Source organism: Myxine glutinosa, chromosome 2, assembly GCF_964187855.1.
Source record: "Myxine glutinosa chromosome 2, kmMyxGlut1.1, whole genome shotgun sequence".
Taxonomy (NCBI): Eukaryota; Metazoa; Chordata; class Myxini; order Myxiniformes; family Myxinidae; genus Myxine; species Myxine glutinosa.
Window position 1 is genome coordinate 64,414,777 of NC_136262.1, and position 131,290 is coordinate 64,546,066.

General features: G+C 45.4%; 1 protein-coding gene across 1 annotated transcript; it reads left to right on the forward strand.

Annotated features, from left to right (window-relative positions):
• Window positions 1-25,855: 25,855 nt before the first annotated feature.
• On the forward strand, window positions 25,856-116,029 carry DDX27 (DEAD-box helicase 27). The gene is made up of 20 exons (XM_078773383.1): window positions 25,856-26,017; window positions 33,100-33,261; window positions 33,687-33,746; window positions 36,958-37,096; window positions 40,423-40,475; window positions 40,965-41,051; window positions 60,446-60,551; window positions 60,708-60,881; window positions 61,944-62,094; window positions 62,256-62,355; window positions 67,396-67,537; window positions 77,967-78,120; window positions 90,464-90,545; window positions 95,231-95,408; window positions 95,534-95,640; window positions 104,280-104,373; window positions 107,576-107,670; window positions 107,901-108,021; window positions 108,858-108,945; window positions 115,703-116,029. Exons 1-20 carry the CDS (start codon window positions 25,856-25,858, stop codon window positions 115,776-115,778), a joined length of 2,331 nt encoding a protein of 776 aa, XP_078629509.1. The 3' UTR covers window positions 115,779-116,029.
• Window positions 116,030-131,290: the final 15,261 nt, after the last annotated feature.

Below are 131,290 nucleotides of genomic sequence, written 5' to 3' on the forward strand. Positions count from 1 at the left end.
TTGCAGGCAGATCTTGTGCGACCTGTAGGAATATTTGGGGGACAGAGCCCAGAGAGAGCTCTGGGAGCAAGGCCGGAGAGGAGTCTGTAGAAGACAGAAAGACCACCAACCTGCCTGTGGTGAGTAGGTGAGAGGCCCTCGGAGTTAGCTTCATCGCGGGAGATTCCAAGGATTCTGCCAAATTGTGTCAATGTCTACACAATGCACGAGTTCCCTTATATTATAAGGAACTACTTCAAGTCTTCAACGCAGGAGAAGCACATTAGGTACATCAAATCCTGCGCTGTGGATGCCAACCTATTGTTGGTCCATACTCTCTCCTTTTAAAAAGGTGAGCATCAAGCAAGGAAGCAGCATATACCATTTAAAAAAATATATGGTGATATGCATCACTCAAAGGCTTGTCTGATAAAGGTAAGGTGTTTTTAATCACAAATGAACACGCAAACTTCATGCAGGTGGCCATAGTTGCTCCAGCTGATGTCAACCCGCACCCGATCAGAGGTTTTACCCCAATAATGATAGGGGGCATCTTCAAGTTTCCGCTACTGTAAAGAACCATATGCTGCATTTGGTATGACTGGGCTGGGGTTCGAACACCGAATTGGAAAAGACACAGAAGGATCAAAGCCATTTCACAAAATACAGACCATGGGGTCGCCATTTAGCTGCCATGTTGGTTATCACAGGAAGCCAGGTGAAGGCAATTTTAATCATGCGCTTGCGCAATTAAACACCTTAAATTATTTATGGCGAAATTAATTCTGGGCTAACCTATTTCTGGCATAAATGATGTATGGGATAAATTATTTCTAGGCTAAATGATTTCTGGGCTAACGTATTTCTGTCGTAAATTATATCTGGCCTAAATTATTTCTGGGCTAACTTATTTAAGTGATAAATTATTTCTGCACTTAATTATTTCTGGGTTAACTTATTTCTGGCCTAAATTATGTATGGGATTAATTATGGATGTGATAAATTATATATGGGGTAAATTATTTCTGGGCGAACTTATTTCTGGCCTAAATTATGTATGTGATAAATTATTTATGGGCTAAATTAATTCTGGGCTAACCTATTTCTGGCCTCAATTATGTGTGGGCTAAATTATTTCTGGGTGAACTTATTTCTGGCCCAAATTATGTATGTGATAAATTATTTATGGGCTAAATTCATTCTGGGCTAACCTATTTCTGGCCTCACTTATGTGTGCAATAAATTATTTATGGGCTAAATGATTTCTGGGATAACTTATTCATGTGATAAATCATTTATGGGATAACTTATTTATGGGCTAATCTATATCTGGCCTAAATTATGTAAGGGGAAAATTATTTATGGGATAAATTATTTGTGGGCTAACCTATTTCTGTCCTAAATGATGTATGGGATAAATTATTTATGGACTAAATTATTTCTGTGCTAACTTATTTCTGGCATAAATGATGTATGGGGTAAATTATTTCTGGGCTAACTTATTTCTGTCGTAAATTATTTCTGCCCTAAATTATGTATGGCATAAATTAATTTATGGGCTAACCTATTTCTGGCCTAAATTATGTACGGGAAAAATTATTTATGGGATAAATTATTTGTGGGCTAACCTTTTCTGTCTTAAATGATGTATGGGATAAATTATTTATGGACTAAATTATTTCTGTGCTAACTTATTTCTGGCATAAATGATGTATGGGATAAATTATTTCTAGGCTAACTTATTTCTGTCATAAATTATTTCTGCCCTAAATTATGTTTGGGATAAATTATTTATGGGCAAAATTATTTCTGGGCGAACTTATTTCTGGCCTAAATTATGTATGTGATAAATTATTTATGGGCTAAAACATTTCTGGACTAACCTATTTCTGGCCTAAATTATGTATGGGATAATTATTTCTGAGATAACTTATTTCTGGCCTAAATTATATATGTGATAATTTATTTATGGGCTAAATTATTTCTGGGCAAAATTATTTCTGGGCTAACTTATTTATGTGATAAATTATTTCTGCACTTAATTATTTCTGGGCTAACTTATTTCTGACCTAAATTATGTGTGGGATTAATTATGTATGTGATAAATTATTTATGGGCTAAATTATTTCTGGGCAAAATTATTTCTGGGCTAACTTATTTATGTGATAAATTATTTCTGCACTTAATTATTTCTGGGATAACTTATTTCTGACCTAAATTATGTGTGGGATTAATTATGTATGTGATAAATTATTTATGGGCTAAATTAATTCTGGGCTTACCTATTTCTGGCCTCAATTATGTGTGGGATAAATTATTTCTGAGCTAACTTATTTCTGGCATAAATGATGTATGGGATAAATTATTTCTGGGCTAAATTATTTCTGGGCTAACGTATTTCTGTCGTAAATTATATCTGGCCTAAATTATTTCTGGGCTAAATGATTTCTGGGCTAACTTATTTATGTGATAAATCATTTATGGGATAAATTATTTATGGGCTAACCTATTTCTGGCCTAAATGATGTATGGGATAAATAATTTATGACCTAAATTATTTCTGTGCTAACTTATTTCTGGCATAAATGATGTATGGGATAAATTATTTCTGGGCTAACTTATTTCTGGTGTAAATTATATCTGGCCTAAATTATTTCTGGGCTAACTTATTTATGTGATAAATTATTTATGGGATAAATTATTTATGGGGATAAATTATTTCAGGCCTAAATTATGGCCACCAAAATGCGAACTGGACCCCGAAAAAATAATTTGGACACCTAAAATGCAGAATTGTCACAATCTTGTTTAAGAATTTGCAGTTATCCAGAAAATGCTTGAGATTGCTTGTGATGATGTAACATTTTGATTCGATTTACTGTATACTGTACAGGTTGGTCTTGCATTACCCCTCCACAGTAAAGCATTTGTTCTTAAACTATTTTAATATACATACACTGGTTTTAGTGTGCAGTACTTACAGTTACTATTTCTGGCCTCAATTATGTGTGGGATAAATTATTTCTGAGCTAACTTATTTCTGGCATCAATGATGTATGGGATAAATTATTTCTGGGCTAAATTATTTCTGGGCTAACGTATTTCTGTCGTAAATTATATCTGGCCTAAATTATTTCTTGGCTAAATGATTTCTGGGCTAACTTATTTATGTGATAAATCATTTATGGGATAAATTATTTATGGGCTAACCTATTTCTGGCCTAAATGATGTATGGGATAAATAATTTATGACCTAAATTATTTCTGTGCTAACTTATTTCTGGCATAAATGATGTATGGGATAAATTATTTCTGGGCTAACTTATTTCTGGTGTAAATTATATCTGGCCTAAATTATTTCTGGGCTAACTTATTTATGTGATAAATTATTTATGGGATAAATTATTTATGGGGATAAATTATTTCAGGCCTAAATTATGGCCACCAAAATGCGAACTGGACCCCGAAAAATTAATTTAGACACCTAAAATGCAGAATTGTCACAATGTTGTTTAAGAATTTGCAGTTATCCAGAAAATGCTTGAGATTGCTTGTGATGATGTAACATTTTGATTCGATTTACTGTATACTGTACAGGTTGGTCTTGCATTACCCCTCCACAGTAAAGCATTTGTTCTTAAACTATTTTAATATACATACACTGGTTTTAGTGTGCAGTACTTACAGTTACAATAATGAGTCAGTCATTACCCTGCGCTCACGAAGCGAAAAGCATGGTTGAGCATTCAGTTGCGTATGTGTGCCGTGTGCTGTACGTGTCTGCATTTTAAAAATTCATTTTCTCGGCAACCGTTGGTCCGATTGACACGAAATGTTACCATAGAAGCGCCTCCGCCTCTAAAAAATTTATATACATAATTATGACCATAGGTCACGTGGTACGGACTCCATCTTGGAAAAATTGTTGCACCTCTATTTCCAAAACCGCTGCATGGAAAAAATTGAAACATGGCTCATTGTAAAGAACTCCATGTGGGGAATAGGTGTTGTTAACGATGGCGTCCTTGGTGCCATAATTATGACGTCATAATTCGATAGGGACAACGCTTAGTCTGATCAGTTTGAAATGTATTGAGCGTGATCTATGCAACAATTCTATTAGAGAATAGACATTTATGTCATCGCTAAAGTGGTCTGGCAGCCATGTTGGATCAAAGAAAAAAAATGTTCAAAAACTGAAGAGTTGGCTCGCAACAAGTTGACTGCACAGGCTAAGTATTATATGAATACCATGTAGTTGTATTTGTATCAGTATGCGCTCGAGAAGAAGTTGCGATAAATCCAGGGCAATATCAACAAACTCAATGGTTTGTTGGAGGGAGGTTGGATTGTGCTAAAAGTATATACTTTTTCTACATCGTGGGGATGGTGGTGAGAGGACTTCGCGTCCAAGAAGGTGTTCTTTCGTTGGGCACGATAGGGTGCGACTTTGCGTCGATTTGTTGGATATATTGGGGAAGGTACCATAAAATGGGTGTGTGTGTTGCGGTGAGAAAAAAAAGAAAAACCTGGTGCAATTAAAAAATGCCTGTGGTCCTTTGGAGGGACGGCTGTGGTCAAATAAATCACCGTTGTGGTTGCAATTAAATCAAAAAGTCTCTTTTCCTACATGCTGTTTTTTTATTTATTATTATTTATTCTGTGTATGTGTGTATTCCGATAATGCCTCTGGTCGTCACTATGCAATAAAAGAACATAATATGGGTGCTGTGCTTGAAAGAGGTGTGATGCAATAGAAAATGGATGTACGGATGTGCTTCAATTCGACAAAAGGATGTATGTATGTATGTATTGTTACGTGCTCCTCCGCGACCCCCTGGTCACGGTGTACCTCCGAGCCCCGAGAGGAGTCACGGCAGAAAAATGTGTTATTCTGTGTCAAAAATCAATGGCGAAACAACACCAATTGTTACCAACAAACAAATATTGTATTAAAAACCACACAAGAATAACAGTACAACAATAATAGTAATCAAGAGTACAATCAATATATCTCCTATGATGGTACCATCAGTTTCGCAATATATAACTCACTGTGCTCCAAGTGAGTGAAACAAGAACATTCCCAATGTCTTTTTCCCAAAGTCGATCCCAGCTCCAAGCCAAAGTCGATCCGCTCCAGCGATCGCCAGAACAAGGTCGAATCGAGACCAGAATCTCGTTCAGATGAAAGTCACAGTCACGCGGCCAAAGCTGCCCAAAGGTGCACGCGGCCAAAGCGGCGCAAAGGGTCCCGTGGCCAAGCTGCACCAAGGCGCACTCAAGGCGACTGGGAAATCTCACCCTCGGGTATGGACTCTCACGGCTCAGTCGGCGAACCGCAAAGTAATCTTCAAAAGCCACGGTGCACACACACACACATCAGATACATCTGAAAGTGGTGAAAATGTTCGAAAAGAAACGAAACCGCGAGCGAAGCACAAGTCCTGCGCGAGTCAAAATGGCCGACGGCCCGGTCTCGTGGCGCAACAGCACGGCGATGATTCTCTCCTGAATCGATAGCAAAACCTGACACGCAGGTTAATCTGTCACAGAGCTAACCAGTCTGTCGAAGGAATCCCTTCCCAGGGAAACCGGAAAGTTCGCTGGTGACTGTTGTTCGCCAACGTTCACTCCAGACCGCAAATAGCTCGGCTCCTTCTAGCTTCTTGTCCGACTTCACTCGCTCCGCCCTTTTTCCTCCTCCTCTTCCTCTTCATCGACGTCTGGTTCCTGTTTCATTTTAAAACATTCCTTTTACCTTTTGACAATAATAATTGCTATTTCCCTCAAACAACAATAATAATAATACATGGAACCAGAAATGTCTCAAGTGGATGAAAGCCACCACAACGGAAGTGACGAATCCGTAACAGTATGTGTGATAAAATAAAGAACAAAATGGCTCTGGCTGTGTGTGAGTCCTTCATTATGGCAGTGCTGTGCTGGATCACAAAAATCTGTCTGCTTCGATCATGTTTGTGTTACTGAAAAACATTTCTTTTTTTTAACTTGCAATCTCAAGAAGATTCTACAATGAATGATAGTAGTCACATGAGTACATACATAAGTACACACATGCTACCTTTCATCATTAATTCCATGCATGCATGCATGATGTGTGTGTAAACTATACTGATGTCAAGAAATTATGAGGCCTTGTTTTTTATCCCCTTCAATGAAGGATATGTCAACGACACGACACGCATGATCCTCTTTTTCATGTCATTTGCTTTGTTGACATAACTTTGATGATATTGTTGTGATTATATACAGTATGTACATATAGATATATATTTCAAACTCCATTGACAAGCAAACTCCAAATGAACAAAACTTGTTGTTTATTAGCCACCAACAAAACAACACCATATGTATACAATAAATCTTTTAGTGTGGTATGAAGTGTAATCCCGTGCGATTTGCGTGCTAAAATAGATTTTTTCGCATTGTTGGATTAATTCGAGGTCAAAATATTGAAAAATAATGGGGTTCAAATTTTCCGACCCCCGGACCCCCTTTTATGGGGTGTTTTGTTTCCAGTGACCCCCGGGACTGACCATGCGACTTTCTCCCCTAACAACTGAGAGATTTTATCGATCTCGGGGTCGTTAGAGAGGTTTTCGATGACGCTAAATCCATTTATGATACTTTCGAAGCGACCGGAAGTGGCGATCCCAGATTTCCATTCACCAAAGATGCTAAAGTCAAGGTCATTTCAATTGTAGCAATAAACTTAGGCATGTAATACCTCTTTTTATGGTTTTCAGGCACAGGAAGACGTTTGGTGCAGTTATTTTTGCGATCTAGATGCCCTGTCGCGAGATAAGGACAAAAAAATATTGGTAAAATGCTCAAGGCTTTTTTTTGTTTGTTTTTCAGAAAGAAGGCTGACAGAGACTAGTACAAAACCATCTAGAGGTCATGTCTGAGAAGAACAGCGTGTGCATCATCTGCAATGAGGGAGCTACATCAAAGAAGAGACTGATAAACAATCCTGATATGATTGGCGAACTTATTTATTGTGCTAACGAGCGACTGTCTTTGGGTCAGGGTGATATTAAGCGACTTACAGATCGGTTAGCTAGCTTAGGTGAATCTGAACGGAAATCAGTATGGTATCATAGCGAATGTCGAAAACCCATCGTCAACACAAGCATGATTGAACGGCTAAGGGTTAAACGAGTCCGGTTTGATTCTCCTGCATGCCCTGCGCGTGGGCCTGGACGACCTTCCAGTGTGGCAGACTCTACCCGACCTAAAAGAACAAAAACCATCCCGAAGGAAAAGGTGTGTCTGTTCTCGTCATGTAGCTTTTGTTCTAATAACATATCAGAACCTCTCCATCGCGTTTACTCTGACAAGATGGGTGAAAACTTCCTCGAGATAAAGCTCAAGACTCAGGATGACCGCATCAGAACTTGCGTGTCCGAGTTAGAAGACGCTGGGGATGCCTCTGCTCTTGAAAAATACTATCATAGGAAATGTTTACGATACGCGCAGCGCACTTTAACGTGAAAAGATCGTAGTAATACCCAGCCTATTGGCTCTCTATGTGATGAACAGTTGCTTCTCTCCGTCCAAAATACTCTTACTGCGGACGATCTTACTCTGAACATGGCTGAAGTGAATGGTGCATATTTGTCCATTTTGAAGAGGTATAATGTAGAGATCAATCAGACAACCAACTACCGCAAGCATTTGAAAAAGCTCATTACTGAACGGCTTCCGAATATCCAGTTCGTCCAATCACTACGCAAAAATGAGCCCGACAACCTCGTTCTTTCACTGGCGGTTAGGAAGGCCATGCAACTGAGGTCTGCACAGCTGGATAACGACGACACAGTTGGCAACTTGAAGAACATGGCAAACATTCTAAGGGAAGAGATAATGCAGCATCGAAGCTGGTCGTTCAGGGGAATGTTTGAAGACTGAGAATCCTCCACTTCTCCAGTTCATCCTCACTCATCTCCTATTTGGCCGTCATGTTCTCAAAGTTTCTGAAATGCGCAATGCACAAGTGGACAAAACTGTTGATGTTGCTTGCCAGTTTCTCGTCCAGAATACTCGAACCGATCGCCAGGTAAAGCATCAGCCAAAACAAAACGAATATCTTTCAGCAAACTGCCCAGACGCCCCTCTCAATAGGCTTGCCGCTCACCATTCATTCCAGAGTTCGTGACAAAAACCTCGTCAATAACCTATCAGAAGTTTACATTGGGAGCGACTACCAGAGGCTCCTTTATCTCGAAAAGCGCATAGAGCAAGGCATTCTTCAGCGAATGAAGGAGGCTGGTGGATTTTGTCTGCCTGATTTCATCAAGAAGGGATTGAACATCTGGTTCGCTGTTGATAACATCGACCTCTTAGAAGACACACCGACTGGACAGAACACATTCCATTGCACAGTGATCGTGATCAACCAGCGAGCAGAAGATGGCGAGCCCATCAACCAACCACTTGTCATCCCAGAGAAACTTCTCGCACCGGCACCACTCGCGTTCGAAGTCAAGTACCTGCAAGAGCCAATCATTAAACCTAAACCAATTCGATTTGAGGTCTACCATTTAGAAAAGCGGAGGAGTAAGATTTCCAAAGACTTCACTCACACCTGGGCGCTTGCCAACTACTACGGTACTGATGACAGAGGTGGTGAAAAGCTAAATGACCAACGTGTGGAGAATATAGAGCAGCAAGAGACTGAAGAACTGCAAGGTCAGACCACAGGTCAAAACCCCAGATATTCCGACGATCCTATTCTTTCAGTGACAAAACGAATCCTTAAAGGTAAGGAGTTAGCAAAGGAAGAAGTTATGCCAACATGGGGTGCTACTAAATCTCTTCTGTTATCACGCTCCTGTCAGAGTCTGAGCCCGACTAACACAAAAGTGATCGCTCCACTATTCAAGACTTCTCCAACGGATTACTCGACCCTCTATACTGTTCTGATGTTGACTCAGGGCATATCTGCTTTTGTGGTTGGTCCTGAGAGAAGAACTCTCATAACGCTCGATCTTGATCTTTACAGCCGCGCCCTCAAGATTCAGCAGTCAGTGAATAACACCAACTGGATTCTCCGAGCGGGCGTTCTGCATATTGCGTTTGCTGCCCTGCACGCTCTTGGCAAAACAATCGACGGAAGTGGCATTGACACGTGTGCGATTGAAAGCAGCACATACACTTCTGCAGGTCTTCGTGGGGTCTATGGTGGCAAGGCATACAAGTGAGGAGTTGAGTACCACATCACGACTAGCCTGGCGATCATGATGATGAAGTTTGACGCCATCTTCTCTGATCATCCACCTGAACCACTTCGTGACCAATGCGTTGCTCTCAAGAAAGCTCTCCACGACCGTAGCCAAGACATGGTTGATATCTACAACGACATCCGGTCCTCGTACTCAGAAAATCCCCATGAGAAAGAAGATGACAACATCGGCGAGCTCGCTCAATTTCTCAACCAGTACCTCGAGCAAGTGGAAAGTCTTTTGCATCTCATAGGTGCCTGCCGTTCAGCTGACTGGGAGGTTACTTGGCTGCCTTAGAGAACCTCATCAAGTATTTCTTCATGCGCGATCTCCTGAATTATGCTCGCCTAATGCCAGTCCATCTTGCACAATTGAATGCTCTGGAAGAGGATGATACAGTTACGTGGGAGGCCCTGAAATCAGGAGACCTCGTTGTGGCAAAATCAGAAGTTCCCTTCACTCATCTTTTCACCGACCAGGCCCTGGAGCAAGAGATCAAAGGGTTGAATCGTCACGGCGGGATGGTTGGATTGAGCCAAGACGAAGCTGCCCTAGACCGACTTCTTACTACCACACCTCACCTCGCTCGTATAGTGAAGCAGTATCTCAACAGTTTCCCTCAAGCCTCTAAATCTACTGAGCGAAGTGAACATTACCAGCTTTCGGGACAAGTTGCAGCGAGATCGAGAGAAAACGCTCTGAAGATCCGTCACTCCATCGAGTTGCATTGCGCGGGCAATCCGTTTACAGTAAAGCCTGCTTTGAAGAGCCTGGTGTCTTCAGCCCTTGTTCCAGAAGATGCGAAAGACGATATCTTGCGATTTGCAGGGAAGAGACAGAAATGTTTTAACGATTTCGTTCAAGACAGATTACTGCCCACATCAACACTTTCGGTTTGGGACCCAATGAAGAAACTGAAGCTAAAAACCTTTTCGAACTTGATGGAGAAAACTAAAGTTCACGTTGGTGATAAGGTCATCAAGTTGCGTGAAGATCGTGAACTGCTCGGCAGATTTCTTATCATCCAAAGAAGCCGGCCTCAGCTGGTGCCAAAACTAGAAGAGACAATCGGAGTGTATGAGATGTCAGTGCTACCCCGCTCCCTTTGCGCTGTTGATGGGTCTCTGTACATTCCGACGGACAAGGCCAGTCTGATGCATGCCGTTGAAGGGGCGAAGGGGCAACTACTTCAATCGCCTCCTCTTCTCGATATATCTCCGGCAGATGGTCCATCGCGAGTTCTTGTCATTGACGCCATGGCTGTGGTTCAGAGTATGAAGAAAACAACGATAATGCGAAAGCTATCGGACCTCCAAGACGCATTTATCAAGCGGATTGAGTACATGATGACAGGCTACAATGAGGCTCGAGTGGTATTTGATCGTTATCTGGATCAAACTCTGAAGAACAAGACGTGCCAGAAGAGAAGTAATACCTCCACAGAATATGCCATCCACCCAGATATGAAGCTCACAATGTCTCTAAAGGAGATTCTGTCTGCATCAACTTCTAAGAGTAAACTGACTTCTATGTTCACTCAGGGTTTGTTGGAACACTTCTCCAGTAACAATACCTTCAAACTAGTCGTCGTGTACAACACCAAGATCAAGGGTCACAATTGTGAAGAAGATCATTCACACGAAGAAGCTGATACACTGATACCTCATCAAGTCTTGGCTTCTATCGCTGAAAGTGCTGAGAGATACATATGTGTTTAGTCACCCGACACAGACGTCCTCACGCTTCTCCTGGACCTGGTCTCTTGTGGTCGTCTTGGAGCTCAAGCTCGTCTGAAGTTTTTAACTGGTAAGGGAACGAAGTACCGCGAAATTGATGTGGTGGACCGAGTTGGAGTAATAGGTCTTCGGAAATGTCAAGGACTGATTGGACTCCACAATTTCTCTGGCGCTGACTGGGGTGGGAAATTCATGGGAATCACCAAGAAGACCTGGGTTGGTGCCTACATGAAGCTTGATGAAGATGATCCTGCCATCAGCTGCTTCCGGGAGCTTGGTGAGGGTCCTATCCCGACCACGCCGACGAATGGTGAACTGCCCTCTCAGTTCAAGGATTTGGAGAAGTTTGTCTGTCGCGTATACTGCTCGACCGGTCCTACAACCCTACCGGCGCTTAGATGGGAACTATTTCGGTCAAAAAACTTAGAGGGAGAGATGTTACCTCCTACTCGCGCTGCGTTATTGCCCCACATCCATCGCGCAAATTACATCGCCATGCGGGATAAATCATATACTACAAACTGCCCGACTCTGCCTTCTATTGAACAAAATGGATGGACTGTAAAGAAAGGTCGATATGTTCCGGTGGGACGTCTCAACCTCCCTGCCCCAAAAGCTGTGATTGAGCTTACGAAATGTAAATGTAAATCAAGCTGCAAAGGCAGATGCAGTTGTTGGAAGAACGGTCTTCCATGCACTCCTCTATGTAAATGTTATGTCGATAAGTCCAAAGGTGGGCGGTCCGCTTCGAAGGTCTGCTTATCCGCTTATCCTCTGCAGCGGACTAACGTTTTCGAAGCGGATAAGCGAATCGGAACAACCCCCGGAAACCGAAGCGGATAAGCGTAAGCGCACTACCGAAAAATTAAAGCGCATCGCGATTCGCCAAATCAGCTGTTAGCCTGAGCCGTTACTCTAGAATTGTGAATATTTATTTAAGTGAATAATAAGTGAAAACTGAATATTTTATTGGACGCTAGAGCGGCAATAACGTCAAGATGGAGAGATTTCTGACTCTCCAGCCCAGCGGCAGTGCCAGGGACAGGCACACGAGCGACGCAAACCAGCAGTCCCAGCACAGCGACATCCACAACCCGGCGGTCAACATGATGGGGGACGTGGAGGACAGTCAGGAGATCTGCGCCCTGACCCCTCAGCTCGCGCGCAGTGCCCAGCAGGGACCCCAGCCCGGCTCGAGCAGTACGGACTACCTGTTCGCCATGGAGGAGGGGCAGCAGGAGGAGAACCTCGAGGAGAAGATCAGGGAAGAGGTCAACAACTGGTCGAGGAAGCCGCTGAGGGGGAACCCGGGGCTCTCGCCCAATCTCTTCCCGCTCGAGTTCCGTGATGCTTGGGTAACTCTATTTCTCAGGCATAACACGCCGCTCCCGAGCTCTGCCTCGGTCGAGCGCGTGTTCAGCTACGGGTCGGACATCCTCAGGCCTAAGAGGTCGGCCCTGGCTGCACCGAACTTCGAGGCCCTCGTCTTCATGAAGGGCAACCTCCAAATCCTCAAGAAGGCCCACGAGGTGGAGGAGGAAGACGAGGACTAGTCAGCAGACTGCTAGTCTGTTGACTAGTAGACTCTCTTGTCAAAGAAAGGACGGACAAATTGATTTTTCTTTAATGTAACTTGCATATATTAAAATTATATTTAAATTAACTGTAGAGTAGAGTAGAGTCGAGTGGAAAACTTTATTTCAATAAATTTTGAATAAATTTTATTTAAATAAAAATGAATATTTTTGATCTTAAAAGCTTTGTTTGTCTTTGTAGTAGTTAGAAATGGCTATTTAGGCTTAAAAAGCATTAAATTCCCTTTAGAAACGTCAAAAATCGCTTTAAAAACGTCCAAGCGCTTTTTAAAAATCGAATCGAAGCGGATAAGCGGATAACCGGTAAGCGGACTAAGATTTTCGGCCGCTGAAGCGGATATGCGAATCGGACTACACGGGCTGGCGGAGCGGATAAGCGGTAAGCGGACTTAAAATTTTCCGAATCGCGCCCACCTTTATCGATAACTGTGTAAATTTGGTCAGAAATGATATACATAGCGAAGACGTTGACGAATAATCCGTCCAGTAGTTTAGTTTGCATGATTCTCGGATGTGTTATCTTGAGAATTTAGAGGAATTGTGTTACATTTCTTAACTACTTGTGTCGATAATTGTGTACATTTGGTAAGAAATGATATAGTTAGCGAAGATTTTGACGAATAATCCGTCCAGTAATTTTAGTTTAAAAGCTATTTAATTATCAAAATTATCTTGCATGATTCTCGGATGTGTTATCTTGAGAATTTAGAGGAATTGTGTTACATTATTACATACTTGTGCAAACAAAAACATTTTGTGACATTAAACAAGCTAAACACACATAGTTCTGTATTTATAGCATTTGTAAGACTTTTTCTATTTCGGTAAATATTTTCTAAATTTGACTAAGAATGGCTTTAAAACGTAGATTTATTTGTGACTGGCCAGTCTGATCGCAAAAATAACTGCTTCAGCCGTCTTCTCGTGCATGAAAACCCTCAGAGAGTGGTACTATATGACCAGGTTTTATCGCTACCTTCGAAATGACCTTGACCTTGGCATGGAACCTAACCGGAAGTCGGGGATCGCCACTTCCGGTCGCTTCGAAAGTATCAGAAATGGATTTAGCGTCATCGAAAACCTCTCTAACGACCCCGAGATCGATAAAATCTCTCAGTTGTTCGGGGAGAAAGTCGCATGGTCAGTCCCGGGGGTCAATGGAAACAAAACACCCCTTAAAAAGGGGTCCAGGGGTCGGAAAATTTGAACCCCATTATTTTCGAATAAATTGACCTAAAATCAATCCAACAAAGCAAAAAAATCAATTTTAGCACGCAAATCGCATGGGAGCTGTTTTTCATGACACCTCATACCACACTATTTGTATTGTTTATTTTTTTTTTTTAAATTGTGTGAATGTGTTTCCATTGCCATTCATTTGAATAAAAAAGAAAAATTAACTTTTTTTTATTTTCACATTCATGTCTTGTCCATTTGCCCATCCACAAGGCAGCATGCTTGCTCCACTCCGACGTCAACTTCATCTTGCCTTTTTATCCATTTGCAAAGTCTGCAAACAGGGACACAGACATTGTAACTTCGACCTGTTTATATAAGGATAACTACATGACAGTTGCATAATAGGTTTGTAGCAGTGAAAGAGAAATACACGTTATGGGTAATGTATGACGTTGTTCTGTTTGACAAAACATGCAATGATGTGATGTGATAAGTTGTGATAATAATAAGTTGTGATAATCATGGAATAAATTATGTAATGACGGCACATTTCCGGCCTGTGTTTTTATCTATCCGGTAAACTGGGGCAGGGATAAATAAGATACAAGTCGAAGGACGTGCAAAATGCACAAAGTGCTTCAACTTTTGTCTAATGGTTGCTTCAATGAGGCAATGGGAGTATGTATGTATGTATGTATGTATGTATGTATGTATGTATGTATGTATGTATGTATGTGTGTATGTATGTATGTATGTATGTATGTATGTATGTATGTATGTATGTATGTATGTATGTATGTATGTATGTGCTATTCAACAATGTTAAAGTTTGATGTGGGAAACAAAGAAGGCACACTACACTTACTTGTAGTGACCCTGTAATTCAAGTTAAACAAGCATTCTGAGTATTGTGCTGCAATACATGTCCCCTACCGGCAGTCTGTCGTCCGGAGATTTGCACCAAATAAAGTTTATGAATGTTTGCACAGACCCCTACCTCTCACTAAAAGTGGAAGCAGAATGTAAATTGGAGTTAAAACAAGGAATATTAACAGCTTTGACTTACCGCACTCCAAATTATAGTCCGGAAAACTGTTGGGGAAATTACCAGCAAAGTTAAAAGTGCCATAACTTTGTCAAAAATGATCGAAAGGTCGTGAAGTTCGAACTTGATCTGTAACTTATCATGACGAAACCATGTACCAAGTTTGAAATCATTAGCATTAAGAGTTTAGAAAAAAAGTCCGGAAAACTGTTCTTTGCGTGACGGATGGACAGACGTGGGAACGGAGTGCAAACCTATAGTCCCCTCCGGTGTACACCGGTAGGGGACTAATAAACAAAAACAAATCATTGTGATTGTGATTGCTCGTCGTCTCCGTCACCGACAGCAACTTCAACTGCAGCAGCAGGTGCGGGAATATGTATTGCTTCACCGACGTCTTCTTGACTTTGGCGAGCGTCACCTGTATCATCGACTGCCCTAACTTGTGGATGTGGCAAGGGATTTCGTGGTGGTTGCATGATGGGCGCATCAGGCAATCTGCGCTCTGGCTTCACCAGGGCCAATGGCTTTGGTTCAGCTGGCAATTATCCATTTTATGCCAGCGCTTTCATAGTGGAGCACCAAATTTACATGATGGCGAAGGTCGTTCTCGTCCCAAACAGCCACATCTCCCGTCTGTAAAAAGGGAACACGATTTATTTGAGATGCGTGTTGCATGTTGCAACGGTCACTTATCATTGTAGTTGTTTATCAAGGGCCATAATATAATAGTGAATTTACACAAGTATTACTGCCTGCATATGTTGAGTTTGTGGTGGCCCCTCATTATAATGACAATGACAATGACAATGACACTGACTGCAAATGTTTTGCTTCAGCTGCTGATATTTGCATTATCAAGTTACAAGAACATTTCCACCAACCATGGCAAATAAAAGAAGAACAAATTAATTCTAAAAGTTCAAGTCAATAATATTAACGTTGTTGCAAACAAAATCTGAGTGTCTTACCGTGAGATATGCCTGGTGCATAAAGTATGTACCCAGGTCTCTGGACAAATACTTGACACCTGATATGTTCATCTGAGCAGACGATATGCGGCTGCTGAACACACACATATCAGTCGTCATTGCAGTGTCCAGTGCAAAGCAGGTTTTTGTGTTCGACTGGACACCATCACGTGCTGGATTGCCACATCCGACATCGATGCTTTGGTGACTGAGGGTCATATCACTAACAACGGCGTACAAGGCTGTCATTTGCCCTTCCACTACACGAGCCTGGGAATACTTTACGATTTTAATCCCTAGCCAATCTGGCATAACTGGGAAGAACGGACAGTCTTTTTCAACCATTGGCACCCCGTACATATGATTGTTGGTGTCCACCGGTTCATTGACAAGTACAAATGTACCAATCCAACGTCGTGATTGTTTCCGGAATATAACATCGCTCTCCTTCGTTGTTTTACATTTGATGTAAAACAATGACCCATCACGAATTTCTCTACAACAACAATGCAAATGCATAGACAGGTTTATGACAGGCTGAGCGACAGAAAATTGCTACGAATACTGCATTATTAATTTCATATGCACGCACAGCACAGCACAGCACAGCACGTACTTTTTACATGAAACGACGTCAAATCAATCAATCAATCAACATTTGCTAAAGATGACAAGGTGCAAGCAATACGTTACAACATGATTTAAACATTGTGTCAAATACAGAACGCACTCACTACATTTGTTAGACACCGTACACAAACAAATGATACGCACCTGAGCAGTATAATACGATGAAATAACATCTCAACTTTTCTAATTTTTCCAACTGATGATGTCGGCATCCTTGTGGGTGTCCCTTGCTTGATGTGAAGAATCTGCAAGTCATCAACATTGGACAATCAGTTAGTTAGTTAGTTAGTTAGTTGATCCTCATTATTTGGATGGACAGGTTGTTAAATTGTCAACATTACATTCATTACTGATGGAAGTAAGTAGCTTTAAAAAAATGCATAATAATTATTAATGATTTCCTTAAATGTTGAAAAAACACCGTTCGCAATGCTGTGATAAATGGCGTGAAGACGATGTGGCGGACACGAAAGCTCACTGCCGTGATGGCATCATTCCGCGCACCAAGTGGGCGGCGGCCACGCCCGAGGGGTAGGCGTGGCCGCGGGATATACACCGGGCGCGCAGCCCGGAGCGCTCCAGTGCTACAGTGGAGCTCTTGAAATAAAGACTCTTTAAACCTACCGCGTTGTCCGCTTCCTCCTTGCTAAGCAAGTAGCGTGCATAGCACCGCGCTTCATTGGTGACCCTCCGACGTTCTGGTCAGCCGTCGCTGACCACCCGAACCCGCCACAGCAATGGCAACCAACGCGGTCCAAATCAAACTCCCCGAGTTCTGGGAGGCTCAAGCCGAAGTTTGGTTCCTGCAGGCAGAAGCCCAGTTCCGACTTCGAGGCATCACGGTGGACGAGACCATGTACTGCCACGTGGTCGCCTCCCTCGGGCCCGGCACGGCCGCTCGCGTCGTGTCGGTCCTGAGGAACCCACCGGCCGACGGCAGGTACGAGGCGATCAAGCGTCTCCTCCTCGCCACGTTCGGCCTCACGGTGGACGCATGGGCCGACCGCCTCCTGGACCTCCCCGAGCTCGGTGACACGCGACCGTCGGTCCGCATGGACCATATGCTGTCGCTGATGGGCGACGAAACCCCGAACGCTCTATTCTGGGCGTTATTTCGACGCCAGCTGCCAGCACGAGTCCGCCTCGCATTGGCCGGTTCTGTGACGACGGAACCCCGAGCTCTCGCTGCCGAGGCCGACAGGTTCTTCGCGGCTTTGGACACGCAGGCGAGTTTTGGCGCGGCCGTCGCGCATTCCGAGGCTGACCCTGATGCTGATGCACCACACCTCATGGATCCCGAGGCTGATGCACGCTGCGTGGCCGCCGCCACGCCATGCCCACCACCACCGCGAAAACCGCGGCCTCCGCCTTCGCCGCAAACCTGGTGCCATTTCCATGCCAGGTTTGGCCACAAGGCGAGGAATTGTTGCCCGCTGTGCTCCTTCGGCAAGTCGGGAAACTACAAAGCCGGTGCTCGGTAGCGACCCTGAGCGTCGGCCATTCCGGCAGCCTTCTTTTTATAATGGACACCTTGTCCGGGCGCCGTTTCCTATGCGACACGGGGGCACAGGTGAGCGTTATCCCTGCCTCTACGTCCGACAAGCACACCGCGGGCCGGGGCCCCGCGTTGCTTGCCGCGAACGGAACACCCATACGCACATTCGGGAAGCGCTGCCTCTCCCTGCGGTTCGGAAGGCAATGCTTCACATGGACGTTCGTAACCGCTAGTGTCCCCATGGCACTGCTCGGTGCGGACTTCCTCTGTGCGCACGGGTTGTTGGTAGATGTGAAGAACAGACGCCTTGTCCAGGCTGAAACGTTCAGCTCGCTTGCTTGCGTGCTGAGCAGCTCGTTGCGCGGCTCACCGAGCGGCTCGCCAAGCGGCTTGCTGAGCGGTTTGGTCCTGGAGAGGTTAGTTTGTACGCTTCCGGCAGTGGACGAATTCACCCGCCTCCTCACCAGCTTCCCGGCCCTTACGCGGCCCACCTTCTCGGCGGGGGCCGTCAAGCACGGGGTGGAACACCACATCCCCACCGCCGGGCCACCGGTCTACGCCCGGGCACGCCGCCTCGAGCCGACGAAGCTCGCGGTACCTAAAGCGGAGTTCGCTACGCTGGAGCGGCTCGGCATCGTGCGGCGCTCCGAGAGTGCTTGGGCGTCGCTGCTCCACATCATGCCCAAGCCCGGTGGGGGATGGCGACCGTGCGGGGACTACCGGCGCCTCAACGACGGCACCACCCCCGACCGCTACCCCGTCCCCCACATCCAGGACTTCTCCGCCCGGTTGGCGGGCATGTCCTTCTTTTCGAAGGTGGACCTCATATGCGGCTACCATCAGGTCCCCGTCAGGCCGGAGGACATCCCGAAGATGGCGGTCATCACGCCATTCAGACTTTTCGAATTTTTTCGGATGCCCTTCGGTTTGAAAAATGCGGCTCAGGCGTTCCAGCGACTAATGGACAGCGTCTTGCGTGACTTGGATTTCGTCTACGTCTACCTGGACGACATCCTCGTCACCAGCGCGTCCTGCGAAGAGCACCTCCACCATCTCCGCGCGCTCTTCGAACGCCTGGGCCAGCATGGCCTCATTATGAACCCCGCCAAGTGCCGGTTCGGCATCGCCGACATTGACTTTTTGGGGCACCGCGTCACCAGGCATGGGGCCGTCCCCCTACCGGCCAAGGTGGAGGCGGTGAAGGGGTTTCCGCACCCCCGCCCGATCAAGGGGCTCCAGGAGTTCCTGGGCATGGTGAACTTTTACCATCGGTTCCTGCCCCGCATCGCCCAGCTCCTGCGCCCCTTGCACGAGGCCCTCTGAGGGAAGCCGGGCAAAGGTGACATTACCTGGACCGAGCAGATGGATGCGGCGTTCGCGGGCACGAAGCTCGCCTTGGCTAATGGCAAAATGCTCGCGCACCCGGCGCCCGATGCACCGATCGCCCTCACCACCGACGCCTCGGACTACGCAGTGGGCGCGGTGCACGAGCAATGGGTGCGTGGTGCTTGGCAACCGTTGGCGTTCTTCAGCCGGCAGCTTCGCCCGCCTGAACGCCGTTATAGTACCTTCGACCGCGAGTTGCTCGGGCTTCACCTGCCGGTCAGGCACTTCCGCCATCTGCTCGAGGGCCGTGCGTTCACAGCCTTCGTCGACCACAAGCCAATGGTCTTCGCGATGGGCAAGGTCGCCGAGCCGTGGTCGGCCCGGCAGCAGCGTCACCTCTCGGCCGTGTCCGAATATACAACGGACATCCGGCACGTCGCGGGGAAGGACAACCCGGTGGCGGATTGCCTTTCCTGGTCCGTCGCCCACGCAGTCCACCTTGGCATCGACTATGCCCAGATGGCGGCAGACCAGGCCGCCGACCCCGGCGTCCAGGCCTTGCGGACCGCCATCATGGGCCTCCGCGTCACCGAGGTGCCGTTCGACGGCGTGGGCACGGCCCTCTTGTGCGACGTCTCCCTCGGGCGGCCTCGCCCCATCGTGCCCGCGGGCTGGCAGCGCCAGGTTTTTGACGCCATCCACGGCCTGTCCCACCCGGGCACGAAGGCCTCCCAGAGGTTGGTCGCCGACAAGTTTGTCTGGCATGGCCTCTGGAAGGCCGTCCGCGGCTGGACCAGGATGTGCCCCGCATGCCAGCGCGCGAAGGTGCACCGGCACACCCAGGCCCCATTGGCCCCGTTTACGGTGCCGGAACGTAGGTTCGACCACGTGCACGTGGACCTGGTGGGACCTCTGCCCCCCTTGCTGGGTTTCACCCTTGTCCTGACAATGGTGGACCGCACCACCCGGTGGCCGGAGGCCGTGCCTTTGGCGGCGACGACGGCGGCGGACGTCGCGCAGGCGTTCATCGCCACCTGCGTCGCCCGGTACGGCGCCCCCTCGGACATCTCGTCCGACTGCGGCCCCCAGTTCACCTCGGAGCTCTGGGGGGCGGTCGCGCGGGGGCTCGGGGTCCAGCTGCACCGAACCACGGCCTACCACCCCCAGGCCAATGGCCTGTGTGAGCGGTTCCACCGCTCATTGAAGGCCGCGCTCCGGGCCACCCTCCGCAACGGCGGCTGGGTCGACAGGCTCCCCTGGGTCCTGCTGGGCCTCCGGACGGCGCCCAAGGACGACCTGCGCACATCCGCGGTGGAGTTGGTCTTCGGACAACCGCTGCGGGTGCCGGGCGAGTTCCTCCCCGACCCCACGGCACCATGGTCCGCGGCGCAGGAGCGCTCCGCACTGCAGGAGACAGCCCGGAGGTTCGCCCCGGTGCCGACGGCGCACCACAGGCACCCGCCTACGCACGTTGCCCCGGAGCTTCGCACCGCGGAGTATGTCTTCATCCGGCACGACGCCCACCGGACACCACTGCGGCCCCTGTACGATGGGCCTTTCCGCGTGCTGGAGACCGGGGTGAAACATTTCACCTTGGACATCGGCGGTACTCCCGACCGCATCTCGGTGGATCGCCTCAAGCCAGCCCACCTCGACGTGGACCACCCACCGCCGGTGGCTCGGCCCCCGCGTCGGGGCCGCCCCCTTGCGGGCAGACCCCCGGCACCGCCCAGGCCTGCCGGCACGCCGCCCCCCGGTCCTGCACCCATCCCGGGTGCAGCCGGAGGCACCCCAGCTGGCATCCCTGCACCCCGGACGCCGCCAGTCGCCAGAGGGCGCTTCGGCCGGGTCATCCGTTTGCCACGCAAACTGGCCCTCCAGGTGCACGGGAATTCTGGGGGGGCGCGTGTGGCGGACACGAAAGCTCACTGCCGTGATGGCATCATTCCGCGCACCAAGTGGGCGGCGGCCACGCCCGAGGGGTAGGCGTGGCCGCGGGATATACACTGGGCGCGCAGCCCGGAGCGCTCCAGTGCTACAGTGGAGCTCTTGAAATAAAGACTCTTTAAACCTACCGCGTTGTCCGCTTCCTCCTTGCTAAGCAAGTAGCGCGTTTAGCACCGCGCTTCGACGACATCATTCATGCTTTATTACTTACGATGTATAAATATATAAGGTTTACATGTCATTGTGAGTAAGTAGTAATATGGTACTGTTCATGATAATTCCATTGAAAATACACACGTGTACAGTAAGTGTAATTAGGACACTTCACCTACCTAGGCCATCATGTAGGTAGAATTCTGGCACTTGACGCTACACAGACGAGTCAAGGAAATCATGCTGGTGCCGCGACGCATGACTCGCTGCACGGCCGCCTCCAAGTTATTCTCCTTCAAACACTTCATAATGATGTGTGACATCTGTAAAATCATTAAGTGAATTTGCACAGTCATTACAAATGACATAAGGAACAAAGGATAGCGTACACGCAGTTAGTTAGTTAGTTACATCATGTAGTTATGTAGTTAGTTAGACCATGTTAAGGGGCTGTCACACCTTGACGATTTAGCCAGCGTATGCCGACGTATCAAAATTTATCTAAAACCCTGGCACACGTCGAACTATCGATGTTTTTTTCAGTTTTGGGCGTATAATAGCGTATTCATAACGAGTTGGACGTATGCATAACGTATTAGTAACGTACACAGAACGTTTCGATAACTTATAGATAACTTATACCAACGAATGCTTAGCGTGTTGTCGGCGTTCACAACTTATGCCCAACGATAGTCTAACTTATGCATAGCGCGTGGCAGCGTATCGCCGACGATCACGTGGCGTAGCCTATTAAAAGGCTGCCGCTCGATGATTCAAATCATAACCGCACTAGACATCGAAGTGTCAACATCACCGTCATGCCGAAGAAAACTTCGAATCTTCGAATTCGAATCACTGACTCCCTTTGGGTCCATATAAATATGTATATATGTTTATTCATACACGTTGAAAAAGGTATAATAATAGAATGTACAGTCAATACAAACGTATTACAAAGTAACAAGAACATTTTTTATTTGTTGAATTGTACATGTATATTGCAAAGTGCATAATTGAAAAAAAGTTTTTTATACGATGTTCATTTCAAGAGGAATCTTACTGTCTTTATTGCCTGAACAATGCAGTAATACACATATCTAAATCATCCTATCTTGCCACGGATCTGCGCCAGCTGGGGAGTTAACCCAGTGCTTGAGGAGATTCCTCTGTTTCTTTCCGTCCTTGGAGGCAGTGTTGGGGCCAGTAGCTGTCTGTGTATCCTCCAAGTGTTGTCCCTCTCGCCATGCTCCTGGAACAAGGTCGCGGTTCTCATTCTCTGCCCGGTCAAGCTGCTGGTTCTGTAGTCCTGGGTACCTGGAATTGGAATTTGATTTTATTTACTGATAAAGCGCACCTATAATAAAAACATATATTCTAATGCGCTGTAAAATAAAAAGTAATATAATGATACATATAACATTGAAGGTAAATCATATAATGTTTATAAGCATAGGCTAAAAGTTAAATTGCATTGTATACTGTATAATATATGCTATGTAAACATGAATTACCTGGTCCTCATGAGGTTGTGCAGGATCAAGCTTGCTTTGACAATGAGCTTGACAGTGGAGGGGTGATGCTGCATGGCCTTGCCGGATCCTCCATCTCTCGGATGACATGGACATCTGCTCACCATGGAGTCTGGAACACTGACGGGTTCCTCCTGTGAACCCCATTTATACCAATTCCCCTAAACGCTGCCAATACGCCATTATACGGTAGCTGTAACGTTCAGTAAGTTCTGTGGTCGTCCGGAAGACGTCAAATACGTCTACATACGTCAATATGCGTTGGAGATACGTTACACATAGGTTCAAAGCACGTTACTCATAGGTTAGAAATAAGTTTCGGGTACGCTAGACATTATCTCGACGTATTTCGACTTACAAGTAACGTGTGTCGACGTGTGTCAACGATCGCCTAACGTGCCTACAACTTATGGCCAGCGTATGCAGAACGTGTGAGTCATACGCTGGATACGTCGAGAAATTTTGTGCATGCACAAAATTTGTCGACGAGCTCGGCGTACTACGACGTATGCCAGCGTGCTTCAGCGTGCTCTTAATGTATAGAAAACTTACCCATAACGTATTCGACGTGTGCCAGCGTTTTAGATAAATTTTGATACGTCGGCATACGCTGGCTAAATCGTCAAGGTGTGACAGCCCCTTTACTCCGCTTCTTGAATCTTTACACTGGCTGCCTGTCTCTGCTCGTGTGCAATACAAAATTTGCACACTATGTTATAAATCATTGTGTGGAACGGGACCTCACTATCTCTCCGATTTGCTCACTCTCTATGAACCTCAGCGACGGCTTCGTTCAAGCGACGACTCTATGACCTTAGAGCCACCGCGCACCAGCACCAAGTCGTTTGGCGAGAAATCCTTTTCCTTTGCTGCACCTCTGCTCTGGAATGACTTGCCTTCCTCTGTTCGACATGTTGACTCTCTTCCTGCCTTTAAAACCTCCCTCAAAACCTATCTGTTTCACAAGTCTTTCAAAGTCTAAGTCCTGTTTTCCCTTTGGTTTGAGGTGGGACCGAGATCGAGAGTATGTCTGTGTACATGTGCGGGGGAGGGAGGGGAGGAGGAGGGGGAGTACACATCTGTGGGTTTTGAATGGGGAGGGAGAGGAATAGGGCAAGAGTGAAGGTGTGTCTGTGTGTGTGTATGTTTGTGTGTGTGTGTGCGGTGTGTGTGCGTTCGCATGATAATGTAAAGCGCCATGAGGGTAGTTTACTCTGCTTGATGGGGCTATATAAGACTCCTTTATTATTGTTATTATTATTATTATTATTATTACATGGAAGGAAAAACAATATTTACATGATGACGTTGAAAGGACATCATGTGACCATCTTACTATAATTCACCAAATGTCCGTCCGTCTGTCTGTCTGTCTGTCTGTTCGAAGGTACCGTAAAAACTGCTGAACCGATCACAAAGATATTTTGGGTGGATAATCCTGGGATCTCCAGGAGTAAAGTAGGCTATTTAGTTTTCCCAATTTCAGCTTTAGTCTCCAGCATTCTCAGGTTTGGACTCCCGCATAACATTCGCGTTCGCATGACGTTCATTGTGACGATGTTGTGACGATGTTGCTTTCCCAGGTGCCGCGCGATCGGTGCAGCCGTTTGTGCGGCACCCGGGAAAGCAACATGTCTCCATCGATCGCTAACAGATCGCTGTCTCCATCGATCTTGCCAAGGCCGTAACAGCTATCGGCTCAAAATCCTTTTAACTGTTGATTTGGTACAGTTACAGGTTTCGGGAATTTGGTACACGTATCGGGAGTACATACGACATAGCGATTGTGAACACGATTATCGATCACGATTCACGATCACGATCATCACGATCATAGTGTATCGATCACGATTTGAAACACGATGGAATAATATTTACCGATATGAACAGTGATGTGGCTTTTATTGAAATTCTAAAGATACTGTTTAGATTTTGATGATTTGCGTGTGATATGATTCAACGGATGTTTATATGAATCGTTCAAAATAAAAAAAACCCTTCAATTTCTGATATTTTGTCTTTTCATCTGGGCCTCCAAATTGAAGCCCCGCCCATAGGGCGGGTACCGTTGCTCGTGTGTACAATACACCTTTGTCATGGATTATTTATTTATTATAGGGATACCAAGTAGTGTACATTTGTAATTCACCAAATTGTAGTGTCTATTTATTGAGCACACAAAATTATATAATTTAATACAGCATTGTTGATTATATTGCAATTGCAGTGCGTTTTATTCAATAATATTGCATCCATATACCATATATTGTGTTATTGTATACACTAACAGTAACATAATTTGCTGTGACGTATTTTTAAATAATGTGCATATTACAACAGTCATGTTCACTTTGAATAAGCTGGAAGGTTTCATAGAATATAATAGAAATATTTATTTATCAAATATGCACAACACATGCAACATATAGCATGTAGTAAGTAGGCAGTATGTATCGTCATGATCATGATCTTGTAATTAATTCTGTGAAGGTTCTAGAAGAAGGTGCGATAAATCTAGAAGAGGTAAAGACTTTTGGCCACCCTGCACACAGAGAACGTTGGTGCTGCCAAAGCAGTTTCTTGTCAAGGGTTAAACTGGGTGGTTTGCCATTGCCTTCCCAGCATTGTTTTTCCGTGCTCTAATCCCTTAAATGCTGAGCCTCGCTCATCGCTGATGCTCAAAACATTACGCCAACGAGTCCGGTTGGGTATAAAATTTTTGCCCTTAAAATAAAACTCTACTTTTTAAATCCTCTATTTGTTTAATTTATCTTTTACTGGAATGCTTTAAACTCTCTATTTTGCAAATATTAAGCAGAGAAACATCCACGGTGTGATTTGGGGTATATTATGTCATGAGCGCCAGCTCGGCGTATACACTTCCTTTTTCTTACCCACGAATAACCACGGTGATATTAAAAGGTAAAATAAAATGTATCATTGGCCGAATGGTTTATAGTCACATATATATATATATAATATATATGTATAATTTTAACTTTAAATCAAAATAAATAAATAAATGAGAGTTACACCGGAAGTTGTTCTTAAATCGGTTCCGCTTGTACAGGAAGGAATCGTTGGAGTTATGGATGGCGCTAACCTGGATTTTATTGGTACCATAGAAGATGATGATGATGTTTCAGTGGCAGCTGAGGATTCGGATTCGAACTCGGAAAGAGAGGTAGGCAAGGTTTGTCTTGACGCAGGTGAGCCGTGCACATGCTGGGATGCCACGTGCATGTGCGTCACGTTTGTACCACGTGCCAAATACATAAGCATAGCGTAAGTTCACCTTATAATGGGTTCATTGTATAATTACAATCTTGATGGCCGCCACGTAGGTGCTAGCAGGTGCGACAACCAGCTTTATGTCCTTTTCAAAAAGTGTCGTACTTAGGGTTGCCACCTTCAATGTGGAAAAATAAGGGACACCCCACCGCCCCGGCCTCCCACTGGAACATTTTGAAATTGTTGCCACTTTTAAGCCATTTTTCATGCTTTTATGGACATACATATCTCTCCACGTAAAGTGTGAGCAGATGAGTATGACTAGTTCTGTGGATATGAAAGAAACTTCATAGGACATAGGTTCAGATCCACTGCTTAGGCTGCAGATCAGAAAGATTGCATTTTACTGACGTATAACTATGTAGCCTGTGCTGTCCCACATTGTTGGCAGATCAATGAAAATACATCTTGTCTGAGCAGCAGTATAGATAATGAGATTCAGTCAATATCTCAGTTAAATCTCACATCTATGCATTCCTAAATAGCAGATTTGTGTAAGTTTTCCTTTTACTCAACACCACATCAATTAATTGACTGACAAAACAACTTACTATTGTAATTGACAGGTTTTTATTTCAATCAGTTGAACTAAACAAACGTAGACACAGCACAAGTGTTGCCATTTGGTGTACAATTTAGACCAACTGCCCATTTGGTGTACAATTTAAAGAACTTTAATGAAGCCGATTGAACAGGCCTAAAATATTTCCATATAAATATTTAAATATTTACAGTATAGCACCTCAGTGCCCTGAACATCCCTTCCCCTCTGTCCCCTTCCATATCTCTATCTCTATCTCTATCTCTATCTCTCTCTCTATCTATCTCTCTATCTCCCTATCTCTCTATCTATCTCTCTATCTCTCTATCTATCTCTCTCTCTCTCTCTCTCTCTCTCTCTCTCTCTCTCTCTCATTACTTTCTCTTCCATGTGTACTTTTTGTCGCTCCTTGCAGCCTGAAGCAATGGCTTGTTCTTCAAAATTACAGTGTGGAACTCAGCACAGGGCAGGTCGAAGTTGGGTGAAACCAGCAGCTCAATCTTCATGAGCTCCACAGAGCATCTGTTCCGGACGTCACTCCATTTGTTCGCCATTCTGGAGAATATTCTCTCCACAAACCCTGTTGAGGCTGGTCTGCTCAGTAGATAGGAAATGACTGACAGCATATTTGGGAGATCAACTGCCTGAAATACAGCCATCCACTTGGCAGCCATGCCTGTGGTCTTCCATTGATCGCCCTCCTGGAGCTTCTCCACAAGGCTGCTTGCTGTAGTGCACTCATCGTACAGTTCATCCATGTTCAGGCTGGTAATGAGGTTGAGCTTTTCACAGACCTTTTCAAGGGCACTGAAGGTAAGCTTGCCATCATGGAGAGATAGAGGCGTAAGACAGTGAAGGCAGTTGCTGTCGGAAACGTCAAACCATTTTTCAATGTACCTTCGGGCAGTGTCAATGAATGCAGTGAATTCCTCCCTTGCCTTGCCTGCATCAACTGGAGAGAGACGCTGCAGCTTCACTTTTGTGAAGTATCCACAGAACTGGTCATCTCACCTCTGTGTGAGTTTGGCTGTAAAGGAATGCATGATGGGATAGAGCTCTAGACAGGGGGTCGCATTGGCCTCAAGCTTCTTAACAACATCTTCGAAGAGGGATAGAATGTTATTACAGAAGAGAAGGTAAACCTCCACAACATCACCATCATCCTCCGGTACTCCAGAATCAGGGCTGAGCTTGAACACAGTGCGGATTTGCCTGGGGCACTCATCCCCAATGCTGATGAAGTAGGTCTTCAGTGCGGACCAGTTTTGCATGAGTCGAGAGATGGCTGGATTGAGGCAAAGCCATCTTGACATGCCGCAAGACTTCTCGGAACTCTATCTCACAGAACTCGCAAAACTCCTTCAGTGCCTCTCTTCTTTTGGCTGATATAGAGAAGTGGCTGTAGACTTTCAGAACCACATTCTCAACATCAATGCTGAAGTTGTCTCGTGCATGCTTGACTGTGTTATGCACAATATGGGCATGGCAGTTACCCTGAAGCAGGTTGTTTTGGCTTTTCTTTAATATGGTGTAGACTGAGTTGTGGATCCCGTAGTTCACACTCGCGTTGTCAGCGCTGAAAGCTGAAATTTGACGTAATGACAGCCCAAGTGTTTCGAGAGAGTGCAGTATGCACTGCACGATTCCTTCTGCTGATTCATTGGAATTCTCCATGAAGTCAACCATTTTATTCACCACACCAGTTTCAGGTGTGAAGAATTGCACTGCCAATGAGGATGGGGCAGGGGAGTGAGGATGGGTGGTGGGGGGGGGGGGTGAGAGGGGAATGAGATGTAGAAATTTCGCCAGCCTATTCATTTTTCACTATTAGAATATTCAGGAAATCATTCAATCAAATATATAATCACAACAGTACATAAATTAGCCGAAACAACAACATACCATATCTGCCTCAGGGGATGTCTGAGGTAAAAGGAATTGAGCGATTCCACACCGTGTCTTCTGCTCTTTCGCTGCTCGGACATGGTTATCACCTGCTGCATGCTGCTTCACGTCAGACAGTCCACCATTTTTTTTTTTTTTTTTTTTTGTATACTGAATCGAGGCTCGTGAAAGAGCTGACATTTACTTCACAAACAAATCAACCAGACAAACAAAATATATAAAAAGAGGGAGCGGAAGACAAGAGAATGGGAAGCACACAAACACTTGAGAGCACACAACATTTGAGAGCAGGGAGAGGGCTCGAGGGAGACAAACAAAATATATAAAAAGAGGGAGCGGAAGACAAGAGAATGGGAAGCACACAAACACTTGAGAGCACACAACATTTGAGAGCAGGGAGAGGGAGGGAGAGGGCTCGGGGGGAGGAGGCGTGGGAAGGGGTGGGGGGTGGGAGAAGTATAAAACACAAGGACACCAAGGACTTCCAGGTCAGAAGTTGGTATTTCAAAAAGTGGAATTGGGGTGAAATTATCGGGGATAGAAAAGATCAAAGTTTTGGATGGGGGAAGATAAGAGATGGTGGTGAACAGCTGTTTTAAAGACCTGGAGGGTGGAGTGGGATTGAAGAGAGTGAGGGAGTTTGTTCCAGAGGCGGGAGAAAAGAGGAATGAAGGAGCGAAGGTGAGCAGAGAGTCTTGATTTTGGCAGTTTAACCATAAGAGGGTTGCAGGCAGATCTTGTGCGACCTGTAGGAATATTTGCGGGACAGAGCCCAGAGAGAGCTGGGGGGGCAAGGCCAGAGAGGAGTCGGTAGAAGACGGAAAGACCACCAACCTGCCTGCGGTGAGTGAGTGAAAGGCCCTTGGAGTTAGCTTCATCGCTGGAGATTCCAATGATTCTGAATGCTTTGCTTTCAACAGCGTGAAGACGAGCTAGGTGTGAGGCAGGAGCACCAGCCCAGAGGGGAGAGCAGTATTCCATTGAGCTGCGGATGAAAGCCTTGTATGTGGTGAGGAGCTCAGGTGTGCCAAGGAAGGACTTCACACGACGGAGGATGCCCAGTCGGCGACTGGCTTTGGAGGCCAGATTTGAAATGTGGTTTTCCCAGGAAAGATCATGGCAGATAGTGAGACCCAAAAGTTTGAGTGACAGAACTTCTTGGAGAGGATTATTCAGAAAGTAGATGGGAGGGTTGTCCAGTCGGTCTTTTCGGAGAGACATTGTAAGAGTGTGAGATTTGTCAGGATTGAAAGACATGTTCCACTTGTTTGCCCAGTCTGTGATTTTGTCCAGATCACCATGGGCGATCGAAAAAGCTCGACGGCAAACCGTACAATTTTCCTTGTACTCATTGCCACTGATAGGACTGACCCACTCGTATTCCGTCTGCCATTCAGATCTGTACTTTGACAGCCTCTTGCGTTTCACTGGTGGACTTGTTGCACTGGCACTGGCCGACATTAAAAGAAAAAAACGCGCGTCTGAGCCTCCGTAACTAGGGCAACGGTGACGTCGACACTGAACTTGCCTGCCATTCTCTTCCGCAAATTTTGATTGGGAACATCTACGCTATGTCTTGCGAAACGGTTTTGGTTTTATTAGCTATCATGTCATTCTAACCATTGTGAAGATCTAGTGTATCATGAAAGTATGATGTGCATGAAAATACGGGACAAATCGCGTCCCTTATTGACTCGATACGGGACACTGCATTTTATTCTCCAATATGGGACGATCCCGTATTATACAGGATGGGTGGCAACCCTAGTCGTACTTATTTCATTTTGTACTCATTTCACATGTATGCATATAAATAGGCTAATGCCGACTGTCTGTCCCACCCTGAAATGCGGAAATGCTCCTCGAAGAGAAAACTTATTAAGCAGAAACTGTTTTAAATTCATCCAAACCTACAAGAAAATTATATTTGTTCAATCGGACAATAAAAGTTGAACCCGGGCGGTGTATAGGCACCAGTGTGGGTGCTGCAACACCAGTCTGCCTCGATCCTCCTGATTTTTATTTTTGCTGCCAAGACGTGTTAGGAGCCACTCAAGGTACACATGTTGAACCTTGAGGTGTACTGAAAAACACAATAAACTTCATGAATCGTGTGACAAAATGCAAAAAACCGCATCATTGTAGCTCTTTTGGTGTGGTTGTAGTAATGTTTTTAAACCGGATCAAGACTTTGTAGACAGCCTGTATGTACTTTGATCATATAATCCATAGTAAGTTTACCCAATCAAATGTTTCAATAAATCAATGTTGTTAAACTCATTTTTCTCTTCCTTGAGTGGCAGGTGCGTACAACACCTCGAGACTTTCCTTATTAGTCCCATACCGGTTTCACCGGAGGGGACTCTAGGTTTGCCCTCCTGTCTGTCTATTCGTCCCACCTGTGGTTTTTCACTTTCTTTCCCTTCCCTTTAACATATTAAATTGAAACTCTGTGTATCACTTTATTATGATAAATAACAGAACAAGTTTGAGTTTCAGGGCATTTTGTCCATTTTGCAGAGTTATGCCCTTTTTGCACTTAGAAAATCTCACCTGTCGTACAGAATAACTTGGGCTCATCTGTAAAGCAAAGATAACCAAAAAGTTTAACATCTGTTACTAATACCATGACCTATGACGTACTACTTTCACAACACGTATGATCGTTTTTATTCCCACCTGGAAGTTTTTAACCCAGTCTCTCGAACCAGCCAGGCAGGCCTGACGTTTGAATAGAGGTGACAGGAATTGGTCATTTGTTCACAGACTGCCGGCAATAATGCACAAAGCCTTCACTGAAGAGACAGTGGGATGGTTAACGTCCAACAGCTGGTGCTTGCTGATGATGGGAAACCCAGATTAATGTCCATCTTATAGAAGGCACACGTTGTGATGTAACACCCTACCTGCGAAGCATCAATCCAACACATTGATGTAGGGGCGAGACTCAAACCTTTGAGTGCATGCGTGTACGCTTGATGTATGTACATGCATGACTTTTACCTCATTGGAAAGGTCCGGGATAATGGAACCTCATTGGAAATGTCTGGGTTTTAAATAAACGGGTTTCAGCTGATAATTAATTAATTTGAGAATCTGTCCATCTCATCAAACCCTCCCATCTACTTCTTCAACAAGCCACTTGAAGAGGTTAAGTCACTCAAACTTTTCAGCTTCATCAACAGCCACGATCTTTCTTGGGCAGACTATATTTCCAAGATGGCTTTCAAAGCCAGCCAGACGGCCTCCAAACCTGGGCATCCTTCATTGTGCAAGGTCTCTCCTTGGCCAATCTGAACTTTTGACAATTTACAAGGCCTTAATTTGCAGCATGGTGGCGTACTGCTCTTTCCTTTCGGCTGGCACCCCTGCCTCACGCCTCACACCATGCCCTTCTTTATGCCATGGAAAGCAAGGCTCTCAAAATCAATAGGATCCCCTGTGCCAAAGCTAAGTGCGTTATTAGACCTGTTTATTTCGCATTGCATGCAGGTATGTGGCCTATCTGTATTCCACCACCTCCTTTTTGGTCTCGCACCCTCTGCCCTCTCTTGGTGCAGTCTCTACCAGATTTCTGCAGGGCACACATTGTCTGCCAGTAACCCTCTTCTTGTTAAATTCCCAAAATCCATGCTCACTGCTTACTTCCACTAATTTGTTCCTTTTTTCTCTCACCTGCGAAACCAACTACCCCAGTCTGTTCAGTCCTATTCTTCCCTCCAAGGCACCAAGACAACTGCTCCCCACCACCTCAGGTCACCCCCCCCCCCATCCATACTCATGATCTCCACTACCCCATATGGCCACATTCCAAAGTACTCCCCTTTTCCAGGTGATTGTGATTTTCCCCCAGCTCCCCCTCTCCTCACCTTTTTTGCTTGTTAGTTGTGGTTGGTTTGTTCCATCTCTTTATCCCCATTTCCCCCTTCCTCTTCTTGCTGTATCACCCCTCGTGTCCTCCTCCTCCTCCCCTTGATCTTATTGTCACTTATACTCTGCGGTTGGTGTTTTCCCCTTTCCATTTTCTTCCCATCCATTCTGTTCTGGATCCTTCCACAAGTCTCAATTATGTATACATAAATAATCCTCCATTGTCAGCCTTGCATTTCAAACAAATGGCATAAATGCAGTAACTTTATTACGATTTATAAAGTTTGGCCAGGAAGTATGATCATTTCATACCAGAAGTATAATGATTGCACTCTCATAGTGGATAGGTGGTCTGTTATGGGTGAGGCATGTGTTATGATTTTGGCATAATGAGTACTTATTTATTTTTGTGAATACAGTAATTACTCATTGATAATGGTGGCTGCTGCTAAAAATTGGTAAAATGTTTAGGGTTCCAATTGAAACACTGAAAGGGGTAGGGATCTTTGATCGAATGTGCTCTAACCCTAAAAAGCTTAACCCTAACCCGAACCGGTCCCAATGTTTTTTAATCACCGTTTAATAATATATTTCTGTGGCTGAATTGGTTTGAAAATTCCTGTTTGCAGATTAATCGTATTACTATGGTCTTGTTGTAGAATAATGCACCTTTTGTTAAGAAGAAGAAGAAGAAGAGGAAAAAGGTTGGGACTGCTTTGGGCAAAGCCGACTTCAGCGAGGATTTCGTCTTCTCTGAAAAGGATGGAGGTGCCAATGAGGGTTGGGCTGTGGAAGATATATTGCAGTTTACCAAGAAAAAGGTAAAATGTGAGCTTTCATATCTTCAACCATGATGGTTACTCGTCATTTGGGCCTTAGGTTATTGTATTCTCACAACACTGTAATTAGGGGGGATGCAGTCAAATGTTTGTTTGTTTTTCACCCTTTTCGAAGCAACTCAAAGGCAAATGTGTGGCATTCGGAGACCCACCCATTGCTTGGAAAAAATGTGTGACACTGGCTGTAACCTTCAGAGGAGAGGACTAATATCTGTGCCTTGTTTGACTGCCGTAGGTCTTCATGGTTGGAGGAGGGAAAGTTTTAACCCTTTATGTGTAAAAGAAAAGAGTAAAGCTTTTCGTGCACCAAAATGTATACACAATTGATGGTGAAGATGCTTGTTTGGTTGATAATTATGTTTTACATCTGATTTTGAGCAAATGTATGAGTTCTTCCTTCTCATCAGATTCCTGCAACCACTCTTGATCAGAAGATTGCCGAGGTTCGTCGGAAACGGAAAAATCACGTAAGAGGTCTTCCACACCGCTTGCAGTTTTTCGTCAGCACGTGCAGTCGTGCATGCAAACATGATCATATGTCTTCTATTTTAGTTTGGAAACACTGGCTCTACTGTTCCGTCATATTGTTTTTACAAGAACATAATGTTCACGTCGAAAATTATTTGTATTGTTCAGCTGCTGGATTAACGAGAATGACTTGATCACATGGTATTCACCTACTTTTCTCACTCGTTTCAGTCAACAAGTTACTGTCTGCTCAACATTATAACCAGGGTGACATTAGTTGTTAGTGTTCGGGCCTTTTCAAATTTTGCCCCACAATCTCCTCCTCCCCCTTTGTAGATACAATGTAGTGCTTACTAGTCTATGTGAAGTGTGAGGGCTCATGTCAGTCTGCATTGATGGGCAAGATACAATTTTGACACCTAATGGTTAGAATATGTTTACTGCCATGTGAAATGAGATGAGGCTGATATTTTGAGCATTAGCCCTTCTTCAAAAATAAAATGAAACGCAATGACTATCTGCACACTTGAAAATCTGAAATGAAACTGTCCCTATTCCATGAATTGAAATGTCCCGCAATGAGGCCGAAGGACACGGTCGACTACTCTCACATCACCAGCAAGGCAGTGACCGCTCTTTTTTTAATGCCTCTTGGATTTGGTACCCTCTGCTCTCGGCCTGTTGACCCTTTCCAAGATGTATTTATTCTTGAAGTAACCCCCTCCTATTTAAACTTAAAAAATAAAGGCAGTCTGCACATCTTGGCTCTTTTATTCTTCACTTTGCCAGTCTTCAAACTTCCTCTGTCTTACTCATCCCTCTGGGGCTTCAACCATCTTACTTCCAGGTTGCAGTTTCCTTCCTTCCTCTCTCCTCTTTTCCTGTTTATACTAGCATGTGTCTGGTAGAGAGAAAAAAATACTCTTTCTATATCTCCATCTGCCTCCCACTCGCTGTACCCCTCTCGCTCTCTCTCTCCCTCTCTTGCCACAAGCCTGAAACAACTTGCCTTCGCCTCATGGAAGGCAAATCCAACTGAAGGCAATCGCAGTTCCTGCCACAAAGCTTGGAACAAGTGTGTGTCTCCCCTCTGGAGAGCCAGGAAACAATATCTCTCTACTCTCAAGACTGAACTTTCAAACCTGTCTCCCTCCTCCAAATCCTGGTGGCGTCTTGTCAAATCTGTTTTTGATGTTTGTTCCCCCTCCATCCCCTCGCTTACCTCAAATGGCTACACAGTTGACACCACACGTTAAAAAGCTGAATGCCTCAACTCTGTGTTTGCCTCAAAATCTTGTGTTCCAAACCCATCTCTCTCTGCACCCACCTTACCCATTCATACGCATCTGCTCCTGGACTCTGTGTCCTTCTCTCCCGACAAGGTGGAGAAGTTTCTGTCAAACCTCGACTGATTCTGCAACTGGACCAGATGGCATCAGCCCACGTGTCCTAAAATCCTGCTCTGCCACTCTATCTCACCCTCTCTCTATTCTCTTCACCCTCTCTTTTGCTGAAGGTCATCTGCCTTCTGCTTGGAAATCAGCCAACATTACTGCTTTACACAAAAAGGTGCAAAACAGATCCTTGCAACTACAGAACAATCAGCTTGCTCCCAATAATCAGCAAGGTCATGGATTTCCATCATCGCTTCTGATATTAAATCCTTCCTCTTCTCCAATGGCTTGATCTCCGATCATCAATATGGATTCAGACCAGGCCATTCTACTCTGGACATGCTGTTTCTGCTATCTCTACCATGGATGGAGGTCCTCAATGCCAAACAGTAAATCGGAGCTCTCTCCCTTGACATATCTCGTGCCTTCGATACGGTCTGGCACCCCGTCCTGCTCACCAAGCTCTCCTCCTATGGTATTTATGGAAATCTCCATGCATGGCTCGTGGACTTCCCCTCCTGTCGTAGTGAACATATGGCTCTAAATGGAAGTCTCATCTCCTCTTCCTGTCCAGGCTGGCATTACTCAAGGCAGTGTGCTGGGCCCTGTGCTTTTGCTGGTCTTCATTAATTATCTCTCCGACTCTGGAAAATCCTCTATCTTTTTACTGATTTCTCCACTCTCTGCCGCTCCATATCTCAACCCTCAGATCGGCTCTTCACTCTCTGCAGACCTGGACAACATCACAAACTGGTCAAACAAGTGGAACATGTCTTTCAATCCTGACAAAGCTCACACTCACTTTGTCTCTCCATACAGACCATCTGGACAACCCTCCCATATACTTTCTGAACAATCCTCTTGAAGGAGTTCTGTCACTCACGCTTTTGAGTCTCACTATCTGCCATGATCTGTCCTGGGAAAACCACATTTCCAAGCTGGCCTCCAAAGCCAGTCGTCATCTGGGCAGCCTCTGTCGTGCAAAGTCCTTCCTTGGCATTACTGAGCTCCTCACCACAAACAAAGCTTTCATCCGCAGCTTGATGGAATATTTCTCTCCCCCTCTGGGCTGGTGCACCTGGCTCACACCTAGTTCGGCTTTACGCTGTAGAAACCAAAGCTTTTACAATCTTTGGTATCTCCCGCGATGAAGCTGATTCTGAGGGTCATTCACTTTTTCACCGCAGGCAGGTTGGTGGTCTTTCTGTCTTCTACCGAATTGTACCTTGCACCCCCTGCTCTGTCTGTGCTCTGTCCCCAAAATATTCCTTCAGGATGCACAAGATCTGCCAGCAACCCTTTTCTGGTGAAACCGCCAAAATTAAGACTCTCTGCTCACCTTCACTCTTTCATTCCTCTTTTCTCTCGCGTCTGGAACAATCTCCCACACTCTCTTCAATCCCACTCCTCCCTCCAGGTCTTCAAAACAGCTGTTCACCACCATCTCTTCTCTTCTTCCATCCAAAACCTTGATCTTTTTCTACCCCCGTTAAACCACACCAAATCCATCTCCTTATTTTCTGAAAGTCATGATGGTGTCCATCTTGTCCAATTAGCATAACATCAGCTGGTTTGACGGTCCCATTGGCACAGTATCGGAGTGGAACGACCCGTAATGTGGCTCTGGATGGTCAAACTAGCTGGCCATTGCGGGACACCGGGACAACCCGTGACGACAACACTTTGTATAATAACCGTTATCTTCCTTTGGCATGATGAACCTTTAATGTAACTTTTTGAACAGAATTAAATTTTTACTTGTTTTATGTTTTGTTGCAAATAAAACAATTGCTGTATTTTTTTTTTTTCCATACAGGGAAAGATACAAGTTGAAGGAAGTGAAGACGTGACCAATGCTATAGTTGAGAATGTGCCAGGGAAAGAAGTTTCTGAAACAGCTGGAAATGAAGAATCTGAGTCAGACTCTTCCTCAGAAGAGGATTTACAAAGAGCTGGTAGGTGTAAACTTTTGTAGTTGTTTGTACTGGAGTATTATACGAGTTGTTGCAAAAGTTCTCAGAAAATGGTACAATAAATGCAAGCGTTTTTTGTTCCTTTTTCTTTTCTTTATACAGGTATATATGATTAGTATTGGAAAATATTTACTTACTAGCAGAGTTACCCGGCGTTGCCCAGAAAATAAAGTCAGTCACGTGTGCGTAGTGGGCTTTTTATAGTCAGAGGAAGTCATGCCCCTTGGGCACGCCCCTAGTCTAAATCTGATGCTCCCATGCTTTTTTGTCGTGAAAAGTTACCCCCCATGAACCCCTTCTTCCCTCTCTAAGTCACTTCCTTAGGCTGTCCATGAGGCACAACCGAACAAACGGATGACAACAAATAGGGTTATAGATTATAGATATAAGATTATATATACAGTTCTTGTATATTGGGAAAAGATAGAAGTTTGCATTTCTTGGACAATTGTGAATATCTTGATCTAAGACCCTGTTGAACGCCCCTCGTAGTGAAAGCTGTTACATAATTTTTCCAACACACACGGGGAAACCGTCAACTTAATGTGAACATTTGCACCAGTTTCTGTATGTCTTTTTTTTATTTTTTTATTTTATTTTAAATACTGAATCGAGGCTCGTGAAAGAGCTGACAACCGCGAGGGAAAGACAGTACAGTGGGACCGCGAGGGAAAGACAGCACAGAGGGACCGCGAGGGAAAGACAGTACAGTAGGACCACGAGGGAAAGACAGCACAGAGGGACCACGAGGGAAAGACAGCACAGAGGGACCGCGAGGGAAAGACAGCACAGGGGGACCACGAGGGAAAGACAGCACAGGGGGACCACGAGGGAAAGACAGCACAGTGGGACCGCGAGGGATAGACAGCACAGAGGGACCACGAGGGAAAGACAGTACAGTAGGACCACGAGGGAAAGACAGCACAGAGGGACCACGAGGGAAAGACAGTACAGAGGGACCGCGAGGGAAAGACAGCACAGAGGGACCGCGAGGGAAAGACAGCACAGAGGGGGACCGCGAGGGAAAGACAGTACAGTGGGACCGCAAGGGAAAGACAGCACAGAGGGACCGCGAGGGAAAGACAGTATAGTAGGACCACGAGGGAAAGACAGCACAGAGGGACCGCGAGGGAAAGACAGTACAGTGGGACCGCGAGGGAAAGACAGTACAGTGGGACCGCGAGGGAAAGACAGCACAGAGGGACCGCGAGGGAAAGACAGTACAGTAGGACCACGAGGGGAAAGACAGCACAGAGGGACCACGAGGGAAAGACAGCACAGATGGACCATGTCTATAATGATAAAAGGCACTGTCCGTCCATCCGTCCGTCTGTTTGTCTCCTCCATAACTACAAAGCCATGAAATGTAGCGGCCCTAAACTTTGCATGCATACACTTGGACCTCCAACAGATTGCAATGATGAAAACTGGGTGTTTGGCATGACTGGCTGGTTGCCTTCAATGGGGGCATGACTGGCTGGTAACCTTCAATGGGGGCATGACTGGCTGGTAACCTTAAATGGGGGCATGACTGGCTGGTAACCTTAAATAGGGGCATGACTGGCTTGTAGCCTTCAATGGGGGCATGACTGGCTGGTAGCCTTCAATGGGGGCATGACTGGCTGGTAACCTTAAATGGGGGCATGACTGGCCGGTAACCTTAAATGGGGGCATGACTGGCTGGTAACCTTCAATGGGGGCATGACTGGCTGGTAGCCTTAAATGGGGGCATGACTGGCTGGTAACCTTCAATGGGGGCATGACTGCCTGGTAGCCTTAAATGGGGGCATGACTGGCTTGTAGCCTTCAATGAGGGCATGACTGTCTGGTAGCCTTCAATGGGGGCATGACTGGCTGGTAACCTTCAATGGGGGCATGACTGGCTGGTAGCCTTCAATGGGGGCATGACTGGCTCGTAGCCTTCAATGGGGGCATGACTGGCTGGTAGCCTTCAATGGGGGCATGACAGGCCAGTAGCCTTCAATGGGGGCATGACTGGCCAGTAGCCTTCAATGGGGGCATAACTGGCTGGTAACTGTCAATGGGGGCATGACTGGCTGGTAACCTTCGATGGGGGCATGACTGGCTGATAACCTTCAGTGCAAAGAAAACCAAATTGTTGTCCATATCTCGTTCTAGAAACATGTCTTTCCCTTCTGTGCACATGGGATCTTCAACGTTAACAGAATCATTGGAGCTTCGGCTTCTTGGTCTGAACATAACTTTTAACCTCTGTTGGGATAAGTACATTTCTGGTATTGCTAAGAGTGCTTCCAAGCGAGTTGGTTGTCTTTATCGAGCAGAGAGGTATTTACCTCCTGATGCCGTTTTGCACCTGTATAAGATAACTATATGTTCCCTCATGGAGTGCTGTTGCCACATTTGGGCCGGAGAACCAGCCTGCCACTTATCTTTACTTGATAGGCACCAGAAACGCATAGTTAACCTGGTTGGTGAGGATATGGGTTCATCTCTTGAACCGCTCTCTCACTATAGGTCAGTTGCCATTCTTGGTTTGTTCTACAGATATTTTCATGGCAAATGTTCGGTTGGACTTTCTAACTTGGTTCCTCCCATATTATCCTACGAAATATTCAGCTTCAAGAGGAATGCCAATTCCTACTTCTGACATATTTGAGGATTAATCATGCCTTACCTGACTTCTGCTACTTCCTGTGTCTTGGATATTTTCTTATTTTTTATTTTTTTATTTTTTTATTTTTTATTTTGCTTTGTTTTATCCTTATCTTTTTCTTACCTTCACTTAGCCCTTTACCTAGAGTGGCTTTATGCCCTCTTTGGAGCGATTTCTATTAATAAAACACAAGGACTTTTATGCCAGTACGTTTAAAGTTGTACAATTTAAATCCAACGTCCGTCTTCGTAAGATAATAAAGCACACCGTCGATGAAAACTCACTTTGGGAATCACACAAGATCGAATCAAATGATTCGTTTTCGATAAAGTAACATAACACTCGCTCTAAAAGATTAATCTAACCTTTTGGAAAGGTTTACAGTCTTTATTTTTATTTGTAAGCATTTTTAATGAAACTGTAATGATGTGCATTTGTGTTCATAAAATTTTAAATTTTTACACACTGCCGGGAACAGATCTTCCTTCTTCCCATTGAAACATTACCACGACAATCGCGGATTCGCCATTCACTGCATTTTTCAGGAACGTTACCCCCACGGATGTCTCTATGAACCCTCGCGGATGGCATTATACACTTGAGGCCTGCGTGGGGGTATCATGTTCTATGAACTCTGTAGTTATGGATGCATTATGAATGTCTGTGTTTTTAGATATGCTGAAGGAAAAAGTGAAAAGGAAAAAGAAAAGTAAGGGACCAGTGGAGGTAAGCAGTATATGTTGCTTCATATGCCTGTTTAACTGAATGTAATACTTTGGCCACTGTAATGAGATTGAGCCTTGTAGTTGGAAGAAAAGTGGGTCTGTAAATGTGGTTAATTGCAGAAAGTAAAGTTTTTCGATGACAGTAGTCACTGTTCGGGGTTATATCTGTTGTGTATGCAAGCAAAGGTGTGGGGTTTTGAGCTGATTGGGAGGGGGCGGTGCGGGATGAAGATAACTTCGAAATAATTGTTGAGAAAATGCAGAGAGGAAGAGTACGAAGGTTCGGAAAATGAAGGGTGGTGGGGGATCTGGTCAAGGTTTCTCAATGTTTGCATCTAAATTAATCGATGGCTGCGAGAACCTCTTGGCTTGGAGCAATTCTTGAAATGTAAAAAGACCATCAATTGACATCGAGGAGTTTCTGAGGCAGGTAAAGGTGCATTGCAAAATAGTGGAGTGATTTCCATTTGTCTGCCTTTTTGTCCCACAGGATGAAAAACCGTTTTTTGAGGAAGCGGCCGAATTTGACGACTCCCTCAAATTCGAAGACATGAACTTGTCTCGACCTCTTCTGAAGGCAAGATCTCTGTAGTTATTCATGTAGAGGTTAAGTATAACCTTTTGTCTGTGTACTTGAACATTTTGATGACATGAAAGTTCACTGAGGTGGCTGGGAGTTTGAGAGTGATTAGCATGGAGGGTACAGCTAAAGCTTGCATTTCTGTAATCCATGCATCAATTTTGTTTTTCACTGTTACGATTAATGTGCCAGACCTTTACCAATTCCTACAGATTTCGACAATCTTTCAATTGCGAGATTAGTTTTTTGGACGTTTCTGATGTAATTGAGATAAGAAGCAAAACTCTGTAAACTAGAACAGCACTGGGTAGAGCGCGTACCTCTTCCGGGCTGAACAGTTTACGATTTGTATCGCACCGATAAGCCAAATCTACATCCAGACCTTAACAAAATCTAATCCATTTGGCCTTGTTAAACACCCAACTTGCTCACCAAGTTTCGTCCAAATCCATCCACAACCTTTTTCAGATATCCTTCTCACAGACAGATGTGCAAACATAACCTGCATCCTTAGGGAGTGGAGGTAAATATTAGCAAGCAATGCAAGCTTGTGGAAGCAAGCAGCCATCGAGCGCTTTGCTGTATATGGCACCCAGAGCTGTGCTGCATGGTAGGTTACAGTCATTGCGTACATATATGATGTCATAAAATTCACCGTTTTGTGTTTGTAATTTAAGTAGATGACTCCTTAAGATTTTCCACTTTTTTGTTTTTGCCCTGAAAATCCTGTTGGCATGTCTGGGGAAAAAAGATGCTTTGCTCCAACAGAGCAGGTAAAGGCTCTATTGACTTCCATAAAAATGTGTGGATGAGGTTGATGATGATTGATGACGATAGATGAAGATGTCGGACAGATGCAGTGGTGCTTATGTTGACAGTGGAAACCGTTGCAAACCCATGATATTTAGCCATGTTTTATTTAATTTCATCTTTTTATGTGCAAAGACTTAGCTCATGGAAGGGTGACGTGAAAGATGGCATAGATTGGAGTGCGACAAATGGATGAGAGTACCACAACATGTTGGTACAAGCAAGTGAATGAATCAACAGGAGGAGAGGGCAACTGGCAAGTGAAAGGTGTGTGTTAAAGCATGGGGGATGAGGCACCACAGTTGTGGGTGAAGGGTGACTTGAGTTGAAAGTGCACTGCCAACTTGAAGCTCTGGAAAAAAGATTAGGTGAGCAGTAAGTCTGGATATATGGAGTTTCATAAGGAAAAGGTTACTGGAACAGTGCGTGCTACCTTCAGGAACTGAGGGATGAAAAAGCGAAGAGAATAAGACTGAAAGGGAGGCCGTAGAAAACAGAGACAACCAACGTGTTTGTGATGACATAGCAGCAGCACCTGTGCTTCTGCTTATTTGTGGAAGATAATGGTTTAATAGCTTTGGGTGCCATCACATCTTGTGGAGACAGGAGTGATGCAAAGGCAACAATTCATAGTGTGCGATATGGCACTCCATTGGACTTGGGACAAACTGCTTGTATGCCATGAGAGGTTCAGCTTAACAAAGAAAGGATTTGGCACAACGGAAGTTGCCTTGTCTACATACGTCATTGGATGTCAGTCTCTTTCTCTTTCTCCTCTCTTTCTCTTTCTCTCTTTCTCCTCCTTCTCTTTCTCCTCTCTTTCTCTTTCTCTCTTTCTCCTCTCTTTCTCCTCTCTTTCTCCTCTCTTTCTCCTCTCTTTCTCCTCTCTTTCTCCTCTCTTTCTCCTCTCTCTCTCCTCTCCTCTCTTTCTCCTCTCTTTCTCCTCTCTTTCTCCTCTCTTTCTCCTCTCTTTCTCTCCTCTCTTTCTCCTCTCTTTCTCTCTCTCTTTCTCCTCTCTCTCTTTCTCCTCTCTTTCTCTTTCTCTCTTTCTCTCTCTCATTCTCCTCTCTTTCTCCTCTCTTTCTCCTCTCTTTCTCCTCTCTTTCTCCTCTCTTTCTCCTCTCTTTCTCCTCTCTTTCTCCTTTCTCCTCTCTTTCTCCTCTCTTTCTCCTCTCTTTCTCCTCTCTTTCTCCTCTCTTTCTCCTCTCTTTCTCCTTTCTCCTCTCTTTCTCCTCTCTTTCTCCTCTCTCTCTCCTCTCTCTCTCTTTCTCTCTCCTCTCTCTCTCTTTCTCTCTTTCTCCTCTCTTTCTCCTCTCTTTCTCCTCTCTCCTCTCTTTCTCCTCTCTTTCTCCTCTCTTTCTCCTCTCTTTCTCCTCTCTTTCTCCTCTCTTTCTCCTCTCTTTCTCCTCTCTCTCTCTTTCTCTCTCCTCTCTTTCTCTCTCCTCTCTTTCTCTCTCCTCTCTTTCTCTCTCCTCTCTTTCTCCTCTCTTTCTCCTCTTTCTCCTCTCTTTCTCCTCTCTCTCTCTCTTTCTCTCTCCCTCTTTCTCTCTCCTCTCTTTCTCTCTCCTCTCTTTCTCTCTCCTCTCTTTCTCTCTCCTCTCTTTCTCTCTCCTCTCTTTCTCTCTCCTCTCTTTCTCTCTCCTCTCTTTCTCTCTCCTCTCTTTCTCTCTCCTCTCTTTCTCTCTCCTCTCTTTCTCTCTCCTCTCTTTCTCTCTCCTCTCTCTCTCTCTCCTCTCTCTCTCTCTCCTCTCTTTCTCTCTCCTCTCTTTCTCTCTCCTCTCTTTCTCTCTCCTCTCTTTCTCTCTCCTCTCTCTCCTCTCTTTCTCTCTCCTCTCTTTCTCTCTCCTCTCTTTCTCTCTCCTCTCTTTCTCTCTCCTCTCTTTCTCTCTCCTCTCTTTCTCTCTCCTCTCTTTCTCTCTCCTCTCTTTCTCTCTCCTCTCTTTCTCTCTCCTCTCTTTCTCCTCTCCTCTCTTTCTCTCTCCTCTCTTTCTCTCTCCTCTCTTTCTCTCTCCTCTCTTTCTCTCTCCTCTCTTTCTCTCTCCTCTCTTTCTCCTCTCCTCTCTTTCTCCTCTCCTCTCTTTCTCCTCTCCTCTCTTTCTCCTCTCCTCTCTTTCTCCTCTCCTCTCTTTCTCCTCTCCTCTCTTTCTCCTCTCCTCTCTTTCTCCTCTCCTCTCTTTCTCCTCTCCTCTCTTTCTCCTCTCCTCTCTTTCTCCTCTCCTCTCTTTCTCCTCTCCTCTCTTTCTCCTCTCCTCTCTTTCTCCTCTCCTCTCTTTCTCCTCTCCTCTCTTTCTCCTCTCCTCTCTTTCTCCTCTCCTCTCTTTCTCCTCTCCTCTCTTTCTCTCCTCTCTTTCTCTCTCTCTCTTCTCTTTCTCTCTCTCTTTCTCTCTCTCTCTTTCTCCTCTCTCTCTTTCTCCTCTCTTTCTCTCCTCTCTTTCTCTCTCTCTTTCTCTCTCTCAAAATGAGGCTCATGAAAGACCAAGGTTGAACTGGCATTGTGGTAGCAGGGCAGCAAATGGGCACAATCAGCAAGGCAATGACCAAACTGGAAAATAGGACGTTAGAGGAGTGGAGGAAACAGTGAAACCAGTAAGTAAGGAGATTGGTTAATGGGGAGTAATAAAGATTATGGGGGTAGTATACTGCCTGCTTGACACCCTGGAAGGAAGAGTGGGACAGAACAGCCTCTGAAATGTGGTTTCGTAGACTTGAGAAGTGAGGAACAAAGGAGTTGATGTGTCTAGTCAGCCTTGATTTTGAAAGTTTAACCAGGAGGGGCTTACTGGAAGAACATGTGCATCCCAGAGTTCCTGGGGAGTGTTGAAGGACTGAGAGAGCAGAGAGAGACCACCGACCTGCCTGTGATGTATGAGCAACAGACCTTTGTGTTTCGACCTCATCGTGGGAGATTTCAGTAATGTTGGCCGCTTTCGAATAATTCTGGAAAGACATGTGATACTGGGGTTCCATCCCATAGGGGAGAACAGTCCTTCATAGAATCATGAGCTGGTCCAACACTTGGAATATGCCTTTCAACCCTGACAAATCACACACTCACTCTGTCTCTCCAACAGGATCGTTTGGCAAACCCTCCCATCTACTTCCTAAACAAACCTCCTGATGAGGTTAAGTCTCTCAAACTTCTGGGCCTCACCATCAGCCATGGTCTTTCTTGGGCAGAACATGTTTTCTCTGATGGTCTCCAAAGCCAACCACCGACTAGGTAGCCTCCATCGCGCACCGTCTTTCCTTGGCAAATCTGAACTTTTGATAACAAACAAGACCTTCATTTTTTTTGGACAACATACAACGCTTGCCTGAACTGCCAGACTCTGCATTGCTGAGGCAGCTCGCTAAATAATATCCAGGCAGATTTTTATTCTCACAAGCACATGATCAGTTAAACCTATTTGAGCAGAAGAGGAATAGGAGACATTTGTAGGAAAATTTGTCATTACCAGTCCAGAAGGGAGGATGTGCCACTGGGAGAAATGCAGGTTAGAAAGTTCGCCGATTGGGTGAGGCTCATGGAGTCACAGGAGTCCTTTGCTGCAATGCCATGGTTGGTTCTAGAGGCATCAACACCCAGCCAATTGGCATGCTGAGTTGAAATAATTGCATATGAGCAGGAGAGAGTTGAGATAGGTGGTTATAAAGATGGGCCATGTTGACAGAGAGGGAGGGGTTCAGACCTGTCACACTGGAAAAGACAATACCCTGGGCAAGATATAGAAGAATTGGGGATATCCTTTGGAAGGAAGGATTCTGTTGGGCAGGCAATGTCAGCTTTATCAGTGTCAGCTTGGATTGAGAGACATCTCAAATTGGATTGAAGGGATTGGATGTTGGAGGTCCAGAGAATGAAGGATGGGGATGTTGTGCTGTTCGAATGGAGTGGGAAAGAGGGGAAAAGGTGGAGTAACTGTGAGAGTGGGAGGTGAGTTCGTCCATACCCGAGGGTGTGATCGCTCAGTCGCCTGTAAGGGTGCCTTTGGATTTCCCAGGCGCCTTGAGGGCGCCTTTGTGCAGCTTCGGCTGTGTGACTGTATTTGCCATCCGCACGGGATTCTGGTCTCAATTGGACCTCGTTCTGGCGATCGCTGGAGCGAATCAATTTCGTCTCGAAGCCGGGAATAAGAGACATTGGGGAATGTTCGTGTTTCACTCACTTGGAGCACAGTGAGTTAAATATTACAAAACTGATGGTGCCATCATAGGACATATTGATTGTACTTTTGAATACTATTATTGTTGTACTGTTATTCTTGTGTGATCTTAATACAATATTTGTTTGTGAGTAACAATTGGGGTGGCTTCTCTCTTGATCTTTGACATACAGAATAACACATTTTTTCTGCCGTGACTCCTCTCGGGGCGCGGAGGTACACCGTGACCAGGGGGTCGGGGAGGAGCACGTAACAGTGGGGCCCGAGGATCCCAGGAGAGGACCAGGGTTGCCCAATGCCAAGGTGGGCATCAGGGGGTAAAGTGCCAGGAGGGGCCTTCCCCAGTTTAGGTAGTCGCAGGAGCAGGTAAGCTCAGGTGGCGACTTCAGTGGCGGAGGTGCGCAGGTAGTTGGACCAGCTAGTGGAGCCACACGACCCAGCCCCAAAATTGTGCAAGGGCACAGTGAGAAAATTCGTTGGGAATGAGACCCAAATTTTGAAGAGCACCACAGAGTGGACAATGGGAATTCGGGTTTTTAGAACCACATAGTTTAAAGAGGCCGATTGGCAGGGTACGACCCCGGGTAGGTTAAAAGTAATGTCAGTAGTGTAGTTAGGATGAGAAATCCCTTCGCACCATCCACAGCCAATCACCAAGGAGGACAAAGCTCCACACCAGAGCTTGGTAAATTGTTTGAGTAAGTGAGACGCATCAGGACGTGATGAGACATTGTGTTTGTTCCATTCCTTCCTTCCTGGGAGGGAATGGGAGACGAATTTGGTATAGAGGGGGATATGGGAGACAAGACGTAGAGACGAATTGTAAATACAAAAAGGGCTATGGTAGTGTAAGCCGACATTGGGGGGTGCGGGCGGCTAGGGACGAGCCTGCTCTGCTCGCTCCTCCGCGCCCCTCGCGCTGCATTACCTTGTGTTGCTGTGTACCGTTGCGCCCTTTCCGCTTTTCTGGTCGTGTTTTGGCTCTCCCCTCACCCCAGGACCATTTTGGGGTTGGAACTGTGCAGCGCCATCGACCTGTGCAGCATCCCTGCTGCGATTTGCTGCATCTGTGCAGCCGAACTGCGCAGCATTTGCTGCCATATCCTTTTGTTGTATCTTTGCTGCACCTGTACAGCACTTTTCTGCCACAAACACTTTGCTGCACATATTACACTATGGACCACAAGTCTTGTGGCCTGGCACCTCTGCTGTGCAGCACCTTGCTGCAGCATCACCTTGCATCTTCGGACCACTTGTTTTGAGTGGCATTAATGCCACGCAGTCGGACCACATGAGATTAGCCCTGCTTGGCAAAGAAATACAATAAATGCATTTTTTGTGCATTTTTATTATGGTGTGCTAGGGATGAGAAGATTTGTAAGGTAGATAGCACTGAAGATAAGGAATAGCCTGTATGCTGGTCCGGGGGCTAGCCGGTTTGATAGGCACACAAGACGCAAGAAGCAAGCAGCAAGTGTGATTAATTTTTGAGTGTGTTTTTGGTTTTGCTGTGCTTTCTCTCCCATCCAATCTTCTCTTCAAAAAGGACAGGTCCCGGGTCATAGAATTGTAAATAAATTAAGTTTTTTTGTACTTGTAAATATAAAATGCTGCCCACCGGCTGTGTGTTTAGTTTGACAAATTCCGCAATTCGGTTAGTTGTGGGCGTGATTATGTTAGGTAGCTACTCAACGCAATGGGAGGGGGGGGGGGGAGGGGGACATATTTAGTGTTTTAAAACTGTCGCACCCACGGGTTAGAGTAAATGTTAGGGGGAACCACACCTATATGTCACATGGAAAAGTGAGGTTAATTTTGCAGATCATTCTCAAAACCGGTCGTTCCATTTTGTTGGGTTCGACTCGGGGACGAGTCTGACGAGGGAGAGGGGTAGTGTTGCGGTTTTGAGTTTGTTCAATAAAGGTTAATTTCCCCCTCATAGTTTAGTCACACAACAACACGTAGCCTCGCGATAGTACAGTTATCTCTTAGTATTTGTGAGCATAGTCCTTTTCCTGTGTTAGTTTTGTGTTGAGTAGTATAATGAGAGTAGGTCCTTTTCATACTTCCATTGCCTTATGCCTCTTATGCCTCTTTGTGCTGCCTTTGGTTTTTTGGTGCGAATTAACATGAGGCAGGCCTGGAGGGTCGAGTCGGGACCGAATGAGGGCGGCGAAGAAGCTGACGGTAAGTGCAAGCCGCCAATCAGGGCTAAAAGGGAGTGGCTGCGACAATGCATCACAGGGCGTGGTTGGAACGTTCGAGAAGGCTCAGGGGGTGCAAATATAACCCTTCACGCGAAGCCCCCACAGAGGACTCTCGAGTTGTTGGCATTTGGAGAGCATCGAGCATTTGGCATTGAAGAGCGCGGCAGAGTATAGAGTTACGAGATCGGAGAAAGACGCGCATGAACCAAGATACGCGCTCGTATTGAAGTGGCGCTCGGTTGAGCTTAAGGCCGAGCCTATATTACATTGGGTTACGCGAGTGATAGCGCGCTGGTTACTAAACGCGCTGTGGAACCGCCCAGCCGCGCTGAGAGACGCGTACATTTCCTTCCTGCCTCATCTTCCCTTTTGTCCGAGAGACACGCTACGAGGATCCTTCCACCACGTGCTTGCCATCTTCGCGGGACATGCTGGGACCGTGGAGAGCACACCGGGCCGCCGTTCCTGGACGACCAAGGCAGCGCGTGGACACCATTCTGCCTGCAATTTCCCTGTGTGAGTGTGAACGGGCCCGCGTCTGGGAATTAAGCACAAGACTGATTAAGTTCTGCTCTGTGTCTGCTTTCTACCGACTTGCACATAAGTGTAAATAATAATTAAACTGTGTTATTCCTTTTATTCGATCGTCTTGTGTTTTCCATCATTGACTAAGCGTGGTACGAATATAACCGCTCTAATCGGGGTCCAATATCAATGGTGACTGCACGGACCACGTGGTACGCAATCCGCTCGGTGTACTCAAATTACACGTGGCTCGTGCGAGGCTTGGTTCCCCGCTAACGTTGCGGCGCAGGTATTTAGGTACGAGTGAGAAGAGGCGTTTCAAGTCTCGGTTACGCCAGGCCCAGAAAGAACAAGTGGTTTAATCCCCCCTTGGTATGGGTAAGAAGGGCAGTGGAAAACCGTAACTATATATATATATATACAGTGAAACCTTGACTTACGAGTTTAATTCGTTCTGTGACCGAGCTCGTAACTCAATTTGCTCATTTCTCAAATTAAATTTCCCCATTAAAAGGCATTGAAATGCTATTAATCCGTTCCAGCCCCCAAAAAACCACACCAATTTTTTTTGTTACGTGTTTTTAAATAAGAAAAATGTACTTTATAAATAACAAATAATGTATAAACAAGCACGACCTCGTATATACTGTTCATAATAAAAGATAATGTTGTAGCGACCCATGGGTCCCCCAAGCAAGACCGGCATCAGAATCTCCTTGCTCCAGCCGGTGACCTCACCGGCGGGGATCCCCGGCGCCAGAGTGGCTGGTCACGTGACCGCCAAAGCGTCCCGCGCGTGCGGGTATAATGAGCTACACCTGTGGATCACGTGACCACCGAAGCACGCCTCGCTTCAGAGGCGTGGCTTTCGGTTTCGGTTTGGGTTTTTGGTTTTGCTTTATAAGGCAGCCCGATAAACGGGCTTTTTAGTGTTCCCGAGTTGGTTTTACGAATAAACATCTTCTCGGACGAGTTTGTGCCTTGCCATCCTTTTATCCGTATTCTGCTGGAGTCCAGACTCCTTCAATGTAAAGAAATAAACTGGTTTTATCAAGTGTTGTGGCGGACACGAAAGCACTGACGTGGTGACATCACCCCGCACACCAAGTGGGGGTGGGCCACGCCGGGGAGAGAGGCGTGGCCTCAGGATATAGACGGGGCGCGCAGCCTTGAGCAGCTTAGTGCTGCAGTTTGAATAAAGACTCTTGTATGAACCGCGTTGTCCGCTTGCTCCTTGCGTAAGCATTAGCGCGCGCAGCATCGCGCTACAGTGTATTTACCTTGAAGATCAGACGAAGATGCTGGCGGAGGTGGAGGAGATAACTTTTGCCCTTTTCGCCACACTTTCCTCGCTTTCACTTGCAGGGCGTTTCAATAAAAACCTGTCCAAGGAGGTTTATTTCTTCCTCCCTTTCAAAATGTTTCGAAAATTCTCCATCTCTTCATGGATAGAGGTCCGGAGCTTTGAAATAATCGTAACGCCCTTGGCTGGCGTTATAGCCTTTATCGACTCCTGCTTCAAAATCGTACATATCGTAGAAGTACTACGATCGTACTGCCTCGCCAAGTCGACAACACGCACACCTCGCTCATGTTTTTCGACGATTGCGTGTTTTATATCCAAGCACATCATCCTCTTCTTCTTCTCAGTACTGCCCTTGGCACTCAATTTCTTAGGACCCATGGTTAAAACTAAGAAATTTTCCAAAATAACCAACATGCGAAAACAAAGCAGCAGCGATATACGGCAGAGATGCTTGCACGGCAAGATAACCACGTGACCGGAACCCACCTGGTGGCGGGTGGCGTAAGCTCGTAACTCAGATCTCGGCTCGCATCTCAAAGCAAAAAACCGCCCGAGCGACGGCTCGTATCTCGGAAAACTCGTAAGTTGGTGCACTCGTAAGTCAAGGTTTCACTGTATATATATATATATATATATATATATATATATATATATATATATATATATATATATATATATATATATATATATATATATATATATATATATATATATATATATATATATATATATATATTGTAACGAATTTGAGAAGTGTAACGGTTCTGAGAAGTGTAACAATTTTGGAGAAAGTGTAACGAATGTGAAAAGTATGGTTTTGTTGTGTGTAACACCCTCGTAATGTAAATAATGGTCGCAGCCGTCCTCCTAGTTAATTCCATGAAACTTACACACAGGCCACGATATATCTTTTTAAATAGTTTATTTCCTTATTCCATGTAGGCTAAATATGTGTTTCCCACTAGATTGACTGCATTGTATCAAACGAAATAAGCGTAGGCCCCTTTCAATTTCCCCAATCATCTCCGCTCTCCAAAGTTCCTTTCAAAAGCGGTGCGAGTGGTGTTCAATCCCGCAAGCCGCCATTGCCCATGTGCTCATCTCGGAGAAGAGGGGGGTAGGAGCCGCCAACTCACAGGCGTGGCACGTCGTCATGATCAAAGGAGGAATCGGACAGCCCTAACAGCCAACCAGCACCGCGGTTAGCGACCCGGTAAGCGTGCCCTCGCAGCCGGCGGCTTGATTCCGCCCCGAGTAATAAAAGCGACTGGAAGGGACTGCTTCAAGAGATGACCTAAGAGATGACATGAGCGAGGACATGAGAGATGAGCTGTGAGCTGTGAGCTGTGAGCTGTGAGATGAGAGACGCTCCAAACCAAAAAGGAGAGATACTTGGAGAGGAAACAAGCCTTGGAGAGACGCGCTGAGAGGAGGGAGACGGCTCCACCAGAAGGAGAGGAGCAGGTGTGACCGAGCCAGCGCGTGACGTCCACAGCATCAGCAGCGTCGATGCGACCGAGGGTTTTCCCGCCAAAAACGCGAAGAATTGGGAGCTGCTACCTCCAGCCCTGCCGGTTGCAGGGACCTGACCCTGCCTCCCTCTCCAGCAACCCACCTCCGCCATTCTTGCCTGCAATTTCCCCCGTGTAAGTGTGAACGTCGTCTGTCTTGAATGTTGTCCTGGGGTTAAGTAAATTGAATAATATAAGTTAACGATTCACTGTGTGACTGCTTCTTCCATCCATTGCTTGTGTGTCAGTATAATAAATCTGTTCTTCCTCCGTACTCTGTCTTCTTCTCTTTTCCTTCTCTTTCGGTCGCTTTAGAGGTTTCCAAATTGAATATCTGTGGTGCGATCTGGTCAACGTTGGGGGAGTCGGGCCAATCGGGGATCCTGTAACGGTCGCGGTTGGACCATCCGCTCGGCCCATCATAACATCTAAACCGCGATCCGTAACAATTGGTGTCAGGAGTGGGATTCGAAGCCCGAACCAAATTTTTAAAACGTGTAGAAAAAAAAAAATTTTTGGTCAAAATTACGAGCTGCCGAAATTGCGTTGTTTTATAAAACCCGAATTTTGAGATCGCGCCATGGACAATCAAGGCGATCGGATGTCGGTGGGGGAGATAGACGGGTTAGGGGTAACCCAGGACTTAGGGGAAGAAAGGGAGGAGGAGAGCAATGAGGAGGCGGTTGAGGGGGTATCAGACGCACAAAATGGCGTCCTCGCGCACGAGGTTGCGGGCGCGCAAAATGGCGCCTCGCACATGGCTACGGCGGCCGCACCCGCTGCACAAGTGGGAGGGATGGCCCAAATGCAGGCCCTCATGGAGCAATTTATGGTACAAATGCAGGCGTCCCTCAACCTGCAGAAGGACGATATGAGGGCTAATAGTGAGCAAATGAGGGCTGATAGTGAGCGATTGGAGGGCCAAATGGGGGTAATGGGGAACCGGATGGATGCTCAGAATGAGCAATTGGGGGTAATGGGGAACCGGATGGAGGCTCAGAGTGAGCAAATTGAAGCAACAATAAACGGAATGAGGGCCGATAGGAAGGAAAGGGAGCAGAGGGACAGAGACCGCAAGTTGGGCGAAAGGGTCCCAGGGGTGCACGAGGAGGTAACGCGGGTCGAGAAGCGCCGGTTGAGCGAAGCGGAGGAAAGCACGGGTACAATGACGGGGGTAGAAATCGCGACACGGGGTTTGGAAAAGCCGGCGACCGATGAGGTAGAGGGTGTTTTATTAAAGCCAGCGGTCGTCGAGGTGAGTAAAGAAAAAGCGGAAGTGGGCATTGAAATTGAAGAGATGACGGAGGTAGCCCGGGAATTGCAGGGAGAAATGGAAAATGTACAAAGTCCCTGCTCAAATCATGATGATGTACTCGCTAATCCAAATGGAAGTTTGCAGGTTTTGGTGCAGGGAGGAAGAAGAACCCCGAAGGTGAGACGTGCTGTGTATTGTGCGGGGAGATTTTGTAAGAGGATGTTTGGCGACAAAAGAATTTTCGCGCGCTTGGGATCGAGGAGGCATCCGGGCGTTGGTGAAGGGTCCCGTGTGAGTGGAAATGGCACGCGTGGGAGGAAAAAGTGTGCGTCGGCGAGTGGGTGTGTTATAAAGTGTGGGAGTGAAACCGAGTGCGAGCGAGAATGCACGTCGGGGTGTACGGAGTGTGACACGAGGAGTGAGTTGGTGGTGGAGCGGGTGCGAGAATGCACGCTTGGAATGGTCGAGGGTGTGCGAGGAAGCACACCTGAGTTAGTGGTAGCGTGGGTGTGGGAGAGCCCATGTGAGCGCGTTAGTGGGTGGATGCAAGAGTGCACGCCCATGGTGAGTGTTACGGAGGACGTAACGGAGGAGAGGTGTGGACCAAAGTGTGCGCAAGAGTGTGCGCGAGAGGTGTGGTGTGTAACAGGGAGAGCGTTGGTGGAATGTACGGACGGCGTTGGAACGCCGGGTTTGGTGAGGGTGAAAGGGGTAGCGTATGCGTGTGAGCATGCAGGTGAAGCATCGACGGTAACCGGGTTAGCGGTTAGGGCGACGGATAGCCGATGCGAGCACTCGGGGCGCGGGGTGCTTTGTTGGGTACGAGGCCCGGCGCGGGTCGATGCTGCGTCGCTTCTCTTCGAAGCGTCGTTGCCGATTCGGGCTTGGCCCCGCCCCGCACGGTCGAGTCCGGGCTTTGTCGGGCGAGGCGACCGGTCCGGTTCAAGGGCGAGTGGGAGGAGGCGGAACGGTGCCCCCTCGTGGGGATGGGGTTCCGACCGGGGGAGATTGAGCCATCGGGCCCAGGACCGCAAGGTGCCGCGCCGAGATGGTGCGTGGAACCTCGGCCCAACCAAACCACCTCCCTTGAACCGAAAGCCGGACGGATTCAACCTGCAGGTGACCAAACCACCCGAATTCATTGCTCGGCTTTACGAACCGAGTTTAATGATGTCACGACGCACCGAGGCTAGGATATAGTGGACTGTGATGATGGTGATAGTGATAGTGATAGTGATTTCATACGAAATTTATAATAGTGGGTAGAATTGGCAGTAAATGGAAAATTTTTGAATTGGTTGGAATTTGGACGAGCAAAATTGATAGTGGGACCTCCCCGATGTGGTGGGATGGCAACTCTGTCGTCCCTCACAGGGGGGGGCAAAGGAGCACTAGGTTTATGGGGTTTATGGCAGTGAAAACTAGCCCGGGTGGGTTAGGATATTGTGTGTAGGGATCTAGAAGAGATTGACATTAGGTAACGTTAAGGTTTAGTTAGTGACTGATACCTGTAGTGGGGACGCAGGTAGATTAGTATGGATGATAATGACGTGGGAGCGCAATAGTTTAAAGGGACGACTGGGAAGCGCAAGTTTCAGAGGGGAGTAGTTAGATGAGATGATGCCGTGTGTTTGAGGATTGAACAGGTGTGATTGCACAGGTGTGCAACTGAACAGGTGAATGGAGCAGTGTATGAGGGAGTAGTGGTGATTGCGTGTTGTGCTGACCAAATGGTCCAGGAAGAAAGGAGGGTGCAGGTGGCACCAGGTGTGAGGGCACAGGTGTGCAACAACAGGTGTATGTGGCTGTGTGGAATAAATGGAGTATTGGAATGGATGGTCGTGGAGTGAGTATGGTGGAAATTGTGGAGTGGAGTGGATGGTGCGAAGGTGTGAATGGGGGAAGAGTGGACCCCCATCACGGATACCCGGGGCGGGTAGTGTAAGTGTTAGGTAGAGGGTATAGGTAAATTGTGGTTGGATATTGGCATCTGTGGTGCGGGTGGAAGAATGGTGATTGAATGGGTGCATTAGTGTTGTGGAAATGGCTGGGCGTGTAGCCTGTTAGTGTGTGTAGTTGGTTGGGCGCTCCACCACTGTGAGGATGTCGGCCAGGTGAGGCCGCAGGTGGGCTCTGGGAGCCGGTAGTAGTTGTTGTGGATGGGGCCCGAGGATCCGGAGGACGGACCCGGGTAGCCCAGTGCCAGAGGGCACCGAGTGGGGTGACAGAGCCAGGAGGGGCTTTCCCCAGTTAGTTAGATTAGGGTGAGGAGCTAGGTAAGCTCGGGTGGCAACTGCAGTGGTGGAGGTGTGCAGGTGGGTAGACCTGCTGGAAGAGCTACACGTCGCAGCCCAGAAATTGTGCGAGGGCACCGGGAGATGAATCGGGGGAGTGAGACCCCAAATTGAGAAGCACCACAGTTTGGTCAATGGGAATTGGTTTTTAGAACCCATAGTGTAAGTTGGCCAATGGATTGGCAGGGAGAGACCCCGGGTAGTGTAAAGTGTGTTAAAATCATTTAGAGGATAGTTAGGATTAAGGATCTCCTCGCACCATCTGCATCCACTCACCTGAGGTGAAAGGAACTCCACACCATGCCATGTTTTGATTATTTTTTACTGTGCAAATGTTTGGATTGTGAGACGCATCATGACGTGGGTGTGACATTGTGCTTGATGTTCCATCTCTTCCTCTTTATGAGGATTGATGACGAATTGGGTGATGGCAAATTTTGGATAGTGGGATTGTGGAGACGAATTTGGTAGGGGAAATAAGGGGAAGACGTGACAGTAGCGACGGATTTGTAAAGGTGTAAATTGTTGTAAATATGGGGTAAGGGCAAGGGTAGTGTAGGTGACAGGGGGGGTGACGTACGGTAGGGACGAGTTTTTCTCACTTCGCTCTCCGTACGCACTTTACCCTGCATTGCCTTTATTGACGTGTACCCTTGTGACCTTACCCCTCGCTCATTTGCCTTCCCCCCTTTTGTCTCCCACTTGAGGACCTGTGCGCCATTGGGTGCTGAGGGGAGCGTGCGTGAGGTGGCCATTGTGCGCACGAGATTCCCAGAACCAGCATGCATTGCGTTGATGTACCACTTTATGGACCGCTGTTCTGCGGCCAAGTACCACTTGATGGACCCCAGGTTCTGGGGCAGGGCACCTCTGTTGGAGACCGGCCATAGTGGCCAGGGAATCTTGCTTGGCGGACCTCGGTAAGGCGGCACCTATGCCATACAGGTGGACCACCCTTAGTTGGCCCCTGAGGCCCTAAATAAAAATGGACACAAGTTGTGCTTTTTATTATTTCCAAGTAGGCCGCATGAAGCCAGAAGACGTCGGGAAGAACATCGGCCCAGCAGAGAAAGAGAAGACCACCACCAGTTGTTTTGTTGTGTTTATTATGAACCGTGGTGACTGTGCACCGAGTGGTGCTTTTGGTGCTTTTGGGTGCTTTGGTGGTATTGGTACTGGTGCATCGATGCAATGCGTGCTGTCTCCTCCCTCCCAACAGGAATTTCTTTTTCTTGTTCCCTAAAAAAACAAACAAAAAAAAAAAAACACAGGTCCTGGGTTGCGTTGTAAATAAGAAATAACGTTACTGTAAATAATGCTCCCCACCGTAAATGTATAGTTTGAGAATAATTCCGTAATTCGGTTAGCTGTGGGCTTGAGTCTGTTAGACAGGGTGCAATGCAATAGGGGGACATACTTATTTGTGTTTTAAGATTGTCACACTCAGGGTCAGGTTAATTGTAGAGGGAATTACACCTACGTGTCACACTAAGTTAAAGTTTTGTAGGCCCGAGGACGGGCCTGAAGAAAGGAGGGTGCAGTGTAACGAATTTGAGAAAGGTAACGGTTTTGAGAAGTGTAACAATTTTGGAGAAAGTGTAACGAATGTGAAAAGTATGGTTTTGTTGTGTGTAACACCCTCGTAATGTAAATAATGGTCGCAGCCGTCCTCCTAGTTAATTCCATGAAACTTACACACAGGCCACGATATATCTTTTTAAATAGTTTATTTCCTTATTCCATGTAGGCTAAATATGTGTTTCCCACTAGATTGACTGCATTGTATCAAACGAAATAAGCGTAGGCCCCTTTCAATTTCCCCAATCATCTCCGCTCTCCAAAGTTCCTTTCAAAAGCGGTGCGAGTGGTGTTCAATCCCGCAAGCCGCCATTGCCCATGTGCTCATCTCGGAGAAGAGGGGGGTAGGAGCCGCCAACTCACAGGCGTGGCACGTCGTCATGATCAAAGGAGGAATCGGACAGCCCTAACAGCCAACCAGCACCGCGGTTAGCGACCCGGTAGGCGTGCCCTCGCAGCCGGCGGCTTGATTCCGCCCCGAGTAATAAAAGCGACTGGAAGGGACTGCTTCAAGAGATGACCTAAGAGATGACATGAGCGAGGACATGAGAGATGAGCTGTGAGCTGTGAGCTGTGAGATGAGAGACGCTCCAAACCAAAAAGGAGAGATACTTGGAGAGGAAACAAGCCTTGGAGAGACGCGCTGAGAGGAGGGAGACGGCTCCACCAGAAGGAGAGGAGCAGGTGTGACCGAGCCAGCGCGTGATGTCCACAGCATCAGCAGCGTCGACGTGACCGAGGGTTTTCCCGCCAAAAACTCGAAGAATTGGGAGCTGCTACCTCCAGCCCTGCCGGTTGCAGGGACCTGACCCTGCCTCCCTCTCCAGCAACCCACCTCCGCCATTCTTGCCTGCAATTTCCCCCGTGTAAGTGTGAACGTCGTCTGTCTTGAATGTTGTCCTGGGGTTAAATAAATTGAATAATATAAGTTAACGATTCACTGTGTGACTGCTTCTTCCATCCATTGCTTGTGTGTGTATAATAAATCTGTTCTTCCTCCGTACTCTGTCTTCTTCTCTTTTCCTTCTCTTTCGGTCGCTTTAGAGGTTTCCAAATTGAATATCTGTGGTGCGATCTGGTCAACGTTGGGGGAGTCGGGCCAATCGGGGATCCTGTAACGGTCGCGGTTGGACCATCCGCTCGGCCCATCATAACATCTAAACCGCGATCCGTAACAATATGTATATAGTTACAGCAATCGATCCTTGGGGTTTGCGATGGGGAGCCTTGGTTCCACCAGTCCTGAGGTCACCAGGTGCGGATAACTTTGCGGCCCATGCAGGTTGCTAATTAATCAACCCGCAAGCCCCATTTAGTCTACCAATTTCCCCAGGGTCCTTCATCCAATTATTGTTTTACTGTGGATCACGTGGTTTTCTAACCAGGTCTTGCGCCCTCTCTATTCACTGTTCTTATATTTTAAGTCTTAATTGGATGCAGCCGAGCGAAAACTGTCATTGCACATTGGACATAGACTGGAGTCAATTAGTTGGGGTACAAAATCGCCCAGGCCAATACAAGATGCGGACTATTTGGCAACAACTAGGGTAGCAGAGTAGCTGTTCTTCAGCTACCTCGGGGAGTGACGTCCCTGCCATATGCGAGTCCTGGGCTCAGCTGGCTTCTGCTGACAGTACTTGGTATGGCCCCTGTTCCAGGGTAATGGATCCCCACTGCCTTGTTGGGGAAGCCTCTTTCGGCTAAGGCTATGAGAAGGACACTCAGTTATCAAACCACACCTTTAGGTCACCCTGGGCATCGCTACATCTTGGATAAATGTGCCCATGAAAGTCGGTGGTGGCCCCAATTTAAGCATCGCTGAACAGCATCTGCAGACAGCTGTGTCCACTTTGTAAGGGGGGAAGGGGAGGGGGAGGGTAAGGGGGGAAGGGGAGGAGGTAGGGTGTAGGGGGAAGGGAGGGGGTAGGGGGAAGGGGAGGATGGAGGGGAGGGAGAGGGGGGAGTGGAAGGGGGGAGGGGGAGGGGAGGGGGAGGGGAGAGGGAGGTGGGGGAAGGGGAGGAGGAGGAGGGGAGAGGAGGAAGGGGGAGGGGGGAGGAGGGGGTAGGGTGGAGGGGGGGAATGGGAGGATGGAGGGGGGAGGGGGGGTAGGGGAGGTAACATTACATTACACACACACAAACTGTGTTTTATGTTCAATGGTCTGGCGGCGGGGATGGAACATCACGTGATCGCTCTGAGCGAATCAGCGCGCTGCTCTGCCACCGCCTCAGATTCCGTGTATAATATTCCTCGCTGAAAAAAAATCTACTTGAAACATGCTACTATCTGTGCTAAATCATGCTAAATGCTAATCATGCTAAAATCTATGCTACTTGCTGTGAGTTTATGGCGGCAAGGAACATCACGTGATCGCTCTGAGCAAATCAGCGCGCTGCTCTGCCACCGCCTCAGATTCCGTGTATAATATTCCTCGCTCAAAAAAAATATGGATCTAAAGATGAAAGAAAAAAAAAACCTATGTGGTGTGAATGGCAATGTTCCTCGTTGAAATGTGAAAAAAGGCAATCGCTTTTCGCTCTGAATTACGTGCGAACGCGTAACTGTGAGTTTATGGCGGCAAGGAACATCACGTGATCGCTCTGAGCGAATCAGCACGCTGCTCTGCCACCGCCTCAGATTCCGTGCATAATATTCCTCGCTGAAATGCGCTGAAGTAAAAATATGGTAAAAAAATATTATGAAATAATTTTTTTTAGGCCAGCCATGTTCTTCCCAGGCTCAATGGCCATGTCTATGCGAAATATCAAGCACGTGAGCCTCTCCGTTTAGGAGTCTATCGGTAACATTACACACACACACACACACACACACACACACACACACAAACTGTGTTTTATATATATAGATGATGGGGATGAGGGGGAGCATATGGTAAATCTCAAAGCACAAAAGCATTTCAATGTACAAGCAATCAGTTATGTTCTAGCAATCAATAATGTACAAGGTATTTGACAAAGCACATGTATGGACAAAGAGCAAAGTTATCCTGATGTATCTAGCTTATACTCCTTACTTATATCAACAATACAAGGGTGCCCATCAGACTCGTCATGTGGAAGGGTAGATGAGGAAAAAGAAGATAGAGTAGAGCGAGGCTTTGGTGACCCCTTTTTTTTCATCGAGCGAGGGCTGACGCACTTCCCATTTGTTGTGGTGAGTAGTAAATAGGAGGAATACTTATGTTAATGTGCATGCTGAAAAGGTGCAGGTGCAGTGCGAGAAGGAAAATGGAAAGAGGTGAATATCAGTAAGGTCACTCTGAAAAGCAGGGTTGATGGCTTTGCTTTGCTGAGCTCAATGGGATTCCAAAGTAGACGCCTGGAGAGAGAGAGAGAGAGACTGTGAGCGACAAATTTAGTGTGTGAGGTGATAATCGGCCTGGCATTCTTGCTAATGAATGCACCCTGCACTGCTCCTGGATCGCTCACTTACCCAGGGCTCCGTCCCACAAACTTCGTTCCACGGTTCTCTCCCCTCACTCCGTTTCACCAGCTAGGAAAACCTAGCTAATTTCACACAACACATATTTACCCATGAAATCAACTACACAGAAGGGAAGGGCTATCTGAACAATTACTACTGAAATAACTAACTCGGGACCTTTGTGTTGGTTGCCATTGCTTCGGAGGGTGCTGGTTTGCAGAATCACAACACACTTGGCACTTTGCTCCTGAGCCAAACTGGAGCTGTTGTTATTTAATTATTTTATTTTTATTGCAGGCAATTTCTGCCATGAACTTTCAGCAGCCAACACCTATCCAAAAGGCATGCATTCCCATTGGCTTAATGGGAAGGGACATTTGTGCTTGTGCTGCGACAGGGACCGGTATGTTACCTCTTCCTCTGTTCAGTCCCTATTCCCTCACCTGTTGGCTCCTGCTAGCTGATACGCTGACATTCTGCTCCTCCCCCTGTATTGCCGAAAATTGACACTTTGTCATTGTCTTCCTCCCCTTCCTTACCTCCTTCCTGCTATGCACAGGTAAAACTGCTGCGTTTATGCTGCCCGTCATTGAGCGGCTTGTTTACAAGCCTCGACAGGTGCCAGTGACGCGTGTACTCGTGCTGGTTCCAACGCGTGAGCTGGGTGTTCAGGTGCATTCAGTGACTCGGCACCTGGCTCAGTTCACAAGCACCCAAGCAACCTTGGCTGTTGGTATAAACTGTCACCTTCACCCCTTTGGTTCTTTTCCCAATGTTTTTGGAACATTTTTTATTTTGCATTTCTTAAGTAAACTCGAACTGCACTCTGTAGAGTGTATACCTCCACCAGGCTGAGCAGTTTGCGTTTTGTATTCCACTGATAGGCCGGATCTGCATCCGGACCTGAACCAAAATCTCATCAGCTTGGTCTTGTCACCGACCAAACTCATCCACCAAGTTTTGTCATAATCCGTCCACAAAGCTTTGAGATATCATTCTCTTTATCGTTTTTGGGCCAATAGCTCAATGGTGAAGAATCACATGAGAATTTAAAAAATATCGTACCTGTATCTTCAACAAAAAAATAATCAATTCCTCATTGTCACTCACCCAACCTATCCATGAAATTCGTCCAAGTCCGTCTATAACGTTTTGAGGTATCCTGCTCACAGATAAATAGACAAACAGAATGAGACAAAAAGCAGACAAAACAATGAGTGTTTTCATGGTAGTTACACCTTTTGTTATTAAGGAATACTACGAATCAACAAAAATAATCAATGCAAGATAGAAATACTCTTGTGATAAAAATTGGAATTTTTTCTCATTGCATGAGAGTGATGATAGCTTAACCTAATTTTGGCATAGGTGTGGCTTAACTTTCCTCCTGAAGATCTTTTTGCCTTTTGGACTGACATCACAGCTCAGAGCATGGCCTTGTCCCCCTTTGAGCTGTCTGGGGCCTGACAAAATACAGTCCTCATGGTGCTTCTCATGCAGGGCATTGCATCATTCAGTACAACTTCCTTGGAGATGTTTCTCTGGCTATCTCATTTGCTAGAAATTGTTGGTGGAATTCGGGGTCGGGGTTATTAGAGAGGGCCATCATATTAGTGGCATTACTACCTCAAAAAGGTATTTATGATATGTGAGAATGCATTACCACGTATTTATGATGCATGAGAATGTTTTGCCTGTTCTAGTTTTATACCACTGAATTTGTTGAGAATTGTACTTCTGCAGACTATGTTCACCCTGAAACTGAGCTGAGCATTTTGAACTGTCATCTTTCTAGGTGGGCTAGACATCAAGGCCCAGGAGGCAGCACTGCGTGCTGGCCCTGACGTTCTCATTGCCACACCTGGACGCCTCATAGATCACTTGCATAACTGCCCATCATTTGACCTGAGTAGCATCGAGATCCTAATTCTGGATGAGGCAGACAGGTACGAGGCACATTTCTTGCTTTTTCACTCTGTAAATGTTCTCAATTCTTCCTTGAGCGTTTGTTCTCAGTTCATCCTTCGTTATCCCACCTTGCAGTCCGATTCCTCCACGTTCCTTGATCCACTGTATTTTTCTCTCTGCCTCATTATGTGCTGTGCAGGATGTTGGATGAGTATTTTGAAGAGCAGATGAAAGAAATAATCCGGCTGTGTTCGATCCAACGTCAAACATTGCTTTTTTCTGCCACTATGACGGATGAGGTGAACTGATGCAGACCACAGCTATGAATTTCATGAGATTATGGTGAAGCAACCCAAAGAGAGGGCCATAAAGAGTAAAAACAAGACCGATAGTCTAACAAGGACGTAGCCGGGCTTGTTTGATACTTTAGTTGAAAAGGATAGTATCATCTGGATAGTATGACTTTATATTTTTTTTCAATAAAGTTCACATTCCTGTGCCACCTTCAGTCGAACGTCAGGCATTGACAACAGGTTCGTGAAGGACTTGGACAAAAAATGTACCCAGTATTGTTTGGTTAAACCAGTAATGGGAGTTTGACAAAACTTGGCATAAGTACAGCATATATTATGATGCTGACCTGATTAGATTTGGACGTCAAAGATCAGAGGTCATGTCAGGTAAAAATATGATACTTGAGAACAGCTGAATGAATTTATATTAAACTTGGTGCAAGTATGTATAATGATGTAATAATGTGGACGGAGGCATATCGTCCGATGTTGTCACGTCGAAAAGTTTAGTTCTAGTTTAAATATTCCTTAGCACACCTCTCATATTCCTTTTTATTTTGTTTAGTTAATGTCTTGACTATTCCCAGTTTATCGATACTATCAAAATGAAATTGTATCTTCGTTTGTTTTTATACTGTTCGGGTGGTTTACTTTGGGAATGCGTTTCTGAAAAGTACGACGAATATCGAAACGAGGTAAATAAGAACAGTTTTTCTCATAAGAATGAATGGACTAAGGGGGGAATTCGTTCCTCACGTCGCCATGCTATATTCTATTTCTCTTTTCACCCCATAGCCCATTTAATGGGCTAAGGGGTATTGTCGGGCGGGCGGGCATCCTGGCGTCCGTCAACTTTTGGTTTCCATCAATTTCAAGGAGAACGGCTTGTCCGATTAAATCCATTTTTGCAGTGTGTGTTGGGGTTGAGTAGAGGAAGTTTCCTTACGAAAATGGGCGCGCTGCGATTTTCAATATGTCCGCCACGGCAGCCATCTTGAAATTGGTTTCCGTCAATTTCGAGCAGAACGGCTTGTCCGATTAAATTCATTTTTGCAGTGTGTGTTGGGGTTGAGTAGAGGAAGGATGTCTTTCGAAAATTGGCGCGCTGCGATTTTCAATATGACCGCCACGGCACCCATCTTGAAATTGGTTTCAGTCAATTTCGAGCAGAACGACTTGTCCGATTAAATCCATTTTTGCAGTGTGTGTTGGGGTTGAGGCGAGGAAGGTTCATGGGTGCGAAATGGGTTAATGGGTTCATGGGCGAAAATTTCATTACTTGCAGTTCCTACTTGGTAAACAACTTCGCTTCAAATAACAAATTATCATCAATGCTTCCTTTCACCATGCATGGGCTGAGGGGTTACGCCCGCTTTGCGGTGCTATTTATTACTTATGGTATTACCCTTGTTTGGTTAATGAAAGTTGTTGTATTTAAGTACAGATATGTATAAATAAATAAAAATTCCTATACATATTTAAATAAAAATAAACCTCTTCCAGAAGCAGTATAACTACTTCAATGAACGTCGGTATTTTTTGGAGGCAAACTTAATGGCAACACCAATCACACGTTCACCAGCATGCAATTGATGAATAACATGTAATTTCACTTCAAAGTAACAAACACTCTTACAAGGCCTCTTAGCCAATCTACAGTACAGTACTTTTCCTTAAGTGTGAAGCAAAGTACAGTAGTTCTTTCCGCGATTTTGCAAATCTCCTGATTTGTTAGTTTACTAATATATTCTGGGGTGTTTTCAGTCTTGTTAGTTATGATCTTGTTAGTTAATTAATATCCCTGGTGTTGGGCTAGCGGCTAGGGTGCCGGCTTAGGATCCTAGGATCCTGGGTTCGAATCCCGGTCAATCGCTGAATTAACGCCAGGGGGGTTGACTCAGCCTGTCATCCTTCCGAGGTCGGCAAATTGAGTACCAGTTCACTGGTAATTCCCTGCTTGTCGTTAAAGGCGGCAAAAAGGATTGGCGTCAGGAAGGGCATCCGGCCGTAAAACATTGCTTCAAAAAGGGGACCGAAAAACAACAACAACCACAGTTCCCGAAAAAGGCCAACCCCCGCTTGCGGGGGAAAATGGCCTCTAAAGGTGGTTTTTTAGTTATGAAAATGCTCAAGAATAAAATGTATGGCTTTTAAAGCGACATAAGTGCGAGTTGAGGCAATGCAAATCGGATCGTGGTATTAATAAGGTGACGACGTTTTTGCGATCACCAACGTAAAAAGTGCTCGGATCGTGGTATTAATGACGTGACGACGTCTTTGCAATCATCAGAGTAAAAAGTGCTGATATTAATCAGGGTATTCCTTTGTTTGTTTCTTTACATATACTTCCAAAACTAAAAAAAAAAACTACTGAACAAAATCCAACCAAATTTTGCTTGTTGCCTAAGGGTAACACAAGTATGGTTTATTACGGTGTAGCATATCGAAGGGAGGGAGTTCACGGTAGGGAGAAAACCCCAATTCTCTATGCGAGTGTATTGCATGGTGCCCCTGGTGGTATCTGATATTACAAATCATCATCTTCGATGAAGTTGAAACAACTTTGATGTTGACAAACAACAACAAACAAACAACTTGCTGATTACTCCACTCTCTGCCGCTCCATTCCTCATCCCTCTGATCGGCAGTCTGCAGCCAGCCTCCTCACTCTCTGCAGACTGGACAAAATCACAGACTGGTCAAACAAATGGAACGTGTCTTTCAATCCCGATACATCTCACTCTCACACTAATTTTTTTTTTTTTTTTTTTGTATACAAGATCGAGGCTCGTGAAAGAGCGAACATTAATCACACAGAAAGACAAACCGACACATAAAACATATAACATCGGGAGCGGTAGACAAGATGGGGAGAGAGGGGGAAGGACACAAACACAACATTTGAGAGCAGGGACCGAGAGACATGGAGAGATCTGAGAGAGGGCGAGGGCTTTGGGGGGGGGGGGCATGGGAAGGGGGGGGGGGGTGGGAGAGGTATAACAGTGAAAACTATCTGGGGAAATGGGGGAGAAACACATGGTCGAAGAACGAACGAACGAATAAGAATGAATAAACGAATGAGAACAGAGAAGGAAATGTTTTTTTTTTGTTTTTTTTTTAGTTGAGATTTACACAAGGAAGTAGGCTATGGGGTGAAAAGACTGGGGAAACGGAGAACGAAAGTTATGGGATCACAAACGACGGACCGCTGAGAGAAAAACAAAGCCTCAAAGTTGTACACTGTACAAGGCCTCAAGACACGACACGAATTAACACGATTTTCAATACAGGTATGAAAGATTTGCACCGAAAATCTTCCTCGGGACACAATATACGTACACACACCATAAAATAAATACAGTTATAACGAAAATACAAATGGGAACAATTACTTAACTTCGATTTCAAATCGCTCGCGACGCGGCAAAGGCCTTGCTCGCGACGCGGCAAACAGACGATTAATTTATGAAAGATAAACACCGAGAAACTTCCAAGGTGCACACTATAACTTCACACACCGAAAGATAAATACCGTTTCGACAAAATACAATTGTATGCCTTTCCGAAAAGACCGTCTGAACAATCCTCCCATCTACTTTCTCAACAATCCTCTCCAATAAGTTCTGTCTCACAATCTGCCATGATCTTTCCTGGAAAAACCACATTTCCAAGCTGGCCTCCAAAGCCGGTCGCCGACTGGGCATCCTTCGTCGTGCGAAGTCCTTCCTTGGCACACCTGAGCTCCTCACCACATACAAATCTTTCATCTGCAGCTCAATGGAATACTGCTCCCCCCTCTTGGCTGGTGCTCCTGCCTCACACTTAGCTCAGCTTCACACTGTTGCAAACCAAAGCTTTCAGAATCATTGGAATCTCCCGCGATGAAGCTAACTCTGAGGGCCTTTCACTCACTCACCGCAGGCAGGTTGGTGGGCTTTCTGTCTTCTACCGACTCCTATCTGGCCTAGCCCCCCCCCCCCCACCCCCCCCCCAGCCCTGTCTGTGTTCTGTCCCCCAAATACTCCTACAGGTCGCACAGGATCTGCCAGCAACCCTCTTCTGGTGAAACTGCCAAAATCTAGGCTCTCTGCTCACCTTCACTCTTTCATTCAATGAACATCACTCCCTCCCCCCCCCCCCCCCCACACACCCCTTCCCACTCCTCTTCCCCCCAAGCCCTCCCACAGATCTCCCGATGTCCCTGCTCTCAAATGTTGTACTTGTGTGCTACCCCTTCTCTCCCCATCTTGTCTCCCGCTCCCTTTATTTTGTCTTGTGTGTCCGTTTGTTTTTTTTGTCATTAATGTTGGCTCTTACACGAGCCTTGACCTTTTATACAAAAAAAAAAAAAAAATTTGCAAAATATGTAATACAGTGATATTGAAATCTGAATGAGAATAATTCTAAATTTTCATTGGAAGTGGAAGTTCAAACTAAAGAATCTAACACTGAGCTTCACAGTGAAGTGGAAGCAGATGAAGGATGACCTCAGGCAAATGATAAAGAATGGAGCAGAATGTTTGGGAAGTACAACATGCCCTCTTTTGATTAAACCTGTCAGCAAAACGCCTATTACGTCAGGACCCGAAAAATCTAATAATATGTCGAATAATAGTAAGGTTGAATTAAACCCATCAGAATGCATGTGTACTGTACTGTTGTGACCACAGTGCGGCCTGAACACACAGTAATCAAGCGTTATGTTACGCAATCAAGTGTTACATTACTCAAATAACGAAAGAAAAAAAAAGCGTTACATTTTTCTTTGAGCAGTCGCATACTGGAGTTAAGTAATCTGTGACCGTGTGACGAATCAGCCCGTTCTGATATAACTGTGAGTAGGGTGATATGGATAATAGGTGTCAGGTTAATTTTGCAATAGCTCATTAAATGCGCGTTTCCCAATCGGACCGTTACTGGATATTTCGCATGTTGTGACCACAGTGGCGGTCATTCGTGTTATAAGCAGAGAACTGATAAACATTCCAAAGGACCTCCCCTCCCTCCTCTACCTTTTGATTATGACCTGGTGTCTGCCCTGCTTAGGTGCAAGAGCTGGCAGCAGTCTCGCTGCGAAACCCTGTGAAGGTCTTCGTCAACAGCAACACAGCTGTGGCACCATTTTTGCGGCAGGAATTTGTACGAATCAGGGGAAACCAGGAAGGAGACCGGGAGGCAATTCTGGCTGGTGAGTGAATGAGACGTTTGGGTATCAGCTGGATTGAAAGTCGTTTGAGCAATTTTGCTAATTTGGCTAGACGAAGTTTAGCCAAATCCTACTTTGTTTTTCAGCAAAATAGAAAAGGATCAAGTGTTTAAATGTACAGGGTCCGTTGTGACGATTTTCCAGGGAGGTGTGACTATTTTCAGAAAACTCGTACACAGTTATTTTTAGTCTAATTTAAATTTTTTTATTTTTTAAAGACTACATACAGACTTGGCATTTAATATGGAATATTTTTTTCTTGACTTGGGTTTACTTTCTGAACTCAGTATATCAATCTGGTGAGTTTCTTTTACACTTTGGTGATTTATTTGTTAAAAGAACCATGTCACTGATTGTCTGTCGCAGCAAGAAGTCAACAACAGGATTATATCACAGGTGGCGTGGCAAAATGTACGGACAGGTGCATTTGACGATTGGCTTCACAGTCGGGTATACAAGGGTTGTTGCATTGTGTATGAGTGGAAAACAACTGCTGCACGTCTCCAAAAGTTCTTGCCGCTTCCTCTGGAGATGGTCCGTCAACTCGACAATGCTGTTTGTCATGGAGTGGTGGCTTTACGACATTACAGCATGAAAGAGCGTGCTATTGCTCGGCAGTATGGCATCACTCAAGGTCAGGTGTCAAAGATCCTGAAACGAAATGCTCAGAGGGGTGTCTCTACTCCAATACCGAGGCCAGGACGTCCCCGCAGAACCACAAGGAGGGATGATCACCAGCTGCACCGGTTAGTCTGCAATGGCCGTACCAAGTCAGCTAATCGGCTTAGGGCTGAGTGGCAGCAACTGACACGTGTGCCTGTATCCAGAAGGCTAGTCAACCAACGACTGGTTCAAGCAAGCTATCGTGCCAGGCGTCCTCTGAGAAAGCCACGCCTGACCAGACAACACTGCCAGCGCCGATTGCAGTGGGCCAGAGAGCACCGTCAATGGCAGCCAGGACACTGGAATCATGTGATCTTCAGTGACGAGTCTAGATTTCTGGTCTATCGTCAAGATGGCCGCGTCTGAGTGCGCAGACAAGTGCTTGAAGCCTACAACAAAGATTGTATAGTGCCAAGAGTCCAAGCTGGAGGTGGTGGGGTGACCGTTTGGGCTGCTTTTCATGCAGGGGGCAAAACTGACCTGGTTGTTCTGAATGGAAACCTGAACCAGTTCAAGTACAGGGCCATTCTGGAAGAAACATTGCTTCCATTTGCTCGTGCAGCCTTTCGAGGAAACTTTGTCTTCCGAGATGACAATGCACGGCCTCATCGTGCTCGCATGATCCAACACTTTCTTGCTGACCGTGGTGTAGAGCATATTGAGTGGCCTGCCATGTCGCCGGATTTGAATCCGATAGAGAACTTGTGGGCAGAATTAACGCGTCAAATCGACCACTTGGACCAGCAGTCGACCTCTGTGCGTGAATTGCAGCAGGCTATTGTCACTGCATGGCAAGTGATTCCTGTCCAAACCTTGGCAAATCTCGTGAACAGCATGCCTCAACGTGTACGTGCTCTCCTGAATGCTCGTGGGGGTTACACGAAGTACTGAACTGTAATTTTATTGTCGGTAATCCCAGTCGTAATTTAACTTTTGTTTTTGTTAAAAAAAATTTGGCTAATGTGCAAAATAAAGAGATACTTCTGGAAAACGTACAGAAGTTTAACACAGCACTGTCCATGAATTGAGTTTGATATCGGTTTACATCACTTTCAAGGATCAATTTATTTGTTTCGAAATGTCAAATGTGGTTTTTGTTTCTTTTAAAGGTCACATTAACAAAATCTAGAATAATTTCAACATAATTCCAATGAACTTTTGGTTCTAAGACATCTTGAAAAGTAAGTTCACCCCCACAAAAAAATATTCCATATTAAATGCCAAGTCTGTATATAATGCCATGTAATACACTGTAACAAAGACATTTTAAAAATGTAATTCATGTTTGAAAAATGACATCATCTAAATGGCGGCCGTTCTTGTCCAAGCATTCTTGCAGACGCGCTGAAAAGTTGTCCATAGACCTTTCAACCATGGCAAGTGGAATAGCTCGAATTTCTCTGGTGATGGCATCTGAAAGGGTCTCAAGAGTGCGTGGTTTTTCAATGTAAACCTTAGCTTTCAAGTAACCCCATAAAAAATAGTCACAGGGTGAAAGATCAGGCGATCGAGGGGGCCACTCCACATCCCCACGGATTGAAATGAGGTGCCCTGGAAAATGTTCTCTTAATAAGGCCATTGATTCTCTTGAGGTATGGCAAGTAGCCCCATCTTGCTGAACCAAACTGTAGGGAGGTCAATGCGATGTCGTCTCAATTTAGGCAGTAAGAACTCGCGCAACATCATAACATAACGTTGTGAGTTGACTGTCACAGTGTGCGACTGACATCCGTAGAGCGCGAGCGTGCCGTACCGCTGACCGACGAGGGCTGGCCTCCACAGCTTGTCGAACCCTTTCGATGTTTTCCGGGGTCCTAACGGTTCGATCACCTCCCTGAGCTGCTCCCGGCCTCACAGATCCAGTTGTCCTGAAGTTTTTTACCCACTTAAATATTGTGTTTCGAGACGGAACGGCGCCACGTCGACCAACATTGAAGTGAGTACGAAATCTGCGCTGTGTAAGCACCACCGAACTACCCGTTTGAATAAACGTCTCAACAACAAAGATGCGATGTTCAATCGTCCACAGCTCCATGGCTACTGAAATGGTGCCTAACAACGAGTAACCAACAGCCATCACGCATGCGCTAGACCCCCCCACTTCCATTGTTATACCCAATTCAAACATGAATTACATTTTTAAAATGTCTTTGTTACAGTGTATTAAATGGCATTATATATGTAGTCTTTTTAAAAAATTGAAATTCGACTAAAAATAACTGTACGAGTTTTCTGAAAATCGTCACACCTCCCTGACGGACCCTGTATAAACACGAAATTCGTATAAACACGAAATGTATGTTGCAAAAAAGAAATGAAAATGGTACTTAACGCATTGACTGTTGACCCCCATTGACACAAAAGCCCCCTCGCGTCCCGAACCAGCCGAACCATTAACAATACTTATGGGTGTTAAAGGGGTTTCATTCAATTCTATTTTAGCTCTTTCACGAGCCTCGATTCAGTATACAAAAACAAACCAAAAAAAAAACTCAGCACGTAATTGGATTTTGATATCTTCACCTTTTTTTATCGTTTTTTTTTCTTTTTTTTCTTTATACAAAGTTGAGGCTCGTGTAAGAGCTGACACATAAAATACATCAAAACATTAAACAGAAACACACATGAAACAAAGTAAATGGAGCAGGAGACAAGAGGAAAAGACAAGAGGAGACGAGAGAGAAAGAGAGAAAAGCACAATCATAGAGAACAGCGACATCGGGAGATCTGTGGAAGGGAGAGGGCTGGTGCGGGGTACATGGAATAAAACAAATCGACACTACTAGGACTTACTAGAAAACGGAATTTGAAAAATGTGTATTTGTGGTGTTTTAACGGGGGTACAAAAGATCAAGGTTTTGGATGGGGGAAGATAAAAGGTGGTTCCAATAGTTTGGTCCAATATGGTTTGTTTTTTGTTGCCATAATAACATGAAAGCATCTCAAAATACAATGCCCGCCCATGTCCGCCTTGTGCGTGAACTAAACTTCACGAAAACAACAGCTAAAAAAGAAAAATGTAAAATTTGTGAAATGGTGTTCTCCATATTCTCATAATAAAGGTTTGTTGTCCCCCGTCGCACCGCGGAGCGAAAGGGGGACTATGGTTTTCCCCTCCGTCCGTGCGTGCGTGCATGCATAAGCAAAGGACCGAATTCTAATTTGGTGTGTGGGTGCAACCCACGTCAAAATCCAAGATGGCCACCGCCATGTATGTCTGACGCCATGTATGTCTGAACCTTGTGAGCGGAATATCTTGAAAAATAAGCGAAGTACCAACTTCTAATCTGGTGTGTGGGTGTATCTAGGCATAAGGAAGAACGCTATTGAAAATTGGGTCGCCACGTCAAAATCCAAGATGGCCGCCTTGTGTCTTCCACTTTGTCAACTCACATCACTTCACCGACGGGGGACCTAGGCGTAACGTTTGGTGATTATTTGATGACAAAAGCTCAAATGATAAATAAATAAACGTGGAAGAGATTGCAAAACTGGCTGTCTCACGATGTGTCGGAGATGGCCGAATAAGGCCTATTTGTACTTGCTTTCATTTTGCTCTTTGACATTTTGACCCAACTATTAATTGGTTTCAACTGGTTTCAAATGTCTTAAATAATAGTCTAGTCAAATTTCTGAGAAACGTGAATTCATGAGGCATTTTTGAGTAAAAGCAAGCAAACCACTTTTTCTGGGGTAGTTTTTCGTGCTGAATACGAATCTGTTGTTTGCCAAGCCCAAACATGCGTAATTAGGTCACTAATCAAGGTCAAAGGTCAATGAGTGCAAAATTCAAAATTTTTGAAAAAATGTTTTATTTTACATCCCCTATCTGTACATTTCAATTATTTTACAGTATTTTGTCTGGTAAGGTTACTACAGCTTTTCACAATTATGAAAGTAAAGGGAATTGTGAAGGGAAAAAATCAGATTTTTGTGAATATATCCGTAATGAAGCAACTTTTCGTTTTTTGACATACTGTTTTAATTCACTTGAATTGTTGCCTTAAATACCATCAGTGAAGTGGTTTACCTGAGTCCTATATAATAGCAAGATTGTTTTCTACACTAAATGTCAATATTTGACTAATTAGCCACTTAATTAAGGCTAACGGTCACAAGGCGCAAAGTGCACTTACATGGCACAAGGCGCAAAATGCACTTCATGGCAAACATGTTTGGAGTGCAGGCAGTTGATCATTATCACATGTATTCTTAATTAATCCTGAATCAATTGCAGTCTGTCAGACTGATTGGCTGGAAGGAGGAGCCATCCAGGGGAATGCCAATTAGCTTAACTGTGTAAGCTCTGACCCCCCCCCCCCCCTACTTTGGCCTGTTTCGACATGGTGTTTCACTGGCATTGCACTTGCAGGCCTCAGTGCAGAACTGTTTCCCCCACTTCCGACAAGAGCAACTATCAGAACTGCAACCTTTCTTGCAACCACACTGAGTAAGTTCTCGGCATCCCTTTGGAATTGACGGTAAAGTTGTAAGAACCGGTGACAACTTGTCATCAACGAGTTTCCATCCACAATCAGTCGGCGGTGGCAGATCTGTCATTGGATTACTGGCCTCTCTCCAAATGAAACTTTGGTAGTTTGCACGCTCTATGTGGAACTTTGCTGCATCACTAGATGGAGGTAGGGTCTCCGTTGCATGGCATTTGTTGAACAGTTTAATGCGGGCTTGATTACAGTTCTCAGATGGTTCCTTGTAGATATGGCAAATGAACTTTTCAGCATCTTCTGTGACCTTCTTTGATGGTGTCGGAAACTGCTGTTGTTGGATCTTTTCAACTGCTGTTGGTATATCCAACGTTGACGTATTGGATGGTTTGATGTCTCCAAGACCGCTTTCAGCAGATGGCCCCCTCTGCCAGGCAGCTAACTGAGTAGCGTGAAATGTATTTTTGCCATCTAGGGTAGAGTCATTGATGTCAATATTGTCGCCAGAAAAATGCACAAATCGTCCCGAAACCAGGTTGCTGGTAACAACTGCCCCAGTTTCTTGATCAAGCGCTTTCAGAGTGTTTTCAGCCATGACAGTGTCATCTATCTATAATTCCAGCAATCTCTGTGTGTGTGTGTGTGTGTGTGTGTGTGTGTGTGTGTGTGTGTGTGTGTGTGTGTGTGTGTGTGTGTGTGTGTGTGTGTGTGTGTGTGTGTGTGTGTGTGTGTGTGTGTGTGTGTGTGTGTGTGTGTGTGTGTGTGTGTCTGTGTGTGTGTTTGTCTGTGACCGCTGTTTCTCGACAACCACGGGTCCGATATACTTTAAACTTGCCAGGTATATTGCTGGGGACCCGAGGATGTGCCTTTTCAAGGTTTTAAATTAATCGCAGAAGTAGTTACCGAGCTATGTCCAAAAAACGATTCAACCAATCAGAGAGCAGCGAGCTATCACGTGTGCCGAACGTGGCGAACAGACTCTGCCTCGGATGGCACATTTGAGAGCGTATTCATTTATTTCCCGTCGGCAAACTATGTTGGCGCTATGTTGGCGTTAAACGATGTTTTAAAACTAATTAAAACTAATTTGCGATTCTTTCGCTTTCCTGCGATATGCGACCTTCCGGACAGTCAAATGAGGACGTCACTTCCGGACTTACGGATAGTCATAGTGACGCTGAACTGATGCTGAACGTGGCGAGCAGACACTGCCTTGGACGGCACATTTGAGAGCGTATTCATTTATTTGACGTTGCAATCTGTGTTGATTGTTGTAAGGTACGATCGATTGTAGTACATACATATTTATATTTTGTACATATTCATTACGGGCACGTCACGGGTACGGGTACGGTACGGGTACGGTACCGGGTACGGTACGGTTACGGGTACGCCACGTACGGGCACGTCCTAGTACCTAAGAACCCGGTTATAGCTGATTATGTGCCCAGCATTATGGAATAGCTCAACTAATTTCTTTGATCGAGTTGACTGGTGCAGCGTCATACCCATTCCAACGTGTTTAGGCGGTGCCTTCTTGTCTCCACATACACCATAGACCATGTCTTGTCCAATGCTAAGGACCCTTGTCTTCTTCACCCAACCAGTTTCAGACATCTCACTTTCGTCAAACTCAGCATCGACACTACTTTGGCCTCCAAGCAAGATATTCACAAACATGAGTACAGATGGTGGTACACTTGCCAACTCTGCTTTTTCGCTTACATCGCAACCTTCGAATGCAGGATGTGACATGATATCACTGCGGAGTTGCAGAGCAACGTGCACTAAAGACAGAAAATGATCATCCTGTTGTCTAAATATGGGAATATAGTCTGCACTGTTCTGACCGCACACCATTTCTGAAAGAGGTATGTGACTGAAATGTCGTGGAAGAAGCAAAGTTTGTTTCTCTGAAGGTGCCAAATTTCTTAGCACAAGAAATTCATAAATGTCCCCAATGCAATTCGACAAAGTTTCTTTAAAAGTCCCCAGTCTACTAAGATACGATGTAGGAATTGTGCCGTCGCACTCACTGGCTAACTCTTTGTACCTCTCGAACACTGCAGATAGTTCAAATACGTGCCCTTTCTCAGCAGAGTGACGCAGCTCTTGACACAACCATGATATCGCCATGTCTGCTGATTTGCTTTCAGTTTCCGCCCTTTTGACATCCCTAAAGAATTTACTAAGACAGTTAACATGGTAACATGCCTCAGCTGAGATTAAATCATTCTCATTTGCAGTACGGACTAAGATGTTATGTACAAATTTAGCTTTTTCCGTAATTTCATTACTCATTTTGAAGGTTGTGACACGACTTGTCTTCTGCTTCTTGTCAAAGTTCTGGCAGAACATACAACAATGTCCAGTTCATCTTAGTAGTACTACTGCGTAAAAACGGACATGCTTCAGCCGAAACACTCTTTCTTTCAGGATCTTTTTCGTTTTTCGATTGTTCCTTGGCTAGCTTAGCATTTATTTTCCCCTTGTGTGTGTATGCAGAGTAACATAGCTTATGCCATTTAAGTTTGGGGAGACTTTCTGGAGGCTCTGCAAAGAGAGTCGAAAGCCTGTCCACGGCTGATCGAAATTCATAGTGTCTAAGTTTGCATCGGAGCTCGGTCGCCTCTCTGATGGCAGCAATACCCTGGTTTGTCTGGTTGAAAATCGTATCTTTGACCTGGCTAGTTCCCTGACAAATGATACAAAGTTCAAACGACACATCCTCACGCTGTCGCTTGAGGCTGGCAATAGGTTCCATGGTTGGCCTGAGGGGAGAAACAGAAACCAAACTAAGCACCAGGCACGCATGTTCTGACCATGAAAACTACAACGTTGTATGATATACTGCAACAGCCCTTAAATGATCGAATAAGCGCAGGCAGTGTTGGCCCGGGTTTTAATCTTATTCTCAAAGACACAAAGTAAAGCTTCTTCAAGACAAAACATCTAACCGATATCACTAATTCATTAGTGGTAGATGCATTAGGCACTCATCGTCAATGCCCATGCCCTGCCTGTCTTTTTGCTACTGTTAGGTAAATGTACATGTATGTAGGCCTGCCTATGATGTGAGATGTCAAGCATACATTACACATTTGTATGTACATGTATCTCACCAAAGAAGAATGCATTCCTTTACTTTCATTTGATTTTATATTTCATTTTTTAACAATCTTAAAAAGACCCTTACCTGTACTCCTGAAATGTTTAATGCCTGATGCCTAGGGTACGAACTAGATGGCTTATGCTAGGCTATTAGATTCATTCTTCATCATTAAGGGTCTATTGAAGAACACCCTGCTCTGTCTGAATGGAAATGATTTGACAAACATGGCAAATGCATTGGGGTCAGAAAGATGAAGCCACTTTCACTGTTGAGTGAAAGGGATGGTTTCAAGTGCAAGTAACTGTTACGTCATTGCAAGACTTTCGCACTCATTGACCTTTGACCTATGTTGTTTACCGGTGACATTTAGATTCTGTCTTTATAAAATCTATCTCTAGACCATCAATAGGAGCATAAAAACTCTGCCCCATTGTGCATTTAGAGGTTAAACTGCAAGCAAATTACGCAAAAACTAATTGTCGCCCCTTACAGAGATAAAGGCAAATGAGCATAGATGTGTCCTCACGTTTTCCTTTAAAAATAAGATTTTGAAAAGCTTTAGCAACCTTACTAGACAAAATATTGTAAAATAATTGAAATGTACAGATAGGGGATGTAAAATAAAGCATTTTTTCAAAAAAATTGAATTTTGCACTCATTGACCTTTGACCTTGATTAGTGACCTAATTACGCATTTTTGGGCTTGGCAAACAACAGATTCATATTCAGCATGAAAAACTACCCCAGAAAAAGTGGTTTGTTTGCTTTTACTCAAAAATGCCTCAATCATTCTATAAAGGCACATTTTCAGATTTTTTGACTAGGCTATAAGGTGCTGAAAGTGTCCACCACCATGTTGCAGGCACAAATTAATTCTTCGCAGCATGCTCTCCCATACAGAGTGTAGCATTTATTGGGGAATATTGCAGATTGTGTCACTGATTACATTATTAATTGACCAAGAGTGCATGTATTTGTAGCGTACACTATATCCTTTACATATCCCCACAAAAAGATATCTGGCGACGTAATGTGGGGATCGATGCGGCCACAATGACTCATGCATTGCATAAAGTTGTTTACTACGCCATAAACGAGTGTTTTGTGAACCAGAAAGATGAAACCATGCTTCATCTGTAAAAAACACAACATCCAAAACATTGTCTTGCTCTCTTACCATCCTCTGGAGCCACTCACAGCAGGCTCACGTTTCTCTATCTGGCTCCAGTAACTGATGCACTGCATGAATTTTGTAGGGATAAAGTTTGAGTGTCTTGACTGCCTTCCTTGCACTGTAATATGAACAGTGAGCTTGTTGTGCTAAACGTCTCAGATTTCTTCGGGCTTGCTTCCATTCTTTCCTGCACTTCATACACTTTCTCTGTTGTAACAACACTTTTTGGCGCATGTGATTTTAAACGTTCATGCAGCCTGTTTCTCTAAACCTCTTCACCAGTTTCCATATTGCTGATTTTTAAGGTTTCGTACGACCACCAAACGGACTTTTAAATGCGCTTTGAAATTCCCCAAATGATGCATTCCTCATGTAATGTTCGACGAGAAACACGCGTTTTTCCACCGTGAGTGCAATGGCTTGACTGAGTAAAAACAGTTAAACGTCACTGCCGGGTCACATGAAACGCGATACCTCTCAGGATCATGTTACGTTTTTCTGTAACATAAGGCGAAATTTACGCAAAATATTTGGTTCCTATCAGATATAGTTTTTAGTGTATCGGAATTATTTCGGGTTCTGGAATGAAAAAAATCACCCTGTATTAAGTTACTTGTGCACCAGCTGTGGAGTCGTCAGCGTTATGTTGTCACGCCAAACTGGTTGTGCTGAGACTTGCAGGTCCTTATAAGAATCTTAAGCAATATGTAACATAGTCTGTTGGCTCAAAGTTGTCATTTTAAAACTCTTTATCTTTAATTGTCGGGTAAATTGATCAACGTGCCCCACCTTAGTTGCACTCAACACAACACTGAACATTATAGTTCTGAATGCAAATGACTGGCAGAAAAAGTGCAAAGCCAAATGACAAATAGTTAGTGCTTGGACGAATCATGAACCCGACGATTGAAGAATATATTTTAACACTCATTCTTTTCTGTGCTTTTGTTGGTTTTTTTTGGTTTTTTCCTTTATCTCTTCACACTGCCTGAACTATCCCACCATCCCTTCCCACAGCTCTGCTGACACGCTCCTTTGCTGACCGTGTCATGGTTTTCATCCAGACAAAAAAACAAGCCCATCGGCTGCACATTCTGCTTGGCCTCTTGGGATTGCATGTCGGCGAGCTCCATGGAGACCTTTCGCAAGCGCAACGCCTTGAGGGTCTTCGGTACGATGTGCAACGATCACGCCCATCGTATTTAATGACAAAAGTCTAAATGGTTTCAATAACCCCAAGAAAATTAATCCATCTCCACCCCACCCCCCTGTTCTTTTATTTATTTTGGTGCCATGACGATGTTAATCTGGCCTGTTTAGAATCTGTTCACCTGATGAATACAAACCTAATTTTTTGTAAACCTCTTGTCGTGTATGCCAATGTATAATTAATTGATTAACATCTGCTTTTTAGCCCCAAACCAGGTGTATTTTGTGTGCAGTCAGCATATCTGTCCCTCCAGATCCTCCACTCGAAAATGATTTTACATTTCTTTCGTGTTTGGCACATGCATGCAATAACATCTTGGCATGAGGCATGTCACATTATTTCAGGATCAAGGCCAAAGGTCCGAATTTTGGCAATTTATAACATAGATTATGGGAGAGAATACTAATGGATTGTACAGTGCATTCAGAAAGTATTCGACCCCTTCACTTTTTCACATTTTGTTATGTTGCAGCCTTATGCTGAAATCGTTTAAATTCATTTTTTCCCTCATCAATCTCCACTCAATACCCCATAATGACAAAGAGAAAACAGGATTTTAGAAAGTTTTGCAAATTTATTAAAAAGAAAAAACTGAAATATCACATTGACATAAGTATTCAGACCCTTTGCTATGACACTTGAAATTTAGCTCAGGTGCCTCCCATTTCTCTTGATCATCTTTGAGATGTTCCTACACCTTGATTGGAGTCCACCTGTGGTAAATTCAATTGATTGGACATGATTTGGAAAGGCACACACTTGTCTATATAAGATCTCACAGCTGACAATGCATATCAGAGCAAAAACCAAGCCATGAGGTCAAAGGAACTGCCTGCAGAGCTCAGAGATAGGATTGTGTCAAGGCACAGATTTAGGGAAGCCCACAAAAAAAATTCTGCTGCAGTGAAGTTTCCCAAGAGCACATTGGCCTCCATAATTCTTAAATGGAAGAAGTTTGGAACAACCAGGACTCTTCCTAGAGCTGGCCGCCCAGCCAAACTGAGCAATCGGGGGAGAAGGGCCTTGGTAAAAGGTGACCAAGAACCCGATGGTCACTGGCTGAGCTCCAGAGATCCTGTGTGGAGATGGGAGAAACTTCCAGAAGGACAACCATCACTGCAACACTCCACCGATCTGGGCTTTATGGCAGAGTGGTCAGACGGAAGCCTCTCCTCAGTGAAAGACACATGAAAGCCCACTTGGAGTTTGCAAAAAAGCACCTAAAGGACTCTCAGACTGTGAGAAACAAGATTCTGCGGGCTTTCACGTGTCTTTCACTGAGGAGAGGCTTCCGTCTGGCCACTCTGCCATAAAGCCCAGATCGGTGGAGTGTTGCAGTGATGGTTGTCCTTCTGGAAGTTTCTCCCATCTCCACACAGGATCTCTGGAGCTCAGCCAGAGGGACCATCGGGTTCTTGGTCACCTCTCTTACCAAGGCCCTTCTCCCCCGATTGCTCAGTTTGGCTGGGCGGCCATCTCTAGGAAGAGTCCTGGTTGTTCCAAACTTCTTCCATTTAAGAATTATGGAGGCCACTGTGCTCTTGGGAACCTTCAATGCAGCAGAAAATTTTTTGTAGGCTTCCCCAGATCTGTGCCTCGACACAATCCTGTCTCTGAGCTCTGCAGGCAGTTCCTTCGACCTCATGGCTTGGTTTTTGCTCTGATATGCATTGTCAGCTGTGAGACCTTATATGGACAGGTGTGTGCCTTTCCAAATAATGTCCAATCAATTGAATTTACCACAGGTGGACTCCAATCAAGGTGCAGAAACATCTCCAAGATGATCAAGAGAAATGGGAGGCACCTGAGCTAAATTTCAAGTTTCATAGCAGAGGGTCTGAATACTTATGTCAATGTGATATTTCAGTTTTTTCTTTTTAATAAATTTGCAAAACTTTCTAAAATGCTGTTTTCTCTTTGTCATTATGGGGTATTGAGTGTAGATTGATGAGGGAAAAAATGAATTTATACGATTTCAGCATAAGGCTACAACATAACAAAATGTGAAAAAAGTGAAGGGGTCTGAATACTTTCTGAATGCACTGTATATATGCTTTTGAGAACCACCATTATTTATATATATATATATATATATATATATATATATATATATATATATATATATATATATATATATATATATATATATATATATATATATATACAGACTTGGCATTTAATATGGAATTTTTTTTTTGTGGGGGTGAACTTACTTTTCAAGATGACTTAGAACCAAAAGTTCATTGGAATTATGTTGAAATTATTATAGATTTTGTTAATGTGACCTTTAAAAGAAACAAAAACCACATTTGACATTTCGAAGAAAATAAATTGATCCTTGAAAGTGATGTAAACTGATATCGAACTCAATTCACGGACAGTACTGTGTTAAACTTCTGTGCGTTTTCCAGAAGTATCTCTTTATTTTGCACATTAGCCAAAAATTTTTTTTAACAAAAACAAAAGTTAAATTACGACTGGGATTACGGACAGTAAAATTACAGTTCAGTACTTCGTGTAACCCCCACGAGCATTCAGGAGAGCACGTACACGTTGAGGCATGCTGTTCACGAGATTTGACAAGGTTTGGACAGGAATCACTTGCCATGCAGTTACAATAGCCTGCTGCAATTCACGCACAGAGGCAGGCTGCTGGTCCAAGTGGTCGATTTGACGCGTTAATTCTGCCCACAAGTTCTCTATCGGATTCATATCCGGGGACATGGCAGGCCACTCCATATGCTCTACACCACGGTCAGCAAGAAAGTGTTGGATTATGCGAGCACGATGAGGCCGTGCATTGTCATCTTGGAAGACAAAGTTTCCTCGAAAGGCTGCACGAACAAATGGAAGCAATGTTTCTTCCAGAATGGCCCTGTGCTTGAACTGGTTCAGGTTTCCATTCAGAACAACCAGGTCAGTTTTGCCCCCTGCATGAAAAGCAGCCCAAACGGTCACCCCACCACCTCCAGCTTGGACTCTTGGCACTATACAATCTTCGTTGTAGGCTTCATGCACTTGTCTGCGCACTCGGAGGTGGCCATATTGACGATAAACCAGAAATCTAGACTTGTCACTGAAGATCACGTGATTCCAGTGTCCTGGCTGCCATTGACGGTGCTCTCTGGCCCACTGCAATCGGCGCTGGCGGTGTTTTCTGGTCAGACGTGGCTTTCCCAGGGGACGCCTGGCACGATAGCCTGCTTGAACCAGTCGTTGGTTGACGAGCCTTCTGGATACAGGCACATTTGTCAGTTGCTGCCACTCAGCCCTAAGCCGATTAGCTGACTTGTTACGGCCATTGCGGACTAACCGGTGCAGCTGGCGATCATCCCTCCTTGCGGTTCTGCGGGGACGTCCTGACCTCGGTATTGGAGTAGGGACACCCCTCTGAGCATTTCGTTTCAGGATCTTTGACAGCTGACCTTGAGTGATGCCATACTGCCGAGCAATAGCACGCTGTTTCATGCCGGAATTTCGTAAAGCCACCACTAAATGACAAACAGCATTGTCGAGTTGACGGACCATCTCCAGGGGAAGCGGCAATAACTTTGGTAGACGTGCAGCAGTTGTTTTCCACTAAAACAGAACGCAACAACCCTTATATACCCGATTGTGAAGCCAATCGTCAAATGTACCTGTCCGTACATTTTGTCACGCCACCTGTGATATAATCCTGTTATTGACTTCTTGCTGCGACAGACAATCAGTGACATGGTTCTTTTAACAAAGAAATCACCGAAGCGTAAAAGAAACTCACCAGATTGATATACCGAGTTCAAAAAGTAAACCCAAGTCAAGAAAAAAAAAAAATTCCATATTAAATGCCAAGTCTGTATATATTGTTGCGAATATGGAATTTGGCCTCCATATCCGCTTGTAAATATTCCCCTATTTTCTCCAATACTCCCCAACTTTCCCCGATCCCCCATTCCCTAGTCCCATTGCATGTAAATAACAATCAGTAGAGCCGACCTTCCCCTTATTCCCCCATTAAATGTCGTGCCCAGGTCCACCGCACCACACGTAGACAACTTTCGGACATCTTCCTAGTTATTCTTAATCTATGTCAGTTAAGGCCTCGTTTCCATTAATTATGACTCTTCGTTGCACCAGAATGTGATTATATGGCACCAGTAGTGAGTTTAGGACCTTTCCCATACCTCCTCCCATCTTCTTCCCCAAACAACAACAATAACAACAACTACAACAACAATTACAACAACAACAGAGGAGATGGCGGCGGAGCGGGGGAGGATGCGTCCTCACACCGGCTCGATTAGCTCCAGACCATGCGCTCCACGGGGTTACCCCGAAGGGGCTGGCTGTCAGCTCCTCGTCAGGGGCGGAGCCAGTAACCCCCCCCCACGCACCCAATGAGAAGCAACGTGCCGATTCCACGAGGCGGAGCTAACGAGCCGAGGGCGTGTCTCTCCCCGCCGGATATACGCGGCCCCGCGCCGGATGTGAAGTGAGATGCGCCTCAGCTTGGAGACTGGAGAGAGAAGCCACCGCCACCCCCAGCGCGACGATACCTCCCCGCATCTTTGGACCGGACCGGACCGTACCGTACTGGACCCTGCTTTGAGCCAAGAGTGCACCTTGAGCCATCGATACCCGCTGTCCTTTTCATCAACCCCCGTGTGAGTCAGCCTTGTCCCGTTTGTCTGTAGTCTGTCCGGGGTTAATATAAGAGTGTGTCTAAGTGCCTGTCTTTCTGTGATTATAACTCTAGCCCCTGTAATCTGACCTTTCCGTACGAATATAATCTCCTCCGGAGGTCTTGAGAACTGAACCCTTGGTGTCGTATTGTGTTATTGTAATCCAGCCGGGTGTCTTCTTTTTCTTATTGAGCCAGCGTAACGCGACTAGTCAACGTTCGGGCACAATCGGGTAACTTGTGCGGACACGACGGCCATTCCGCTCGGCCCACCTTAACATCAAAGTCGTGTCTGTAACAATTGGTGTCGAGGAGTGAGATTCGGACCCGGGACTAAATTAGTTAGGCCCAAATTTTGGGAGGGAAAATCGATCCGGAGCGCGTACTGCGCTCGACAAAATCGATCCGGAGCGCGTACGGCGCTCGACAAAATCGATCCGGAGCGCGGGTACTGCGCTCGACGAAAGTATAACGGCGAAATTTCGAATTTGTTTTACGAAACTCGAATTTTGAAAGTCGCGCTATGGCGGATCAAGACGGCTGGGGTCCGGTAGGGGAGAGTGAAGCAGGGTCGGTCCAGGACCAAATTGAGGGACAAGAGGAGAGCGAAGCAGTGAGGGCGGCAGGTTCGCAAAATAGCGCCGTCACGCACGAAGTAGCGGGCGCGCAAAAAGGCGCCTCGCACGAGCGCGCGGTAGCCGAGCCGGCTGTATCAGCGGGCTTTAACATGCAGCCGTTTGACATGCAGCAGTTCATGGCACGGTTTAGCGAATACATGGCAGAGTCGAAGAGCGACAACGAAAAAAGAGCCAGGGAAATGGAGAAAATGGAAAACAGAATGGGGGAGCGACTAGGGAATCAAATCGGGGGGTTAGACAAGAAATTTGGGAAGTTAGACAATAATTTTGAGGAGTTAGACAAGAAATTTGGGAAGTTAGACAATAATTTTGAGGGGTTAGACAACGGGATAAAAGAGGTGAAAACTGGGTTAGAGGGGTTAGAAAACAGTATGGAAGGCAAATTGAGGGACATGAGGGACCAAGCGGAAAGGGAAGTTAAACAAATGGAGCAGCAGATAGAGGGGGTCAGAATGGGGGTAGAAACCAAACTGGATGCTCACAGGGAGGAAATGGAGCAGATGAGGGTGGCATCTGGGCAGGAGATGCAAGTGATGGGAGAAGAGATCAGAAGAGGAGTGAGTGAGGAGGTCGGAGGAGTGCGCGAGGAGGTGAGGCACTGTAAGGAGCACATGGAGAAGGAGGTGAGAAAGGGGACTGTAAAGTTACAAGGGGGCATAGAGGACCTGACGCAGGAGGTGGAGCAGCTGACGGTGGGACAGACGGAGTTAGTGGAGCAGGTTCAAAGGAACACTGCGGTATTAGGAGGGTTGAAAGCGACACAAAACGACATAAAAAACGACTTGATAGCGACAAAGAGGGAATGTCAGATGGTACGTGAGGGACTGACAACGAGGTTGGACGAGGTGATAGAGGTAATGGAGACGAAGGACCGGCAGGTGAGGACGCACATGGAAACGGTCAAGGTAGCCTTGGAGGACGAGCTTGAGGAGACGTACCGGGGAATAAAAGAGGTGAGGCACAAATTAGAAGAAGTGGAAGAAGGGGTGAGCGAAATTAAGAAGCGACGGAGAGGAGATAACAAGGAGATAAAAGAGGAGATAAAAGAATTGGTCCAAAGTCTGTGTTTGGATCGTGATGTGCTCATTAACCGGATGAGGGATTCGCAGGTGATGGAGGAGAAGCGAAGAGGAAGAGGACCCGGTGTAAGTGGTGACCAATATGGTCGTGCGTATGATGCGCCAGGGGATTTAAGAAGCTTGGGGGTCGAGATGGACCCGGGTGTTCGTGAGAGGCCGTGGGTGAAGTGTGCGACAGGTCTGGTGTGCGAAAAAGGAGGTGTGCGAGAAAATCCGACTCTGGGGTGTGTGAGGAAAAAGTGCGTGCCAAGGAGTGAGTGTGCTGGCGAGAATGAGTCGGTCGTAGCGCGTGTGCGAGGGAGCACATGGAAGCGTGGTGTGGTGAGTGTTACAGAGGGTGTGACGGGAGAGTGTGCGCAGGAGTGTGCGCGAGAAAGGTGTGTGACGGACAGGTGCATGAGGAAAGAGTGCGCTGTCAGAAGTAAGGAAGAGTGTCCACCTGTGGTGAGTGTTACAGAGGGTGTGACGGGAGAGTGTGCGCAGGAGTGTGCGCGAGAAAGGTGTGTGACGGACAGGTGCATGAGGAAAGAGTGCGCTGTCAGAAGTAAGGAAGAGTGTCCACCTGTGGTGAGTGTTACAGAGGGTGTAACGGGAGAGTGTGCGCGAGAAAAGTGTGTGACGGACAGGTGCATGGGGAAAGAGTGTGCTGTCAAGAGTAAGGGTGAGTGCGTGGTTAAGAGTGGAGGTGAGAGTATTGAGAGTGACAAGGAGAGTGAGTTAGTTGTGACAGGTGAGCGAGGATGTACACCTGGGATGGAAGGATGCACACCTGGAATGGTAGAGCGTGAGTGGGAATGCACGCTGGAATTAGTGGTGAGGCACGTGGTTGGGTGTGCGAATGAGGGCACACCTGTGATTGTCACAGAGGAGGTGACCAAGGAGGGGGCGCGAAGAGGTGTTTTGGTGAGGTGTGCTACGAACGAATGTGTGCCAAAATGTTCGGTGGTCAGGTGTGTGACCAAGGCTGTGAGTGGAATGGGTGTACCTGGGTGTGTAAGGAAAGGTACGAGGAGAATGGGAACGGCTGCATGTATGAGCACGAAAGGGGTAGCGTATGCATGTAAGCCTGCAGGCGAGGCGTCGACGATAACCGGGTCAAAGGTTAGGTCGACTTTTAGCCGAATCGGGCCCTCGGTGCGTGCCGGGCTTCGCGTGCCGCGAGAACCAGCGGAGATCCGAGCCACGGCGGGTTCGAAAGGACCGCCGTGCGCGATCCACGCTGGGCCTCGCGTGGAGCGGCCGCGTCCGGGCTCCACTAGGCGGAGCGGGCAGGCCGATAGAAAGGGTCGTCATGGCGACCACTTCTTGGTGAGACGTGCCGGCAGGTCGAGATCGGGACATTGGATGGTTCCGTGCCGAGATGGTGCGTGGGATCTCGGCCCGGGTAAACCTCCTTCCCTGCACCGAGTGCTGGACGCATCCAGCCGCTGGCACAAAACAACCAGCATCCATTGTTTGGCTTTACGAAGCCGGGCTTTGGACAGGAATTGGCGCACCGAGAGGTATTAGTGAGTCGACTGGGTGATGAGGTTAGTGTTTTGGACCCAAAATTAGAGAAAAGCAAAATTTGATGATTGGCAGTAGTGATTAGCAGATGATGGGCAGTGATTGGCAAATTTTTGATTTATTGAAATTTGATGTGCAAAATTGGTAGTGAGAGACCCCCGATGTGGTGGGATGGCAAATCCACCATCCCTCACAGAAAGGGGGGCAAAGGAGCAATAGCTTATGGGGTGGCTATGACAACCGAGCCAGGGAGGGCTTGGATAATGATAGGGATCTAGAAGAGATTGACATTAGGTGACGTTAAGGTTAGTTAGTGACTGATACCTGTAGTGGGGACACAGGTAGATTAGTATGGATGATAATGACGTGGGAGCGCAATAGTTTAAAGGGACGACTGGGAAGCGCAAGTTTCAGAGGGGAGTAGTTAGCTGAGATGATGCCGTGTGTGTGAGGATTGAACAGGTGAGAATGGAACAGGTGTGATTGCACAGGTGTGCAATTGGACAGGTGTGTGGAGCAGTGTATGAGTAGTGAGTGTGTGGATCAGCGCGAACGCGCTTGGGGAGAGAAGGGTGCAGGTGGCACCAGGTGTGAGAGCACAGGTGTGCAGGTACAGGTGTGTGGAGAGAGTTGGAGTGAGTGGTACGGAGTGGTGTGCATGGTGCGAAGGTGTGGATGGGGGAAGAGTGGACCCCTTTCACGAGTACCCGGGGCGGGTAGTGTAAGTGTTAGGTAGAGGGTGCAGGTAAATTGTGGTTGGATATTGGCATTTGTGGTGCGGTTGCAGAATGGTGTTGTGAATGGGTGCATTAGTGTTGTGGAAATGGCTGGGCGTGTAGCCTGTTAGTGTGTGTAGTTGGTTGGGCACTCCACCACTGTGAGGATGTCGGCCAGGTGAGGCCGCAGGTGGGCTCTGGGAGCCGGTAGTTGTGAGTGGGTGCCTGAGGATCCCGGGTGTGGATCGGGCAGCCCAGTGCCAGAGAGGGCACGGAGTGGGGAGAGAGCCAGAGGGCCTTCCCCTGGTAGTTAGGTTAGGGTAAGGAGCAGGTAAGCTCGGAGGCAACTGCAGTGGTGGAGGTGTGCAGGTGGGTAGACCCACTGGGAGAGGTACACGTCGCAGCCCAGAAATTGTACGAGGGCACCGGGAGATGAATCGGGGGAGTGAGACCCCAAATTGAAAAGCACCACAGTTTGGCCAATGGGAATTGGTTTTTAGAACCCATAGTGTAAGAGGGCCAATGGTTTGGCCGGAGAGAGACCCCGGGTAGTGTAAAGTTGTTAAAGTCATTTAGGAAATAGTTAGGATTGAAGAACCTGTCGCACCATACGCAGCCACTTACCTGTGGTGATGATGATGACTCCACACCTGTGTTTTCTTTGTTTGTGTCGCAGAAATGAGAATTGCTGTGAGGATTGGTGAGACGCATCACGACGTGGATGAGACATTGGGGTGATTCCATCTCTCCCTCCTTAGGAGGGACTGATGATGAATTGGTGATGGCAAATTTTGATGTTGAGTTGGAGATGGCAAATTTTGATGAGAGTTGGAAATGGCAAATTTGATTGGTTAGGAGGGAGAGAAGACGAATTTGGTTTATGGGAGGAACGGGGAAGACAGTAGGGATGTTTGTTGATTTGTAAAGTAGATGTTTATGGGTAGTGTTGTGTTTTGTGGATACAGTAAGGGGTAAGGGAGGGGCCATGTAGGTTACCTGGTGGGGGGGGGGCGTACGATAGGAACGTACCTGTCTCACCTGGTTCCCATGTGCCCCCAGTGTGCATTACCTTATATTGCGTGCACTTTTGCGCCCTTACCACCTTACTCACTTGTTTCTTCTTTTGTCTCCCACCTCCGAGGATCTGGCTTTGGGGTAGAGAGAGAGGAGAGAGAGGTGCTGGCTGCGCAGTTGTGGGCCTGCACTTTCGCTGTTCGCTGCCTGGATCGGTACACCATATGGACCGCAATGTTTGTGGCCACCCACAATGGACCGCAGTTCGTTTGCGGCCAAGCACCACCCGGGGATGGACCTATGGGTCAGCGTGGCACCTATGCCATACAGGTGAACCACTTTTAATTAACACCAAGTGCACCACAAGAAGAGCAAGAGACACCTGCAGGGTTAGGGGTTGTCGAATTTATTTTTATTCCAATGAACAATGGTGACTGCACCGATTGGTGGTGGGGTGGTGCTTTTGATGCTCGGGAAGGGTGCTCTGCACGTTATTAAAGGCCGTCGGCCACAGAGCACTCGTGGGTTGGTGTATCGATGTTGGCAAGCGCGCTCTCTCTCTATGCATAACATCTGCATGTGTTCCTCCAAAAACAGGTCCTGGATCGTAGTGTAGATATCAGCGTAATCTTGTAAATAATGCTCCCTACCGGCTGTATGTTTAGTTTGAGAATTCTTTCCGGATTCGGTTATCCTGTGGGTGTGTTTCTGTGAGGAGAAGGGTGCAACGTCGCAGGGGGACATATTTACTCATTTGTGAATATCTGTAAAACTGTCGCACTCAGGGTAGAGTTAATAGTAGAGGGAACTACATTGCGTGCCACACTAAAGTAGGTAAAAATTTATCGGGTCGGGACGCCCCGAGGGTAGAGAAGGGTGCAATGTTGCGAATATGGAATTTGGCCTCCATATCCGCTTGTAAATATTCCCCTATTTTCTCCAATACTCCCCAACTTTCCCCGATCCCCCATTCCCTAGTCCCATTGCATGTAAATAACAATCAGTAGAGCCGACCTTCCCCTTATTCCCCCATTAAATGTCGTGCCCAGGTCCACCGCACCACACGTAGACAACTTTCGGACATCTTCCTAGTTATTCTTAATCTATGTCAGTTAAGGCCTCGTTTCCATTAATTATGACTCTTCGTTGCACCAGAATGTGATTATATGGCACCAGTAGTGAGTTTAGGACCTTTCCCATACCTCCTCCCATCTTCTTCCCCAAACAACAACAATAACAACAACTACAACAACAATTACAACAACAACAGAGGAGATGGCGGCGGAGCGGGGGAGGATGCGTCCTCACACCGGCTCGATTAGCTCCAGACCATGCGCTCCACGGGGTTACCCCGAAGGGGCTGGCTGTCAGCTCCTCGTCAGGGGCGGAGCCAGTAACCCCCCCCCACGCACCCAATGAGAAGCAACGTGCCGATTCCACGAGGCGGAGCTAACGAGCCGAGGGCGTGTCTCTCCCCGCCGGATATACGCGGCCCCGCGCCGGATGTGAAGTGAGATGCGCCTCAGCTTGGAGACTGGAGAGAGAAGCCACCGCCACCCCCAGCGCGACGATACCTCCCCGCATCTTTGGACCGGACCGGACCGTACCGTACTGGACCCTGCTTTGAGCCAAGAGTGCACCTTGAGCCATCGATACCCGCTGTCCTTTTCATCAACCCCCGTGTGAGTCAGCCTTGTCCCGTTTGTCTGTAGTCTGTCCGGGGTTAATATAAGAGTGTGTCTAAGTGCCTGTCTTTCTGTGATTATAACTCTAGCCCCTGTAATCTGACCTTTCCGTACGAATATAATCTCCTCCGGAGGTCTTGAGAACTGAACCCTTGGTGTCGTATTGTGTTATTGTAATCCAGCCGGGTGTCTTCTTTTTCTTATTGAGCCAGCGTAACGCGACTAGTCAACGTTCGGGCACAATCGGGTAACTTGTGCGGACACGACGGCCATTCCGCTCGGCCCACCTTAACATCAAAGTCGTGTCTGTAACAATATATATATATACATACACATATACACACACACACACACACACACACACACACACACACACACACACACACACTTTACGGTGAAAAAACTCATACATGCTGTCTGACAATTCTTCAACAAAAAAGCCCAGGCCTCCTTCTCACAGCTCTGTCCCATCTTCGCTCTCCATCCTCCCTCATCCCCAAAGCCTCAACCTGTCCCTTCCAAAGTTGTCCCATCTTTACTCTCGCCCTCCTCATACTCATAAAAGCAAACAGGCTTTCCCATGTCGAAACAGTGGAATATGTAAAACTTTCTGCTTCCCTATCATGCTATCACCGACTTCACAGAAACCTGTCACAATTTTAAGAGAAGATAGTCGGAAATAATAGCAAACCTGCGTAACCTCCGCAGTAAAAGCGCTGCTCGATAGAAAGGGTTCTATAAGGGAAATACTAGGGTTCAAAAGAGTAAATTTTAAAATTATGAAGTTTTATAAGGGTAAAACATTTAAAATGTGGGCATAGTCAGGCGAACTGTCAAACCAATATGTGGAACTCGCACGCAAGGCTCCTTTTTGTATACAGACATGCCTGTAGACAACATTATGGATATTAAATGGCATTATGGACGTGATAGGCATGTGTTTGGTTCGGCTTGGTGTTGGTCTGTTGAATGTTTGGAAGTACGTTGAAGATTCTGTGTTGTGCAGGCAGTTCAAAGATGAGCAGATAGACATCCTGGTAGCTACAGACGTGGCAGCTCGTGGGCTGGACATTGAAGGGGTCAAAACGGTGAGTAATTAAGCATCACTACTGTGGATTTCTTTGTTTCTTTTGTTACCGCGCAATCTTGTTGACATTGAAGGGGACATTGAAGGGGTCAAAACGGTGAGTAATTAAGCATCACCACTGTGGATTTCTTTGTTTCTTTTGTTACCGCGCAATCTTGTTGACACCAACTGATATGGGATATTGTTTCATGGAGCATTTGTCCATCTTAAAAGGTTGTGTTGGGTTAAAACTCAATATTCAAACTAGAAAGAGCAATCAGAGATTGCAGTCCCTCGCCAGGACGTGTTTTCAGTCATTTTTAAGGCTTTTGTGTTAAAACATATATGGCGCCGAACCACGTGACTCATGAAGTCAACATTTTTTTTTTCTCCACCAATTTATCCCTAGATGATGCTGGCATGCATCATCTAGAGTTCTTTGCAATGAACCATGTCAATTTTTTTTCCTTTGCAGTGCTTTCGGAGATATAGCGGTGCAATTTCTTTTCGGTTTTTCCAAGATGGCGGCTGAATGACGTGACCGATGACGTCGTCATTATGTTTTTCTCCACCAATTTATCTCTAGATGACGCTCAGGAAATTTCATCTGGATCGGATGAAGCTTTGTACTTATCGAATTATGACGTCCTAATGGAGGCACCTATGACATCATGATTAACATATTTTATTCCCCATGGAGAGTTCTTTACAATGAGCCATGTCTCAATTTGGTCGATGCAATGCTTTCGGAGATATAGAGGTGCAAAGTTTTTCGGTTTTTCCAAGATGGCGGCCATACCACGTGACCTATGACATCATAATTATTTTTAAAATTCTGCAGGTGGAGTTGCACCTATGGTGAAAATTTCCTGTCAATCGGACCAACGATTGCAGAGAAAATCATATTTATTCTGTGCGGACAGACAAACAGACAAATGAAAAATCACTCATGGAGCGACACTTGGCAAAAGAGAACAAGGTAGAATGGCACTCAGTAGAGCATCCTTTTGACCTCACAAATAATTGGTGGTTGAATTATGTGACCTGATATGCAAATCGTCTTCAAATTAAGTTAATCGGATGAAAATTGACAATTTTAGAAATTCGGCATATGTTGACCTTTTGGCCTATGTTGACCTCAAATATAGTTGGTGATTGGTTTCAGTAAGCTGATATGCAAATCACATTCAAATTTCAAGTCATTCAGATCAAAATTGAGGATTTAAAAAATTTTAAATTGTTGTTGACCTTTGGCCTATGTTGCTCTCAAAAATAGTTGGTGGTTGAATTCAGTTGGCTGATATGAAAATCCTATTCATATTTCAAGTCAATCGGATGAAAATTGAGGATTTTAGAGATTTGAAAAAAAGTGGTTGCCTTTGGCCTATGTTGACCTTTTGGCCTATGTTGATCTCAAAAATAGTTGGTGGTTGCATTCAGTTAGCTGATATGCAAGTCATATTCAAATTTCAAGTCAATCGGATGAAAATTGAGGATTTTTGAAATTTGAAAGGTTGATCGCCTTTTGGCCTGTGTTGACATTTTGGCCTATGTTGATCTCCAAAATAGTTGTTGATTGAATTCATGAAAATCCTATTCAAATTTCAAGTCAATCGGATGAAAATTGAGGATTTTAGAAATCTGAGGAGAAGTGGTTGACCTTTGGCCTATGCTGACCTCAAAAATAGTTGTTGGTTGAATTCATGAAAATCCTATTCAAATTTCAAGTCAATCGGATGAAAATTGAGGATTTTAGAAATTTGAAAAAGTTGTTGACATTTTGGCCTATGATCTTGAAAATTGTTATTGGTTGAATTCAGTTGGCCATGTAAATCCCATTCAAATTTCAAGTCAATCCGATGAAAATTGAGTATTTTAGAAATTGTTGTTGACCTTTGGCCAATGCGGATCTCAAAAATAGTTGGTGGTTGAATTCAGTTAGCCGATATGAAAATCCTATTCAAATTTCAAGTCAATCGGATGAAAATTGAGGATTTTAGAAATTTGAAAAAAGTGGTTGACCTTTGGCCTATGTTGACCTTTAGACCTCAAAAATATATAGCATTTTTATGGACCACGAACTCACCATTTGGTGAAGTTTCGTGAAGATCAGTTTAAAATTGTGACCTTTCGGCAAGTATAAGTGAGCGAACACACACAAACCGGAGTGTTCAACATACTTGTCAAAAAGTATCAAACGGACTCGAATGCAATACTCTCTCCTCGGACGAGGGTAACTAGTTTGTATATTAAATAAAGTCGACTAAAATAAGAAAGAATTAATCTTGTCAGTATTTTTGAATTCACGAGATGAACAATCAAATTATTGGAAGAGGAGTCCCTCACACTCACCTCGAAACGGTCCAGCCTGGGTTTGAATCCCGACCCAGCTCTAAACTGTCAACCAGGTGTTTCACAGGCATGGTCAATGTACAATGTACATGATCAATGTACACCACCGATGGACATTAAACCTCCATCCAGCCAAACCCTCGGATGGACATTAAACTGGTGTCCTGTCTTCCAGCATTTGTTGAACGTTAAAGATTCCATTGTGTCCTTATCGAAGAGAAGGCGAGCTATCGCTGGCACCCTGAACAAATTACAAATTCCTGTCTTAACCAGCAGTGGACTGCAGACAATGGTGCTACCCTACAGCCTTGTGCCGCATGCAAACGAATGAATGCAAACGCCGCATGCAAACGAATATCTTTGCTTTTTCTGATCAAACATCGAGTTGGAATTCCAGATACATGCAGCTGTCGTGCAAGGACTTGTTCAGATGCCTCTTGAGGTCTGCTTCTCAAGATGTCTATTCACCAATCAAATTGAATGGTTTTGACAGTTATCCACAAGGTATCCTTGTGCTGTAACTATACAACTTCCTGGTTGTGATGTCTGAGAAAGCCTAAGAGAACCACAGGATGTCACATATGCCCAGCACCCAACACAATCTCTGAACTTTATACTGCCAGGATGGTGACCAACACTTTAATACCCTGCGCTCGCGAAGCGAAAAGCGGGGTTAAGCATTCTGTGCGTACATGTGCCGTGTGCCGTGTCTGCATTTTTAAAATCTATTTTCTCGGCAACCGTTGGTCCGATTGACACAAAATTTTACCATAAGAGCGCCGCCGCCTGTATAATTTTTTTATTCATATTTATGACGTCATAGGTCACGTGGTACGGACGCCATCTTGGAAAAAGGTTAAACCTCTATCTCCCAAACCGCTCAATGGAAAAAAATGGAAACCTGGCTCATTGTCAAGTACTCCGCTTGGGGAATAAGATATGTTAATGATTATGTCATCGGCACCTTCATTATGACGTCATAATGCAACAAGTTAAACGCTTGATTCGATCAGTATGAATTTGTTTTCTCTGCAATTCTTGATCCGATTGACACGAATTTTCACCATAGGAGCGCCTTCTCCTTAAGAATATTTTAATGATAATAATGATGTCATAGGTCATGTGTTGCAGGCGCCATATTGGAAGAACCGAAGTTGCACCTCTATATCTCCAAAACCGCAGCATGGAAAAATTTGAAACGTGGCGCATTGTAAATAACTCCATATGGGGAATAGGTGTTGTTAACGATGATGTCATTGGTGCCATAATTATGATGTCATAATTCGACAGGGACAACGCTTAGTCTGATCATTTTGACATTTATTGAGCATGATCTATGCAACAATTATATTGGAGAATATAAATTTATGATGTCATCGCTCACGTGGTCTGGCAGCCATATTTGATCAAAAAAAACAAAAACGTTCAAAAACAGAAGAGTCGGCTCACACCAAGTTGACTGCGCAGGGTAAGTATTCTATGAATACCATCTAGTTGACCCATGTTTTGTCGGATTTCGTCAAGCTGGGGTTTTTTTTTTATGCCTCCGCCGACAGTTGCTGGAGGCATTATGTTTTCGGGTTGTCCGTCAGTCCGTCCGAACCGGCTAAACCTCGTTTTTCTCAGCAACCATATGTCCGATTGAGACAAAAACAGGGTAGGAGTGACACCCATGCAGAATGTTTTTATGATAATTGTGATGTCGTAGGTCACGTTGTATGGCAGCTATCTTGGATTAAAAGCAAATAATTAAAAAAATATTTCTCAGAAACCGCTGAATGGAAAAATTTGAAACTTGGCACATTGTCAAGTACTCCCAATGGGGAACAAAAGCATGATAATGACATCATAGGTGGAATAGTATACCAGCCAAAAATGTTTCAATCGAATTCCTTATACTAAAATCTGAAATTGCATGCACATGATCTATGACCCATTTGTATTGAAATATTAAATTTATGACATCATAGGTCACATGGTTTGGCGGCCATTTTGAATTGAAGGAAAATATAAAATAATTATATCTCTGAAACCGCTAACCCTATCGATGCAAAATTTTACACATATCATCTAAAAGCATTGTTGCATATAGTTTGAAAATGATGATGTCATAGGTCATGTGGTTTGGCAGCCATCTTGGATAGAAAAACGAACCTTATCCAATCAACACAAAACTTTACAAACGTGATCCACTACCCAAGTACCCATACTTATGCAGATTGATGGCATCTACCCGTTGTGGGACTATACGGAGACATATTGGCGACACATTCGCATTGTTCTAGTTTTTTATCAGATCTAATGCCTACCAGCCTGTCGTGTAACTTATGAACTACTTGCCCACTCACCCTGCAGGTAATTAACTTCACCATGCCCAGTACCACGAAGCACTATGTGCATCGCGTGGGACGAACAGCACGGGCAGGACGCTCAGGGCGTGCCGTTTCCTTGGTAGGTGAGCAGGAACGGAAACTGCTGAAGGAGGTGGTGAAGCAAGCAAAGAAGGTGGTGAAGAGCCGTATCGTTCCACCTGGTTAGTACTATCACAAACAAGATATTTGCTTTATAATTTTGGAAGTCGGGCCTTGTGGGTTCTTGGTGCGAACTTTGTTATCTGCATACTTTGTAATCACTGTCCCCACCATACCTTATCTTTAGAGGTGATTATGAAGTTCAGAGATAAGATACAGCAGTTGGATAAAGACATAAATGAGGTGCTGAGGATGGAGAAGGAGGAGAGAGAACTGGCGGCATCGGAAAACCAGGTATGTCACACGTCCTTCAGGGAGGGGAGATATTATTTTTCCTTTTTTCTTTTCTTTCTTTTTTTCCATCTTTCTTTCCACCTTTTTTCTTCTTTCACACAATTACAATTGCATACCTATTTCTGAGCCAGCCTTCTTCAAATTTGGAGATACCTACCTTCTTCCAAAACACTTGGACCTTTATTATTAGCTCACCTGGAATGCAGTTCAGAGGAGCTTATGTGATTGCGCGTCGTCTGCCAGTCCATCCGTCCATCCGTCCGTAAACACTTGTAACTTCTTCTCCGAAACCGCTGATGGGATTGCAACCAAAATTTGGCAGAAATGCTATTTGTTCTGTTGTGACTAAAGTTTTTCACGGCATTTAAAAAAAATCAGTGTCTCAGTGGGTTTACCGGGGGTCAAAGTGGGTCCAGGTTTGACCCCCCCCCCCCCCCCCCCAAAAAAAAAATAGGTATTTGCTTTCTTCTCAGAAAACTACACATGAAATTCTGATGAAACTTGACCACAACCTTAATCACCCGTGATGTACCAATGTTTTTTCCTGGCACTTACAAAATTAGGGTCTAAGGTTGGTGTTGGCTTAGCGGTTAGGGTGCCGGCTTGGGATCCTAGGATCCTGGGTTCGAATCCCGGTCGATCGCTGAATTAACACCAGGGGGGGTTGACTCAGCCTGTCATCCTTCCGAGCTCGGCAAATTGAGTACCAGCTTGCTGGGATGAATGATCCCGTTGTGTACCACGGTTTAGAATAGGTACACCGTATCCCTGCGCATCGTAAGAGGCGACTAAGGGTTGGCGTCAGGAAGGGCATCCGGCCATAAAAACATTGCCTCAAACAGGGAACCATGATGGTCATGGGGCCCGCAAGGCTCACCCCTGCTCTAGCGGGGAAAATGGCCTTAAAACGATCATTCATGCATTCATTCAAGGTGGTCTATGGGGGGCTTGCCCCCCAAAATAGGTATTTGCTTTTTTTCCCCTCCCCCACAAATGTCCCCTCCTCCAAAAAAGCGAGAAGGGGTGTGGAGTGAAAAAAAAGAAAGAGCAACAAAAAGGAAATACAATTCTCGAAGAAGTAGTTAGAGTGGAGAAAGGCATCTCTATATATAAAGGAGGAGTGTCTGTCTGTCTGTCTTGATGTCCGCTTATAACTCAAGTACTACACATCGGAGAAAAGTTTTAGACACAGATTCGGAATCAGCATAAAATCCCGGTGGTTATAGGCGACTTTTTATTTTAATATCAATGGTTTAAAAAACCGCGCCAGCTGCAATTCCATGGTGCAGTTTGTGGCGGCGCTATTGCCCCTTTCCGATCCCATGATGCATTGCGGTTCCGATTCGCGATGAGGTCTATGCGCCATCACCGACACTTTTCCACCTTTTCCATACCTTTTAATCAGATTTGCCTTATCGTCCATCGTAACCACATTACGCTTGGAAACACTAGCATTATCCTTCTTCGGACCCATGGCTAACACAGACAGAGTAAAGGAATACTGTACGTCGCCTCTGTTGTGAATGCGAAGCAGCGGTTGCGCGTACGTACAGTATACTGTACGTACATATTTATATTTTTTTAATGTGCTTTTTATTGTATTTGAAAATTGTTTTTTAGCTTCTTTTATTGTTAATTTATGTACTATTTTATTTATTTTAAATATATTTTTAAGGAAAACAAATGTTTTCACTTCCGTAGGAGTGATGTAAAGTCGCACATAATGACAAAATGCGCGCCATTTTTTCGCGCCAAGAACGAATAAACGGTTTTTTTTTTAGTTGAGATTTTATTCGAATTCAAATTTCATTAAATTCCAACTGTTGGAAACAATAATTATTTCAACTGTTGGAAATATTTTTTTGGTTAACCAACGACGGTCGATTTAATCTCGACCTTCCCCAAATGCGGAAGAGTGCGGCGCTGCAGGAGCGCAGGTGAAACCCAGGAAATGCACGTTGGTGTTCACAGTGGAAATGCCTATGGACGGCATCGTGGTTAACGGCATCGTGGTTAACGGCATCGTGGTTAACGGCATCGTGGTTAACGGCATTGCTACGAATTCCTTCTGGGAATCTGACCCAAGCCACAATCTCCCAAACCCATATCCGTGCAAGTCCTTCTCTCCCAGACAAGGTAATGACTAACGTACCCTCCGACCTCCCCTCATCCTGCTTCCAGGCCCTGGACTCCTCTGGCTTTGCCGATTGTGAGAGTCCAAAGCTTTTTAGCTCCAGTCAGAGCTGACTCGGTGCTGCAAAGTCTGCCATTTCAATCGTTGTGGGACAGGTCGGGTGTTGTGGGACGGGTCGGGTGTTGTGGGACGGGTCGGTGTTGTGGGACGGGTCGGTGTTGTGGGACGGGTCGGTGTTGTGGGACGGGTCGGGTGTTGTGGGACGGGTCGGGTGTTGTGGGACGGGTCGGGTGTTGTGGGACGGGTCGGGTGTTGTGGGACGGGTCGGGTGTTGTGGGACGGGTCGGGTGTTGTGGGACGGGTCGGGTGTTGTGGGACGGGTCGGGTGTTGTGGGACGGGTCGGGTGTTGTGGGACGGGTCGGGTGTTGTGGGACGGGTCGGGTGTTGTGGGACGGGTCGGGTGTTGTGGGACGGGTCGGGTGTTGTGGGACTGGTCGGGTGTTGTTGGACGGGTCGGGTGTTGTGGGACGGGTCGGGTGTTGTGGGACGGGTCGGGTGTTGTGGGACGGGTCGGGTGTTGTGGGACTGGTCGGGTGTTGTGGGACGGGTCGGGTACTGTGGGTCGGGTCGGGTACTGTGGGACGGGTCGGGTACTGTGGGACGGGTCGGGTACTGTGGGACGGGTCGGGTACTGTGGGACGGGTCGGGTACTGTGGGACGGGTCGGGTACTGTGGGACGGGTCGGGTACTGTGGGACGGGTCGGGTACTGTGGGACGGGTCGGGTACTGTGGGACGGGTCGGGTACTGTGGGACGGGTCGGGTACTGTGGGACGGGTCGGGTACTGTGGGACGGCTCGGGTACTGTGGGACGGCTCGGGTACTGTGGGACAGGTCAGGTATTGTGGGACAGGTGATGTTGAAGCGATCGTCAGAACGATGTTGTATCGAGACCAGAATCCCGCTCGGTTGACAGTCACACTGCCAAAGATAGGCAAAAGTGTCCTCAAGAGGCGGCTGGGAAATCACACCTTCGGGTATGGACGTTCAACGGCTCCCAATCGACGAACCGCAAATTCCCACTCAAAATCCACGTTACACACACACACACCAGATTAACGTCTGGATGGTTGTGAAAATGGTTGAAGCGAGGTGAAGAACCTGGAGCGATGCGAAATCAGGCGTGAGACAACGCTCACCAATTGTTGCGGGTCGCGGACAAGATGTTACTTTGGGCCGAGCGGATGGTCAACCGCGACCGTTACAGGATCCCCGATTAGCCCGACTCCCCCAACGTTGACCAATCGCGCCACAGGTATTCAATCGGGAAACCTCTAAAGCGACCGAATGTAAAGAGGAAGAGAGAAGAAGACAGAGTACGGAGGAATAACAGGATTTATTATACACACAAGCAAAAAGAAGGAGCGATCAAAGTTATTTACAACGATTAAGACAGACGACGTTCACACTTACACGGGGGAAATTGCAGGCAGGAATGGCGGAGGTGGGTTGCTGGAGAGGGAGGCAGGGTCAGGTCCCTGCAACCGGCAGGGCTGGAGGTAGCAGCTCCCAATTCTTCGCGTTTTGGCGGGAAAACCCTCGGTCGCGTCGACGCTGCTGATGCTGTGGACGTCACGCGCTGGCTCGGTCACACCTGCTCCTCTCCTTCTGGTGGAGCCGTCTCCCTCCTCTCAGCGCGTCTCTCCAAAGCTTGTTTCATCTCCAAGTACCTCTCCTTTTTGGTTTGGAGCGTCTCTCATCTCTCATCTCACAGCTCACAGCCCAGCTCACAGCTCATCTCTCCTCTCATCTCATCTCATCTCACAGCTCATCTCTCATCTCATCTCATCTCTCATCTCACACGTTGTCTCAACGCGAACGGACAACGGTCCGTTCTCGAGACGTAATGGCACTCTCATGATTCTCTTCGGAATCAACCGCAAAACCTGTCACGCAGGTTTATCTGTCACAGCGATAACAACTCTGTCGCAGGAATCCCTTTCCCAGGAAACCCCAAAGTTAACCAGAAATGTATACCAAGAGGTTTTGAGAAATTGAAAATTGACAAAACGTCATGTAGGCAATGTACTGTGATATTGCTCTAAAATATACATGTTCTTTTCATCATATATTTGTCTTATTCTTATTCAACCCGGGCGAAGCCGGGTACCTCAGCTAGTTCTTTATACAAGGTAAAGTAATCTTATACCATAAGAGAGCTGTGTGCGTGCGTGTGTGTGTCTGTGTGTGTCTTCGGTTTCGAAACCATGAAACCTAGCAGCCCAAACTTTGCATGCACACTAAGGGAACTGCAAGGGAGTACATGAATGAAAACTGGATGTTTGGGTAACTGTAAACACCCATTTTTTTGAAGATAATTAATGGGAGTGTGCTCAACAGGCTGCTTTTGCATGCCATGGCAATAAGTACACAGCACTCCTTTTTTTTTTTTTCTTTTTTTTTTTTGCTTACGCTTCCCAATGGCATCACACCCTCATTTTAACTCCAATTCGATTTCTGTTTTCATTTCTGGTTGTCGCTAAGGTAGAATACGACTAGGTGAAAACAAATTCTGTGACATTTCTGAGCAATTCAAATTTACTTTCTGCTTCCTAAATGCAAAACCTCCTGCTTCCTGAATGCAAAACTTCCTGCAAACCCTCCTGCTCCCTGCTCACCTTTTGTTCCCCTCTCCCTTGCCTCCTACTCCCCACTCACTGCTCCTGATCCCCGCTTACCACTCCTCCTGATCCCCGCTTACCACTCCTGATCCCCGCTTACCACTCCTCCTTATCCCTGTCCTCTCCCCTAACCCTGGCCCTCCCCCATCCCCTCCTGTCTCTACCCCCCTCTTAATATTCCCATTAGCGAAGCGACCCTGCATTGCTGGCATAACAACCGTGCGTGTGCGTGCACGTGCGCATTTAAAAAAATTCCTAAGTGGGTGGGTGTAGGGAAGTGTTTTAGGCACCCACAAAAATAATTGTTTGAAAAAATTGATTTCTCCAAAATATCAACAGGATCACCGAGCAACACGGGGTACTCCTGCTAGTTTTCACCCCTCAGCCCAAATTGGGCTAAGGGGTATTGTCGTCCGGGCGTCCGTCAACTTTTGGTTTCCATCAATTTCGAGCAGAACGGCTTGTCCGATTAAATCCATGTTTGCAGTGTGTATTGGGGTTGAGTAGAGGAAGGTTCATGGGCGCGCTGCGATTTTCAATATGGCCGCCACGGCAGCCATCTTGAAATTGGTTTCCGTCAATTTCAAGCAGAACGGCTTGTCCGATTGAATACATTTTTGCAGTGTGTGCTGTGGTTGAGTAGAGGAAGGTTCCTTTCGAAAATGGGCGTGCTGCGATTTTCAATATGGCCGCCACGGCAGCCATCTTGAAATTGGGCTGATGGGTTGAGGGGTTACGCCCGCTTTGCGGTGCTATTTATTATATAATATAATGGCTTCCCTTTTCATCGTGAAAAGTGGCCTTTTGTGGAGGGGAAGCCATCCTTTTTGGTTGAAAAGGTACTCGATGTCTCAGTGCTATGTTAGTCAAGATGGCAGAGGGAAGCTTGATGTTGTCCGTGCCCTGAAGCATGAAGTGTTGGGGTGACAGTTGGGTGCACCATTGCTGTCCTGAGGGTAACACAGTCAATGGAGTACTGCCACAAAAGATCACCAGCCCTGACGTGGCTCCGTCAGATTTTCATCTCTTCCCCCAACTTAAAGGACACCTTAGTGTCGAACGTTTTTATTCTGACAATGATGTCAAAGCCGCTGTTAAACGCTGGGTAAGTCAGCAGGATGTGCAGGTCTGTCGTGACTGTATCATAAAACGACCTCAACGTTGACAGAAATGTGTGGACCACATTGGTGATTACGTTGAGTAATAAGTATGCACCGTGGTAGAATAAAGATTGATGTTTGTACCTGTTTTTGTTTCATTTGAATGTCTTTACCCGTTTTGGAAAAAGAACAGGAGGCATTACTTGTTACTTTTCAACTCGCCCTCGTATAAAAAGAAAGGGTTAGTGCAATTTAACATCTACAAAATATTGGGGCTTGGACAGCTACCTCTAGACAGGATGCAACCACACTCCTGGAGCTTGGACTCCAAAAAATAGCCCAACTAAAACATTTCCTCACAGACCGCATCGAGCAGTTGCCACAGGCATGTGAGCCAGCAAGCCTATTTCCGTGCCATTTATTTATCAAATAGAGTTACAATCATTTAACAATCCAGGAAGCTCAAATAAATCAGAGTGCTCACTTGACAAACGAAAACTCGAGGGAAGCCCTAAAAAATAAATAAATAGCTTGTTTACACAGGGACATGATAATATACCACATTTGACATAACAACAAAAGGACTAAATCTATCTCTGCCAGGGTGCCCAACACACTCGCACAACTGGGCAGTAGTAAAGGATATGGCACTACCATCCGGGAAGCAAGACAGGACAATCCGCTGCTGTGCCAATCTGCTTCATATATCGCTTACGCTTTATCTCTCAAATAAATAAATGCTATTTTGGACGACACCCTCCTGCCAGTGGGACATTCATTGATTAGAGAAGTTGGGTCTTGTTGTGGCACATGTTTGCTTTTAAGGTGTATGCATCATCAACTTGCACTCCAGTTTGCTTTCCTCAGATTTCACTTTGTCCTTTTTGTTTTGCTCAATGAGTTCCAGATTGGCATGGACGTTCTATTCTGGGGAATCAACTGGGCAGGAGAAATTTCTGAATGTTGACGTTTTTCCACATTGGCTGAATGTCTTGAGGCATTTCCAAAATTCTCATGAATGAGTGGGAATCCAATAAGAATAAGAATAGTGATCTAGTCTTTGTATAAAACATTATTGTTACATTTGGTTTGTGAAAGATAAGTTCAGCTGCCTTGAAACAGGAAGTCCGAATAAAAGCTTGCCCATTGATGCTGTTGAGCGGTTACACGTGTCCGCTCTGCGGCATTCATAATATTTGATTGTTGTTAGCATCGTTTTGGCACGGCATCGGCATGGTGATGATGTGTGTGGGGTCGATCGATTGATTACGTGGGAAAGTAATTTACCACTTGATCACGTGTGACTTCCCATTTCTAAAGTGCTTTTTATCACAAGGGCCAGTATTGGCGAAACTACATTTGTTTTGCATCTTCATTTATCAATACTAGTGAATAACCCGTTCTTACTCATGGGTTTATTCACCCAGAGTAGTTGTGTTTTCGTATGACTTGTAATATCACCTCATACCATGAGTAGTGCGGCAAGTAATAAAAACAAGGAACTTTGGCGCAGGAGTAGGCCATTCGGCCATCTTGCCTGTGCTACACCAACACCAGTTCACATCACCCATGCACAAATAAGCTGCTTACAAGTCCGGCCAATATCCCTGTACCCCTCTATTTCCAATGCATCTCGGTACCTATTGAATTCCGTTTTAAACCGATCAACTGTTTAAACCTATACATATTTGCATCAAGAGAATTGGGGGGCCTCCCCCAGCCCTGAACCTTGGAAATCATGAATTGAACCATTGAGGTGCCAAAATGCAATTGCTGTAACCTTTTTCAGATGTTGGCTGAACCTTTAATTTTTTGGGTCATGCGGCCCAATAATGCATCCACTCCATGCTGTCTCGCTTTGACTTGTGCATGAAATGATGGACCCAGCGTCGCTTTGTATGTCTGTGTTCTTCATCAAATATCAGCCTTCTGCTGGTATCGTTCCAGAATCTCTGTTGCTGTGGCCACTTGAGTTGCCTTTGCTTTCGATTGTGTAACCGGCAATCGTACACCCGCATTTTCAATCCACAACAGAAGTACTGACTTTCTGACAGCCAATTTTCATCCTCTATAAAGGTTCACCAACTCCTTCCTCAGCGTCATGCTGCTGTGAAGCTGAACAATGAGACCGTTGCCTTCTTACTTTTACTGTCTTGAAAATATCCGCGGTTATGCGAATCGGATGCGAGTTTGCACAATTCTCAACTGGAAAGAGGTTTGCCGTGATTTTTTATAGCAATGTGTGTTTGTATGGTCCAGCAATTGTACTGGGAATTGTTTTATAAAAGTTTAGTTAGCTTCGGATGAAGTCATTATGTGGTTTTTGCATTGTAAGCTGCCTGGATATTGGAAGATTTTCACATTTTGCAACAAGGTCCTGGTTTGTTTACCAAGTTATTCACTAGTCACTAGCGAAGAGCCCATCCTTACAGACTGGTTAATTCCCCCAGAATTGTTGTATTTTCATATGACTCGTCATAACTCCTCCCATTGTGAACAGCGATTATGCCGTGCATTTACATAGAGAGAATTGGCGCCCTCCTCCTCACCCTCAACCCCCGGGACAGCGATTGTTTCCCCCCTAAAATCCTTCCAGGCACACCGCGAGTACAACCAGCAGTTTTCAACTCATTCCGTCCTTTGGTTCAGGAGTGCATGGAATGCAACATGCAAGCAGGCACTTCTTGAATTGTATTATGATTGTCATTCCTCCTTGAACTGCCAGCTCAACAGGGTGAAAAATAAAGTGGAAAATGCGGAGACGAAACAACCTGAGAGGACATGGTTTCAATCCAAGAAGGAAAAAATGCAAGAGAAAGGTGTGAATCGGTTTTTGTTTTTTTTTACATTTTAACAATAATAGTCCAGTGCATTTCCTTTGTTATTACATCAGTGGCATATCTGAGATGTGGAAGTTACTTTTAATTACCTCCACCACCGGAGGTGGATGGAGTTATGTTTTCACCCCTGTCTGTCTGTCTGTGAGCAAGATATCTCAAAATGTTGTGGATGGATTCGGACGAAATTTGGAAGAGAGGTAGTGTATGTGCCAAGGACGAAATTATTAGATTTTGGTGAAGATCTGGATCCGGCTAGTATAATTTTTTAAGTGATTCTTCACCATTGGGAGATAGGGCCAAAAACGATGGATACGAGTAGCAGGATATCTCAAAAAGTTATGGATGGATTCTGACGAAACTTGGTGGAGAGGTTGCGCGTGTGACGAGGAAGGATTTTCTTAAATTTTGGTGAAGATCCAGATCCGTATCATAACAGGCTAGTAGAATATTTTAAGTGATTCTTCACCATTGAGTGATAGGACTAAAACCAACATATAGCAGGATATCTCAAAAAGTTATGGACGGATCTGGATGAAATTTGGGGGACACGTTGTGTGTATGTGACAATGACTAAGCAATTGGATTTTGGTGAAGATCTGATTATGGATTCTGACATGAGAATTATTTAATCATGAAGTGATGCTTCACCATTGATTGATACGGCTAAAACCGATACATAGCACGATATGTCAAAAAGTTATGGAAGGATTTGGGCGAAATCTGGTGGACCGGTTGGGTGTGTGACAAGGAAGGATTGGTTAAATTTTGGTGAAGATCCAGATCCGTATCATAACAGGCTAGTAGAATCTTTTTTGGTGAAGATCTGAATATGAATTCGGATATGAGAATTATTTAATTTTTAAGTGATTCTTCACCATTGAGATATCGGGCGAAAAGCGATATATAACATGATATTTAAAAAAAGTTATGGACGGGTTATGACTAAACTTGGGAGAAGAGTTGGCTATGTGACGAGAACAAGCTGATTAAATTTTGGTTCGGGTCCGAATTCAGATCCAGCCTATCAGTGGGATACAAAACGTAAACTGCTCAGCCTGGTGGAAGTATGCGCTCTAGCGAGTGCCGTCCTATTTGCATTTGTGTCTCTGCGCTGTTTATTCTGCCTTTTAAGGCCAAAACTAACCATTATTTTCTTCCGTTTTGTTATTTGAAGCTGTTCGATATATTCAGGGGTTTTCCAACAGTTGTTATGTTTTTTTTGGGGGGGGGGGGGGGGGGCTACATGTGCAGTTTGTAAAAATCCTTTCACTGGTTAGTCACTAAATACAGTCAGATCAGCTGTTGTAACACTTATTGGGATGTGTGTATAATTGTTATTTTGCATTCTCTCCGAAGCCAATTGTCTGAAAACTCCTTGTTGTTCTTTTTATTTTTTTCTTCCTTTTTTGCTCTTTTTTTTTTCTTCGTTATCCTTCCATTTTATACGAGGTCTGAGGCTCGTAATGGAGCTGACAGTCTCACACACACACACACACACACACACACACACACACACACACACACACACACACACACACACACACACACACGCAGTGGCGTAGTGATGGTTTGTGGCGCTCAGGGCGAAGGTCAAAAATATCACCCCCTGCAGGCACTGACATCGTCAGAAATTCCTATTGAGGGGGCCATATGAAAGAGCTCTCAGCTTCCTCAGCGGGCTCAGCAGCAGAGCCCTGAACGCTTTTCAAAATGAGAATAGATTTAGATATGATCTCCTGAGATGATTAGGCTAATTAACTACAAATAATCCAGAAGAATTCCCATGTTTCTAAACACACGCCATGTTAAGGTGTATAGAGCAGTTTAATAGGTCCTTACATGGCATGATATTCCTATTACAAAATAAATAACAAAAACAATGATAACATTATTATAAAGCATTTATTAATACTAATAATATTAGCAACAATAATAATATTCTTACCATTTGGCGATAATAAAACGAACATATAATCCCCGCCCTGATTCAAGCAGACCTGGGCTTGGTGAAAGGTAAACTAGTGCTGAAGCAGTCCAGCAGGCAGGTATGCTACAAGGCTGTTAACAAAAACTACATCAAATATGCATGCAGAAAGGTGTGGTATTTCTATGTGGCATGGTGTGGTATTTCTATGGCCCTAGACTAGAGACTGGAGCTGAAGAAACAGAGCAGCAGAGGAAGGTAAGGCAGTTAAAGAACTCACTTGACACGTGATCCTGGCCGTTGCTGATTGGGACATAGCCCATGAGATATCTAGATTTGATCGATGTAATTGCATAACAAACGTCCAACAGTTACACCCTTCCATCCCCTGGGCCAATGGGTGATCTCCATCTTACCGAGTGCATATCGAACCTCATTATACAAGATAAGAGATCTACGCAGCAGGCAGCCCGATAATTCCGAACACCATAACACAGATTTATTTACTGTGAGAGATGTCCGTGAAGCTAGCACCCTTTACCCGATTCAAAGTTAGGGTTGTAGCATTACAAAAATGGGGGGTGTTGTGGATTTCTTTGTATAAAAGGTGGATGCGAATGTGTAAATAGGGTAAAGTATGTTCTATGATCATCCGATAATGGTTCGAATCCTGTAAAGGCCTGAGAAACATAATGTAAGACATGAATAGGGCAATGGTTTGAATCCAGTAATGGACTGAATCGGTTAATCGTTCGAATGCAGTAATGGTTTGAATCCGGCCGCTTTTCTCACCGCACTCAGTGGGGCCTATCCTCAGGAGGAATTTGCTCCTCCCCATGGATGCCAACCAACTGATGGGGATTGTCCATGCCATATCCTTTTAAATGCTGAATGTGAAGCAAGGAAGCAGCACGTACCATTTTTGAAATATTTGGTATGACTCAGCCAGGGTTTGAACCGCCGACCTTCCAGACTTGGAAGACACTCAAACTTCATTATTACTTTGTTGTTAGTCTTTTTTTTCATAATCCTGTTTTTCATTATTCTTCTTCTACTTCATTCTTTCAAATCAAAATTCTGTAAAAGAGTTTGTTTTGTAAAGGGTATTCAGTATTTTTATAATATTTATATTTACTTTGGTCTTGCTTTCTATTCTCCTTTCTCAAAATATTGCCTGATGTGAGACATTAGCAAATGAACAGTTTTATTATGTGATGAACCTTGCGGCTACACTTATGGAATGCTTGTCATCACCAGCCGCAAAAGCATTGCAAGAATACGATATGTCCGTAATGGGTAAGAAGAAACGACAAGAGTTTATAAAGAACCTGAAGCAGAAGAAGCAACAAACGGTGCGTTACTCATTCATGTTTTCCCAGTCCCCAACTTTTTTCTTTTCGTTTTTCCACTCGACCTTGTCCCCTGTAAGAAATGGAGGCCTAACAACTAAAGTGGGCAAATGGGTTTACCCTTTGACAATACATCATTAGCGCAAGGGTATTATCAATCGTCATTTGTTACCTGAACAAAGCGTTTATGTATTCATGACTGAAGATGGTACATCCCTCATACGTACCCACAGCCGGAGGACCGGGCACAGTTTGAGATCCTGAAGGCCCACATGTTTGCTGAGCGCACCGCAAAACGTAATCGGCGACAGAAGAAGATTCAAGCAATGCCAGAGACTAAGGCTGCACCAAAAGGTAGTCATGTTTTCACGAGTCAATGCCTTGCAAATGTAAGGATAAGTAAATCTTTTTGGGGGACGGATTAGCGTGCAATCAGAGTTGATGGTTTTTCGAAACAGTACCGGTGTACAGGTAGTGGACAAAATCATGGAAACACGAGGGTGAATGGGGGACATCAAGCAACGGCTTCCAAACAGGTGTGGCCCATGTGTTAATTAAGCAAATAACATCCCAGCATGCTTAGGGTCATATATAAAAATGCTGCACAGTCCTGGTTGCCGATAATTTGACTAGCATGGCTACAAGAGGAGAGTGAACCCCCCAGTGGCCCCATCCACACAGCACGTGTGGTTGCCCAATGATTTGATTAGCACAACACTGATGTTATCCTTATGTCATGGCCTTCTCAGTCACCAAATCTCAACCCAAACAAGCATTTATCCTGGAACGATGCCTTACAGCATTTTCCACCTCCATCAAACAGATGTGAATTGATTGACTTCCTCGTGGAAGAATGGTGCGACATCCCTCCTGCAGAATTCCAGATGCTGGTGGACTATATGCCACAGCACATACTGGCCACACATCGTGGCTACACATGGTGGCTCTACGCACTGTTAAGTGACTTTACATTGGTGTTTCCTTTTTTTATCCAACACCTGCACAAAATTTTTTCAAAATTTTTACTGGGTTTGCTGCAAGACATTTCAGGATATGGATGAGACACCTGTTTCAAATGGAAAGCGTCTGTTTGGTGGCTTCTGTTGTCCAGGTTTCATTCGAATGGAAATACTGTGGCAATTACTGTTATTGAAAATTTCTGCTTTAATCTTCAACCCTTTGTATTCCAGAAAAACATGCCAAGAAGCGGAAAGTCGGAACCTTTGACAAGGAGCTAACCAACACGTCGAAGAATTGTGTGAAGCAGTTCAGGGCTGGGTGAGTTTATTTAATTATTTATTTATTTTTGCTGCACCAGAGTTTCCTTGTTTGGCTTGCGTGATATTCCTATTAATAATTACCTTCCCAAGTAAGTCGCAGGTGATGTTTGCCTGTAGAACATTAATGGCCCTTTATTTTATGAATCGCTCGGTAACATTCATACTTTCCAGTCACAGCTCATTTTCGGCTGTGAGGAATTATCCGGATTGATCGGGCAGTGTTTTTTCTTTCTTTTTTTTCTTTTTTTTGTATACAAAATCAAGGCTCGTGTAAGAGCTAACATTAGTCACAAAAAAACAAACTGACACATAAAACATACGATTAAGGGAGCGGGAGACAAGATGGGGAGAGAGAGGGAAGCACACAAGTACAACAGTAGAGAACAGAGGGACATTGGGAGATCTGTGGGAGGGAGAGGGGATGGGGGGAGGTGGGAGAGGTATAAAACACATGGACACTGCTAGGGCTTCCATGAAAGAGGTCAGTATTTCAAAAAAGGTGGATCTGGGGTGAATTAACGGGGTTAGAAAAGATCAAGGTTTTGGATGGGGGATAAGAGATGGTGGTGAACAGCTGTTTTAAAGACCTGGAGGGAGGAGTGGGATTGAAGAGAGTGGGGGAGTTTGTTCCAGAGGTGGGAGAAAAGAGGAATGAAAGAGTGAAGGTGAGCAGAGAGTCTTGATTTTGACAGTTTCACCATAAGAGGGTAGCTGGCAGATCTTGTGTAACTGTAGGAATATTTGGGGGACAGAGCACAGACAGAGTGTAGTCGGACAGGTGGAGACAAGTGTAGTCGGAGTCGGAGTGTAGTCGTAGTAGTCGTGTGTAGTCGTAGTCCGACTACAAGTGTAGTCGGAGTGTAGACAGGAGCAAGGCCGGAGAGTAGTCGTTATTACAGGTAGAAAACAGAAACACCACCAACCTGCCTGCGGTGAGTGAGTGAAAGGGCCTCGGAGCTTTATCGCGGGAGATTCCAATGATTCTGAAAGCTTTGGTTTCAACAGCATGAAGCCGAGCTAGGTGTGAGGCAGGAGCACCAGCCCAGACGGGAGAGCAGTATTCCATTGAGCTGCGGATGAAAGCCTTGTATGTGGTGAGGAGCTCAGGTGTGCCAAGGAAAGACTTCACACGACGGAGGATGCCCAGTCGGCGACTGGCTTTGGAGGCCAGCTTGGAAATGTTGTTTTCCCAGGAAAGATCATGGCAGAAAGTGAGACCCAAAAGCTTAAGTGACAGAACTTCTTCAAGGGGATTGTTCAAAAAGTAGATGGGAGGGTTGTCCAGCCGGTCTTTTCGGAGAGACATAGTGAGAGTGTGAGATTTGTCAGGATTGAAAGACATGTTCCACTTGTTTGACCAGTCTGTGTTTTTGTCCAGGTCTGCATAGAGTGAGGAGGCTGCAGACTGCCGATCTTAGGGATGAGGTATGGAGCGGCAGAGAGTGGAGTCATCAGCAAAGAGATAGAGAGGATTTTCCAGAGTCGGAGAGATCCTTGATGAAGACCAGAAAAAGCACAGGGCCCAGAACACTGCCTTGAGGAACTCCAGCCTGAGCAGGAAGGGGAGATGAGAGAAATCCATTCAGGGCCACACATTGACTATGACCAGAGAGGAAGTGCGTGGAGTTTTCCATGGATACCTCCATGGAGGAGAGTTTGGTGAGCAGAGCGCGGTGCCAGACCGTATTGAAGGCAGTTGATATGTCAAGGGAGACAGCTCTGATTTCCTGTTTGGAATTGAGGACCTCCATCCATTGTTGAGACAGCAGATGCAGCATGTCCAGAGTAGAATGACCTGGTCTGAATCCAAATTGATGATCCCAGATCAAGCCATTGGAGAAGAGGAAGGATTTGATGTCAGAAGCGATGATGGATTCCATGACCTTGCTGATTATTGGGAGCAGGCTGATTGGTCTGTAGTTGCAAGGATCTGTTTTTGCACCTTTTTTGTGTAAAGCGGTAATGTTGGCTGATTTCCAAGCAGAAGGCAGATGACCTTGAGCAAAAGAGAGGGTGAAGAGAGCAGAGAGAGGGTGAGATAGAGCGGTAGAGCAGGATTTTAGGACCCGTGGGCTGATGCCGTCTGGTCCATTTGCAGAATCAGAGTCGAGGTTTGACAGAAACTTCTCCACCTTGTCGGGAGAGAAGGACACAGAGTCAAGGAGCAGCTGCGTATGACTGTGTAAGGTGGGTGCAGAGAGAGATGGGTTTGGAACACAAGATTTGGAGGCAAACACAGAGTTGCGGCATTCAGCTTTTTCATGTGCGTAGTCAGCTGTGTAGCCATTTGAGGTAAGGGAGGGAATGGAAGGGCAACAAACATCAAAAACAGATTTGAACAGACGCCACCAGGATTTGGAAGAGGGAGACAGGTTTGAACGATCAGTGTTGAGAGTAGAGAGATAGTGCTTCCTGACACTCCTGAGGGTAGACACACACTTCTTCCAAGCTTTGTGGAAGGAACTGAGATTACCTTCCGTTGAATTTGCCTTCCATGAGGCGAAGGCAAGTTGTTTCAGGGCAACTGCCTCACCACAAGATTCAGTGTACCATGGACGGGAGGAAGGGTATGACAACTGAAGACGAGATGGGATAAATCTGTGCATGAGAAAGAGCAGTTTTCTTTGGAAGAATTCCCCAAGATGAGTTGATGTCGGAGAGAGTAGAAATTGGAGACCAGTCTAGAATTTTAATGGCTGCTTTGAGAGTGAAATGCCAGACTCGTCGGCACTGAGGAGGTTCTCTGAGAATGGCCAGAGAGATGTCCACTTTAACAAGCAAATTATCTGATGAACTAATTGGAGCAGAAGAATAACAGCAGACATTTGCAGTGAAGTTAGTCATAACCACATCCAGAAGAGATGTACCGTTGACTGAGATCCGGGTCAGGAAATTGCCAGATTGTGTCAGTCCCAATGAGTCGCATAAGTCCTTTGCTGAGGTACCATGGCTGGTGAGAGAGGTGCCCACACCCAGCCTGCTGGCATGATGACAATTGAAATTGCCACATATGAGGAAAAGAGAGTTTGGATGATGGCTAGAAGTTGGTCCATGTTGTCAGACAGCGAGATGTAAATGGAGTCATCACTGCTTGGTGAACGGTACAACACACATGTGAACAAAAGGTGGGAGCGGAGGGTAAGCCGAAGCTAGAGGTACTCCTGGGGGTGTGATGGAGAGAGGGCAGTGCAGGGAGAGTGAGGAGGGAGTTTTGAAAGGGAGGGATTATGGGGGAGATTTGAAGGGCAGGGCTGATTGGGGAGATTTGAAGGGGAGGGTAGGGGTGAGTTAAGGTAATGATGTAATTGGGTGTAGGAAGGAGTAGATGGAGGGGACAGGAAGTGGGACGCTGGTATGGGATAGGGTTTGACAGATAGGGGCAAGTAGAAAGAGGGGAGGGAACCGACGGGAGGATTTGACAAAGAAGATGTACAAAATGAACGATTAATTAAATACAAACATCCATTGCAAGCTGCGGTTGTTGAAATTTTCAAGTCAGATATACATTTTAAAACGTTGGGAGTTGGGGTGATACAAAGGCGAGTTCAGAGTATGTAGAAAGGAACAGCTGTGTGTTGGTATGGTTGAAGAATTTATTTGGAAATGAGCTTTTGAAGAGGAAAAGGAAGAGTGAATTATAATAGAATGGAGAATTCAACATGGGAGAAAAAGGAAATTGAAACATTTTAAATAGCACAGTGAAGACCATCAGGGTAAGACATGGAGGTGTATATAAACAGTTGGTCGGTACGGCGGGAGCAATTGCCTCTTTTTTTAAAATTACTAGTGCACCCGCTCACTACGGGAGCGGCAGGAAGGGCCATTCCTCTTTGGGGTATATAAGATTACAGTCAATCTATGGTCGGGTCTGTAGAACATTGGGTGTGTGTTCATTTACCAAGTTTCTTGTGGAGAGATCGCCAAGTGGTTTAAGCATTTGAGCAAGCACTCCATTCAAAGCTAGCAGCTTGGCAAATGAGCACAACCCGGACTTCCTCCCTTTCAGTTTCGTGTTAAACAGCAGGAGCGAGTTTCAAAAGGCCGCCACGTTTGCGCCAGGAAGTGTCATGTTATTAACCCAACTCTTGTGGGGTATATAGAGTACTGTAGATCTTCGCTCAGTTCTGAAAGTAAAATTTACCTCACCAATGTCGGGATTCCTCCAAATTTCTTCATTTAGTGTTATAAACAGCATTAGCGACTGTTTAAAAAGCTAATCATACTTGTTTGTGGTTTATAATATTTTTACACTCTGGTAGAGGCCGTTCGGTCGTTGCTTCCACGAAAACGCCATGATAAGCTATTTATAAATGTTGACTCGACGTTTGTTCAAGGAGGAAAAACACCTTGGGGAGGTGGGATATTATTGGTATTAATATTGTTATGTAATATTATGCTACTATCATTCGTTTTTGTTATTCGAAGCAGCCTTGCAAAAATGCCACGATAAGGCTAACTTAACATTGATATACACCTCAACTTGCAACCCCATTGACGGCAATGGTGGGGAAAACCCACTCAGGGGAGAAAACCCCCTTGGGGATGGGGGCAAATGAATGCGCTACAACCTTCATTTTGTAACCCTTAGTCATCTTGTCAAGTTTGGTTGAGATTGGATAAGTAATGACAGAATGTATTTGGGTCAAAAATTCATCAGACAGACACCAAATGGCGTATTTTAGTATGATTTTTTTGAGCGTTAGGTTGAAGAAGAGTAAAGCAAAAGCTTTAAGAAAATAATTTTGAGCTGTATGGTGAATACCAAGACACTAACAGGGGTTATAATTGGGAGGATCTGAAGGAGAAATAAGGGAACTGGGGAGAAAACAAAAGAGCTGAAGGCAGTCAGGAGAAAAGACAATAAAAAAGACGAAAATGTAGGCCCCAAAAACCCGGCACGAAAAGTCCAACGAATACTTACAAATTGGCACAAGTTTTGAAACAAAAACCTAACTAGAAGCACACAGTAAATACAGAGACAGATACAATAAACAGCAAAAACTCGACAAAACTACCGGGAGTACTTATCTTTGAGGAATCTGGCAGAGTCCAAAAACAGCAGGACCAAGCTCAAGAAACCGGAACCAGAAGTAAAATCAGAATGTAAAAGATAGTCAGCATGTCGAGGATTGGGAATAGGATTTGGGGATAACATGAGATGGTGATTGTGTGGGAGTCTGCCCACCTTTATCAAAATATGACAGACAACACTTGATAGATAAAGGATTATTTATTTCGTACGTACGGAGAGAAAAGTTTGTCCTCAGGCAAGCAGATCTCTAAAGCTCGTGTTCAGCGTGAGGTGCACTCCTCGTGAGGGCTGCCTTCAGGGTAGCTCATCAAATATAATGCCCTCAAAACCATAATCTCTTTCATCAAGTATAACACATTCTTCTCTGCCCGCTCTGCCATCAATACCACGTGACATCAACAAAGGAAAGCAGAAGTCACGCTGGAGCATGAGATAAGAACAAAAGCTGATGTAACGGATCCTTGGCTCACATTTGCATAAGATCAAACCACAGATAAAACATGTTTTTGCCAGCTCAGCACAGAGAAGCAGTTCTTCTACCCGCAACTGTGAAATGGCTCTCAGTCAACTCTATACAAACAAGCATATTTCCTTTTGGCCTGGCTCAACTCTATCACATGATGCATTTGCCCAACATGCTTTTCGGCCATGGCTGTCTCTGATTGGTCCAGAGATGACAATTATTCATTTTTACTCTGACAATTGCTCACTACTCTAAAGGCTGTAGAGAAGATGATGATTGAAGAGACTTGGAGAGGTGAGTCGAGAGAACAGCGGGCAAGAGATTTTAAGAGGGCCAATAAGGATTGTGTTGCTCGCACAACAAGTGTGACCTAGTCACACTCATTGACAAACACATGAGAGGGCAGGTGGGGTGAGACCATAAATGAAGTGATAGCAAATTGCTAGACCAACAACCTCTCTGTGATAGAAGAGCAGGCCTTGCACCTCAGCCTCCTATTAAGTAACACAAATTAGAACGTTGCGTGCCACTGCTCCCAAGGGTTCTCAGTGAGATCTGGCAGCACCACGCCTCATTGGACATCCGTACTGCATAGCAATGTGGATTAATACTTTACACTATGTTATGAGCTGAAGAATGGCAACTCTGCGGAGGATTTTAAGGCGCTTCCCTGCTATGTCGGTGTTGACATAAACCTGTGAAAATCCCTGTTACCTTTGCAATGCCTCGTTTACGTTGTGGCCCATGCTTGCTGATGCTCCATAAATATCCTTCACACCCTCCCCAGACCCCACCCCCTCCTTCAATTATTTTTGTACTCTTTATCCCTTTGCCACATAGACTCTTGCGTTCTTCTTCAGAACTTGATGTTCATATGTACGTCCATTGTTTGCCTGCTGCTCTTTCTCCCCGTGTTGTTTGAACCTCCTTGTCCTGTTTTGCTCATTAATGCATTTCCTCTTGCATATCAAAAAGTCCATAGCTGCTGTGCTTGGAAGTATGGAATGTCTGAGCATGCATTGGAATTTTCCCATATAGTTTGTGCTTAATTTGCTTGGCATGCCGCTCTAACATGTCTCTACATGCCTCGTCTTGTCGGTAGGCTACGTCCCTGGAGATTGAGAAATTAGTTCCAGTTGCGCATCCAGACTTAGCAATTGATACTCAAATGTGAAACTACAAACTGCCTACTTGTACGGTGATAAAAGGTGTTTGCACATTTATCAAACCATCTTGCTTCCTTTTGTGTATTTCCTGCAGATCATTTCAAGACAGGAAAAAAGTTGGTGGGGCAGGGATCAAAAAGGGAAGGCAATTCAAGTCAAAAATGAGGTAATTCCCAACCTTACTCCGTTTCTGATTTTTCTGACCTCTCACCTTTCCTTTTCCTCTGCCACCACCGTAGCTAACTGATTGTGGTGCATGTATTGATTTTGTAGACGGTGATGTCATCCTTCACAAAAAACTGAAAATGAAATGAACAGTAAAGGTTAGAGTGTTAGACCATCATGGTTTGGTTTGGGGTTCATCAGTAACTTCACCTTTGGTTTGGAAAAACTTCTTTAAATAAAAACAGAAGTTGTTTACAATCATCTATTGGATATGGATATATTTTTATGCTTCCACTGTTAACGTAATGTCCCCGGCGATGTTGATACCGATGGAGTCGCCAGAAGCATTATGTTTTTGGGTTGTTTGTCCGTCCGCGTGTCTGTCTGAGATAGATTTTCGTTACCACAATGACTTGAGAATGGCTGAAAGGATCTCGGTCAACTTGGTACATGAATGTATATTGTATAATGATGCAAAGATGAAGTGATTAGATGATGGGGTCAAGAGGACAAAGGACAAAGGTCAATAAGATAAAAATTCTGTTACCGAGCTAACTTGTGAACCAGTGATGGGTGACCAAACTTGGTATAAGTATATATTATAATGCAAAGATTAACTCAAAAGATTTTGGAGTCAAAGGTCATGTCAGGTAAAAATGTGGTACTTTATAACAGCTAAAGGGATTTAAATCAAAATTGGTAAAGGTATGTATAATGATGTAAATATGTGGGTGGAGGCATATCGGTCAACCTAGCGACATCGAAGAGTGCCGTTATAGTTTGCATTGAATTCTGTCACAAGTGAGGCTTTCATAAGCAACATTAGCACTCTTAATGACCGTGGCCAAGTAATTCCTCGATTGACCCTCATCATTAAAAGGAATGAGTATGGAAACCCCCCATTGGTTCGCATTCATGGGGAGGTGGAAATTCTTCAAATGCCATCTGAGTGCAGAAAGAAAAGTGGTGTCGTAAAACTGAGTCATCCCAAGTCTCAAAGTATCATCATCCCAAGTCATCCCAAGCCACTGAGTGACTTCATTTCCCAGACCACTCTGCTTCATGCATACAGTGCCTTCAGAAATTATTCCCACCCCTTGACTTTTTTCACATTTCGTTGTGTTACAGCCTGAATTTAAAATACAGACTTGGCATTTAATATGGGATATTTTTTTTTGTGGGGGTGAACTTACTTTTCAAGATGTCTTAGAGCCAAAAGTTCATTGGAATTATGTTGAAATTATTCTATATTTTGTTAATGTGACCTTTAAAAGAAACAAAAACCACATTTGACATTTCGAAACAAATAAATTGATCCTTGAAAGTGATGCAAACTGATATCGAACTCAATTCATGGACAGTACTGTGTTAAACTTCTGTACGTTTTCCAGAAGTATCTCTTTATTTTGCACATTGGCCAAATTTTTTTTTAACAAAAACAAAAGTTAAATTACGACTGGGATTACGGACAGTAAAATTACAGTTCAGTACTTCGTGTAACCCCCACGAGCATTCAGGAGAGCACGTACACGTTGAGGTATGCTGTTCACGAGATTTGCCAAGGTTTGGACAGGAATCGCTTGCCATGCAGTGACAATAGCCTGCTGCAATTCACGCACAGAGGTCGGCTGCTGGTCCAAGTTGTCGATTTGACGCGTTAATTCTGCCCACAAGTTCTCTATCGGATTCATATCCGGGGACATGGCAGGCCACTCCAAATGCTCTACACCACGGTCAGCAAGAAAGTGTTGGATCATGCGAGCACGATGAGGCCGTACATTGTCATCTTGGAAGACAAAGTTTCCTCGAAAGGCTGCACGAGCAAATGGAAGCAATGTTTTTTTCCAGAATGGCCCTGTACTTGAACTGGTTCAGGTTTCCATTCAGAACAACCAGGTCAGTTTTGCCCCCTGTATGAAAAGCAGCCCAAACGGTCACCCCACCACCTCCAGCTTGGACTCTTGGCACTATACAATCTTTGTTGTAGGCTTCATGCACTTGTCTGCGCACTCGGACATGGCCATCTTGACGATAGACCAGAAATCTAGACTCGTCACTGAAGATTACGTGATTCCAGTGTCCTGGCTGCCATTGACGGTGCTCTCTGGCCCACTGCAATCGGCGCTGGTGGTGTTGTCTGGTCAGGCGTGGCTTTCTCAGGGGACGCCTGGCACGATAGCCTGCTTGAACCAGTCGTTGGTTGACTAGCCTTCTGGATACAGGCACATTTGTCAGTTGCTGCCACTCAGCCCTAAGCCGATTAGCTGACTTGGTACGGCCATTGCGGACTAACCGCTGCAGCTGGCGATCATCCCTCCTTGTGGTTCTGTGGGGACGTCCTGGCCTCGGTATTGGAGTAGGGACACCGCTCTGAGCATTTCGTTTCAGGATCTTTGACACCTGACCTTGAGTGATGCCATACTGCCGAGCAATACCACGCTGTTTCATGCCGTAATTTCGTAAAGCCACCACTCCATGACAAACAGCATTGTCGAGTTGACGGACCATCTCCAGAGGAAGTGGCAATAACTTTTGGAGATGTGCAGCAGTTGTTTTCCACTAATACAGATAGTCAGGGAATATTGCAAAAATCTGGGAACAAATTCCTTACCAAGAAATTTCTTCACCAATGTGTTTGTAAGGGTGTCCACTAACACATTTCAAAAAGTTGAAATTCAAGTCCCCTAGGGGAACCCGTGACAGGGGTCAATTACCTTTTTTAAGATAAAATTTTTCTTATATTTACATTCTGGGTCACAGTATCCGACAGGAAGCATCAAAATTATTCAAAGTAGGCTCATTTTAAAGCTAAGAACATATCTGACATGGTGATACCTAAAACAAATCAATATGTTAAAAAGTTTACACAATTTTGAGCAAAAAATAATAATTTTTTGTCATTTTGGGGGTAAAAAGTAACTTTTCTGGTCTACAATTCGTCTTCTAGGTAGATACCCCTTCGTTTCATTTTTCTGAAAGTTTCCAGCAAACTGCCCAAGATATGCAGCCTTAATGTATTATAAGTAAAACATTCTGGTATTTATAAAATTGAAACTATGAAAGGTCACTGACCTTTATTGTTTTCCCTTATTGTAACATAAATTGTAATAACCGTTACAGGTATTTTTCTTTTGTTACCCTAATTTTTTAACCCTAGCTTTTTCCTTTGTAGGGCAGTACAGGCTAGCAGTATTACTACATGGTCGATGTCATCAAGATCTTCATTAAAACTGAACGACTTGCAGACCACGACGGGCACCTGTCCTGCATTGTTATCAGGATGCTGGACACCTTTTCAGCTGCGGGGCATCATCAATACGCCAAGGGCGCACGGCTGTATTGTCAGCTGATGAAGCAACTCGAAACTTCACCTAGATACAAGGAGACCTTCGAAAGTTTCACTGCTCATGGGAATCACGTTGTCCGTTACTCTTGCCATGATTGGTCTGGCACCTGGTGTGACATCTGTATCGAGCAGAAACTGATGAAGGGGGCCAAGTCAGAAGGTGGTTTGAGCAGAGGGAGGATGAGGAATAGTGATTCTGGCCACAAGTGCTGGGTACAAACCCTCAACCACTTATCCGATGTCAACCAGCGCATGGAGGAAGGTGCCAAGAAACATGGTCCACTCCACAAAGACCTTGCCAAAACTCGGATGAAGCGAGACGCTGAAGCGATTGGACTTGCCCTGAAGTGGTTGGAGGAGAACAATCCCTTCGACCACGATCGAGACGAGCATTTGCTTGTATCCTTCTCAACAGGATTCACGAGCACTGCAGATGACACAGTCAATGGTGAGAGAGCGGCTGAAGTAGGGAGGGAGATGCAGATAAAGCTGGACGGAAAGTCAGTGACATCGACCATGCAGGTGAAGTTCAAGGTACAGGCCCCGTCATCGCTCAGAAAGATTCGCAAGGTCAATGAGAAGAAGATTCTCCTAAACTCACTCAAGTTGTTCAACCGACTGATAATTTTCGCCCAACGGCATATGACAGTCGAGACAAGCTTAAAGTATGAGCTGACTCCCTTCCCCTTGTCCTTGTTCAGCAACAAAGATCAGAAAATGAACAAGGCGAACAAGGCAGGCTTTTCCAAGACTAGCCTGAAGGAGTTGACCGATCCGCTTGACCTCACTGACCAAGCCTGCTCCAGTCTGGTGGTTGATGGCGGATGGCTTCTCTACATGGTGAAGTGGGAACAAGGTCAGACTTGGCAGGAGATTGCCGGTTTTGACAGGTTTTGTGCAGGGGACATTGATGAACATATGGACATCTTCCTTGACGTACGGGCTACTAAGGACGTGGTGATCGGGGCTGGTATTGCGATTTTCCAGCACATTTACCATGAACCAGGTACTACTTTGGGTGCAATTCGATACAACATGTTCTCGCGGAAGGCGGCGGCCGGGTTGATCAAACCAGAGACTCTACCTCCAACAGAGGGTGCAGCTGCACAGCATTCTCTCCGTGCCTATCTCCAAACCCGGGACTGGATGCTGCTGCAGAGCATGTCTTTGGACCCCAGTGACTATGGATGGACGGTAGGGGTTCGTGGTTATGAGCCAGTTCCAACAGTAGACCCCATGGCTCCTGAGGAGCTGCTCCGGTTCACGACCTGCAATTGTGCTGGAGATTGCAACAACCGGCGGTGAAACTGCAAGAAGAATGGTGTCAAGTGTATCTCAGCATGCGGAAGTTGTACAGGCATTACATGTATGAACTGTATCCCTGATGATGTAGAGTCTGGAGAAGACTCAGACCTCGACTCCTGAGGTATTTGACATTGTGGAGCAGTATCGATTTAAACCCTTACACGAAAGCAGACGAACCGATGGTAAACCGATTCCGGATTCCCAGTAACGGTTATTACAATTTATGTTACAATAAGGGAAAACAATAAAGGTCAGTGACCTTTCATAGTTTCAATTTTATAAATACCAGAATGTTTTACTTATAATACATTAAGGCTGCATATCTTGGGCAGTTTGCTGGAAACTTTCAGAAAAATGAAACGAAGGGGTATCTACCTAGAAGACGAATTGTAGACCAGAAAAGTTAATTTTTACCCAAAAAATGACAAAAAATTATATTTTTTTGCTCAAAATTGTGTAAACTTTTTAACATATTGATTTGTTTTAGGTATCACCATGTCAGATATGTTCTTAGCTTTAAAATGAGCCTACTTTGAATAATTTTGATGCTTCCTGTCGGATACTGTGACCCAGAATGTAAATATAAGAAAAATTTGATCTTAAAAAAGGTAATTGACCCCTGTCACGGGTTCCCCTAGGGGACTTGAATTTCAACTTTTTGAAATGTGTTAGTGGACACCCTTACAAACACATTGGTGAAGAAATTTCTTGGTAAGGAATTTGTTCCCAGATTTTCCAGATTTCTGATAATATTCCCTGACTAAGAACGCAACAACCCTTGTATACCCGACTGTGAAGCCAATCATCAAATGCACCTGTCCGTACATTTTGCCACGCCATCTGTGATATAATCCTGTTGTTGACTTCTTGCTGCGACAGACAATCAGTGACATGGTTCTTTTAACAAATAAATCACCAAAGTGTAAAAGAAACTCACCAGATTGATATACTGAGTTAAGAAAGTAAACCCAAGTCAAGAAAAAATATATATTCCATATTAAATGCCAAGTCTGTAGATTAAATTTTTTTAAATCGTCACTGGTCTACAACAATACCCCGTAATGTCAGTGTGTTTTTTTTATTTTAGGAATCTTTACAAAATAATTAAAAATTAAAAGCTGAAATGTATTGAGCCAATAGGTATTCAACCCCTTTGCTCCTGCCTACACTCCAAATTGAGCTCAGTTGCATCCAATTTCCTTTGATCATCCTTAAGATAACTTCACAACTTGATTATAATCCACCTGTGTCCAATTCAATTGATTGGACATGATTTAGGTCAGAAACGCACATTGGTCAAACACACATTTGGTCAAACATCATTGAAACACACATTTCTAAACAAGGTCCCACAGTTGACAGTGCGTGTCAGAGCAGAAACTCTACCACAGAGTTCAAGGATATGTCCGTAGAACTCTCAGAATTGTGAGGAGGCATATATCGGGGAATAGTTTTTTTTTAATTTCTCGTGTTGAAAGTTCCCAAGAGCACAGTGAGCTCCATCATTCAAAAATGGAAAGAATATGGAACGACCCAGACTCTTCCTAGAGCTAGCCGTCCAAACAAACTGAGCAACCGGGCAAGAAGGACCTTGGTCAGGGAGGTGACCAAGAACCAATTAACCACTCTGCAGAACTCCATAGTTCCTTAGATGAGATGGGAGAACCTGCCAGAAGGACAACAGTCTTTGCATCACTTCGCAATTATTCTTCCCCTTTTCCCTTTATAAGAGGGTGAGGTTCGATGGCACCAAGCTCCTGCCCTGCCTTGACCATAATACTCCTCCACTACCCTCTGCCCTCAGCCCTCAGCCAACTCTCTCCAACCACCCCCACCTTATTAATATCCCTCTTCACACAATCCTTCCATCTCAACCATCGTCTACCTTTTTTTCCTCCTACCTTGTTTCCTCAACCTATCCGCTCTCTTTGCCATTCTCTCTTCCCCCATTTGCACCAAATGTCCAGCCCATCGCAGCCGGCATTTCACCAATCTCCACATCAAGCTCATCTGCACACCAATCTCCGCCCTCAGTCCATACATTCTCCTTCTATCCACCCTCTTCACACCCGCAATCCTCCTGACCCAGGTGTTCTCCCAAACATGCAGCCTCTGTTGTTGTCTCTCTGTCAGTGCCACCGTCTCCAGACCGCAAAGGTACGCCGGCCTTACGCACGACATCAGAACCTTTCCTTTCAATCTCCTTCAAATGTGTCTGTCTGCCATTACACCCTCCACCCTCCTCCACACATTCACACCCACCTGAATTCTCCTCCGCACCTGATTTGCCATCCCCGGTCACTGTTCCACCCAGATACTCAAATCTATTTCCTTGCCTGATCTCCTTCCCCTCTACCCCGATATTCTTTTCTTCTCTCTGCTGCCCAACCCACATCACCTCCATATTCTCCATGCTCATTTTCAGCTCATGTTTCTCAAATGCCTCCTCCTTCCACTCCCCTAGTACTTCTTACATCTCCCACCCACTCTCCACCACAACAACCAGATTGTCCGCTTGCAATATCCTCCCCAGGTTATTCTTTTATGTTTACCTTCTTGCTTACCAGCTTATCACCATGATAAACAGGAGTGGGCTGTGAGCACTTCCCTGCCTCAAACCGATGTTGGAAGACAGAAGCCACTCCTGAGAAAAAGACACATGCCAGCATGCCTGGAGTTTACAAAAATAGTACAGGCATTTTATGAAAAATAGCTGTGCAACCTCACACAAATTGCAACAAAAACAAACAACGAATTTTGATTCCTGGATATGTCTTCTATCACATGAAAAAAGTCTAAAGGAATCGTCTGGAGGGGGGGGGGGGGGGGGGGGGAATTATGAAAATCATCAATGTTTAACCCGACCAAAAACGGATTTTTTTTTTGCCACAAATCAGTGTTCTTGCATGGTTGTTCAAATGACCTATTAGTATATACCATGCTTAATGTTTGGTGAAGAGGATTTAAATCAATGAAGAATTCAAGTTTATAAAGAAATTCAGAAATCGTCGTCGTCGTCGTCGTCGTCGTCCCAGATCCCCTGTAGTTTCCACAAGCTAGAGTACACTAAATGTTATTTTTCTTGCATGTGCATCTCAGGGTGCTGCAGTCATCCTGACAGTTGCACCTGATCACCTGCCGCAGCTTTTCAGGAGCAGGAGCTAGGGCTGTCTGGAATGGCACAAGCCCCTCGTCACACTCCTGCCACCCCCACTCAGTCGGACGAAGTCCATCTGCCGATCCCTTCTATTCTTGAACTTACAGGTACACACGCAGGCTGTGGTACATTGCTGCTCCTGCTGTTGGTGGCAACATCTGTGGTTGAACGGGAGATGAGCTTGAAGCCACCTTCTCACAGAAGCGCTGATGATGGAGGAAGTCCAAGGTGTCAGTGGGTTTTCCATTGTAGAGGATCGCCAATGCTTTTGCTCCTGCATCTGCGACATCTTGCTTGGAAGCAAAAGGTGTGTCAAACACCTTGGCCTGGTCACGGAATGCGCTGCTTGCTTTGAATCGCTTGAGAGATGCTCCCTTTCCTATTCCATGGAGGCGAGATGTTGTGTCACATCCAAGAACTGCATGTATAAAGAGCACGTGCTTGCATATGTCTGGACCAAGTAGTTGTTTTGTAGCTTTGATGTTCCACATGTGAGGCTTCTTTCTGTTCTTTTTTGGCTCAGGACAAAAGATGTCATTGGATTCCAGACTTGCATGGTGGATGAGGAGGAGGAGGATGAGGAGGTCTGTGTCATCACCAACTAGCTCAGCTCAGTTCCAGGGGTGATGGCAGCAATCATTCCCATGCCATGGAAGGTGCCATGACCATCGAGCGTGCGAATATTATGGTCGACATTGTCGGCAGCATACTGGACAAACTCTGTCGTCATGTTAGGAATGCCTGTTCCGTGTGATTGAGCAGCATTTCACTCAAATTGGAGCACCTGTTGGTATGAGCAGCAGAACCCGTGATGATGAAGGGAGTCGATGAGGAATCTTGATGCGAAGTGGTGATACAGTTGCACGCCCAAACCAAACTGCAGTGGTGTCAGCAGGACTCTAGGTCTGGTTGCTTGCATCATTGCTTGTCCAATTGATGCCACTTTGACGCCAGCATTCTTCCCAGCAAATAGTCCTGCCAATAGTATCAGAGTATCTGGTAGATATTTGACACCAGATTTTTGTGATTCTATGTCAATACAAGATGGATAGACTTCATGGGATGTTTCCATGGCTTTGATGTCTTTCATCAGTTTAGCAGCTGCCTGTACAAGTTTTATCTTCTCTTCAGCAGTGTTAGTTTTCTGCTGCTGCTTTTTGTAGTATTCCTGTAACACCTCCCTGGCTGTTGTCCTGAAGGTAACCACGTTTGGCTTTCCATTAATCTCTGTCTGGATTATCCTCTCACCAAAATGTTCATGCAGCCTCGTCTTCATGTGGGTGTAGCCATATGCCTCATGTTTTGTGTCTGATGGTTTCTGTTGCATAATGGTAATGAGATCATTGACAGTGATCTGCTCGTCATCATTTTCTTCAAGATATTTTGCAACATCCAAGAATGCTTCAGTCTTCTCATCAGCTTTCGGCCTTCCAAGCTTTGCTCTCTTGGAGATTTCCGTGTTCATCTGCTGAGCCATGGGTATCTGCTTCTTTGTGCGGAAATTGACGCTGCAAGTCTGATGGTACACTGCATCTGCAGCGTGCAGGTCATGAACATGCAGAATTCACGCCTTGACAGTACCTGACCAATCATCTGCTTGTTCGCGACATGTTGCCAGGAGCGTTTCTTTGAATTCAATGGTCTTGACTTGAAGAACTTCCTGCCTCTTCCTCTTTCTTCCAAACGTTGCTGGTCTACCACAAAAAAGGCAATCAGCCTGGAAAGAGAACCTCTCCTCAGATGACCTAAGTACTTGTCTGTCATTGCTTGTGCTTGGCTTTGACTCTTCTTGCTTGGTGTCCTTGGCTATCTGTTGTGGGTGACAGTATGTGCGGCGACAGTCTTTGTGTACCTTTTCTCCAGGCACAGTGTGAATGCTGTCTTTTCTTGCGTTGCTGGCCTGGTTGATGGCAGAACTTCTCTTTTCTCCAAGAGTTGATGCCGTTGACCCTCTCTCGTCTATAGATTTCTTGCAGATAGCACACACTTCAGATACCTCCATGGCTGAAAACAGAAACCACTATCTACACTTAGTAAACATCAAACACTTCATATTATCACAACTGAAAGATGCCCATTACAAAAAAATATAACATGGAAAAATATTGCTCTTACTGCTACTGCACGCTTTCTTACAAGGAACTTAACACTATTTATTTTACAAATTTTTGTTTTACTTAAAACGAAATATTTTCAGAGGATACACAAGAATATCCTTTTTGACTCCAATAAAAAAATGAGCATGACCTCTAATCATCAAAATAAGATCAGAAGCAGATTCCCCACTGCAAAAAAAATAAAATAATAACTACATAGATGCATTATGCATTCTTCTTATCTTGTCCCAAAATGACCTTGATGGTGACCTCGTAGAGTTTCTGTGACCTTATATCACCAAAATAAGATCAGAATTTGATTCCTCGACCCCAAAAACCCATAAAAAGTGGTATTACTCATGATTGTTTTGCTTTTGATTTTTTTTAATAACAATTGTCACGAAGACGGATAGCGGCCATATTGGATTTTGCCGATTTGAGAACTTCCCCCCCAAGAGGATCTCTTAAGACTTTTTTTGGGGTCAAAGAGGATATATTCAGGGATACAAAACAAGTGAGCGAGTTTTTGTTGCAATTAGTGTGAGGTCTTAAATACAAAATGCCTGTACTAAAAGGCATGTGAAAGACTGACAGCATGAGGCAAAATATGCTGTGGTCTGTTGAGACGAAAATTGAACTCCTAAATGCAAAGCGCTACGTCTGGCTGAAACTGAGCTCAGCTCATCACCCATCTAACACTATCCCTACCGTGAAGCATGGTGGTTGCAGCATCATGCTATTGTGATGCTTTTCAGCGGCAGGACTGGGAGACTTGGAAGGATAGAGGGTACAATGAATGGAGCTAAATACAGGCAAATCCTTAAGGAGAATCTGCTTCAGAGTGTAAAAGACCTTAGACTGTGGCGAAGATTTACATTCCAACAGGACAATGACCCCAAGCATTCAGCAAAAGCAACACTGGAATGGCTTCAGAACAAGAACGTGAAAGTCCTTGAGTGACGCAGCCAAAACCCCAACTTGCATCCCATTGAGAATCTGTGGAAAGACTTTGGGATTGCTGTTGACTGGCACTCCCCATCCAACTTGACACAGCTTGAGCAAATCTGCATGGAAGAACGGGTAAAACTCCCCCAAATCCAGATGTGCAAAGCTGATGTACCGATGAAGACTCAAAGCTGTAATTGCTGCCAAAGGCGCTTCTTAGAAGTATTGACTCCGGGGATTGAATACTTAACAGTGCCTATGGAAAGTCTACACTCCCTTTCAAAATTTTCATCTTTTGTTGCCTTATGGCCTGGAGTTAAATTGCATTAAATCAGACTTTTTTCCACCTTTATTTACACATCCTAAACCACAACTTCCAAGTGGAAAACAAATTCTACAAATTTCAGAAAATTAATTAAAGATACAAAACTAATATAAGGGTAGGGGGAGGGGGGAAGTGATGTTGGATAAGTGGACACCCCCCTTTCCCCCCCCCCCCCGCCCCCTGAGTTAATACTTGGTGGAAGCACCTTTGACAGCAATTACAGCTGTGTGTCTGTTGGGATAGGTCTCTACCAACTTTGCACACCTTGATTGGGCAATATTTGCCTATTCTTCTGGACAAAACTGTTCAAGCACAGTCAAGTTACATGGGGAGCGTTGATGGACAGCAATCTTCAAGCCATGCCACAGATTTTCGATTAGATTTAGGTCGCTCAAGGACATTTATCTTTTTGTTCCTTAGCCACTCCAGTGCAGCTTTGGCTGTGTGCTCCGGGTCGTTGTCATGCTTCTGTCCCAATGTCAGCTTTCTTGCAGAGGGCAGCAGGTTTTCGTCTCGGATTTTTCTGTATTTTGCTCCATCCTTTCCCTTCTGTCCTGACAAGTGCCCCACTCCTTGCTGATGACAAACATCCCCATAACATGATGCTGCCACCACAATGCTTCACAGTGGGGATGGTGTTCTTTGTGTGCCGTGTTGGGTTTGCGTCAAACGTAACGTTTTTCATTTTGGCCAAAAAGTTCCATGTTGGTTTCGTCAGACCACAAAAAATCTTTTTCCACATGGCTTCAGAATCTCCATCGTGTTTCTCTGCACACCTCAAATGTGATTCAAGGTGGGTTTCTTCGAGAAATGACTTCCTTCTTGCCACCCTACCGTACAGGCCAGACTTATGGAGTGCTTGGGATATTGTTGTCACATGCACACAGTGACCAGTCATGGTCATAAAGGCCTGTAGCAATTTCAAAGTTGCCATTGACCTCTTGGTGGCCTCTCTGATTGGTGTCATCCTTGCTTGGTCATCTAGTTTGGAGGACGGTCTGATCTAGGCAGGGTCTTGGTGGTACCATACGCCTTCCAATTCTTCATGATTGTCTTGACTGTGCTCCAACGGATATTCAAGGCCTTTGAAATATTTTTATACCCATCCCCTTATTTGTTGTGCCTGTCCACAACTTTATCCCGGAGGTCTTTTGAAAACTCCATGGTTCTCATGGTTGAGTGTTTGCTGTGAAATGCACTACCCAGCAGAGGAAACTTACAGAAACAGCTGATTTTATTTGAAATTATCAGAATTATGACAAATTAACACAGGTGGAGGCCAGTTAACGTGGTGTGTGATTTTGAAGTTGATTGGTCACACCTGAGCTAATTTACAATTGCTATTATAAGGTGGCTGGATACTTATCCAACCAAGATGTTATAGTTTTGTATTTTTAATTAATTTTCTGTTTGTTTTTTTTTGGGGGGGGGGGGGGGTTTCTGTTTAATTAATTAAATTAATTTTTTTGAAGTTTTTCACTTGAAAGTTGTGGATTACGATGTGTAAACAAAGGTGGAAAAAGTCTGATTTAATGTATTTTAATTCCAGGTTACAAGGCAACAAAAGGTGAAAATTTTGAAAGGGGGTGTAGACTTTCTATAGTCACTGTGTGTAAATTAGATATTTCTGTGTTTCATTTTTAATTATTTTGTAAAAAAAAAAATTCTAAAGAAATTCCACTATGTCATTATGGGGTACCATGTTATGTGTTGATCAGTGACAAAAAATCTCAATTTAAGCCGTTTTAAATTCAGGCTGTGAAACCTAACACCAACCTTAACAACAAATTGTGAAAAAGCCAAGGGGTGTGAATACTTTCTGTAGGCACTGTATATGTGTGCGTGTGTGCATCCACACATTTGTGCTGTACAGCAGCTTTCGAGAACACGCTGAAGATTGATACGAGCATAAAATTTAAGGTATAATGGGGGTAATAAAAACAAATTTGACTGCAGAATTTTTTTTATCTGGAAACGGATATAAAGTCGTTTTTGAGGTATTAATAAATTGTAGATCTGAGATCACACTTGCTTCCTGTCTGGATCAATAGTTTGTGGGTTGTTATTTTACTGTGACCAGAAGTGTTGGGTTTTGGAGTGACCATTTCGGTTCTCTTGCACCTCTCGTATATGCCGAGAGTTAGCGATACCTTAGCTATCTACACTGTCAGACAAACACTAGGTTTATTTTCGATACGCTGTTCAGAGAGGACTCATTGCATCATGGCTGAGATGAAGGAAATCCCCTTCGATCGACTGTTGTGAGTAATGACTACGAATGTGCGAAGTTGCAGAGAGTTTGTGTCATCAAAGAAAATGTCAGTGATGCTTGTTTTTCTTCTTTGTCTTCTTCCTTATAATGCAACACATGGTTGTGGGTAGCATCATTTATTCGGGGTGCAGCTGTGTCACTGATGCAGTGCCCCTTGTAAGTTAAAGCAGGAATTTGTCATTTGTTCAAGATGCTGGCGATAGCTGATTTACCCTCGCGTTACCCTGACACTGTGGGATCTCTGACGTCCACAAATTAATGCTAGAAGACGGGACGCCCAGTTTAACGTCCAACCAAGGGACGGTGCACACATTGATACCTCGACCTTCTTGAAAAACACCAGGATGACCGTTTGACCAAGTTGGACCAAGATTGGAACCCAGCCTGCACAGCTCATTGGTGAGTGTGTATGTTGTGGGTTTCAATCCCTCTTCCCCTAAATCAGCAACCCATCAGGACTCGGACATTGTACAAGAGATTTATTATAGACTAGCAGAAGTACCCGGCATTGCCGGGCGGGGGAGGGGAGGGAAGGGGGAAGGCGAGGGGAACAGGGGGGAGGGGAGGAGAGGGGGGAGGGGGGAGGGGGAGGGAATGGGGGAGGGGAGGGCAGAAAGGAAGGGGTAGGGGGGAAAGGGGGGAGCATGGGGGAAATGGAAGGGGAGGGTGGATGGGGAAGGGGAGGGAGGAGTGGGAGGGTGGGGGGAGGGAGGGGTGGGGGGAGGTGGAGGAGGAGGTCGGGAGGGGTGGGGGAGGGGGAGGTGGAGGTGAGTCGAGGGGGGAGGGGAGGGGAGGAGAGGGGGGAGGGATGGGAGAGGAGTGGGGGGGAGGGGAAGGGGTAGGGGGGAAAGGAAGGGGTAGGGGGGAAAGGGAGGAGCATGGGGGAAAGGGAGGGGGATGGGGAAGGGGTAGGGCAGAAAGGAAGGTGTAGGGGGGAAAGGAGGGGCATGGGGGAAAGGGAGGGGGAGGGGAGAGGGTAGGGTGGAGGGGGAAGGGTAGGGGGAGGGGGGAAAGGGAGGGGGAGGGGGGAAAGGGAGGGGGAGGGGAGGGATATAGATGGTTACTGGCAATTGATCACATCCAGAAATGATGTAATCCACACAATTTATGTACTTTACATAACGTTAATAGGAATACATGGCCGTGTAGATGGGAAATACAGTTTGTTTGAAATTAATCACAAATATCAGATGAAAGTGAAAAAAAACCTATGTGGTGTGAATGGCAATGTTCCTCGCTGAAATGTGAAAAAACTGAATTACGTGCGAACGCAGAACTGTGAGATTATGGCGGCAAAGTTGGAACATCACGTGATCCTAGCAGAAGTACCCGGCATTGAGAAGTACTCAACCGTCCCGTACATTCGCCCTCTCGACTCAAGCTCGTATTCGATTCGTATTCGAAATCGAAAGGGGAAAGGGGAAATCCTTCGTATTCGAATTCGTAAACACGAAATATGAATTAAAATTTAATTCATATCACACAAAATCGACACAAAACACGGTCGCATAAAGGTGAAAAACGCAATCGCTTTTCGCCCTGAATCACGTGCAAACGTGTGACGTGTGACGGGATGGAACATCACGTGATCGCTCTGAGCGAATCAGCGAGCTGCTCGCACTGGCTGAGATTAGCGGGTACTTCGCTGAAATGCGCTCAGGTAAATATGAATAAAAAATATGGATCTCGTCAAATATGGTCTCGGCCATGTTCGTCCCAGGCTCAATGGCCATGTCTATGCCAAATATCAAGCACGTGAGCCTCTCCGTTTCGGAGTCTATCGGTAACATTACACACACACGCACACACACACACACGCACACACACACACACAAACTGTGTTTTATATATATAGATAAGAATACATGCATGGGAGATGTTGGCGTGGCGTGTGGGCTAGTAACACCACATTGCAGTGACATCATGGTCCTCCACAGCCGGCCCCAACATCTCGGCGAGCCACAACCCGTGTCGGTTTAATATACTTTCCTCTAGGATCAGGGTCTCAAAACAACATCCTGTGATCAAATCCCTTCCCAAGGACACAGACTGCCGCCTCTTTGAGAAATTG

Bases quoted from the DNA above. Each gene is read 5' to 3' on its own strand.
- DDX27 (XM_078773383.1), top strand. From the start codon at position 25,856: ATGAGAGTTACACCGGAAGTTGTTCTTAAATCGGTTCCGCTTGTACAG. The intron at 62,095-62,255 runs GTACGAGGCACA...TGTGCTGTGCAG, and splicing joins ATTCTGGATGAGGCAGACAG to GATGTTGGATGAGTATTTTG. The intron at 67,538-77,966 runs GTGAGTGAATGA...CCCTTCCCACAG, and splicing joins CCGGGAGGCAATTCTGGCTG to CTCTGCTGACACGCTCCTTT.